At 50.4% G+C, this 137,674-nt stretch overlaps 6 protein-coding genes, 1 long non-coding RNA gene and 3 other non-coding genes across 17 annotated transcripts; 5 read left to right on the top strand and 5 right to left on the bottom strand.

Annotated features, from left to right (window-relative positions):
* Window positions 1-1,030: 1,030 nt before the first annotated feature.
* Window positions 1,031-10,171, top strand: S1pr2 (sphingosine-1-phosphate receptor 2). Of its 3 annotated transcripts, none has more exons than XM_005078566.4 (2): window positions 1,031-1,223; window positions 7,574-10,171. In XM_005078566.4, exon 2 carries the CDS (start codon window positions 7,597-7,599, stop codon window positions 8,653-8,655), a length of 1,059 nt encoding a protein of 352 aa, XP_005078623.1. In that variant the 5' UTR covers window positions 1,031-1,223; window positions 7,574-7,596; the 3' UTR covers window positions 8,656-10,171. The 3 variants fall into 3 exon arrangements, with proteins under 3 accessions (XP_005078623.1, XP_040586013.1, XP_040586012.1); XM_040730079.1 differs by lacking the exon at window positions 1,031-1,223 and adding an exon at window positions 1,604-1,706; XM_040730078.1 differs by lacking the exon at window positions 1,031-1,223 and adding an exon at window positions 1,696-1,795.
* Window positions 10,172-12,158: 1,987 nt separating this feature from the next.
* On the top strand, window positions 12,159-12,264 carry LOC121133586. Its single transcript, XR_005870469.1, has one exon. It is a non-coding gene; the product is annotated as a U6 spliceosomal RNA (small nuclear RNA).
* An 8,941-nt stretch (window positions 12,265-21,205) lies between these two features.
* Window positions 21,206-72,916, top strand: Dnmt1 (DNA methyltransferase 1). Of its 4 annotated transcripts, none has more exons than XM_040729752.1 (39): window positions 21,206-21,303; window positions 35,160-35,196; window positions 35,820-35,927; window positions 36,016-36,226; window positions 36,992-37,067; window positions 39,754-39,820; window positions 40,410-40,441; window positions 40,785-40,863; window positions 42,475-42,512; window positions 44,861-44,948; window positions 47,280-47,320; window positions 48,147-48,228; window positions 52,096-52,130; window positions 52,399-52,444; window positions 52,537-52,617; window positions 52,695-52,807; window positions 54,349-54,485; window positions 54,824-54,916; window positions 55,844-55,995; window positions 56,463-56,650; window positions 56,741-56,924; window positions 59,116-59,213; window positions 59,354-59,501; window positions 61,091-61,206; window positions 61,357-61,558; window positions 61,633-61,772; window positions 62,554-62,727; window positions 64,017-64,235; window positions 65,642-65,834; window positions 67,527-67,611; window positions 67,840-67,968; window positions 68,107-68,389; window positions 68,542-68,683; window positions 69,947-70,113; window positions 70,331-70,508; window positions 70,834-71,029; window positions 71,394-71,677; window positions 72,232-72,325; window positions 72,606-72,916. In XM_040729752.1, the coding sequence occupies exons 4-39, from the start codon at window positions 36,145-36,147 to the stop codon at window positions 72,641-72,643; spliced, it is 4,500 nt and encodes a 1,499-aa protein (XP_040585686.1). In that variant the 5' UTR covers window positions 21,206-21,303; window positions 35,160-35,196; window positions 35,820-35,927; window positions 36,016-36,144; the 3' UTR covers window positions 72,644-72,916. The 4 variants fall into 4 exon arrangements, with proteins under 4 accessions (XP_040585686.1, XP_040585687.1, XP_012974862.1 ...); XM_040729753.1 differs by lacking the exon at window positions 21,206-21,303 and adding an exon at window positions 21,344-21,435; XM_013119408.3 differs by lacking the exon at window positions 21,206-21,303 and adding an exon at window positions 24,812-24,952 and having other exon boundaries at window positions 54,349-54,467.
* A 6,330-nt stretch (window positions 72,917-79,246) lies between these two features.
* On the top strand, window positions 79,247-83,549 carry Eif3g (eukaryotic translation initiation factor 3 subunit G). The gene is made up of 11 exons (XM_005078567.4): window positions 79,247-79,362; window positions 79,478-79,524; window positions 79,652-79,735; window positions 79,839-79,927; window positions 80,054-80,113; window positions 81,692-81,796; window positions 81,964-82,153; window positions 82,717-82,824; window positions 82,934-83,070; window positions 83,165-83,271; window positions 83,458-83,549. Exons 1-11 carry the CDS (start codon window positions 79,343-79,345, stop codon window positions 83,471-83,473), a joined length of 963 nt encoding a protein of 320 aa, XP_005078624.1. The 5' UTR covers window positions 79,247-79,342; the 3' UTR covers window positions 83,474-83,549.
* Window positions 83,550-83,557: 8 nt separating this feature from the next.
* Window positions 83,558-89,303, bottom strand: LOC101835697 (suppressor of SWI4 1 homolog). Of its 2 annotated transcripts, XM_005078568.4 has the most exons (15): window positions 89,167-89,303; window positions 88,913-89,083; window positions 88,294-88,395; window positions 88,058-88,108; window positions 87,795-87,965; window positions 87,086-87,162; window positions 86,796-86,903; window positions 86,581-86,704; window positions 86,419-86,497; window positions 86,207-86,336; window positions 85,969-86,135; window positions 85,822-85,878; window positions 85,419-85,434; window positions 84,870-84,877; window positions 83,558-84,757 (listed from the first exon to the last, which is right to left on the bottom strand). In XM_005078568.4, the coding sequence occupies exons 1-15, from the start codon at window positions 89,182-89,184 to the stop codon at window positions 83,664-83,666; spliced, it is 2,373 nt and encodes a 790-aa protein (XP_005078625.2). In that variant the 5' UTR covers window positions 89,185-89,303; the 3' UTR covers window positions 83,558-83,663. The 2 variants fall into 2 exon arrangements, with proteins under 2 accessions (XP_005078625.2, XP_040585646.1); XM_040729712.1 differs by lacking the exons at window positions 84,870-84,877; window positions 85,822-85,878; window positions 85,969-86,135; ... (8 more) ...; window positions 88,913-89,083; window positions 89,167-89,303 and having other exon boundaries at window positions 85,306-85,680.
* LOC121133588 lies at window positions 86,972-87,053 on the bottom strand. Its single transcript, XR_005870471.1, has one exon. It is a non-coding gene; the product is annotated as a small nucleolar RNA U105B (small nucleolar RNA).
* Window positions 88,175-88,257, bottom strand: LOC121133587. The gene has a single exon (XR_005870470.1). It is a non-coding gene; the product is annotated as a small nucleolar RNA SNORD105 (small nucleolar RNA).
* Window positions 89,304-91,556: 2,253 nt separating the features above from the next.
* LOC121133414 lies at window positions 91,557-93,940 on the bottom strand. The gene is made up of 2 exons (XR_005870240.1): window positions 93,363-93,940; window positions 91,557-93,212 (listed from the first exon to the last, which is right to left on the bottom strand). It is a non-coding gene; the product is annotated as an uncharacterized LOC121133414 (long non-coding RNA).
* On the top strand, window positions 93,842-98,589 carry Angptl6 (angiopoietin like 6). Its single transcript, XM_005078596.4, has 5 exons — window positions 93,842-94,387; window positions 95,878-96,046; window positions 96,894-97,081; window positions 97,165-97,435; window positions 98,327-98,589. Exons 1-5 carry the CDS (start codon window positions 93,842-93,844, stop codon window positions 98,515-98,517), a joined length of 1,365 nt encoding a protein of 454 aa, XP_005078653.1. The 3' UTR covers window positions 98,518-98,589.
* Shfl (shiftless antiviral inhibitor of ribosomal frameshifting) lies at window positions 98,162-110,993 on the bottom strand. Of its 2 annotated transcripts, XM_040729713.1 has the most exons (10): window positions 110,989-110,993; window positions 103,231-103,235; window positions 103,055-103,091; window positions 102,549-102,672; window positions 102,353-102,402; window positions 100,905-100,943; window positions 100,626-100,775; window positions 99,417-99,520; window positions 99,146-99,300; window positions 98,162-98,848 (listed from the first exon to the last, which is right to left on the bottom strand). In XM_040729713.1, the coding sequence occupies exons 3-10, from the start codon at window positions 103,073-103,075 to the stop codon at window positions 98,628-98,630; spliced, it is 864 nt and encodes a 287-aa protein (XP_040585647.1). In that variant the 5' UTR covers window positions 103,076-103,091; window positions 103,231-103,235; window positions 110,989-110,993; the 3' UTR covers window positions 98,162-98,627. The 2 variants fall into 2 exon arrangements, with proteins under 2 accessions (XP_040585647.1, XP_005078626.1); XM_005078569.4 differs by lacking the exons at window positions 103,231-103,235; window positions 110,989-110,993 and having other exon boundaries at window positions 103,055-103,218.
* Between the last annotated feature and the right edge of the window lie 26,681 nt (window positions 110,994-137,674).

The following is a 137,674-nucleotide window of genomic DNA, read 5'->3' as shown; positions in this document are numbered from 1 at the left end:
TGTCCCATCATCTTGTTGTGGCAGGACCAAGGTCACTCTCCACCCCCACACCCCTGTGTCTTGGCTGAGCAAGGTGTCTTTCTATGTAGAATGGGCTCCATTAAGTCGGTTATCCTGTTATTGTTTTTAAAATGCATGTATTATTATTGTACATGCATCTATGTATAAATGCAGGTGCGGCAATGCCACGGTGTTGTGTGGAGGTCAGAGGTCAACCTTGTTTCCAGGGACTGAACTTAAGTCAGGCTTCCAGGCAAGCACTTTCCCCTGCTTAGTGAGCTACATAGCTGATCTGTTGTTACTCTTAATTTTGGAATTGTTTCGCTGAGTTGTTTGGAGGGAAGGAGACAACAGGATCATGTAGTCAAGACCGGCCTCAAGCTCCAGAACAAACCTGCTTCTACTTCCCAAGTGCTGGGATTAGAGGCCCGAGCCGCCATGCCCTGCATACGAAGGGCTGAGGATGGAACCCAGGCCTTTGTGCACGCTAGGCAAGCACTCCGGCCACCTGAATCCACATCCCAGCCCGTTGTTCTCCAGAAAGGGTCTCACTTGCCCAGCCTGTCCTGACGAGTCTGAACTTCCTGATCCTCCCAAATCCCAGGTCCCAGGTGCAGGAGCATGTGCCACCACACCCAGTTCTGTTTTGGGGGGGATGGGCGTGGCACAAAGTAGGAATTTGTTTCTTGAAGGAACACACAGTAGGTGCTTAACCCTGAATTGCCGAGTCCTCCCTAGTAGGTAAGCACGATTTCCTCCATTTCCAGGTCCCAGGCACGAGCCTGGAGCAAGGCCTTCAGTGTCTTCCGAAAGAACACAGTTGTTTCAGGTCTATGCCACCTGGGTTAAGAAAGGTGTGACGTCACGCGGCCGTGACATCACGATACGGTTCTCACGGGTGGGGGCTGGGAGGGGCAGGACGGGAGGGGGGGTGCGGACAAAGGGGCCCAGTGCTTCCCCAGCGCGCGCCCTGGCTGACTGGCGGACCACATCTGGAATTCATTGCAAGTCGCCGCCGGAAAGAGGAGGAGAGGAGGGCGGGGCGAGTAGGGAGTGGGGGCCGGAGGCGGCGGCTCTGCCCGCCTCCCTCTTGTCCTGGGTCCCCAACTCCGGGACGTAGACCGAGCCCAGCCAGCAGCCTCCAAACCTAGCCACTGCCTGTCCCGGGGCGCAGACGCAAAGGCCACTCGGGCCAGGCCAGGGACCCCAGCCGGCCTAGCCAGGTGAGCGCGCGGGGCCGAGGGGAGGTTCCGATCTGGGCGGGCCGCGGTCCACTGAGACCGCGGGGATCCGAGCTCCCAGCCCGGGGTCAGGCGCTCATACCGGCTTAGCATGCGCTACTCCAGGCTCTGCTGCACCGAGGGGACCGATCACCCTCCCCCGTGCACTCGTTCCTCCACTCCAGGCAGTTTCCCACCTACTCAGTGGCGCACCCCCAGACGGAGCTCCCCGCCTTCCTCGGGGCAGGAAGTTGGTGCTGAAGAGAAAGGCGGAATCCAAGCGCTTTGGTTTGGCTACTTTGCAAGACAGGAGGGGGTACTCAGGAAGCAGGGTTTGGGGCAGTGGGATTGTTGGGGAGAGGTACAGCATCCCTTCTTCTCTGTCTCCGGCTTGAGCTAGGACGAAAGGTGCTGCGTACGAGCGGCGGGCGCTCGGAGTTCATGGGCGGGGTCCCCAGGGAAGGCCATCGCCCCACCGCCTGTGAGGTTAGGTTTTTTCCTTTTTCTGCCTCAGTTTCCCTGAGTTGCCCCTCTCCTCCGGTGTTCCCTTCGGGAGCATTGCTTTGTTTCAGAAGGTAAGGAACAGTACTGCCTAGTCCAGACGCCTCCTTTTCCTCTCCTAGCCCAGGGACTGGGCATATAGGGGCGAAGGAAGGCACGCGTGGCGTGGAGTCCACATTGTCGCGGGCTACACAGCGTTGGGACCTCGCCCCCTTCTCTGGCACCGGTTGAGTCACCCGGGGATTTCCACCTCCCCTCCCCACCCCCGTCTCTATTCTTGTTAGATGCCCTAGGCGACACTCTTCTGAGCCCACGGTCCCTTGTGGCGGGACATGGGAGCATCATGGGGGATGCAGCTGCTGCAGCTTGGGTCTTCCCCTCGCCCCAGTGCCCGGGGAATCTAGGTGTGGGGGCCCTCCGATGGGATGCAGGGGTGTCGCCTTCGCTTGTTGCCTGGTTCGGGGAGGGGGGCATCCTGCGCGCGTGTCGGGGTCTCGGGAGAGAGATGGCGCCGCCCCAGCGCGGGAGAGTGTGGATACCGCGCATTCCTCGGCCTGATAAGGAGCCAGAGAGTGCTGCCTGGGCCGGGCGGGTCTTACCGTCGTCGCCATGGAGACGCGCCAGGCTTCGCCTAGTGGCTGAGTTGGCGTGCTGCTAGGGGTACTGAGATGTCCCCAAGCTCTTCCTGGGAGCCCTTAATTTAGGGCCCTTTCATTCATTCTTGTGTTTGCCTCCTTTGCATCAGGCGCAAGAGGCTGATCGTGAACTTGATAGCTGGCCTCATTGGGTACTGTGAAAAACAAGATAATTTCTGATGATAAAGCTAGATGCTCTTATAGAAAGGATTCGGGGATGGGCTGGACTGGGCACCATGCCCCATGCCTTTAATCCCAGCACTCTGGAGACTGAGGCAGGAGGATTCTTGTGAGTTCAAGGACAGCCTGATTTACATGGAGAGTTCCTGGTCAGTCTGGGATACACAGACCCTGTCTCAATAAAAGAGAAGGTAGTTCCTGAAGACCTAAAGAGTGACATTCAAACGAAATCCAGATAGAGTCTGCCAGAAAACATGTTTGTGTGTGGGTGGGGTGGGGTGGAGGAGTGTCTGTCGGATATAGGGTAGGCCCTGAGGTCGAGATTCAAATCGTCCTTGGGAGGCTAGTGAGGAGTTTCCATGGGAGCAGGAGTTATACCATTGGAACCCTACGGAGCCATAGAATGAAGATTAAGTTCTTAGTTCAGTCCGTTCTCCCCTGCAGGTGTGGTGGGCGGCGGCAGCATGGGAGGGGCTATAATCACCCAGCCACCAAAAGAGAGAAAAGGTGCTTGCTGGGTTGAGCCTGGCCAGCTGCTAGGGAGGGATGGTTGAGCTCTGGAACTGGGAGGGAGAGGAGCAGAGCCACTAAGCCACCAGGCCTTCCTGCAGCCTTCCTCTCTCCTAATCTTTAGCCAGGCAGTCACGTCCAGATGTCTGCCCTCCCTCTCCAAAGCCTCCCTCTTGTCTATCTTCCTTGCGTTCTGCATCCTGGGAACCCAGGGCTTCAAAAGGATGCTGTGTCCCTGCGTTACACAGAGCTCGCCTTCTTAATTTCATTTATTTATAGACAGAGTCGCACTGTGTAGTTCTGGCTGTCCTGAAACTCACTCTGTGAATCATGCTGGCCCCAAATTCACAGAGATCCTCCTGCCTCTTTCTCCCAAATCCTGCGATTAGAAGTGCACTGCTACAGTGGGCTTTTTAATATTTTACATCTTAAAGGTTACATTTATTTATTTTGTGGGTGTGTCTATTTGGGCATGTGTGCTTCATGGCGTGAGTGTAGAGGCCAGAAGCTTGGTGACACCTTCAAGCCTGGTGACAAATGCCAATGAGCCATCTCAGCATCTCCCAGCACACCCCTTTAATTTCTACTTAGTCAAGGTTTCCCTATGCTTTCCAAGCTAACTTTATACTCATTATGTAGCCCAGGCTGGTCTTGAACTCTCCGTCTTCCTTCCTCAGCTTCCTGTGTAGCTGGGATAATAGGTGTGAACCACCTGGTCAGGCTCATTTTCAGTTCAGAGTCAAGTGGCAACTTCCCCTGCCCCTGAGAAGCAGGCTGGACCACTGTAGTGAAGGGTGACAGGAGACCAGACTCGAGGTTTAGCTGGGTCTTGGCATCTGGACAAAAAGAGGAGGCCAGGCCAACTCCTATCCGCCTGGAGAGTGACTCTTCCTCCAAGGCACCAGCCCATGGGCCCGGCTTCCTCTTTCAGGGAGTCCTTAAACCGCTTAAACCCTTTGGTTAGGAAGGTTCAAAAGGGAAGAGGAGACTGGGGAGACAGCCTGGACCCTAGTTCCCCCTCCTTACTGGACTGTGTGTGTGTGTGTGTGTGTGTGTGTGTGTGTGTGTGCGCGCGCGCGCGTGCGTGTGTAGAGTCTTAGCCTCTGCACAGCTGTGAATATAGTACTCACTGTCTTCTGCCCCCGGGAAAGAAAGACTTTCTGGTCAGTCCCTGGGGTGCTCTGGTGGGCTGGTCACGTTTATTTCTGCAGGAAACGGCCATAATTCTTTCTCTTCCACACCGCCAGAGTGGTGAGGGGTGGTGGATATCCTTGGGAGTCTCAAAGGGGTGCTAAGGGACACACCCGGGGTTGTCATCTACTAGGCTTGCAGTTGGGGGGTTGGTTCTCAAATATGAACCCCAAGAGGAGCCCAGATGATCAGGGCAGAACGGCGTCTGAGGAAGGGTGACCCAACCGCACAGGGACAAGCACACAGCTCCTGAGGAGCAGAGTCCCAGCAGCTTTCAAAAGGGAACCTCTGTAAGAGTCTTCTCAGAGCGCCCCCAGCTGGACCAATCGGATGCCGAGGATGCACCGATTGAAAATGAGCCAATCAGGCTCCTGGCTGCTTCGGCCTGAAGACCTGGCTGTGTGGCCTGAGCCAAGCTGGCCTGGGACCCGCTGCAATGAGCTGAGGGCATTGGTGCACCCGGGGCTCTGTCCAGGCAGGGGAAACAAGGGGCCTCTGTGTGAGGATATGGGTGGGGCAGCTGTCCCCGAGGACACGTACAAGCTCTTCTCTGTTCCCAAAGTAGGACGGATGTCCCCTCGCCTAGGGGGTGGGGAGCAGCTGTGTCTGTAAACCCCCCTCAAAGGCCAGAGTGTCCCACCGAGGGGGTATCCGGCAAAGGAGATGGCTGGGCGACCCCGGGAGACCCCCATCGTTCTCAGTCCTCACTAGGAACCGGCTCTACCAGCCAGCTTCTGGAACCGTGCTCTGTCTGGGAAACACGTGGCCCTTGTCAGGCCTCTTTCCAAGCCCAGGCTTGGGAGAGTGCTTAGCATGTGGCCCCTCCCTGTAACCAAGGACGGGAGCATTCTCTGTACATTGCGCCAGCCCCTCCTAGATTCCCCTACCCTACTCTAGCTGGCCACGGTGTGCTCTCATGCTCTCTGCCCACACAGGCCCCCTCCCCTGCTCCTTCCCAGGCTCAGCTCAGTTTTCCTTGCAAAGGAGGGGTGGGTGACTCAGACTTTCATGGAAACAGATTTCTAACCCTCCTCCCAGCCCCTCTGCACAGACTGCTCCAGGGGGGGGGCCCTTCATGGCTCATGTGACTTCAGCAGCTGCCTCGCCGGGACCTCCGAGACCAGGTCACCGGTGACCGCCTCTTCTCTTCGTTCCCACCCCCAGACTTGCCCACACCGGATGTGACAAGGGCTCTGCCATGTTTGTTCCAGGGGCTTGACACATCTGGATTGCATCCGGCAGTGGAGGGGGTGCCAGCGCCCTGCGCACCTCCCGGGACCTAGTGTCCTTGTGAGATGGTGGGGATGGGAAGCGGCTGTTGGAGTGGGGTTTTTGTTTTGTTTTGTTTTATGGCTAAATCAGCATCCTTTTCCAGAATATTGAGTGGGTGGAGGTAGCCCCAAGGCTTGTGTGTGTTGGGGAAGGGGACACTGAAGACATTAGTTAATACTTGTTGGATATTTCCTATGCTCTCTGTATGTGCTATGCATGTAGGCACATGTGCATGTGTGTGCACACTGTGTGTCGGGGGCATAGGGCGAGTTCACCTCCTGCTCCTCAGATTACATCCCACCCTGCTTTGCTTTGTTTTTGAAACGGGGTTCTTAGTGGCCTGAAACTCTCCAGGTAGATCAGGCTGGGGCTGAGCCATCATCCCCCGTGACTTTTTTATGTGGGTGTTGGGCATTGAACTCAGGTCCTCACGCTTGCAAGGCAAGCGCTCTGCCTACTAAGCCATCTCTTCAGGCCCCGCACATATCTTTTCCTTTTTACTTTTTTCCCTTTGAGCTTCCAGGGGGATCCACCTTTTTACATATCCCCGAATGCTACTGGGTCTATTTAATGTGGGCGTCAAACTCAGGGCGTCATAACTCCAAGGCAAGCACTTCACCCGCCAAGCCGCCTCCCTAGCTCTGGGAAACTCTCCCCTCTCTTCTCCTTCCCTTTCCCCCCTTCTTGCCTTTTCTTTTTAAAGCTTATTATGTTTATTATTATGGGGGGCATAGTGTGTATGTGAGTGTGGGCACACCTTGCCACTGGCACCCAACGTGGAGGTCAGAGGTTAGCTTTTGGGACTCAGTCCTCTCCTACTGTGGCTTTGGGGAACCCAATCCAGGGTGTCAGGCTTGTTCAGCGAGTGCTTTCACCTGTTCACCCATCTCACATGACCCCTTTGTCTGCCCTTGCTCTTGCCTAGGCTGGTCGTGAACTCTTGAGCTCAAGCTGTCATCCCACCTTAGCCCCTGGGGTGCTGTGATTACAGGTGCATATCACCAACCAGGTTTCACACATCCTTGAAAAGGATTTTTCCATTCCTTATGAAGGGATCTTTTGGTACCCATTGTACAGATGGATATGTTGAGGCTAAGAGTCTGAGCCTACAGCAAGTCAGTCTGAAAGTCAGAGTTGGAGTGGGAACAGATAAAACTCTGTCTTGCCACCAAGGTCTATTTCCTTCAAGATAGTGCAGCTTGGGGAAGCCTGTACCTCAGGGCCGTCCTGGTGTCTCCCCAAGTCCTTATCTTTGGGTGTGCCCACGGCCTCAAGGCTTAGACCCAGCCTGGAACCAGGCAGTGGGTGGTAATGATCAGGGGTTAGTGCTGCGGGTAGTAAGAATCTCGCTTACCCAGGTCAGCAGGTGGCATGAAGGTGCCTGTGTGTAGCACAGAAGTGACAAGCTGCCCACGCTCTACCTTGGACTTGCTCCATGGAAGGCAGGTGTGCTGCTAGAAGTCCCGAAAATCTTACCTGTCCCTTTCTTTTCCCTCGAGATAGGGTCCTGTAATACCCGAAAATCTTACCTGTCCCTTTCTTTTCCCTTGAGATAGGGTCCTGTAATACAGCGCAGGCTGGCAATCCCCTGCCTTCTCTTCTCTCTCAAATTCATGGCCTCTATTTCTTTAATTCTCTCTCTCTCTCTCTCTCTCTCTCTCTCTCTCTCTCTCTCTCTATCTCTCTCTATATATATATCTCAATCCATATAATGTTATTTGTATGAATATGATTTCAGGTCATACATGGTGGCACATGCCTTTAATCCCAGCACTTGGGAGGCAGAGGCAGGAGAATCTCAAGTTGGAGGCTGACCTGGTCCAGGACAGCCAGGGTTACAGAGAGAAACCCTGTCATGAGAGAAAAAAATAGAAAGAAAGAAAAAAAAACCTGAACTAACGTCTCCAAGCATCCTGTCTGTCACATGGAGGGGGGCAGTAATGAATGCAGCTTCCCTGGGGTCGCTCTGAGGACTCAGCTAGACTCTGAACCTCTTTAGAACAAGCTCACTGTAGAGCTCCTGCAAAAGCCACGGGTCTAATCTGTTGTCCATTTCCTCTGCAGTTCTCATCCCCCATGGCCCCACCATGGGTGGCTTATACTCAGAGTACCTCAATACTGGGAAGGTTCAAGAACACTACAATTACACCAAGGAGACGCTGGACATGCAGGAGACGCTTTCCCGCAAGGTGGCCTCGGCCTTCATCATCCTCCTATGCTGTGCCATCGTGGTGGAGAACCTCCTGGTGTTGATCGCCGTGGCAAGGAACAGCAAGTTCCACTCAGCGATGTACCTGTTCCTCGGGAACCTGGCGGCCTCCGACCTGCTGGCAGGTGTGGCCTTCGTGGCCAACACCTTGCTCTCAGGGCCAGTCACTCTGTCACTGACTCCTTTGCAGTGGTTCGCCCGAGAGGGTTCAGCCTTCATCACTCTCTCCGCCTCAGTCTTCAGCCTCCTGGCTATTGCCATCGAGAGACACGTAGCCATCGCCAAGGTCAAGCTTTACGGCAGTGACAAAAGCTGTCGAATGTTGATGCTCATTGGGGCCTCTTGGCTGATATCACTGGTTCTGGGTGGCTTGCCCATCCTGGGCTGGAATTGTCTGAACCGACTGGAGGCCTGCTCCACTGCCCTGCCTCTCTACGACAAGTACTATGTGCTCTGCGTGGTCACCATCTTTTCTGTCATCTTATTGGCTATCGTGGCATTGTACGTCCGAATCTACTTCGTAGTCCGTTCCAGCCATGCCGATATTGCTGGTCCTCAGACACTGGCCCTGCTCAAGACAGTCACCATCGTACTGGGCGTCTTCATCATTTGCTGGCTGCCAGCTTTCAGCATCCTTCTCTTAGACTCCGCCTGTCCCGTCCGGGCCTGTCCAGTCCTCTACAAAGCCCATTATTTTTTTGCCTTTGCCACTCTCAACTCACTGCTCAACCCTGTCATCTATACATGGTGTAGCCGGGACCTTCGGAGGGAGGTGCTGAGGCCCCTACAGTGTTGGCGGCAGGGAAAGAGAGTGACAGGCCGCAGAGGCGGGACCCCGGGGCACCAGCTCCTGCCCCTCCGCAGCTCCAGTTCCCTGGAGAGGGGCTTGCATATGCCTACGTCACCCACATTTCTGGAGGGCAACACAGTGGTCTGAAAGGGTGAACTGACAGATGACCAAGCCACAGAGAGAGCTCTGTGGGGAGAGACCGGGTGACCTCATGTGTCCCCCAGGGCCACAGGCCTAGTGGAACTGACCCCAGCTCGTAGGCCAGCTGGTCAATGGAGCCACTGACTGAACAGATTGCAGTACCATGGGGATCGTTAAGGGTTAGGGACACAGCAGGCTGGAGCTTAGGCCTAGAGCATTTGCCGCTTGGTACAAAGGGTGTCAGCATCCTGTCCTACCTACCAGCCACCTGGCTCCCTGCCTCCTCTTTTTAAGACAGGGCCTTTCTATGTTGCCCTGGCTGGTCTAGAACTTGCTATGCAGACCAGGCTGGCCATGAACTCACAGAGGTCGCCTGTCTCTGCCTTCTGAGTGCTGGGATTTTAAAGCTGTGTACCATCATACCCAGCTCCTGCCACCTTCCACAGACAACCTTAGGACACTTGTGGAAACCCTGTCCCCAGGGGACCCAAGGCTTCCTCCCTGTCAATCTGAGGCCTAAATCCACAGCTTCCCCAATTGCATCAACTCAGTTACTTCTTCCCTTTCCTTTCGTGTTCGGGCAAAGGAAACCACTGTGGTGCAGGGAGGAGGGGCCTGGAATCCTCTTCTCCATCCTCAGACCTCATTGGCTACTTGCTCTATTGGAGAGTGCAGAGGAATCAGCTGAGGGCTGGGGAAAGCCATTCAGGCCAGAAGCTAAGGAGGCTTTGGTCTTCTTCAGGAGAAAACTAGGGGAGACATTGGTCATTCCTGGAACTCGCATCCCTGAATCCAGCCTCCCTCCCCACACACTAGTCCCACCTTCCCACCTTCATCCTACCCCAGGTACCAGGCCCTCTAAGGCAGGACAGCCTTGAACTCAATGTGGCCACTTGTAAATTGTCTTTGTTGTTTTTAAAATTGTGACAGGGTCTTATGTAGCCCAGCCTGACCTCCAACTCACTATGTAGCCAAGGCTGGCTTTGGACTTCTGATTCTCCTGCCTCTACTTCCTGAGTGCTGGTATCACAGGGCTGTACCACAAACACCTGTCCTGCGTGTTATCATGAATAACATAGTTAACAGAGATGAGAGGTGGCCAAGGACATTCCTGGATACTCATATGTAACCTTCCCTTGAAGGACATTGCTAAATCCTGTGGGGAAATAGAAAGTTCAATGCGGTACAAACTGTGTTTATGTGTGTCTGTGTGCCAGTGAGTGGGGTCTGTGACATATCCCAGCGTGGGTGCTGTCTGACCTCTTGTGCTCACATCCCTGTTGAAATTGCCAAAGAGATATATAGGGGTGGGGGAGGGGTCTGGCCATGCACAGGCCCCTTGGGAACTGCTGGTTCATCTCTTCCACACAGAAACCTCTGCCTCAGATTTGTGAAAGAAAAGGTGGAGGAAGGGGAAATTTGGGATGCAAGGAGCCATTTGGGAGTGTATCTCCTCTATATAGCTTCCCAGATATCCTTGTGCTGGAGACCCAGATCTGGGCTAATAAACAGTTCAATTTCTCTTGCTTCTGGTGGTTATTAGGGGTGTGTGTGTGTGTGTGTGTTGGAATTATAGACAGCCATTTCTTCCTATTACTGTCCTTGGCGTGAAACAGATGGAGTAAGGGAAGTTATCAACTGCCAAGACACCTCTGCCTTCTCCATTTCTTTATTCCATGCTCCCATCCCCAGCCCTTAGCTGTGCCTGAGCTGGAATTGCTGAGCTGGAATTGCACTCAATGACTTCTGGGAACACAGGAGCCAGCCTTGACCTTTTCCCTGGGGCCATTGGGAGGCTGTTTTGCTCCTCACAGTGACTCATTAGGCCCAGGGCCTCCGAGTTCTCCTTCAGAGGTATACCTTAGCAGGTGAGATAGGGCTGCTCTTCAGCCCAAGTCTGTGAATAATCTGGGGAACTGGAAAGGTGGTTTCAGAGGGATAGACAAGCCTAGCTACTCCTTCCCAAAGTCCTCCTCCTTTCAAGACTGGGATAGACAAGCCTAGCTTCTCCTTCCCAAAGTCCTCCTCCTTTCAAGACTGGGTTTCTCTGTTTTCTCTGTGTAACAACTCCGGCTGTCCTCTGGAACTCACTCTGTAGACCAGGCTGGCCTCTAACTCACAGAGATCCGCCTGCCTCTGCCTCCCGCGTGCTGGGATTAAAGGCGTGCGCCACCAACGCCCGGCTGATTTTTAAAAATTTTAAAGTGTGTGTGTGTGTGTGTGTGTGTGTGTGTGTGTGTGTGTGTGTGTGTGTGTGTGAAGGTTATGGGTATTTGCATGTGCATATGGTGTCTGAGCAGGCCAGGGAAATTGGATTCTCTAGTGCTAGAATTGCAGGCAGTTGTAATCAGCCTGTTGTGGGTGCTGGGAAGGGAACATAGGTCTTCTGGAAGAGCAGTAAGTGCTCTTAGCCTTGGAACCATCTCTCCAGCCCCTTTTCATTCCTTCTTCCTCCTGTGCTACTGGGGATATCAAGACTGTTGACCAAGCAGTCTACTAGTGTGAAGTGATTTTATATATATATATATTTTTTTTTTGAGACAGTGTCCTATGTAGATTAGGCTGGTCTCAAATTCACTGTGTAATAGCTGAGGATGACCTTGAAATTGTGATCCTCTTGCCTCCACCCCCCAAGCTGGAGTTACTCCACAAACTGGGTTTATGCTCTACTAGGGATGAAACCCAGGGCTCCCTGCATGCTGGGCATTGCTCTGTCTGCTGAGCCCCACCCCAGCCTCAATGTCTAGTTCTCTGTGTTTTTCTTCAGTTTCCCTAAATGGGCTCAAGGAATGATCTTTCTTCCACTGCCAGAGGCTAGGGTCTCAAGAGCCTGATCTGGGGCTGAGGTGACAGTGACTGACATTCCTGAGTTTGCATCTCTAGGACCCACGAGGTAGTAAGAGCCAGGTGGGCTTGGAAGCTGCCTGGAATCTGCACTGGGGAGTAGAGGCAGACAGTTTTGGAAGTGGGGTGGAGGACCAAGCTAGCTAATCCAGACCAGCCTGGCTGGCGAGCTCTGGGTTGTGATAGAGACCTTGCTTAAGTAAATTAAGAGGAGACAGATGGAGAAAAGACACCTGAAGTCAACCTCTGGCCTCTACACACATACCTGCACCTGTGAACTCAGGCATACGCATACACACACACACATAGAAGTGGGGGGGGATCTGAGTTAGATGTGGCCATTCCCAGCTATAATCCTTGCACTGGGGAGATGAAGGTTCCTGGAGAATTGGAGTTTTGAGTCCATCCCAGACTACATACTGAGTTCTAGGCTAGCCTGAATTACATACCAAGATCCTGTTTAAAACGTGTGTGTGTCGCCGGGCGGTGGTGGCGCACGCCTTTAATCCCAGCACTCGGGAGGCAGAGGCAGGTGGATCTCTGTGAGTTCGAGGCTGGGCTGGACCGACAGCCTCCAAAACAATACAGAGAAACCCTGTCTCGTAAAAACCAAAAAAACAAAAACAAAAACAAAAAAACGTGTGTGTGTGTGTGTGTGTGTGTGTGTCCATCCACTCCGGCAGTACATATACTAAAATTGGAGCAATATGGAGATTAGCATGGCTCCTGCTTGAGAATGACAAGAAAAGTCATAAAGTTTTCTGTTTTCAAAATAGTTTAAGGAAGAAACAAAGACAAAGGGGGACTGATGAGGTTGCTCTGTAGGTAAAGACCCTTGCCAAGCCTGACTCCCTGTGTTTACTCCCTGGGACCCCAAGGTGGAAGGCAAGAACCAACTCCTGCCAATTGTACTCTTACTGCACATGAGCACTGCAGCTAGGGCATGCGCACTCAGAGAGGCTCTCTAGCCTGGCCTTCAACGCCACTCCAGTCCCAGACAGGGCTTAAGTTACCCAATAGTGGTCATCTCTAAATTGTCCGGAGAGGGGAAATTCCAGTGGGGTGCAGGCCTGTGGCCTCTGTACTCTTGCAGATTTGTCTAGCCTTCTGACATTGCAACAGACAATTGCCAAAGTTCATGAACTAGAACCAGGTCAATGAGTTAGAAAAAAATGTCAAAAAGGCACACCTTAATCCTAGTACTCAAGAGGCAGAGGCAGGTGGATCTCGGATCTCTAAGAATTTGAGGCAAGCATGGTCTACAGAGTGAGTTCCAGGACAACTAGGACTACTCAGAGAAACCCTGTCTTGAAAAACCAAACAAAGCCAGGCATTGGTGGTGCACTCCTTTAATCCCAGTACTTGGGAGGCAGAGGCAGTCGGATCTCTGTGAGTTCGAGGCCAGCCTGGTCTACAGAGCTAGTTCCAGGACAGCTTCCAAAGCAATACAGAGAAACCCTGTCTCAAAAAACCAAAAAAAAAAAAAAAAAAAAAAAAAAAAAAAGAAAGAAAGAAAGAAAAGAAAGAAAAGAAAAAAACAAAAAGAAAAAAATGATGCAAGTTTCTGATTTTGAAAATGTTTTTAAAATGTGTGTGTGTGTGTGTGCGTGTTCGAATGAGCATGTGAATGCAGGTGCCTAGGGGGCCAGAGATATCCATCAGACCTTGTGGGAGCTGAGGTTACAGATGGTGGTGTGGGGCCTAATGTGGATGCTGGGAAGTGAACACATGTCCTCTGCAAGAGCAGCAGGTGCTCTGCTTAACAACTGAGCCGTCTCTCTGGGCCCGTTTCTAATTTTGTGTTAGTTTACATTCATAGCCATCTTGAGACGCATGCAGACTGTAGGTTGCACACGCCTGTCCTCTCTCTCCTTCCACTGGCTACCTTTGTGTGCTGGGTGGGCCTCCAGCTTCCAGCTAGAATCTTCATCAAGGATCTTTCTATCTAGTGCTTGGAATCAAGTCCAGGGCTTTGCCCACAGTACATTCACACACAGTGAGTTTAACATACTGAGCTGAAATTTCTCCCCGAATACCCACATGTGCTCTCCATTTAGGTCTTGGTCAAATGCCGCCGCCTCAGAGAGGCCTCCCCTGAACACACCTGCTTCCCTTTGGAACCCTTCTCTGCTTCTCACCAGTCTGTCCCATTAGAAAAAGAGCAGCTGGGGCTGGGGCGGTGGCTCGGCAAAGGCTTGTTATTCAAGCTGCAGGACCTGAGTCTGGATCCCCAGCTGATGTCATTGTCTCAGACGGGGCTCAGTTTGTAGAGTGCTGCCTTGGCACATCTAGTCCTGCTCTCCATCCCCAGAACTGCGTAGACAGGCCATGGTGACCCACACCTGAGTCTCAGAACTCAGGCAGTAGCAGCAAGAAGATGAGATGGTTAAAGTCAGCCTCAGCTACTTAGTGAGCTCAAGGCTAGCCTGAGCTACAAAAGAACCTGTCTTGGGGCTGGAGAGATGGCTCAGAGACTAAGAGTACTGGCTGCTCTTCCAAAGGTCTTGAGTTCAATTCCCAGCAAACACATGGTGGCTCACAACTATCTATGATGAGATCTGGTGCCCTCTCCTGGCCTGGAGGCATACATGCAGGTAGAACACTGTATACATAATAAATAAGTAAATCTTTTAAAAAAATGTCTACCACAAAACAAAGGTAGATTTTTTGTTGTTGTTTGTTTTCAAGACAGGGTTTCTCTGTGTAATAGCCCTAGCTGGAACTCATTTTGTAGACCAGGCTGGCCTCAAACCCACAGAAATCCACCTGCTCCTGCCTTCAGAATGCTGGGATTAAAGGCATGCACAACCATGCACAGCTCACAAATTCAGATTCTTAAACTCTTGAAGGAAGAATTTCAGATCTAGAAGGTCTGAGCTGACCCAGGAACATGTTTTCATCAAACATTTCAAACAATTTTAAAAGGCAGCGGGAGGGATGGTTCAGTGATTAAGAGCATTGAATGCTCTCCCAGATGACCTGAAGTCTGATTACCAACACCCACATGACGGCTCACAACTGTCAGTTACTCGAGTCCCAGGGAATCTGAAACCCTCTTCTAACCACCAAGGGTACCAGTCTCTCATGTGGTGCACAGACATTCATGCAGACAGAACATGCGTACACATAAAAACAAATACATAAACCCACTGGTGGTGGCACATGCCTCCAATCACAGCCCTCAGGGGGCAGGGGCAGGCAGATCTCTGTGAGTTCAAGGCCAGCCTGGTCTACAGAGCGAGTTCCAGAACAACACAGAGAAACCCTGCCTAGTACAGAAATAAAAAGCAGCTGGAGAGATGGCTCAGTGGTTAAGGACACTAGTCAGTTTCCTAGAGGCCCTGAGTTCAATTCCCAGCTACCACACAGTGGCTCACAACCATCTAGAATGACATCTGGTGCCCTCTTCTGGCCTGCAGATATACATGTAAGCAAAACACTGTATATAGTAAATAAATCTTTAAGAAAGAAATTAAATAAATGAATAAATAAGAATGCACAGTCATACATTTTTTTTTCTAAGACAGGGTAGTCCTGGCTGTCCTGGAACTCACTCTGTAGACCAGGATGGCCTCAAACTCAAGAAATCCTGCCTGCCTCTGCCTCCCAAGTGCTGGGATTAAAGGTGTGCGCCACCAACGCCCAGCCAAGTCATTCATTTTTAAAATTAAAAATCCATGGTCTATAAAAGTGTCTTTAACCATAATAACCACTCCTGCCGTTGGTCTTAGGCTTGGCTCCAGCTCCATGACAGAGATCTCACCAAGCACACACAAGGACCCAGGATTCCTCACTAGCACCGGGTGTCAGGTTACGGGGAGGGCTCCAGAGGAGCTAGTTTTGGTTCCTAGTACAAACAATCATTTGTAACTCCAGTTCCAGGGACTCTGGCAACTTCTGACTTCCGCAAGCGCCAGGCATGCTGGAGATACTTGCGCTGGCACAGCACTCAGACGCATAGAATAATAAACACAAGCATTCTTTCGTCCTGGGCAGCGAGGGTCAAGGATGCTTCAAGTGTGGTTAGCACAAAGCAGACTGAACTTTAAATTGTAATTAACTAGTCAACTTTTAAAATTTCTTTTTTGAGACAATTATTCTGTAGCCCAGGCTAGCCCAGAACTCATTATGTGGCCCAGACTTGTCTCAAACTCCCAGACATCCTCCTGTATCAGCTTCCCAAGAATTGAAATTACAGGTGATACATCAACCAGTGTGTGTGTGTGGTGCTGACAATTGCACAGTGTGTGTGTGTGTGTGTGTGTGTGTGTGTGTGTGTGTGTGTGAATGTATGTGTGTGGTGCTGAAAATTGCATTTAGGGGCTCACACATGCTAGGCATGTTAGGCAAGTGCTCTACTGAGCTATTCTCCCAGCCTCCTGTTAATTTTAACTAGCACATGTGGGCATTTGTATCAGGTTTTTTTGTTGTCTTAAAATTTTCACTTATCAGCTAGCTGGTGGTGGCGCACGCCTTTGATCCCAGCACTTGGGAGGCAGAGGCTGGCGGATCTCTGTGAGTTCAAGGCCAGCGTGGTCTACAAAGCTATACGGAGAGACCCTGTCTTGAAGAACCAAAGCATTTTTTCACTTATTTATTTACATAAGTGAACGGGTACACATGCCTGCCACAGTGGTCTGGGTGGAGGTTGAGGGAAAGCTTGTCAAGAGTTAGTAGCGAGGGACTTCGCCCATTGAGCCATGTGGCTGGTGCAATGTCAGGTTTCTAAGAGGGAAGTCAGGGCTTTGAGCCTGCAGCCTTTGCCCATGACCGATACACACTCTTCTGCTTTGGGCTGCTGGATCAAGTTTCTTTCGGCACTGTGTTATCATAGCGACAGGAATCTACCATGCTTATTGTTATGATTATGACAGGATAAGTTTTAAATTTTGCTTCATGACTCAGAGGTTAGTTCTTTTTCTCGGTGGTGTACCTAAATTAGACACAGTTGTAATTGATAATTACTGATACAAATCCTATTGAATTCAATTGACAGGAAAAGTGAGTTTCCTCACATTTAAAAGAGATTCAAAGTACTAGCAATTTTATCATCTATTCATCCATCTACCCACTCATCCACCCATCCATCGTCCCACCCATCCATCTATCCACCCATCCATCTATCCACCCATCTTGTCTATTCAATGTAAACACTCCCATGACTTTCCTAGGATTAAGGCACTCTTCTATAAAACCCCAATAGCTCTAAAAAGCAGCAATCTGCAGACCGCTTCAGATTTCACCAATGACCTTTCTACTGATCAGGTTAACCCTGTGTGCAGTGTCTGTCAGTGGGAAGCATCACTTTGCTCTTGTCTTCCACAGCCTCGACACATTGGAAACAGGGGTCTGTTAGATCCTAGATGTTTCCCATGCTCAGGAGGCACCCGCTGAGCCCCATCGCTGGTCTTATTCACTGTTATCCTTTGCAGTCCCAGAACCAGAAAAGCCAATTTCCTCTGATCACTCAGCTGAGTCAGTGTCTGTCTGTCTGTCTGTCTGTCTGTCTGTCTTCTCCCCATTGGGGCTGCTATTTCCTGGCTCATAATTGTGAAGGTTCTGTGGTGAGACCTCCTCAGGGTGCAACTTCCTGTATGACTCAGCCCACTCTCACCTTTCCTCATCAGCTCTTGCTTAGGCCTATTCTCACTCATTATTTAGGAGCAAACAGGAGCAGTAAAATCATGTGTTTTTCAAAACTTTGCTTTATATCTCTGAAAGATAACCAACACAGGGAGAAAAAAATAAAGCTTACCCACAATACCAGCATCATGTTTATCAAGAGTATCACAATTGGCCAGTCATGGTGGCACACACCTTTAATCCCTGCAGAGGCAGGCAGATCTCTGAGTCTGAGGCCAGCCTGGTTTATAGAGGAGTTCCAGGACAGTCAAGACTACACAAGGAATCCTGTCTCGAACTGTCCCCAACCCAAAACAAAACAAAAAACAACAAAAACTCCCCAAAAAGAAGAAAGGAAAAGAGTGTAAGAATTGAAGCAAGGCTGGGCGTTGGTGGCGCACGCCTTTAATCCCAGCACTCGGGAGGCAGAGGCAGGTGGATCTCTGTGAGTTCGAGGCCAGCCTGGTCTACAAAGTGAGTTCCAGGACAGCCTCCAAAGCTACAGAGAAACCCTGTCTCGAAAAACCAAAAAAAAAAAAAAAAAAAAGAATTGAAGCCAGATGAGTCACCTGGTGAGGGCACTTGCCACTGAGGTTGATGACCAAAGTTCCATCTTCAGAACCCGCAAGCTAGGAGAACTGCTCTATTGGGTTATCCTCTGGTCTCCATGCCCCCACACAATAATTAAAATAGTGCTTGTTTGTTCTATGAAACAGGGTTTCTCTGTGTAGCCCCTGGCTCTCCTAAAGCTCGCTATGTAAGTCAGGCTGACCTCAAACAGAGATCCACCTGGGATTAAAGTGCTGGGATTAAAGACGTGCTCTACCACTTAGGTCCTAAATTAAATGTTTGTTTGTTTAAAGCACGAGAGTTAAAAGTCCCCCATGTGGACTTCTTGGGAAGGAGGGCCCATCAGGAGTGGGAAGGACTAGAAAGTCACAGGTGAAAAAGACCAAATAACACTTATGCATGTAGGGAATTTCCAAAGAATAATAAATCGAAGAAAAAAACCCCCAAAAAGTTTAAGTTGCTCTCATGTGTCTCAGTTTCTCTCCTTCCCTCCCACATTCTTTCCCCGTCTCTTTCTTGAGATGCAGGGTCTCTCAGTAAGTAGCCTAGGCTTTGCTGGGCCATAGCAGTGCAAGTCTTTAATTCCAGCACTTTAGAGGCAGGAAACAGACAGAACTCTGTGAGTTCCAGGCCAGCCCGGTCTACAAACTAAGTTCCAGGCCAGCCAGGGCTACACAGAGAAACCCTGTCTAACAAACCCCAAAACAAAACAAAGTAGCCCAGGCTAGCCTTGAACTACTGGTCCTCCTGCTTCAGCCTCCCAACCATTGAGACTGTAACTTGAGCCACTACATCTAGCTTCCACTTTTCTTCTTTAGATCTTACTCTAAAAAAAAATCAGAATCCAAACAAGGTTTTCACAAGGCATTTAATCAAGGACTCTGTTTAACCTGTAGATCTTGGGACCTCCAACCCCCCCCTCGTAATTTGTGTGTGTTTTTAGTTTTATGTGCTTGGGTGTGTTGCATACATGAATAGCTGCACCATGTGCCTAGTGTCTCCGTGGAGGCCAGAAGTAGGCCTGGAACGTGCGTTGCACATGGTTGTGGGCTGCTGTGTGGGTGCTCTGAAGGGCTGTTAACACTCCTAACCCTCAGCCGTCTCTCCAGCCCTGTAATTAGTCTGTGGAGTGACTGGGTGAATTTGAGACTTTGCCATGGATCCTGTCCTGCTGGCATCTCATGCCATTTAACTTCCCCTTCAGCACTCCACGCAGGGTTAGGATCAACTATAGTATTTTAGGCTTCAGCTTATCATAGATGGTTCTGGAAACATTTTTAAAAGCCATTGATGTCTGTCTGTCTTCCTCTTGATAAATAAGTTTCAGAAACCTCTTTGTCAATTTTCAATTTTTTTTTTTCTGAGACAGGGTTTCTCTGTGGCTTTGGAGGCTGTCCTGCAACTTGCTCTGCAGACCAGGCTGGCCTCAAACTCGCAGAGATCTGCCTGTTTCTGCCTCCCAATTGCTGGGATTAAAGGTGTGTGCCACCACCTGGCCATCAATTTTTTCAAATTTTGTGTACATGTGTGCGCGCACACACCTGTGTGTGCGTGTGCATGTGTGTGTGGGGGGGTCCGAAGACAACTTGTGGGAATGTTTTCTCCCTAGACCTTGTGGGTTCCAAGATCTGAACTCAGGTCCTCAGGCTTGGTGGCAAGTATCTTTACCACTGAGCCACCTTCCTAGCCCCCTGTATCAATTTTTCAGTTGAATCTTCTTTCCCCTTGATTGATTATCTATAATGTGCATTTCCTGGACTCATCATGTGATTAACAACTCGGTCAGTTCCCACTTGATCACAAAACTCCCAAAAGTTAGCTCCAAAGCTACTCAGAGATAACTTGTCTCCAAAAACAACAACAAAAACAAAAAACAAAAAATAAACAACTTCCCAAAATTTAGATCCCTAACACTTACCATTCCCCCTCCCTCAAAGTTTTTTTGTTTTGTTTTGAAACAGAGTTTCTCTGTGTAGCTCTGGCTGTCTTGGAACTCACTCTGTAGACCAGGCTGGCCTCAAACTCAGAGATTCACCTGCCTCTGCCTCCTGAGCCACCACCTCCCAGATCCCTCAAAGTCTTTTTTTAAACACTTGACTCACTTTATTCCTCAAAGTCTTATTAGGGATTATTTTCCCCTGCCAAAATCAGGAAATGGAAGAGCTAGAGAGCTTCTCAGTGGCTGAGATATCCCCCAGAGCTCTGGGGTGCAATGCCCTGCTCCCACATGGCGGCTCACAACTGGCTGGAAGTCCAGCTCCAGCAGATGCCACGCCCTTTTCTAGCCCACTGGGCAGCAGGCATGAGTGTGTTACATGGACACATGTGCAGGCAAAGCACTCAAACACATAAAGTAAAAATAAATAGAAAATCAGGAAATAAAAGAAAATGGAGCTGGGTGTGGTGGCCACACTCTGTAATCCCAGTTCTTGGTAGGCAGAGGCAGGAGGATCAGGGGCTCAGCTGGTAGAGAGTTTACCGGGGATGTACAAGGCTCTGGGTGCGGTTCTGAGCAGGCCAGGTAGCTCCTCAGGTAAAGTAGCCACCAAGGAAGACAACCTAAATTAGATGCCCAGAACCCACGTGGTGGAAGGAGAGAACCAGCTCTCAAAAGTTGTTGTCTGGCTTTCAGGAAGCTGGTCTCATGGGATTCATTTCTAATAGCCTTTTGTGGTGTAAGATTGCCTACAGCCCTTCACAACCCAAGTATGTTTCAGGCCGGCCACCTGACAGCGCACAGCTGTTTTCCTTTTTTTTTTTTTTTTTTTTTTTTTTGGTTTTTCGAGACAGGGTTTCTCTGTGGCTTTGGAGGCTGTCCTGGAACTAGCTCTTGTAGACCAGGCTGGCCTCGAACTCACAGAGATCCGCCTGCCTCTGCCTCCCGAGTGCTGGGATTAAAGGCGTGCGCCACCAACGCCCGGCTGTTTTCCTTTTTTTTAAAGACAGTTTTGCTACGTTGGCCTTGAACCCATAATCCTCTTGCCTCAGCCTGCTAAGTGCTCAGAGGACAGGCATGAGCTGTCACACTTAGCTTAGTTTGCTGTGTTCCCTGTTCCCCTTGCGCCACCCCCGCCTCATACCCTGCAGCCAAGGGTTTCATGTAGCCCAGGCTGACCTCAAGTTTACTATGTAACTGTGAATGCCTTCCAGTTCTTTGCCTGGCTCTGCCTCCTCAGGGTTGGGATGACGCATGTCCCTAAGCAGTGCTGAGGGTAGAACACATGGCCTTGGGGACGCCAGGCAAGTCCTCCTTCAAAGGAGCTACATCCTCATCCCCCCAGTTCTATCTCTATCTGCTCTGATGATTTAGGGTTCCCAGTAAAGGTTGGGACTGTAGAGAAAAATAGTGAAGGAAACCTCTAGAAACATCCCCAATACCCTGATTGGAGAGTATCGTCTCTTCTGTGTCATACAGGTGCTTTTAATGACTTGTGATGACTTCCTCTGGAGCATCTGCTGGGGTTGTTGAGGGTCATTTGGGGAAGGACCCAGCAGGTGGAAGCCCTCTAGTTTGTTGGCCAGGGTGGAGCTGGCCCTTATATCTATCCACCCAGCAGGCCTCTCACTCTAGACTCGCACTTTTCGGCTCAGAACCAGAGCTTCCTCGTCTTCCGTAAGGTGGGCCGCTCTCTGAGCACTCATGGCTGCCGTTCCCTAGGGTTGTAGGTGGAAAAGGGGCATGGCTCTGGGTTCAAGTGATGTGAGAGAACGACCCTGTGTAAGCAGGAAGGAAGGTCACACTTAAAGCGGGTGAGGAAATCCTGGAGGTCAGGTTTGGGGGGCTTACGGAAACGCAGTTTTGGGGTGTACGTGTGCCCTAGCTTCTTCCTTGTGCACCGTAAATTGTAACTGTCTTTTGTTTTGTTTTGTTTTTTGTTTTTCGAGACAAGGTTTCTCTGTGGCTTTGGAGGCTGTCCTGGAACTCGCTCTGTAGACCAGGCTGGCCTCGAACTCAGAGATCCGCCTGCCTCTGCCTCCCGAGTGCTGGGATTAAAGGTGTGCGCCACCAACGCCCGGCTAGTTGTAACTGTCTTTTCTCTGACTTCTGCTGTCAGGTTTGCCTATGTGCTGGGTAAGCACTGTCCCAGAGCCATGTCCCCATTACACGTCCTGATTGAAGCTGTAGCCTACTCCTTCAGGGCGATTGTCAAACTGCTATCCATGGGTCAAATCCACTCTGTAGCCTCTAACCCAGGCTGGCCTTGAACTCCCAACTTACTCAAAATAATTTTGTCTATAGGGTTTCTCTGTACTTCTGTCTGTCCTTGAACTCAGATCTGACTGCCTCTGCCTCCCAAATATTGAAATTAAAGGCGTGCCCTGTTGCCTGGTTAGTTAAGAATTTCAATTCCTGATTCTCCTGTTTCCCCACATGGCCTTCAGTGTCTAGATTGGGAACTTGGTGCCACCACACATGGTTTATGTGGGGCTGAGATGGAACCTGGGGTTTCCTGCATGCTAGTAAGTGCTCCATTTACTGAGCCCCATCCCCAGCCTTTAGTTTATTTTCATAGCGACCATAAACTGAACTATGAGCGGCTATTCCATTTTTCACATTGTGGAAAACAACCATTGTCTCACAGTCGTTTATGACTCCTGGGAACAGCACGAAAGGCAGGTTTGGGCGCTTACGAAGCTCTTTATTGGTGCATAGCTCTCTCTGGTAGGGGCTCGGTGTCTTCACAGGCAGACTGGGCATTTGTAACATCACCTGTGGGGCCCACACACTGTAAATTACTTGCAGCTTCATTCCTTTGCAAGAAACTTCGTGGGGTTGGGGCTATAGCTCAGTGGGTAGGACGCTTGCCTGGCATGGACGAAGTTTGGGGTCTCTCCCCAGAACTGTGTCAACCAGGCATGGTGGTGCATGTCTATCGTGGAAGCTGAGGGGAGGAGGAGCAGGAGGGAGGAGCAGGAGTTTGAGATTATCCTTGGATGTATAGCATCTTACATGACCAGTTCCAGGTTGTCCTTTGCTGAAGGAACCACCTGTCACCACCCGGAGATGGCACATTCCATTTCATGAAGTAATTGGCTTGGGTTTGGGACTGTTGTAAGGAAACTGCTTTGAACATTTTTGCATGTATCATCCAGTTACTACACAAGTGCTCAAGGTGTGTAATTGCTGGGCCCTAGGGTTGGAATACACTGAATAGGAGATGTTGAAACCAACTTCCAAAGTGGCTCTTTAAAAATTTCACTTAAAAAATAGATCATACTTTTTTTTGTCGGTATATGCATGTGTGTGGGTAAATACATGTCATGGTGTGTGTGTAGGTCAGAGGACACTTGGCAGAAGGGATTCCTTCTGCCTTTTGGGTCCCAGGGATTGAACTCGGGTCTTTGGGCTTGGCGGCAAGCACCGTTACCTGCTGAACTGTTTTGCTGGCCCTCACTTTTAATTGTATGTGTGTGCTGTGTGCAGTGTCACACACCTGTGGAAGCCAGAGGAAACTTCCAGCAGTTGATTCTGTTTCCACCTGCACTTGGGTTCTAGAGCTCAAATGCAGGTTGCTGGGCTTCTGTGGCAAGGCTCTGGCTCACGGAGGCAGCTCACCAGCCCAGCTGTACTGGTTCCAGACTTCTTGCAGGGCCAGGGAAGTGTTCTGATGTTAACACTGAAATTTTCTTTTTTTTAAAAATGTGGCTCACACGAGTGTGTGTGTGTGTGTGTGTGTGTGTGAGAGAGAGAGAGAGAGAGAGAGAGAGAGAGAGAGAGAGGTCTTTTATGTTTCTGTGACTAATGAGGAGTTTGGGCACTTGAAGCAGACAAATTCCTTTTATCACCATTGTGGGTGAAGCATCTCTTCAGCCCTTTCTATCCTCAAAGGCCCATCATTGAGTTTGGAGTTCTGCCTATAGGCTATAGCTAGCTTTTATCAGGCTTGTGGGCTGCTGTGGAGGCTGAGAGGGTCACCAGGAGCTATGGGAAGTCATTCAGGTGTAGTGAGGAGGGCCAGGTGTTCTGATACATATAGTTTTTCACAGCTTCCTCCCTGGGCCTGAAGCTAGGGCAGCATCAGCTGGAGGCCAGGAGCCTAGGGATGGGGAGGGCACCTGGAGGGCCAGTTTGCCAGCTGACTCAAGGCCTATTTGATACAAAACTGGCAGGGGCTGGAGCCCAGTACTTGTGATGCCAGAGTTCTGGGCTTGCTCAAGAAGCTCTCAAGGAGGAGGTGGCTCTGCCCAGCATACTCTAGGAACTTGGCTATCTCTAGATTTCTGGCTTGGGCAAGTTATTCAAGTCTGGAGAGGGTGTGTGAGTAGTTTTACATATTTAAAACCACTTTCCTTTTAATAGCTCTGTCCTGTGACTCAGTATGTAGACCAGAAGGTCAATAGAAGAGACTATCATTTCTGTGTTCTGTTAATTATTATTCACTGAAGCTTATGGACATGGTTACTGGCCTCTATTATGCTACATCCTTGGTATATTGGCTTAAAAGTGTGTGAGCTGGCAGTGATAGTACACTCCCTTGATCCCAGCGCTCAGGAGGCAGAGGCCGGCACATGAGTTCGAGGTCAGCCTGGTCTACCGAGTGAGTGCAAGGACAGGCTCCAAAGCTATACAGAGAAACCTTGTCTCGAAAAACAAAACACCAAAACCTCCTGTGGACTACATCTTCGAGGAGGTGCTTTCAGTCCTGGTTGGCTGATGAGAACACAGGATGAGTCCAGATGGTGTACTCAAGGTCACTTAGAGGACAAAGGGCGAGGACTGGACTAGATGTCAGGCCTTTTAAGAGCTCATAGGTTTTTTTTTCCTTTTTCAAGTTTTTTTAAATATTGTGTGTGCGCCCACGAGCATGAGTGCAGTGCCCACAGCAGCCAGGAAAGGGCGTAGGATCTCTTAGAAGTGGAGTTACACGGGCTTTAAGAGATGGGATGTGGGACCTGGCAACCCACCCAGGGTCCTCTCCCGCTCTCAAGAGCCAAGCCACCCCCTCTGCGAGGAAAGCAGAGGTGAGGGCGCCAGTCCCGGAGTGCGGACTAGCCCACTGCAGCTGGGAGGTGTGCGGCGCGCTCTTGCGCATGCGTGCTCGCTTCGGCACGGCACGGTCCCCCCCACTCCCTCACCCTGTGGTACACGCTGCTTCCGCTTGCGCCGCCCCCTTCCAGTTGGTTTCCGCGCGCGCGAAAAAGCCAGAGTCTCGTTCAGAGCTGCCCTGTCGGCTGCAAGCTGCGGGATGCCAGCACGAACAGCCCCGGCCCGAGTGCCTGCGCTCGCCTCCCCGGCAGGCTCGCTGCCCGACCATGTCCGCAGGCGGTAGGTGCCGTGCAGGGGGAGAGTGGGGGCCGAGACCGATGCCGAGGCGTTCGTGCAGGCATCTCTTCTCGGGGCGGCCCTGCGGCCGCCGCTGACAGCCGGGGCGCGCATGCGCAGGGCAAGTGCTTGGCGCGGGCCGTGCTTCCGGTCGCGCGTCCCCCCCCCCAGGCTGTTGGCGCCAAAATGGGTGGGGGCCGGTTTGCTGGCGAGTCCACTGAGTGGGAGCTTGAGGGAGGAAGGCGAGAGTATCACCTAGCCTCCTGAGACAGAACGTCATTGGAGGCATCTCCAGGGTTCCTCCTGTCTGGCCAGCCAGGCTCCTGGGTATGCAGCAAATGCACCCCTCACCACCGCGGCCTGCGGACACGCCTCGGCCCCCACCCAGCTCCGGCCTTCACTTCCGGCGCCCTGTAGGTCTCTCCGTGCCCACCCCAGGGTGGTTCCGCAGGGTTCTCCCGGAGGCCCGGGTGCAGGAGGGCTTCCTCCGCCTCCTTCCCTCCCTGCTAGCTGTCAGGTTCTAGGAGCTTCTTTTTTCGCCGTGCTGCGCAGCGCCCCCGGGCAGCTTGCAGCCCACGTGGGTTTTTGTTTTGTTTTTATCCTAAAGTAAAGGAGCTCCTGCGATCCTGGAGAGGGATGGTGCAGAATGGGCCCTCGCTTTTGCAGCGGCTTAAGCCAGGTCCTAAGATCCAGAGCAATCGAGGAAACATTTGACCCTGTCCAGAGTGTATCATGGGGAGGGAAAGATGGATGGTAATGAGCTGTCTCGGCCCCAGCCCGGTGACGGCAACCCCTGTGGACCAACTCCTTTTATGCTGGCACCACCGAGGAAGCCTTTATATAGTCCAGTGTGCATATTCTGAAGAGTGAGGGATAGCAGGTAACCCATCCCCATTTCAGTCTATGTGAATCCCTCACCTCCTGCGACCAAGGAAGCTCTTCTAGGGTCCAATGTGTGTCACTGGCAGTGAGGGACCCTGGGTGATGGTCCCTCGGCTACTCCGTGGGTACCTCTGTGAAGGGATTGGAGGGAACGCTGGATCCCGCTTCCTGTTCCGGAAGACCTCCCCAGTCAATCAGTTTGTTCAGAAAGCTTGTCCCGTGTGGTGGTGTGCATTAGTTATAGATGCCCTGACCAGCTCAGGGCATATTCCAGCGCGGTCTGGGAATCTGTCCTTGCTATTCCCATGGGTGTGTGTACTGCGGTGATGCCAGACTGATTCCCATCTGAGATTTGGAGGGTGCGGTGGGGGGAGGAAAGAGTGTGACTGAAGTCCCTTTTGCACCCCACCCCCTTGCTCCCAGGATTGGACGTGAAACGTTGTGCACGCAGGTTTTCTGCTTCTGAGCTCCACCTCCATCCCTCTTGCGCTCTTTGGTGATGGTGACAGGATTCTCGGTGTTTTCCAGGCTGGCTTGGAGCTCTCCATCTTCCTGCCTGTGTCTCAGTGCTATGATTGCTGGCATGTGCCACCATGAAGGTTTAGGTTTTGAATGACTGTTTCTGACTATAAACATAAAAATTGGCAGCTTTTGTGATACCTCTCAACAGATTTTTTTTAAACAATTTAACCTTTCTACCAAAAATACATATGTCTAAAGCACTTGGTTCTTTAGACAGTGAGATGATCTACCTCACTGTCTTTCCTGTCCTTTTGTTTATTTGTTCACTTGTTTTTGTTTTTCCAGAAAGGGATTCCTTTAGTCCAGGTAGGCTAGCCTTAGCCTGGTTGTATAGCCCAGGCTAGTCTTGATCTTCTTGTATCTACTTCCCAGGTGCTGGGATTACAGGACTGTGACACCCTACCTGGCTTAACTTTTCTTGATTTAGGAAAATTTAGTAACAATATAATCTACAATATGAAGAGGTACCTACATCTGGTAGGATAGTTGGTAGCTGAATTATGCATTGTAGTAGCTTCTTGTATATGTTGCTATTTATTTAAATGGCAGTTTAACTTCACATAGTTTGCCAGACGTATAAAACGTTGTGTTTTTTTTTTTTTTTTTGGTTTTTCAAAACAGGGTTTCTCTGTATTGTTTTGGAGGCTGTCCTGGAACTCACTCTGTAGACCAGGCTGGCCTCGAACTCACAGATCCGCCTGCCTCTGCCTCCCAAGTGCTGGGATTAAAGGCGTGCGCCACCAACGCCCGGCTTTGGATTCTATCTTAACTTTGCTTTTAGTGTGTGAGTAGTACATGCTGCAGTTTGGATGTGGGGGTCAGAGGGTACTCTGCCAGAGCTGGTCTTCTGTCTGGGTTCTGGGTACCCAGAACACAGGTCATCAGGCTTGGTAGCACCCCCTTACCTGATGAAATATCCTGCCAGCCCCAGACCGTTTTCTTGGAAATATACTAAACCCCACATCTTTTTTCCCCATCAAAACCCACATGGAGCTTACTGGGGAGGGGGAGCAAGAGGGTAGGAGTTGGTGTTGGCCCACCAGGAGTGGAAATGAAAAGGGTTAGCCCCACATCTTTGAAAGTCGTGTTTTGTCAGGTGTGGTGGCACATGGCCTATATCCTAAGCCCTTGGAAGGCATAAGCAGGTGGTTCACAAGTTAAGAATTCAACCAAAAGCCCTGTTTTTAAAAATTCATGCCTTTCAGGATGAGGTATTTCTTTTCCAGAACGAGGTGGCGTCTTTTTCCATTCCTGAGACCTCCTTGTTTTGGTTTTCTAATTTCTTTTGTGAAATTTCTTGAAGCAGAGTCTGGTTCAGCTGGCCCTGGACTCAAATGATTCCTGTGCCTCCTGAGCACTGTGTTGACATGCATGCGCTATGTGGCCTGTCTTTTGTTTTTTTGAACCTAGGTATGAATGGTGGTTGATGTCCACGTACCACAGTATTCTGGTGCGCATAAGGACACTTTTACTTAAGCATGTGCATGTGTACTGTACGTGAGTATGAGTGTAAGTGTGGCAGTTAGACTTATTTATACTGTGTCGTCTACCTTTTACATATGGATTTGGGATCAAACTGAGCTCATCAGGCCTGTGTGATAAGTGCCTCTACACACCGATCCATCTTACCAAGTCAGTCTTATTTGCTATGCCTGTGTGCACATGCTTACCACATTGCACATGTGGACACCTTTCCTGTTTTTGGGGGTCCTGGAGTTGACAGTCTATAGTACACTAAGTAAAAGATGTAGAGATATATTGGGGTTCAAGCTTCAAACTGATCAGAAAAGCAAAGCAGCCTGCCACTAGCCCTTAACTCTACCTCAGCCCAGACCAAAGGAGCGATCCTCAGACTTCTCCCGACTTCACTGCTCCTCACATTCACTCAGACTGCTGTGCTCTCCTCAATGTGGCAAGAGAATAATCCTCAGACTGAATGTCTCTACCTTTTACAACTCTCAAATCCTGGGATTAAAGGTATAGGCTCTGATTCACTCTCCAGTAGCCCAGGGTGGTCTTGGACTCAAGAGATCTGTCTACCTCTTAATCCTGAATCCTGGGATTAAAGGTGTATATCGTCACTGCCTGATCCATGTGGCTTGAGGCAGGGTTTGCTTTCTGAATCTTCAGGCAAGCTTTAATAAATCATAAATAATATACCACCGCATATGTCAGGGTGGCAACAAAAGAAATCAGACGAGTAAGCAACTCAGGGCCATCTCATCTGACCTTTAAAAGTTTGGGTGGTTGAGCTGGAGAGATGGCTCAGAGGTTAAGAGCACTTGGCTGCTCTTCTAGAGGTCCTGAGTTCAATTCCCAGCAACCACATGGTGGCTCACAACCATCTGTAAAGAGATCTGGTGCCCTTTTCTGGCCTGCAGACATACATGTAGGCAGAACATTGTATACATAATAAAAAAAAGTTTGGTTTTGTCTTTTGTTTTGAGACAGGGATCTCGCTATGTAGCCTTGGCTAGCCTGAAACTCCTTGTAGACCAAGCTATTCTCAAACTCGTACCCACCTGTCCTTTTCTTCCAAATACTGGAATTAAAGGCATGTGAAATCATGCCTACATTGTTATACTTGAACATTTTAGAATTTTTCTTGCCTTCTACTTTATGCTGAGTGTCTTTGTGCATGCGCTTGTGTGCATGTGTGTAGACGTGTAGGTGTTTTGCCTAAGGGTGTATCTGTGTGCCATGTGTACCTGGTGCCCAAGGAAGCCAGAAGAGGGCAGTGAATCCCTGGGACTGATTTTGCTTTCTACCTTCTTTTGAGACGAGGTTTCACTATGTAACCCTGGCTATTCTGTAAACTAGGTCTACCTGGAACTCTGTGGACCCCTCCTACCTGTGTCTGAGCATGAGACTAATAACCTTTTCTTTGAGACTGGTTGCTCATGACCTTGGAATTCACGGATTGAGCCAGTCTGGCTGACCAGCAAGCTCAGAGGTCCTTTTTCCCTCCATGTTTGTCACTGTTGGGTGTTGGGATCCAAACTTGGGTTTTTGTGCTTGCATGCAATCACTTTAGTAACCATCCCCCAGTTCTTACTGAGTCTTTCAGACAGTTGGGTAGCCTAGGCTAGCCCCGATAGCCCCGTGTAGATCCTGATGACCTGGATCTCTGGTCCTTCTGCCTCCACTTCAGGTGCTGGTATCCATGCATGCAGGGTCATGTGCTGCTGGCGACGGGGACCAGAGCCTCAAGTGCTAGGCAAGCGCTCTGCTCACTCTTTCCTCCTCCTCTGCGTTAAGTCACTCCTTAAAGACAGTACAGCCTGGCTTCACTCGTAGGAAGTGTGGCGTTCCCCTGTGACTTAAATCTTATTTTTGCTGTGCTAAAGTTGAATCCAAGCTTGTGTGTCTGTCAGTGCTGTGCTGGAGGGGGCATATCTCACCCCGGGTCTCAAACACTGTCACCGGGTTGCCAGGTGTTAAGTCCTGGTGCTGTCCCTTACAGCTGTGTGGTTGTCATCTTAATCTTAGTGCCCTGACTTGTCCACCTTTTTACAAGATGTATTATGTATACGGTGTTCTGTCGGCATGTGTGCCTGCAGGCCCGAAGAGAGCATCAGATCTCATTACAGATGGTTGTGAGCCACCGTGTGTTTGCTGGGAATTGAATTCAGGACTTCTGGAAAACCAACTAGTGTTCATAATCACTGAGCCATCTCTCCAGCGTCATGTTCCCCCCCCCTTTTTTTTTTTTTTGAGACAGGGTTTCTCTGTAGCTTTGGAGACTGTCCTGGAACTTGTTCTGTAGATCAGGCTGGTATCAAATTCACTGATCTGCCTGCCTCTGTCTCCCAAGTGCTGGGATTAAAGGGGTGTGCCACTACTGCCTGGCTCTATGTCCATTTTTTAAAGACTCATTTGCGTAAATGAATGTGTCATGTGCACGTAGGTGCCCATAGAGACCCTTCTGTTTTGAAACTGGGTCTTACAATCTTTGAATTCTTTGTCCTGCCTCAGCCTTCTGAGTGCTGTTGGGATTCCTGGCATGAGCCGTCAGAACTGGTTTAGTTTTAGATCTTTTTTTCTCCGGTGTTGAGGTGACCTTCTATTTTCTTCTTGTATCTCCTTTCAGTGCTGGCTGTGGATTTGTGCTAAGCATGTGCTGTACCTCTGAGCTTCGCCCTGAACTACAGACTGTCCATCTCTCGTGTGGTTCTGGAGGGCAGAAATGAGGGAAGAATGGGGTAGAAACCCAGATGTCCCTGGCTGGGGTCCTTTCTGGAAGCATAGGCAAGAATGTGCCCTCTCTGGGGAATTGGCAGTTTAGTTTATTGCTGTTGCAAGTGTGGGTTATTTTCTTGTGTTTGTAATTTTCTTCTTTGATTTAAGACAGGGTCTCATATACCTCAGACTGGTCTTGGATTTAGTGTTCCTACTCCAATCTTGTGGTTACTGTGACAGGTTGTGACACCTGGCTAGCTCTCTTTATTGTGCCTATGTTTATGTATGATTGCAGGAGCACTCATCAGCGTGTGTATAGACCTCCAAGGACTACTAGTTCTTATGTGTTTTTAAGTTGACATTCCAATAGTGAGTGTGGGGGCTGCTGTGCTGCCTTGGTGTGTCTGTGAAAGGCTGAATGCTGTTTCTTCTTCTATATGGGTTCTAGGGATCAAACCCCTGTAACGACTGAGCCTTCTCACTGGCTGTGTTTTTTAGTACATTTATCTGTGTGTGGGTGTGTAGGTGTGTAGGCCAGAGGTCAGTTTTGCTTGTCTTCCAAAATTGTCTCCACCTTATTTGAGACCCCTCTCACTGAGCTAGAGCTCACTTGTCTGGCTAGATTGGTGGCCATTAAACCTAGCATTGTTTCTCCTCAGTGTTTTACATAGGTCCTAGAACTCTAATTTGGATCCTTGCTAAGTCATCTCCCTAGCCCTCTCCAGACTTGAGATGTTCCTGCCTCCGCCTTGTGAGTGTTGGAGATACAGGTGTGCACCCCTGTGTCTGCCTAGGTCTGTTTTGTCAGCCTCTGAAAGGGTCCCATCACCTGACTCCTGTCCCCTCTTCCCTACCCCCACTCCAGCCAGCCTCTTGAGCCTTGTCCTTGTCACTGACCTTTTCTTCACGCTTTAATGCTTTTTGCAATGCAGCCACAAAGCTCTGCTGAGGGGGTTGAGATTAGACTAGGCCCATGCTGATTGTCCCTGGTGGTTTTCCCCTCTTTCCAACCAAAGCGCTAGAATCTGGGTCACATTTACAGTCGCTGTTGCCACAGAGTCGTAGGTCCTGGGGTCAGGGCAGCAGCCTGTTGTGAGACGGACATCACATCAGATTGCCTCACCCCATCTTCAGCACATTTCAAGGCCCTGGCTTTCATCCCCAGCAGCAGGCAGAAAAGGCGGGTTTCTAGAACCTTGGGCTTGCCTTGCAGTCCCTATTTTGCTGCCAAATTATCTCAGACCAGCATTTCTGGTTTAGGATGTTGAAATAATATAACCTTTGCAATTTCCTATCTGGTTGTTTCTGTCAGACTAAAGTTGTGGTTCCAATATTATGGTTCTCTCTCCATGGTTTCTTGAATGGTCTTTTGACCTTGGAATAAGGTCAGTGCTTCTGAGCGGTCCTTGACTCCCCTGGACTTTTTTCAGCACTGTTAATGGCTATTCTTGGGTGTGTCCTGAAGCAGCTTCCCCTCTGGTGGATCTCCTTGTGCTGTTGGGCTTGTCTTACCAGGGAAGAGCTAGGGGTTTTTGGTTTTTTGTTTCAGAGTTTCCTTGCATAGCCCTGGCTGTCCTAGAACTCAATCTGTAAACCAAGCTGGCCTGGAACTCAGGTCTCTGCCTCTGTCTCCTGAGTGCTGGATTTAAAGGTGTGTGCCACCACTGCCTGGCTACATTAGGTTTATTGTGTGTGTGGCATGCGTGTGGAGGTCAGGACAACTTCAAGAGCTGGTTCTTTCCACTTGGAGAAGTTGAACTTTAGTCAGGAAGTATCTTACCTGCTCAATCGTCCCACTGGGGTCCTACATTCTGTTTGAGACAGAATGGAGCCATAAAATCCAGGTTGGCCTGGAACTTGCCATCCTCCTGCCTCTAGCTCTTAAGTATTGGGATTGCAGTTCAGTGCCACTGTACCTGGCTGTGTCTACCTACTTTTTCAAAGGTTTATGTATATTTTAACCTTCCTAGGTGGCTAAGTTGGGAATGAATCATGGCCTGTCAAGTCAACATGGGGTTAAGGATGTTCTCCACTTGGATTTTCTCATTCCTTTTTCTTTCTTTTTTTGCGACACACTGCTTCTCGTAGCACTTGATCGTAGAACTTGATTGTCCTCTGCTAGGAATCCAGGCCTAAGTCTTACCAGGTAGAACCCCAGGGTTCTGGGGACTGTTAGTTGGTCACAGTAGTTGTGTCCTGTCCCATTTTAAGGGAGAGTAACTGGGTTTAGGAGTGGCTCAGTGGTAGACCTCTTGCCCAACACTTGAGGTCTTGGTTCCTTCCCAGCATCTGGTGGGGCACAAAAGGGACAGTCATGTGGACTGCGGTAGCAGCTGTGTTTATGCCTCTGGCTACAGATGTCCACTGTGCAGCCGCCTTTCTTTGAGTCTTGCCTTTGGCCAAGTTACTGTAGAGTGGGATGACTTTTGCTTGTGAGAGGCTCTAAGCTCCTAGAGGGTTTTTTCCTTTTGGGTGCTGGGGTAAAACTTGGGGCTTGGTGTATGTTAGGCAGCACTCTGTCACATTCCAACCTGAGCTTCTGGAAAAACAGCCATTCCAGAGGCGCTTTATTTTTAGTCTCATGGAACCTAGGCTGGCCTTGAACTCCTCAACTTCCACTAACTCTTAAGTGCTGGGCTCACAGATATGCACCACCACACCCAGGCTACTGGGTGCTGGGATGGAACCCAAAATGTATATACCAGGCAAGCATTCTCAAGGCGCTAGCTCTCCAGAGTGAGTCCCTGCTACAGTGTAGTTAACCATAAGTACATTGCAGGGTGTGGAGCAGTATCAAGTGAAAGCCCCTTTGCTGATACTAGTCCACTTAGCCAGCTTCTGGCTTGCAACAAGGTAGGCACCCGTGTGTGGGAGTGGTACTAGGGGGAGGAGGCGGGATCTGCCAGTACCTGGAGTAACCACAGTGCCCCTGGTCAGTAGCCGCTGGGAAGATTGAATCTGCCCTCTAGCTACTGAAAACTGAGCACCCAGACTTCAAGGCTGCTGGAATGGGGCAGAGTCGGCACAGACCTGACTTCTGTTCATGGTGTTAAACCTATTCACCCTCCACTGTCCCCTAGCTCCATCATAGGCTGCCATACCGCTTCTTCGTGGCTTTTCCTTCCTCTAGTCCCTCCCGACCAGAGAGGTAAAGTAATCAATCAGTAATCTGACCACAATTTTCTCAGACAAATCCAAGAGAATTCTGTACTTTCAAACTTAGGTATATATTCTGGAGGTTGAGCTCTCTGAGATTCTGGCCTGCTTTGTTGTCCCTCCCCGGTAGTGCTAGGGATGGAATCCAAGGCCTTGACATGCCAGGCAGGACTCTACTCCTGAGCCGCATTCTCAGCTCACCAGCTGGCTTCTCAGATTTCATCTCTAGCGCCTCTATGTGGGCATGCCTGATGCCCCAGACACATTGTTTTCCCCACTTAACTAGTTCTACAGTGGAAGGCTGCCACCGCATACGTGGCCTTTAGGATCCATCAATTGGCTGGTCCCTACAATGTAGCCATGACTCATGCTGATATCATTCATGCTGTGGCAGGCCTTTTAGGAGCTGACCCAGTTGGGAAAAAACAGTTGTAGGTCATCCCGATTATTGAAGGACCCTGACTGATCTGTTCCCCACTTCCTTTCTTGTACTTTCTTCCTCTGCTCTAAGACAGGGTCTCCTGTAGTTCAAACTAGCCTCAAACTCACAATGTACAAGCAAGGATGACTTTGAATTCTTGATCCTCCTTGTCCCTTCATACTGAGTGCTGGAATTACAGGTGTGTACCACCATACAGTTTGGAATGGAACCTAGTGGCTCATGTATTCTAGGCAACCACTTTACTGACTGAGTCACCTCTCCAGCCCTGTTTTGAGGTAGGGTCTCACTATGTGGCCGAGACTGGCTGGCTTTTTACTCATTGTTTTCCTACCCCAGCCACCAGAGTGTGGTGCTGAGTATGAGCAGTTGTCTGATAGCTCCTGTCCTTCACCCTTCCAGGAGACTAGTGTACTTGTTGTTCAGACTCCTAAGGACATGCTAGAAACTGGGGCATGGTGGGACATACTTTTAATCTCAGTACTCAGGAGGTGGAGGCAGGAGGATCAGGGTTCAAGGGCTTTCTCAGCCACCCAGCTATAGGAGACCCTATTTCTAGAAAAGAGACAAGGAGAAAGTTGATGTTAGACACTGAGGCCAGGAGCCAGAAGAGGGTACTGTTTTCCCCAACACTAAAATAGAATGCTTATTCCTTCTTATTTGGGGGGGCGTGGATCTTTCTCTATTGCCCTGGCTGTCCTAAAACTCATTCTATAGACTTACTGGCCTTGAACTCAAAGATCACCTGCCTCTGTCCCCTGAGTGCTGGGATTGAAAGCATACACTACTACTGTGTCCGGCTTTTATATTTTTCAGGATACAGTTCTCACTATGTTGTCCAAGTTGGCTACAAATTTATGGGCTTGAGTTCTCCTCCTACCTTAGCCTTTTGAGTGGCTATATCACAGGCACTTAACACCCCCCATGCTAGGACTCCAAGGTTTTCTGTTTTGTTTTGTTTCAGATTGTGGCATTGGTTCTCAGAGGTGAATGAAGTTCTTATTTTATTTTTGTATCATTTCCTTTACCCAGGCTCAAAGACTTGGAAAGAGATGGCTTAACAGAAAAGGTAACTGCTCTTCCTCCAAATACTCGCTTGTGTTTGTACTGTGCCCGTGCATGTGTTCACATATACATGGGTGCCTATGTGCAGTCAGGTGCGTGCGTGTAGTGGCCAGAGGCTGGTGTCAAATGTTTGTCTTCACTGTCCCCTTAACTATGGTGGAGACTCGATGAGTCTGGACCTCATGGGTTCAGCCAGTCTTAGTCAAGCTTGGCCTAGGGATCCCCTTTCTGTCTACTGAGTGCTGGGTTCTGCCAAGCTTTTTTATGCCAGTACTGGGGATCTGAACTCTGGTCTTTGTGCTTGCATGGCAAGTACTTTAATGGCAAAGCTATCTCTCCAGCCTCCTAGTTCTTTTCTGAGGCAGGGTTTTGATTCATAGCTTGGGCTGACCTTAAACTTAGATAGTTCATATGGGCTTCATTAAATTGAAAACCCTCCTTGTCTAAGCTTCCTGAGTGTTGAGGTCTCAGGCATCCTACACTATGCCTAGCTTGTATTTAGATTTTTGCAGAGCCAGGGCTGCCTACCTCCCAGCCACTGGGGCAATCAGGTGGCTTAGTGTTTGTATTAGTTTGTCAATTGCTCTCTTGGGAGTCTGGGGGTTCCTCAGTTGTGTCCTTCCACAGGAGTGTGTGAAAGAGAAATTGAACCTGTTGCATGAATTCCTGCAAACAGAAATAAAGAGCCAGTTATGTGACTTGGAAACCAAATTACATAAAGAGGAATTGTCTGAGGTAAGTCTGTTTCCCAGTTCTTAGAGAAGCAGAGGCTCTTATTTGTCTTTGTGATGTCTTTCTACTAAATTATCCTTCCCTGTTATAGGAGGGCTACCTGGCTAAAGTGAAATCCCTTTTAAATAAAGATTTGTCCTTGGAGAACGGAAGTCTCTCTCACACTCGGAAGGCCAACGATTATCCAGCCAACGGGAGCCGTCCAGGCCGGAGAGCAGGAATGGCAGACTCAAAACAACCCTCCAAACTCAGACCCAAAAGTCGGGCACCCAGGAGAAGCAAGTCGGACAGTGAGACCAACTGTAAGGACACATGGCATAGTGGTTTACAGTTTGCTTGTTTTGGGTTTTCTGGCTGTTTTGAGATAGTGCCTGTGTGTATAATGTAGGCTAGCCTTACACTCTGTCCTGCTTCAGCCTTCTGAGTGCTACTTAGCCTATCTCCCTTGACTTGTTTACCTCCTCCTGGAGGTTGTGTGGTTCCCATGAAGAGACAGCTCATTTTGAACCTATGAGCATGCACCACATAAACTCCAGTTGTTTCTGGTGCTCAGTAGGCGGCCTAAGACCCTGTGAACACTTAAGTACATGCTGACATTCAGCTGCACCCTTATTCTCTGGTTAGCTTCTTAACCTTTCTTTCCTTGTCTGTCCCCTGCTTGTCTCTGCGTCGTTTGCAGTACCAGGGATGGAACCCAAGACCTGCAGTGTGCTAGGGAAGGGCACATCTGCCAAACCCCAGCTGTTTTCTCTTCTGGGTTGGTGGTGGGTAGTAGAGTTGGAGCCTAGAACCATGTGCGTGCTATATAGTGCTTTGCCGTGGAGCTGCACTGAGTCTCTAGTTGATTTTCTGTGCTCTTGGACCTAGTTTAGCCTCTCTTAGGTGGTCTGGTCCCTATAATGGCCGCTTTAATGGGCGGGCTGTCTGTTGACATGTGGGAGCCGGTATGCAGTTTAGTCTAGATTGAAAGCCTAGAAGTGTGTATTCTTGCAGTACCTGGCCATCTGCAGCCATTTGTTCTCACTGAAAAGTGTCATGTCCTTTTTTCTGTTTTTGTTTATAAACAGCCGAAGCTTCATCTAGCTCCATGGCTTTGAGGAGAACCACCAGGCAGACCACCATCACATCGCACTTCATAAAGGGGTCAGTATGTGATGAAGGGGATGTTGGCCATTTCTTGGGATCTGGTAATTCTGGAAAAACATGAATGGAATCAGAGTAAACTTCCTGGCTTTCAGAGTTCATAAATTTCATTTTTAATTTTTTAATTTTATTTTTTTGGTTTTTACGAGACAGGGTTTCTCTGTATTGTTTCGGAGGCTATCGGTCCAGCCTGGCCTCGAACTCACAGAGATCCGCCTGCCTCTGCCTCCCGAGTGCTGGGATTAAAGGCGTGCGCCACCACCGCCCGGCAAGTTTCATTATTTTTTGCCTTTATTTTAGCACTGAGGATAGAATCCAGGGTCTGGTTCATGTTAGGAACTCTACCACTGAGCCATGCCCCTGCCCCTCAGGGATTTCAGGCAGAGGATTTTCCACTGAGCTGCAGCCCTACATAGATGCTCATTTTGCAGGTTTTGTTCACTAGACATTGTTCTCTTCACTTTCTGAGAAAGCTTAAAGCATACACAAAGCTATAACATATATTACAAGAACCCTAATACTCAGAGCCAGAGAGATGGTTCAGCAGATAAGCCCACTGGCTGTTCTTGTAGAGGAACCAGATTCAAGTCCCTCAACCCATCTGTAACTTCAGTCCTGGTAATGATGCCCTCTTCCAGCCTTCCTTGGGTACTCCATGCATGCAGTGCACAGACATACATGCAGACAACACATCCATGTACATAAACCAAGAACAAAAAATTGTCATACTCCACCCAGTAATAGAAAAATAAAGAATATTGTTTCTATGTCTTCTACGAACTTGTTTTTGGTTCTTTATTTTTCCGAGTACTGGAACCTTATTCAAAGTCATATCAGCCAACTTCATATGGACATATTTATGTAGACATATTTGTGTTTTGTGTTTTTTAAGATTTAATTTTCATGTATGAGTGTTTTGCCTGCATGTGTCTATACAATACATTGTGTACAGTACCTGTGGAAGTCAGAGTGTTGGATGCCCTGAAACTGGAGTTACTAATGGTTGTGAGCCGTGGGTGCTGAGCCTTGAACCCAGGACCTCTACCAAGAGGAGCAGTGCTCTTAAGCACTGAGCTGTCTCTCCCCAGCCTCACACATATACTCATGTACATTCATAGTATGTGTGTTATGTGTATGCATTTCTGCAATGTGACTGCACACTTGGATTGGGAAGCTGCTCTTGACTTTTTGAGATAATATCCTTCACTGGTCATGAAGCTCACAGACTTGGCTAGACTATCTGACCAGCCAGGTCCAGAATCTGCCCGTCTCTGCCTTCTCAATGCTAAGATTACAGGTGCTGGCATTCCTGGCTTTTAAGATGAATGTTAGAGATCTGAAGACAGGTTCTTGTGCTTGAAGAGCAAGCAAGTACTTTGCCTACTAGGTCATCCCACTGTCGCCAGTTATTTTTGATTTTTTTCAAGAGTTTTTCTGTGTGGCTTTGTAGACCAGGCTGGCCTTGAACTCAGATATCCACCTGGCCTCTGCCTCCCAAGTGCCGGAATTAAAGACAAGTGCCACCACCACCCCGCTGTCTCCAGTTCTATAATATAAAATTTTAGTGTGTATGAATGTCTTGTTTGCATGTATGTTTATGCACTGTGTGTCTGGTACCTGCAGAAGCCAGAAGAGGATAGGACATCAGATCCCTGAGTTACAGATGGTTGTGAATTCCATGGAAGTGCTGGGAACTAAAACCAGGTCTTCTGGGAAAGCAGCTCTTCAGCTTTGTACTTTCTGAGGCTGACTCAAAGGACAGAGTCATCTTTGTCAAAAACCTGTTGTGCCTCTTTGTAAAGTGAGAAGTCAACTGGGCGTGGTGGCACATGCCCTTGAATTCTAGCGCTCGGGAGAGGCAGAGATAGGCGGGTCTGAGTTCAAGGCCAGCCTGGTCTACAGAGCTAGTTCCAGGAAAGCTAGGGCTATTAAAGAGAAACCCTGTCTTGAAAAACCAACATCCCCCCTAAAGAAGCCGTTGCTTGTCTAGACCCATTACTCTGAAGCTTGCAAAGTGGTAAGCAACCTAATATTTGAGAGAAACATTGTGTGCTAGAGAGATTGTTCAGTGGTTAGGAGTATCCAGTGTTCTTGAAGACTTAAGCTCAACGTAGGCCTTGGCTGGCCAGTTGGGCAATCACATGGCAGAAATGCATACACATAACATACACTATGAATGTGTATAAATATGTGTGGGGCAGGAGAGATGGCTTAGCACTGCTCCTCTTGGCAGAGGTCCTGGGTTCAGGGCTCAGGGCCCACGGCTCACAACCATTAGTAACTCCAGTTCCAGGGGATCCAACAGCCTCTTCATGACCTCTACAGGTACTGTGCAATGTGGTTCATAGACACAAATGCAGGCAAAGCACTCATACACATGAAATTGAATCTAAGTTTTAAAAACAAGTATATGGATGTTGAGCACTAGTATTCACAACTGCCTGTAACTCCAGCTCCAGGTACCCAGTACTCTCCTAGCTTCCAAGAGCACACGCACACATAATTTAAAATCAAGTAACTATTTAAAAAAGCTTTCAGTCCTGGAAAGATGGACCCTTCCTAGGAGGGAAAATAACCTGTGCTTTCAAGGTTCTTCTGTGAAAGAAGGGGAGATATTAAAGGCCACTGGGTGGCTCTGTGTGTGTCTGTGTCTCAGAGCTAACAATCTCTTCCTCACTTGTGACAGTAACAAACGGAAAACCGAGGGAGAATCTGAAAAGACAATCCCAGATGAGTCTGCAGAGAGAGACCAGGTGGGTCAGTCATCTTGACTCTTGTAGACCAGGCTGGTCTTGAACTCAGATCTGCCTGCCTCTGCCTCCCGAGTGCTGGGATTAAAGGTGTGTGCCACCAACGCCAGGCTACTGGTTGGGATTTTTATGTGTATATTTGTAGTTTTTGTGTATGGGTTATATGCATATGCATATAGTGCCCAGTCTGAGGTGCCAGATCCCTGGAGCTAGCTACTGGGAGTGGTGAACCGCTGACATGTGTCCTGGGAACTGAATTCTAGTCTTCTGAAGAACAAAATGCACTCTTGGAGACTGAGCCATCTCTTCATGCACCTTGCTTGCTTTTGAGACAGGATGTCGATGTGTAATCCAGGCTGGCCTTGAACTTCTGGTTCTTCCTGCCTTGATTGCCTGAGTGCTGGGTTGCAGGTGTGGGCTAGCATACCTGGCTTTTACCCACCCTCTTTAACTTGTGTATGGGGGGTGATCTGCCTTTTTTTGAGTTGATTACTGAACCCAGGGCCTTGCACTCTGCCACTGAGATAATGCCCAACCCTGATCTGCCTTTCAAACCAACATTGTCTTATTCTCTATTCCTCCCTCTGCCCAGGATAAGAAACGCAGAGTTACAGGCACAGAGCGGTAAGGGTCCTATTATCTCCTCTTTGATTTGTCTCAATTATAGAAATTACTTTCTGAAAACTGTAGTAAGTTTCCCTGGCAACTATAAACCTGTTAAGGACACTAAATTTGGGAGCAAGTATTCATCTTTCAATTTATGTAGAATTCTCCCTCATCACAGAATGAGTTGAGGTCTTCTGGGTTGAAAGGAGGCCTCAATATTCGATGTGAGAGAACACTTGACTGTCACGATCCTGGGGTTGGTGGCTCATGCTCTTAGTGTAGGAAGCTGGGCTCATGAAGATGCTTCTGGGGACTGAGCTGCTTGGGTCCTGCCTATGCAGTATTCTCCTTTGCTTGACAGTGGTACTGGAATTTCTACAGCGGAGCTGGAAAGAGTAACACCGGGAACTCCGTTGAGTCAGGAAGAGCAAGGTGGACAGGTAAAGCTCCTTTACCTTCTTGAGTGTGTCTCCAGTTCTCAATGTGTGGGAGGTAGGGAGAGCAGAGCAGTCTGAGTCACAGCTGACTTAGGTCTCCTTTTTGAGAATAGGAAGTGCTGGAGGTTCCGTAGCACATCCAGATAATAAACTGCCTTCCTGGGCTGGGTCCTAGCTCAGTGGCAGAGTTGGTGTAGCATGCTTGAGGCTCTGGGTTCCATCCTCAGTCTCCTAAGCAAAAAGAACCTAACGTTACCCCGTGGCTGAGAATGTGATCGTTTCTTTCCATCAGGCCAGCGTTATGAGAAAATAACAGTGAAGGTTCTGAGCTATGCAGATTTTGTTTAGCAGTAAGACATGGATAAGGTTTTTATACATATACATATGCATATATATATATACATATACATGTGCGTGCCTGGGGATAATGCCTACCATGCATGTAGCCTTGGGTTTCATATCCAGGAACAACAGAAAACTATCAGGCATGCTTATACTCCCAGTATTTGGGAAGTGGAGGTCATCCTTTGCTACAGGACAAGTTCAAGGCCAGCCTGGGCTACATGAGATTATATCAAAAAAGCAAAAACAAAGCCAAAAAGTTTGTTTTTACACTTATTGTGTCTGTGGGTCCACATATGTAGATGTAAAAAAAACTTTTAGGGGTTCTTTCATTGTGTGGGGCCTAGATATCAAACTCTGATCACCAGGCTAGACAGCTAATGCTTTGATTCCTGAGCCATCTTACTGGCCCTCAGTTTGTCTTTCTTGTATTCAGGGAACTCCAACTCAGATCATCAGGCCTGTGTGGCAGGCCTTTTAGTTACTGAGATTTCCTTAGCCCTTTAAAAATATTTACATAATGTGAGTGCGCATGCGCCGCAATACCTCCCCAGCCCAGGGTTTGCTTTAATTTTTCTTTATCTCTTCCCAGGGTTTGTCTCATAAGAATGTCTTTGATGCCAGGTAGTGGTAACACCTGCCTTTAATCTCAGCACTCAGAAGGCAGACGCAAGCAGATCTCAAGTTTGAGGACAGCCAAGGAAGGCTACATAGAGAAACCCTGTCTCGGAAAAACCAAAGTCTTTGCTGTCTGACTCCACCAAAAGAAAAGGCAGCAGTTTTCTTATGTAATTTACTTTGGTTTGTGTAGCCTTGGCTACGTGGAACTAGCTCTGTAGACCAGGCTGGCCTCGAACTCACAGAGATCCGCCTGCCTCTGCCTCCCGAGTGCTGGGATTAAAGGCGTGCGCCACCACCGCCCGGCTAATAAAGATATTTTAATGTGGGCTTATGTGAGGGTTGAGAGAAACAACTAAGCAGCCTGGATGTGGCTCCTCAGTCAGAGTAAGACAAGTTCAAGTGTAGGTCTGGACTCCAGGGAGAGCCACCCAAAACAGTGGTCTTGGTAAGTGTTCACCTTACCAACTTCACTAACTAGAATCTAGTAGGATTATTGCAGATCTGTTAATTTCAAAGCAGGAATTCAAGACAAATCAAATGATTTTTTTCTTGGTGGTGGTGCCAGTGACTCACTGTATGTATATATCTGGCTGACAGGAACTCAATGTGTAGACTAGACTGGCTTTTTTATTAACTCTTTTATTCTTTTAGGAACATGACAGGAGACTTCGACGTCAAACCAGAGAGCTGTAAGTGTGCAGCTGGTGTGCCTTTGTACCCTGTAATGGTGCTCAGTTGTAGTACCACAGTGTGAATGAGGGGCTGGTACTGAGCATTGTTGTGTTTTGCAGTCTGTGGGAAGTTCTGAAGAAAGCCAGAACAAAGCAGGCTGGAGAGATGACTCTGCTAGTAAGAACACTAGCTACTTTTCCAAAGGAACCTGGGTTCTGTTCCCGATAACAGCATGGAAGCTAGCAACTGTCTTTAACTCCAGATCCCAGGGCAATCAGACACCCTCTTCTCACCTGATGCATGCTGACGAGACACTTGTATGCATAAAATATTATTAAAAGCTGAAAAACAGACCAAGGCCTACTGAGACAGCTCACCAAGTGCTTGTTGCACAAGTTTGACAACTTGTTCAGTCTGTGCAACCCACCCGATGGAGACTCACTCCTGAAAGTGTCTCCTGACTTCCATATGTCTACACTCACATTTTACAGAAAGTCAAACACAGCTGGGGCATGGTGGAGACATCTGTAATCTCCTCTTGGGAGGCTGGAGGCTAAGGCAGGAGGGTTACCATGAATTAGAGGCCAGCCTGAGATAGAGTGAGACACTGTCTAAAAAATGGGAGCATTGTGGCGCATACCTTTTTATCCTAGCTCTCAGGAGAGACAGAGGTGGATCTCTTTAAGTTCCAGGCCAGCCATGAGTATATAGACACCTTGCCTCAACAAAGTCAGACTACCCCATCGAAGACTGACATCATAGTTACCTTCTCCTGACTTGGGCCATGCCTCAGTGGCCACACTCCCTTTTAGTAGTGTGGCTGAGTGAGTGGTTATATAAGTTAGCTTGTACTTAGAGTGGTTGACTGATAATCCCAAAGCTCAGCAGCTTAAAGCGAGGCATTTGTTGAGCTCACCAGAGGCCTGCTAGCCAGCAGCTGATCCTGGCAGAGACAGTGGACTGAGTTAATTGTCCCATGATTTACTCCACCTTAACACATTCTTGTGGCAGTAGAAAGGTACAAGCAAGTAATGCTGGTCTTTTAATTGTGGTTTTGTTTGTATGTTTTTGTTAAAGACTTATGTATACAATGTTCAGCCAGCATGTTTGCCTGCAGACCAGAAGAGGGCACCAGATCTCATTATAGTTGGTTGTGAGCACCATGTGGTTGCTTGTAACTGAACTCAGTACATCCGGAACAGCATCCAGTGCTCTTAACTGCTGAGCCATCTCACCAGCCCCTTGTTTGTATGTTTTTAATGGATAGGATCTCCTAGGTATCCCAAGTTGGCCCCAGACTTGACTCACCTGCCTCAGTATCTGGAATGTAGAGATTGTAGCTGTCCCACATCCAAATAGAGATAATGGTTTTTTTTTTTTGACATATATCTTGCATGTGGGCAAGTGTGTATAGATGGCTTTGGTCGCCAGAGGCTGGCATAAAAAATGTCTTCCTGTTGCACCTGTTCGTTCAGACAGGAGCTCTCAACTGAATACAAGGTCACTGGTAGGACTGGTCTTGTAAGCCAGCCCTTTAAACACTGGGACCACAAGTGGATTGCCATGCCCAGTCTACACAGCCAGCGTTTATGTAGTGTGCTGGGCAATCTGGACTCTAGTCTTCATCTGAGCTGTTTTTCCAGCCTCAGAGATAGGCTTTGCTTTTTTTTTTTTTTTAAAGCTTTGGTTAATGCCCACTTGACTGATGCAAATATTGGAGTCCCAGGTCCAGAGGACAGTCAAGTATCTGCCCCAAGGGCAGGGCTGCTCTGTGAGGCCAGCCGTTGTGCTTGCTGATACTGGCCACACTCTGCTGCCTGCCTCGTCTCAGCTGTTCACAGGGCAGGTGAAGAGGGTTCTTCCAGGCCCCAGTTGCCAGTGGAGGCCTGCTGGTGGTTTTTGTCTTATCCTAGCGTCTCTGATCATTCACTTGAAGGACTGGGGGTGTGTGGCTCACAGGTCCAGGTGCTTATGCATGTGCACACAAGTATATTTGAGAGTACTCGTGCTACAGGCTGCCTGCAGAGGTAACAGGACTGCTCTCAGGTTCAGTTCACAACCTCCCATAGTGGATTGTGGGGAACAAAACCAAATCTTTATGTTTATATGACAAGTCCTTTATCTCTCAAGCCATCTGGTGAGTCCCAATTGAGTATTGTCATCAGTCCATGATGCACTGGGTTTGAGTCCCAGTTCTGCAAAAATACTTAATGTCATAAAGTATCAACGGGTGGCAGATAGGAAAGGTGGCCTATTCTAGAACTCAGGGAGGAGGTCATTTAAGCCCTTTGACTGCTTGGATGGTGCCCAGAGGCCTTGGTCACTAGTGTTCATGTGAGTGTGTTTGTTTGTTTTTATGTGGCAGAACATTGAGGCAGAGATCAAGAGAGGAGCCAGACAGAGAAGCAAGACCAGGAACTCACAAGGAAATGGACGATGGCGAAGAAGAAAAGGCAAAGTCCTTGTCTGTCTTAAGTGGGCTTTGTCTGCACTACTATTGGGTCGGCAGGGTTCTAGGGGCAAAATCCTATCCCAGTTGTTACTTGGGCAGATTTGCCTGATCTTCCTTGGGTGTTGGTGTCACTGCATGTCTGATCCTGTTTGCCTGAACCAAGGTGCAGGTGAAATCTGCTTTTTTGGAGATCCGGTCCACTTAGAGTTGAAGCTTTGATTTGTTAATCCAGCAAGCCTGCTCCCTTAAGCCCTAAATTCAAATTTTTAAAAATTTATTCTATCCTATTTGTTTACTTTGTTTTTTGTTTTTTGTTTTTTGTTTTGGTTTTTCGAGACAGGGTTTCTCTGTGGCTTTTGGAGGCTGTCCTGGAACTCGCTCTGTAGACCAGGCTGGCCTCGAACTCACAGAGATCCGCCTACCTTTGCCTCCCGAGTGCTGGGATTAAAGGCGTGCGCCACCAACGCCCGGCCTGTTTACTTTGGTTTTTATGAGACAGGGTTTCTCTGTGTAGCTTTGGAGGCTGTCCTGGAACTCATTCTGTAGACCAGGCTAGCCTGGAATTCAGAGTTCCACCTGCCTCTTCCTCCCAAGTACTGGGATCAAAGGTGTGCACCACCACCATCTGGCCTATGTTCAATTTTTGACTCTCCCTCTTTTTCCCCCTCTACTTGATCAACTGAGCACCCCCACAACCTAAAACAAGTCTGGCAAAATGTTACGCACCAGTAAGGTACAGACAGGAGCAGGAATTTCATCTCCTTAAGCTAAAGGTGAAGGATTGAGGTCAGCCTAGGCTTTTGGAGACCATCTCAAAACAACCAAAATCTCCCTTTGAAGCTAAAGCATACAGTTGGAAGGTGGTTCAAGGATTCTCTCACAAAGTAAAACATGCTGAGGTTGTTGTATAAACAGCCAGTGTTTGCCTGGGTCCTCATGGTCTCCATAAGTCCCTCTGGTGCATGTGTGTTGCCTAATACTCTGAATGCTGTTTACTGTTTCAGTATTGTTGAGGGAACAGGGCAAGGACGGTCTGTGTGGTCTGAGGCCTGTTTTTCTTAGCCTCTTGGACCTGTGATTGAATCTCAGGGAGATGGAAGACTGATTGCTTGGGTGCCAAGGCCTTCTGATAGGGTGCAGTGCTCAGTCTTTGGAGTCCTGCTTCATGGAGCTCTAGAGCAGTAGGTGAGGTCACACACTTAGGAAATGCCTAGGAAATGTCCATCTGGTTTCCTCCCTATTGAGATTCAGAGTGGAGGCAGAGCCAGCGAGTGTTGTCATTGGTGGCCTGCTGAGGGGCAACAGGTGAATCTGTCACCCCAGCATGTAGTGGTGTTTCCATGCCTCACTGTCAGTGCTTGCCCCAAGTCAGGAGCTTTTGTTTGTTCTCCACTTTTCTGTATGTGTGGGTGCATGTACACATCAAGAGGACAGCTTGTAGGAATTGTTTTTTGTCTACCATGTGGAACCCTGAGATAGTCAGGCTTATTTGCAAGTGCTGAGTCATCTTGTTGGCTGAGCTGTTTATTTGGGATGAGTTCACACTATGGGACCAGGATGGCCTCAAGCTTGTGTGTCCCTGGCCCAGAGTGCCTCACAGCCGCCTTGTGGTGGAGGTGCATAGACCACTCATTCCAGATGGGCTTATCAGTGAGGTATACTCACATGCTCAAACTGCTAGGTTATCTGTGTATAGGAATGAGCTTTCTCTTTTGCTTTTTCTATTTTAAACAGTCTCACCTTGAATTCCTGGTTCTCCTGTCCCACACTGTAGCCCCCAGTGCTGGGATCACAGGTCTGTGCCACCACACCCAGTTCATACTGAGCTGAGGGTGGAACCCAGGACATTGTGCATGCTTGACAGGAACTTGACCCACTGAGTCCCAGCCCCTGTTATTTGAGACGGGGTCTCACTATGTAGTCCTGGCTGGCCTAGAACTCACTGTGTTGACCTGATTGGCTTCAAATTTAGGGATCTATTGTTTCTGCTTCCCAAATGATGGGATTAAAGGTGGATCTCCCCACACACTCAGCTGTGGGTTTTTTGTTTCATTTTATGGCAAGGTCCATGTCGACTTGGACATAAAGGAAGCCTCTTGCTTTTCCTCCTAGTGTTAGGTTAGAAAGTTCTTCAGATTAGCAAGTTTTTTGGTTCTGCTGACTTGTGGGATTGGTGAAATGGGGATTTATAGTCTTAGCCTCTGGTCCCAGGAGAGTGTCTCCTGGTGTTCAGAACCAAGATGCTGACCCTGCATACTTCTGCTTGCAGTCAGCCTGCTTAGCTTCTGGAAGTAATGCTGTTTTTCCTCCTTTTCTCCATTTCTGCTGTCAGGATAAAAGAAGGTCCAGGCCCAGAAGTCAACCCAGAGATCTGTAAGTGTCAAAAGTGCTTGTGTCTTGCTGTCTTAACTCCTAAAGGCTCTTCTAGGAGACTTATGGAGCAGACAGGAGAATAAGACAGACTTGGGGAGCCAGGCTACACCTGCTCAGCTCCCTCACCTAGCTCATGAACCTGTGCAAGTCCCCTGGGCCATCTGCAGTCTTCATGACTGTTCAGTTGGGAGTTGGGAATGTTCAACCATGTCTCTTGAAGCCCATGCTGAACTTGAGTTCCTGATCCTCTGCCTCCTCCACCTTCCCTGGGCTGAGATTACAGGTGTAGACCACCATGCTTGGACTCAGTTACTGAGCCATTTCTCCAGCCTCTTGCTTTTTGTTTGTTTCAGTACTGAGAATCTAATACTACCAAACTCTTTACCACTGAGCTATGTCCCTGTATGGGATTTTTGAGGAAGGGTCTCACTAGGCTAGCCTAGTAGTACTCATGATCCTGCCTTAGCCTTCTAAGTACTAGGATTACAAGTATGAGTTACCGTACATGGCAGTGTTTTTATGTGTCTGTGTATAGTCAAGAGGTTGACACACTGAAGCTCACTGATGGTAGTTATACTAGCTGACCAGTGAACCCCAGTTATCCTGTCTCCACCTCTCCAGCACTGAGATTTTGGGCCTGTGCCTGCTGTGCCAACTTCACATGGATGCTGGGGGTTAAACTTGGGTCCTTAGACTTGTAAGGTGCCTTGAGTCCTGAGCTATCTCAACTGCCAGTGTTTCTCTCTTTGAGAGAGCGGTGTTTATCTGTTTTCAGAATGGGTATGCTGGAGTTGTTGTTTTCCAAGCTAATGTTTCTTGTTCACAGAGCCACCAAACGGAGACCCAAGGAAGCAGAATTGGAGCAAATGACTACAGAGTCTGCTGAGGACGGATCTGAAGAGGAAAGGGTAAGGGGAACATTGGCTCTTCTGTTCCTTAACTTAAAGAAGAAAAAGCTGGGTGGTGATGGTGGTGGTGGTGCACACCTTTAATCCCAGTGCAGAGGTACGTGGATCTGAGTCCAAGACCAGTCTTGACTCAGCAGAACTGTTAGAAAGTCTGTCTTAAACAAATTACTGTACACGTGTGTGTGTTTGTCTGCGTTGTGCCTGTACCATGTTCATGCAGTGCTCACAGAAGCCAGAAGAAGGGTCATTTCACCTGGAACTAGCTACGGGTCCTAGGAAGAGCAGCGAGTATTAACAATGGAGGCATCTTTTCAGCCTCACTTTCTTTTGTTTGTGTCAGGATCTGCCTATGTAGCCCAGGCTGACTTCAAACTCCAGAAGTCATGCATACCATGGCACATACACACCCACACATAATCTACATACACACAAGATAGATGTAACTTTAAATACCTAAGAGGGAAGGACTTGTGTGAATAAAGCACTAGCACATGTCTAGTCTGAGGATCTTGGTCTCCCAGGGTTTGTTTTTGTATTGAGACAAGGTCTCATAAACATAACCTGCACCCCAAGTGTTGGACACAGGCGTGTGCCATGCCAATCTGCTTCCTGTCTGCTGTTTTTTTTTCCCTAAAGGTTTATGTATACAGTATTCTTCTGGCCTGCAGGGACACATGCAGGGGGCACCAGATCTCATTACAGATGCTTGTGAGCCGCCATGCGGTTGCTGGGAATTGAACTCAGGACGCCTGGAAGAGCAGGCAGTGCTCTTAACCTCTGAGCCATCTAGCACTTGTCTGCTGTTTTTTACAGCATGAACCGTGACCTACATTAAGGTCTACACTGTTAAACCAAAATGACAAAAGCTGGGTAGTGGTGGCACCTGCCTTTGATCTCAGTCAGGCCTTGAAGACAGGAGGCAGATGGATCTCTTGAGTTTGAGGCCAGCCTGATCTATAATTAAGTTCTGGGACAGCCAAGGCTATACCAGGAGAGCTTGTCTTGGGGGGGGGGGGGGGGGGAATTGCATGCTACCTAATGACTTAAATATGTTGCAGGAAATTGGTCATTAGGTAATTTTGTCCCTAACAAGTAAGAAATGGCATGCAGTTAACAAAAACAAATTCTTATCACTGTCATCTATATGGTCCATAGCTGATCCAAGCATCATCATTTTGTGGCTCAGTTTTGTTACAAATGCTCAGGCTTAGGGCTGTGAACTTCATCTGTCCAGTATACTGTCTTTTTCCGCCTCTCATCTGTCTTTAAGTGTGGGCATCGGAGCCAAGTCTTTGTGTTTGCTAGAGGCACATTGTCAGTTCAACCAGTGGTTTTGGTTTTTTTTTTTTTTTTTTTTTTTTACGAGACTGGAGGCTGTCAGTCCAGCCTGGCCTCGAACTCACAGAGATCCACCTGCCTCTGCCTTCCGAGTGCTGGGATTAAAGGCATGCGCCACCACCGCCCGGCATGTTTTTTGTTTTTTTAACAAGGTCTTATTCTGTAGTCCGGGTTCACCGCAATTCCCTGTGTCAGTCTACTGAGTGCTAGAGTATAGACATGAGTCACCATACCTGCTTTCCCTAGTGTCTTAGTGTTGCCTAAAACTGAGTAGGAGTTGCTGATTGCAAGAAGCTGATTCTCCTCTTTGCTTATTATGGAAATTCTTCTGAAACCACTGCTTCTGTGCATAGTCTGTCTTGGCAGCTTGATTCCTGTTTATTTTCTTAGTGCTCGAGATAGTGGATGTCTGGGGTCAAGCCTCCATGGATAGTTGGTAGTGAGGCCACTCTGACCATCTAGCCTGTGCAAGGCTCTGGATTCCAGGCTCTGGATTCCAGAACCACCTCTGCAAAGGGAAAAAAGTGAAGCTGAGAAGGGAGCCCAAGGTATAGTGCAGGTATGTCTGCTTTCAAAGCACCCGGGGCAAAGGCAGGCTTGCTTTACATTTGAGATCATAGTGAGTTCCAGGTCAGCCAGTGGGACATACCCATGACTCCAGTCACTGTGTTTCCAGATGATGCCACAAAAAGCACAGTGCTACCTCCCAAATTCCTAAAAACAACCAACAGCCTGGCATCTGCAGGAGAAGGGGCTGACCTGATCCTGAACCTGGGAAACCCAGACTACCTTCCACAAGTTAGGACTACATATTTGCAGCACATAGGCTACATAATGCTTGAAAAACAGTGGGTTACTTATGGGTCAGCTCCTGTGGTTGTCACCTAGTGCTGTCATAGCCTTCTGTAAGTTGACACTGACAGTACATTGTCTCTTGTATGGATACTAACTTGAACTGTGAAAATGACAGGAAGCAGGGCATGGTGGCTCATAGCCATAATCCCAGCATCAAGAAGCTGAGAAAGAATCTAGAATTCAATGTTACATAGCCAGAGAAAGTTATTGAATTGAAGACTTGACAGTATCATGAGAGGTCAGTTTGGAGTACACACATCAACCTACCGCCTTTCCTAAACAAGGGACCCATTTATGTGTCAGAATAGTGCTGCTTCTAAGTGCTTCTGTGACAAGCATAACCCAGAGTGTCAGTGCCTCTGGAGCTCGTGTGCTTAGGGATGGGAGGGAAGGGTGAGACCTTGGATCCAACAAGCTTGACTTGGTATGGGGAGAGGGGGCGCCAGAGTTTATTCCAGCTCCTTTACTTACTGCTTAGTTGCCGCTCTAAATCTATGGCTCGTTAGGATCTGCAGAGGAGCCACAACCCCATACTCAAGAGGCCAGAGGCAGACAGATACGTTAAGTTTGAGAACAGCCTGGTCTATATAGGTACTTATTTCCAGGGAGGCTAGGGCTACATAGTGAGACCCTGACTTTTTTTCGTTTTATTTTTTTCAAGACTGTGTTTCTCTGTAATTTTGGCTGTCCTGAAACTCACCTTATAGATTAAGCTGGCCTAAACTTAGAGATCCACCTGCCTCTGCCTCCAGAGTGCTGGGATTAAAGGCATGTGCCATTACCACCTGACTAACCTGACTTCCCTTTTTGAGGTAACTAAAAGTCATAAGTTGAAGTGATTCTATATTGTAGCTTGCTCAGGCTGCCTGCTAGAGGCATCTTTAGTAATGCATGTATCTTTTGAAGCTTGTGACTTCAAGAAATCCATATTTAGGAGGACCTCACCGTTAGCTGTTAGGCTGCTCTGACTCCAGACCCCTGTGATGCTCCTGTGTCCTCACATGGCTTTTGTAGTACGTGGAGAGACTGGCGTACCTTTTAGATCAATGCCTTACTGTTAGGGCCTTGTTAAACCTCACCTTTCTAAGGGACCTGGCTCCTAATGCATTCATGCTAGGGGTGGGCTTATTTACTCTTGTATTTTTATTTTCTTTCTTTTTGGTTTTGAGACAGGGTTTCTCCATATAGCCCTGGCTGTCCTAGAACTTGCTCTGTAGACCGGTGGGCTTTGAACTTAAGAGATCCGCCTGCCTCTGACTCCCAAGTTCTGGGATTAAAGGGTCTTGCCAAATATCCCAGATTGACCTCCAATTCATGATCCTCCTGCCTTAGGCTAATACTGAGGTTAGGGCAGACTTTTCATGGGATTTGGATGTTGGTGTGATTTGGTCCTCATTACCTGAGCCTTAACCAGCTTTTTTTCCCCTGAGTTTTGTGACAATCACATATCGAAGGGTCTTTTTTTGGTGGGGGGTCTCTCTGTGTAGCCCTGGCTGTCCTGGAAGTCACTCTATAAACAGGTTGGCCTCAAACTCATTCACCTGCCTCTGCCTGCTGGGTGCTGACATTAAAAGTGTGTTCCCACCACTGCCTGGCAGTATAGGAAGTTCTGAATCTAAAGTGCCATCCGAGCCTCAGATGTCCTGACTTTCTGTTCCTCTTGATCCTGTTTAGGAGGAGAAGAAACGAAAAGTGACACCCAAAGAACCGTAAGCACTTGCCTTTTCCCTACAGAGCAGGTGGTGCTGTTAGACAGTTCTAGACAGGGGTGGGAGGTGGCCGTTAATGAGCTGCCACACCAGCCTTAGCTTTCTGTGGGATTGGAGTGCAGGCCAGGTACTCTGCTTCTGCCCGGCAACCCCTCAGCACTGTGACGGTCTCTGGATGCTGGCGTCAGCATGCGTGGAGTTTAGGAAGAGTTAGTGTGGGTCTGATTGCAGTTTGATGAAACGCCAACAAGCTTGTGCTTCCTTCCAGAACGGTGAAAAGGGTGACTCAAACCAGGCCAACCGTGATCCCAAAGGTAAGGGCACATCCAGGAACTTGGCCAGCAGCAGCACAGCAGCTCCCAGATGTTGGAGACCTGCCCTGAGGCCATATCTGTTCTTCCCACAGACGGCCTCACCACGCTGCCCCCAGTGCGGCCAGTTCCTAGATGACCCTGATCTGAAGTACCAGCAACACCCTCCAGATGCTGTGAGTCCTGCTCTCTGCCTTCGCCTTTCGGTCCCTGCCTCCCGGTGTGCCCATGTGTCACTGTCCCTACCCTTCAGGTGGATGAACTCCAGATGCTGGTCAGTGAGAAACTGTCCATCTATGATGAGTCCAGCTCGACTGTATTTGAAAGCTACGAGTCCTCTCCCCAGCACAAGGTGACCTGCTTCAGGTAACCACCATGCCCTGTGTTTGTGACCTGCTGGTGGGCACCCATATTCAAGGCATCCAAGTATAGTCATTGGTCCTAACCACAGGACTTCTCAAACTGCTCTTTGACAATAGCCAGAAGCTGGTTAAGGTTGGGTAGACTTCAGCTACAAGCATAAATTTTGCTATTGCTGTCTGGTTTTCCTGGGTGGTGAATTTTAGCTTTGGCCAGCCTCCAACTTGATAGGTAGTCATGGATGACCTTGAACTCCTGGCCTTGTACTAACACTCCCAGATTGTGTAGCGCTCTGGGGAGTCAGTTCAGAGCTTCATTTACATTCAGGCAGGCACTTCATAGCTGAGCCATATTTCCAGCCCTGGTTTTGGTTTTTGAAATAGGGTCTTTATGTCACCACTAAGGGGGGAATCTAGAAATCACTGTAGCCCTTGCTAGAACTTCATAAATTGATCAGGCTTGACTCACACTCAAATCCAAGCCTGACTTTGTTGCTGTTATAACATTTTTCACTGTGCTGGGGATAGCACATAGGGCCTTCTGCTCTCTAGGCAAGAGATCTAACCCTGGGCCACACCCCCAGATTGGTTTGCTGCTTTGAATATTAAATCTTGGTTTAGTTCATGCCATTCTGGAGCTTCTACAATGACCAGGTCTGTTCAGGGTGCCAGGTCCACAGGCATTGCACCTCAGACCCTTGCTCTTCTGGTCACAGAAAACCAGTGATCTCTGAGGTTTCCAGTCCTGCACTGGCTGTGGGCAGAGTTGACTGGAGAAGCAGGGCCAGATGTGATGATGTGGCTGGGACACATAAGTCCTTCTGGGCTTGTATGTGGTGGGAAAGTCCCCTCAGAGCACCCATTGGCATCCCAGTAGACATCATTGAGTGTTCTTAGCTGTTGAACCACCATGCTCTAGAGTTTCTGGGATCATTGGGTCAAGACCCCTGGGTGTGACAGTACTCCCTGCAAGTTGATTGGTGGCTCTATCGCTCTCCCTACTCCTGGGACTTTGGTTCCCCTACGGATGTCTGCTAGCTATCAACTAGGCCCTAATAGACAGTTGACCTTTGACCTCTGAGGGGCCAGTTGAATCGTGCTTGTAGAGAGTAGTCAGCTGTGAATCCCACGGTGGTATCCTTGGGAGAGCTGAGGCCAAACTTCCTTCTTCACTCAATTACAAGCCGCCTTAACTGGTGGGGGAAGATGGCTGAGAGCATGCAGCCCTTGACTGAGCGTGGCTGGTGAAACAGGCCCTATGCAGGTTGAGGTCTGGTTTCTGGTTCTTTTTAGTCAGGAGAGATGACTCAGTCAACTCCAGTTCCTGATAACCTCTGTAGGCAGCTCACAGCCTACTGGCTGTGACTCCAGGGTCAGGGGCATCCTCTGACCTCCTGGTGTGTGTACTTGTCATGAGAGGGGTGTGAGGCGCACTGTTGGGTGATACAGTCTAGAACCTTCACTTAGTCTGTGTACCTTGAGTTTGACAGTGACTTATGGCCCTCTGTGCTGAGTTGGGTGGTAAAGTGATGTTTGTTGTCTGTGTAGTGTATATTGCAATCGAGGTCACCTGTGTCCTGTTGACACTGGTCTAATTGAGAAGAACATTGAGCTCTACTTTTCTGGTTGTGCCAAAGCAATTTATGATGAAAATCCATCTGTGGAAGGTATGTGCCATGGTAAAGGTACGTGCAATGTTCAAGGGTTGCTTAAGTAAAAACCGGGCGGTGACGGTGCATGCCTTTAATCCCAGCACTCGGGAGGCAGAGGCAGGCGGATCTCTGTGAGTTCAAGGCCAGCCTGGTCTGCAAGAGCTAGTTTCAGGACAGCCTCCAAAGCCACAGAGAAACCCTGTCTCGAAAAACAAAAGTAAAATTGGAAGCAAGATGTCCCGTGGGAGGTTTTGTCACCAACTGAACAAAGTGACCCTAAAGAGAGGCTGCATGTTGGCTGGGTTTTCTAGCTGGGGTGAGAGGTGAGTCATCATGTTTAGTCTGTTTCTTATCAAGACACTTTTCCACAGGTGGTGTTAATGCCAAAAACCTTGGGCCAATCAACGAGTGGTGGATCACTGGCTTTGATGGTGGTGAAAAGGCGCTCATTGGCTTTAGCACCCGTAAGTTTCTGCCAAGTCTCAGTTGTTCTGGAGCCTCTACCTGTCTGGGCTTGGTCAGCCTTGGAGGGAGGGCTCATCAGGCATGGGGAGGACCTGGTGACCTGTGGTCATCATGACTGGCCTGGAAACTGATCCTCTGGTTGTATGACAGTCAGGTGTTTACAATTCAGATGAGTCCAAATCTCAGCTGACCCATTTCTGGCTCCAGCAAGCCCAGCTGGAACTAGCTAATGGAGAAATTGAACTCTTGTGGGTTAGGTGTGGGCTTTAAATTTTAGATTGTTCTGGAAGCTTGGAAGACGACTACTTGCCTGTGTTCAGCCTGGAGGCCATCAGATTGAGATGGCCTTAATTTTTCCTTCTATTTATTGTGTGGGTGAGTGTGTGCACCATAGCATGCACGTGGGGTCAGAACATCTTTTTTTTAAAGATTTATTTATTACTAACACAACACCCTGCCTCCATGTACATCTACACACCAGAAGAGGGCACCAGATATCATTACAGATGGTTATGAGCCACCATGTGGTTGCTGGGACTTGAACTCATGACCTCTGGAAGAGCAGCCAGTGCTCTTAACCTCTGAGATATCTCTCCAGCCCGGGGTCAGAACATCTTGTAGGAGTTAATTCCTTTTACCATCTGAGTCCCTGGATCAAGCTCAGGTTGTCAAGCTTATAGGAAAGTGCCCTTATCTGCTGAGCCATTTCATTGACCCTGAAACAGCCTTTTCAAATGTGTTAACCTGCTGGATATAGCAGATAACTTGTCTTAACTACTCAGACTGAGGAGTTTGGGCTAGCCTAAGCAACATGACAGACCTCCATTAAACAAACCAAACAGCTGTCTGCATGAATGGCAGGTGCTGGAGGAGGCAGAACCCTAGCTGAACAGATCTTTAAAAACCAAGTCGTGTGTTCTTCCCAGCATTTGCAGAGTACATTCTGATGGAACCCAGCCCAGACTATGCACCAATATTTGGGCTGATGCAGGAGAAAATTTACATCAGTAAGATTGTGGTTGAGTTCCTGAAAGACAATCCTCACGCCGTCTATGAAGACCTAATAAATAAGATCGAGGTGAGAACTTTGCCTTTGCTAAAAGGGGTTTGTATCCACACACATAGCATGGATGATGCAAGAGAAAACTGCATTCAGAATCAGAACCTGCAGGGCAGTGGTGGCACATGCCTTTAATCCCAGCACTCGGGAGGCAGAGGCAGGTGGATCTCTGAGTTCGAGGCCAGGCTGGACCGACAGCCTCCAAAACAATACAAAGAAACCCTGTCTCATAAAAAAAACAACAACAACAAAAAAAATCAGAACCTTCCACTACTAGAAGAGTTTTAGTAGATTAGTGAAACAGGCCTGGGGGTATAGCTCAGTTGTGGAGTTCCTGCCTAGAACCCCCACAGGGGTCTAGGGGTGCAGCTTCTGGTACATTGCTTGCCTAGCATACTTGAAATACTAGGGTCCACCTTCCCCAGTATTACAAGGAGGCAAAATATTAGAAACATCTGTTTTTTTCCTCTCCCCCCCCCCCGAAGACCACTGTCCCTCCTTCTGCCATTAACCTGAACCGGTTCACAGAGGACTCCCTCCTACGCCATGCCCAGTTTGTGGTGAATCAGGTAGAGAGCTACGATGATGCCAAGGACAATGATGAGATGCCCATCTTCTTGTCTCCCTGCATGAGAGCCCTGATCGGGTTGGCTGGGGTCACCCTGGGACAGAGGTAAGGATGTAGCAAAAATTAGATGGGAGACTTAAGACCAGAGAAGGCAATCTGTATCTGGTTCCCTAAAATGGCGGCCATCTCTCTCAGGCGAGCAGAGAGACGCCGTAAGATTGATGTTTCTGCTAAGGAGAAGGACAAGGGGCCCACAAAAGCCACTACCACCAAGTTGGTCTACCAGATATTTGACACTTTCTTCTCAGAGCAGATTGAGAAGGATGACATGGAAGACAAGGAGAATGCCTTTAAGCGCCGCCGGTGTGGCGTCTGTGAGGTGAGTAGACCTAGCCACTCCGAGCCATCCTTGGCTCTTCCTTAGATGTATGTAGGAGTCGGTTCTCTGGACAGATGGGCTGAAGTAAGCAAGTGTGTCCAGGGCCTTTGCTGTGGGTGATACCATTGGCTATATAGTTTGGTTTCCTAACACATGTTAGCTCTGTCTCCATGTTCTGTGGGTGCTGAGAGATGCTGGCCCCAGAGCCACTTCCAGGTCACATTACTCTGATATTCTGCTAGAACTTCTCAGCTTAGATTTATGGCTGCAAAAGGTCTCTTGATGTGAGTTGGGTCTTATCTAGCTCAGGGTGGCCTGGAAGTCTCTATCATACCTCACTCTTCCAAGAGCTGGGTTTAGAGACCTGTGCCACCATGCCTGACTCTTGTATATACTTTTCATATAGATGGCCTTGGAATCAACCTAAAACAAAACGCAAATGTGTTTAAGCTGGAGGCACAAGCCTGTGATGCGGGCACTTGAGAAGTGGAGGCAAGAGGATCAGGGTTTCAAGGTCCTTCAGTTACATAGTGAATTTGAGGTCACCCTGGTCTACAGGAAACCATGCTTGAAAACTTAGGTGAATTTATACTGAGCCATGGCCTGCATGTGCACGGGTGTGTGCTTTCCAGACAGGGTTTCTCTGTATTGTTTTGGAGCCTGTCCTGGCCCTTGCTCTGTAGACCAGGCTGGCCTTGAACTCAGATCCGCCTGCCTCTACCTCCTGAGTGCTGGGACTAAAGGTATGTGGCACCTCTGCCCAGTGTGTGCACGTGTATTCTGAGGCAGCTTTGTAGACAAGACTATTCTGAAACTGCTGGTGCTCTTCCTTCCTCTGCCTGCTGAGACTGGGCATCCAGGTATTGTACCACCATGCCTAACCCAGTGATGTCAGAGTGTCTTTTTTTGTTTGTTTGTTTGTTTGTTTGTTTTTTTTTTTGTTTTTCAAGACAGGGTTTCTCTGTGGCTTTGGAGGCTGTCTGGAACTAGTTCTTATAGACCAGGCTGGCCTCGAACTCACAAAGATCTGCCTGCCTCTGCCTCCCGAGTGCTGGGATTAAAGGCGTGCGCCACCAACGCCCGGCTCTCAGAGTGTCTTGACACCAGCTTTTGGGGCTTACCTTGTCTCAGGCTGTAAAAGGGACTTGGCCATGCTGAGAGCTCTTGAGAAAGGAGACTCTTACATGTTAGTACCCAAGGAACAGCTGGGGTTTTCTTTAAAGGAAGTCACCCTAACCCTGTAACAGCTCAGGTATATTTTGCAGTTTACTTTGACTGTTTTGACATTACCTGGGTGCAGTAGAGCCTGGCTGGTCCCCATGCCTACAGTAGTCTGTCCATCCTTTCTCATGGCCACCCTCCTCAGGATGCCCTGTCCTCCTCATTCTTGGACTGTCTCCTCAGGGTCATGAATCTAATGTGAATCCCTTTAAAGGGAGCAGGGAGCTGGGTGCTTGGTAGCCCTTGGGTTACCTTGTTCTCATGTTCTGTTATATTTTGTTAGTGGCGGTCCCCACTGACTCCTCAGTGACAGTTGGGGACCCTTGTAGATCTGTAGCAACACCTCAACAGAACTATTTGCGAGTTTCTAGGATACTCAGCACCCTGTGTACCTTCAAATACTCAGATGCAGAGGGCCTTTCTAAGGGTACAATGTTGCTGTGGCACCTAGGTATATCTGTCTCAGGACCTGAGTCATAGCTGGATGACTGACAGGTTAAATCTGTGCGGTTGCCATGCTGTATTGCTTAGGGAATGGGTGGGAAACGTCTGAAGTGCTCAGCGTAGACGCAGTATGTCTTACTGGTATGCACAGGCTGCTATGTACATGTGGAGGTGAGAAGTAACTGTGAAGTTGGTTTTCTATCTTACTGTGGGTGTTGGACATTGAACTTGGCTTGGGAGGCTTGGCAACAAACTCCTTTACCTGAGATCTCACTGGCCCTGAGCATGCATGGTTTTGAAAGTTTCTGGGCTAGGTGTGGTGGTGACACACACCTTTAATTCCCAGCATTCGTCTGTAGAGACAGGAGGATCGGAGTTTGAGGCTAGCCTGGTCTACATAGTGAATTCTAGGTCAGCCAGAACTATGTAAAGAGACCTTGTCTCAGAAAAAGCAAAAACCAACAACAAAAACCCAAAGTTCCTAGTTATGAATGGCTGGTCGATCAACCCTTTTAATACTTTCCAGGTCTGTCAGCAGCCGGAGTGTGGGAAGTGCAAGGCCTGCAAGGATATGGTTAAGTTTGGTGGCACTGGACGGAGTAAACAGGCTTGCCTCAAGAGGAGGTAGGCTATGCTCTGCTCTATTCTTCTGATAAGAGAAGCCAGGGTAGCTGAGGCAAGTATACTGTGCAGTGTCCTGAGGCGACACGGTGCGGAGATGACTGGATGCTTCTCTGGGGTTGACTGCAGTGTATGCTCTGCAGGTGTCCCAATTTGGCTGTGAAGGAGGCAGATGATGACGAGGAAGTTGATGATGACATCCCAGAGGTGCCATCGCCCAAAAAGATGCATCAAGGGAAGAAAAAGAAACAGAACAAGGATCGAATTTCCTGGCTGGGACAGCCCTTGAAGGTGAGGCCTCTTCCTCTTGCATGCTGCTGCGCCTCTGAGCCCAGCCCTGCAGCTAGGTGTGAGGAGAGCTTGCCCAGCTGCTGTCTGCTTTCGTCCCTTCCCCCACACTCGGGCATAGAATGCAAGGCCTCCGGCTGGAGCTCCACTTCCCGAGTGCTCAGATTACGGACATGTTGCCACCAAATCGGGTTTGGGGTCTTTTGTTGTTTTTTTTTTTTGTTTTTAGCTTTTTTAAATAGGGTTTCTCTGTAAGCTCTGCCTGGAACTCCTAATGTAGGCCAGGCTGGCCTCAAACGCAGAGATCCGCCTTCCAAGTGCTGGCAGAGCCAGGTGGATCTCGGAGTTTACAGCAACCCTAGCCTACAAAGCAAGTTTCAGGACAGCCAGGCTACATAGAGACTCTGTCTCAACAAACAAATTAAAAATAATTTAGGGGCTGGAGAGATGGCTCAGAGGTTAAGAGCCCTGACTACTCTTCCAGGGGTCCTGAGTTCAATTTCCAGGAACCACATGGTGGCTCACAACCATCTGTAATGAGATCTGGTGCCCTCTTGTGTGCAGACAGGCATGGAGACAGGATGTTGTATTCATAATAAATCTAAAAAAATTAAGCTGGGTGGTGGTGGTACATTCCTTTAGTTCCAGCAGTTGGGAGGCAGAAGCGGGTAGATCTGAGTTCAAGGCCAACCTGGTTTTATAGACCAAGTTTTAGGACAGCCAGGGCTAAACAGAGAAAGTCATTCATTCGGAAGCCTTGTTCTTTGGTTTTGGAGATGGGCTCTCACTGTATCGCCCAGGTTGGGTTAGAACTTAATTTTTAGAAATTTTTCTAGATTTATCACATGTAGATTGGCTACACGTATGTACCTTCACCATGTGCATGCCTGGTGCCCAGAGAGGTCAGAAGGAAGTGTATAGAATTCCCTGGAACTGGAGTTATGAATGGTTGTGAGCCACTGTGGATGCTAGGAACTGAACCCAGGTTCTCTAAGAGCAAAAGGTACTTTTCACTGCTGAGCCATCTGTAGTTACTAGCCTGGAAATCTTGATTTTTCTCTTTAGCCTTTCCCGGGTTAGGATTGCAGGCATGTTTTTAACCATTTCCCAGTAGCTCATGCCTTTTTTTTCTTTGAGTCAGGGTTTTACTGTGTAGCTCTGGCTGGCCTGGGCCTAATGTAGGCTAGGTAGGCCTGGCTCTACCTCCAGAGTGCTGGGACTAAAGGTGTCATTACACCTGGCTTTCTTAATTTTATTACATTACATGTGAATGCGTACACACGCCACAGCACGAGTGAATGTCGGACAACCCGCAGGAGTCATTTCCCCGTCCTCCATGTTATAATAGGTGTCAGATACCAAACTCGGGTCAAACTTAGTGGCAAAGCTCCTTTCCCCACTGAGCCATCTTGTTAGCCCTTGTGACTTATAAAATAAGTTGTGTTTTCACTTTTGGGGGTTGCTGGGGTGGAGCCCAGAGCCTGGCATCTGTTCAGTGCTCTCTGCACTGCTGACCCACACTTAGCTCCAGGTAAATGTCAGAGTTAGGGAGGTGGACATGAGTGTCGCCTGAGCTCTAGCGTCTGTTTCAGATCGAAGAGAAGAGAACTTACTATCAGAAGGTGTGCATCGACCAAGAGACCCTGGAGGTGGGGGACTGCGTCTCTGTCATTCCAGACGATTCCTCCAAGCCACTATATCTAGCCAGGTGCGTGTGTCCTCCTGCCAGTTGAGTGCCTGCTTTTTCGGTTGAACACCTGAAGTCCGTTGTGTCAGAATGAAGCCAAAGGTTTTATGTGGTCAAGTTCTGCTGGCTACATATGTGATATCTATGCCCTGTCCCGTCCTGTGGCTGCAGGGTCACGGCACTGTGGGAAGACAAGAATGGGCAGATGTTCCATGCACACTGGTTCTGTGCTGGGACAGACACAGTCCTTGGAGCCACATCTGACCCCCTGGAGCTGTTCCTGGTGGGTGAGTGTGAAGACATGCAGCTTTCCTACATCCACAGCAAGGTCAAGGTTGTCTACAGAGCGCCCTCCGAAAACTGGGCCATGGAGGTGAGTGCCTCCTCTCCTCCCCGTGAACCATCCGGCTGTTAAGAGCCAAGACTGACCGTGACTTTTTCCCACAGGGAGGCATGGATCCAGAGACCATGTTGCCCGGGGCTGAGGATGATGGAAAGACCTATTTTTACCAGCTCTGGTACAACCAGGACTATGCGAGGTTTGAATCCCCTCCCAAGACGCAGCCAACAGAGGACAACAAGCACAAGTGAGTGTGAGCTGCTGCAGGTCCCTGCATCCCTGCCCTGCTCTGCGAGTCCTCCTTCTCTCAGGAGGAAGTGTTTACACTGTGTGGACCTGACTGGGGGGGGGGGTGGCACGAGTGCCTCTAGTCCTAGCACTCGGGAGGCAGAGGCAGGCAGCTCTGAGTTCGAGGCCAGCCTGGTCTACAGAGTGAGTTCCAGATCTGTAACACAGAAACCCTGTCTTTGTTTTGTAAAATATGTGCACTGCTGGACGGTGGTGGCGCACGCCTTTAATCCCAGCACTTGAGAAGCAGAGACAGGCGGATCTCTGTGAGTTCGAGACCAGCCTGGTCTACAAAGTGAGTTCCAGGACAGCCTCCAAAGCCACAGAGAAATCCTGTCTCGAAAAACCAAAACAACAAAGTGTGCATCACCTGGGATTTGCCTTAAGCAAACGTGGCCATCTGTTTAAAAATATTTCTGCTGGGCGTTTGGTGGCGCATGCTTTTAATCCCAGCACTTGGGAGACAGGCGGATCTTTTTGAATTCGAAGCCAGCATGGTCTACAGATTGAGTTCCAGGACAGCCTCCAAAGCTGCAGGAAACCTTATTTTTTGGGCGGGGGGACGGACACCAAACAAGCACACAAAGTTAGCTAGCATTAATTTTTGTCTTTGAGCTGTGTTCGCAAGAATTGTCTTCACAGTGTAGACATACAAAGGGACACTTCCTCTAGACACCTGCAGATCCATTCTCAGTGGCTGCCACCTCGGAACCTTGAGTCTCTGCCCTTGGCTTCTACAGGTTCTGCCTGTCCTGTGTCCGGCTGGGTGAGCTGAGGCATAAAGAAATGCCCAAGGTCCTGGAGCAACTTGATGAGGCAGATGGCCGAATCTACTGCAGCTCTATCACCAAGAACGGTGTTGTCTACCGACTGGGCGACAGTGTGTACCTGCCTCCTGAGGCCTTTACCTTCAAGTGAGTGCCCCCATGGCCCATACCAGTCAGTCGACTCGGATCTTTCCAGCTGTTCCCCTAAAGCCAGTGTGTAGACGTCACCTTTTAAAGGCTCTGTCACTCGCTGGTGCTGCCGGGCTGGGGCCTAGCACACAGCACACTGCCTTGTGTGCCTTTCAGCATTCTGAGCTATGTGTGTGAGGTTGGCTGAGACCTGCACCTGAGCAGCTGTGAGGCCTTAGGCTTCTTCGAGTCTCTTTCTCCTTGAAGCTGATGGGGTTTGCCTGCCAGAACTCTCCAGTGCTCTACCCAAGGCCTGTCAAGATGAGATTTGTGAATAGACCTACCTCTGACTCCATGTCAGAAGTGAGGACATTACCTCCGCTCTCCATCCACCGTGTATGCTAAGCACTAGAACAAGTTGGAATTGCAGTTTGTGCTTTCTGAACATAGTTCAGTATCTATACTTGAGGGTTCATTTTCCTAGTGTCAAGTTTAGCGTAGTTGCTGTGACCCATGGAACTAATGAATAAGTGGGTTCTTCTGCTTGGTGGTGGTGGGTGTTTTACCTAATCTCGAAGTGCTCATCTTTTGGTGTCCTCTGTAGGTTGTTGTCTACCACATAGAAGCATACCAGTTAAGCCACTCAGGCACTTAGGGAGCTACCTTTGGAAGATCATCGCCTGTGTCCTTGTTCTGTGCTTGTGGGTAGAATAGCAAGAGTGAGCAACCAGCTTTGCCATGAGTTGGACCAAATTTAGACTTTCTCATCAGACTCTATCCTTCATCAGTTACATCAGTGCTCCATAGCAGGGAAGTGTCTGTGCCACAGTGAGCCTTTGAGGCTCAGGGCTTCTTAGGACATAGTGGTTGCTTTCTTGGCTGACACCTGGGGAGAATGGTACCTGTGCCCTCCCTGAAGCTGCTGGTTCACCTAGTGAGGTCACTCCTCCTGTGACATTTCAACTTGCGCTTGCTGATAGGACCTTGTCGCATACCAGTCAATAAGTAAACGTTGCCACATGGCTGGGAGGCAGGTCTGTGTTGTCCTAAAGCTCAGTAAGTAGCCCAAGCTTACCTGGAACCTCTGGCCCTCCTGCATCAGTTTTTCTCAAATTCTGGGATGACAAGCGTGTGTGGCCACAACCACCTGAGCTCTGGGAGTTGGGTTTTGAGCTGTGAGATTTCATTTATCTTGCCTTAATGGTATTTGGCTATACCAGCTCGTGATGAGGAATCGGCTGGCTCTAGTCTGCATCTGGACTCTAAGGCCTGGAGCTCAGTTGTGTCCTTCACCATTCTCTCTGCAGCATCAAGCTGGCTAGCCCCTTGAAGCGCACAAAGAAGGAGCCTGTAGATGAGAACCTGTACCCTGAGCACTACCGCAAGTACTCCGACTACATCAAAGGAAGCAACCTGGATGCTCCTGAGCCCTATCGCATCGGTCGGATAAAAGCGATTCACTGTGGCAAGAAGAGTGGCAAGGCCAACGAAGCCGACATCAAGATCCGGATCAACAAGTTCTACAGGTTGGTGTGGGTCTGCCTGCAGGAGGCCCTTCCAAAGGTGCTGGTGGAGATGCACGGCTGCTTCTAGTTACCCGAGGGCACGGGTGTATTTCAGAGTCGGGGAGCCTGTGTCTGGAATGTGGGGTACTATGGGCTCTAACTCAAACTGCAAGGAGCAAAAGCTGCAGCGTGGCAGAGAGCAGTCCTGCTTGTCTGGGTGCTCTGCACCTTCTTGCTGGTTCTGGGGTTTGTTTTCCAGCCCTTGGCTTAACTAAACGCCCCACCACCCCCCACCCCGCTCTCTGCGTCTGTGTGTCTGTAGTGTGTGCACTTGTGTATGTGTGCCCTTTGTGGACGGGTTTCGGACAGCTGGAAAGAGGCTTTGAAGGAAAACTGGCCCAGGTGACCAGTGTGTCGCTTGCTTCACCACACCAGGAACTTGAGATCCCCGTAATCGGCATCCCAAGTACTAGGATGACAGGCACCCTCACTATGCCTGATTTCCTGGAGTCTTTGTAATGTTCATGTGGTTGCAGAAGAATGAGCACCCGGCACTGATGGGCAGGGCGACGGCAGAGAAGCAGAGCATCCCTGATCTGGTTCCCAGGAACCCATCCCTGCTGTGGTGTTGGGTCCAAGTAAGGGTGGCAGTCACCACACTGATGGAACTGGGACGTGTGGTCCCTTCCGTTGTGCTGTTTGTAGGTTAGACATCCCCAATACATTACACGGCTGACCTCATCTTACAGGCTGCCTCAGTGTACTTAATGCCATGGAAGGGCTGCAGAGATGGCTCAGTGCCGAAGATTTGATAAGTTTAATTCCCAGCACCGACATCATCTCTAACTGCAGTCCCCCGGGATCTGATGCCCCTTCTGGCCTCTGGCCTCCACAAGCACTGTGCTTACCTGTTGCATAGACACATACCCGTACACATCGAGTAGAAATTTATAAATCTCTTTAAATGCTGCCTTAAATGTCCTGTGGCGATTGGATTGGTAGTTGCCTGTCATCCCAGCACTTGAGGTGTTGTGGCAGGAGGATCACTGAGTTGGGAGGTCAGCCTAGGAAGCAGAGCAAGACACTGTCTCAAAATAAAGGCCTTAGCCAGGAAATGGTGGTGCACGCCTTTAATCCCAGTACTTGGGAGGCAGAGGCAGGCGGATCTCTGAGTTTGAGACCAGCCTGGTCTACAGAGTGAGTTCCAGGACAGCCTCCAAAGCCACAGAGAAACCCTGTCTCGAAAAACAGAATAAATAAAAATGAAGGCCTAAACAAAAAGTAAAGGCTTTGAGGTGTACAAGACTGACAAGATCCCTATTCTCGCACTCAACACCCAACTCCAGGGATTTCAGATGAGGGTGCTGTGAGCTGTGAGTGACTGTAAACTTGTAGTAAAGTAAATCTACCTGGTGTCTGCTTTACAGGCCCGAGAACACCCACAAATCCACCTCGGCCACCTACCATTCAGACATCAACCTGCTGTACTGGAGTGACGAGGAGGCTGTGGTGGACTTCGGTGATGTGCAAGGCCGCTGTACCGTGGAGTACGGGGAAGACCTGCCTGAGAGCATCCAGGATTACTCACAGGGCGGGCCTGACCGCTTCTACTTCCTTGAGGTGTGGAGCCCAGGCTTCAGGGGCAAATGTGGGAGAGCAGGGTGCCCACGAAAGCAGCTCAGGCTGGGGGACAGAGCTCGGTGGTAGGGCCTGTGTTCAAGTGCTGTGCTGTCCTGGATTTGTCCTAGGGTGGGAGACAAGTTAGACCAAGGAAGCAGCTGATGTGCATGTGTTGAGTGGGTTTGGTTTTGTGTTGAGATGGGGTCTCAGATTGCCCTGGAGCTCGATCTGTAGATCAGGCTGGCATGCCTTTGCCTTCCAAGTGTAAAGGATTTGTGGTTCCTGCACCATCCAGCCTATATAGTCTTTTTTGGTTTTCAAAACAGGATTTCTTTGTGTAGCCCTATAGTAGTCCAGGCTGTCGAGTCGGGTTTGGGTTTTTAAAGAAAACAAGGCTGGGGGCTGGAGACATGGCTCAGAGGTTAAGAGCTGAGTTCAATTCCCAGCAACCACATGGTGGCTCACAACCATCTGTAATAAGATCTGGTGCCCATTTCTGGCCTGCAGGCATACATGCAGACAGAACACTGTATACATAATAAATAAAAAAATAAATCTTAAAAAAACAAGGCAGCTGGAGAGATGGCTTCATCCAGTAGAACTCTTGCCTAGCATTCGTGAAGCCCTGGGTTAGGGGCCCCTGCACTTGAGCCACAGAGGCAAGATTGCACATTCAGGAGACAGGCCTGCCTCTGCCTCCTGAGTGCTGGGATTAAAGGCATGCACCACAACTGTCAGGCATTGTTTGTTTTTTTGAGATAGGGTTTCTGTGTAGCCCTGACTGGCCTAGAATTTACCCTGTAGACTGGGCTGACTTTGAACTCGGATCCACCTGCCTCTGCCTCCTGAGTACTGGGATTAAACATATATGCCACCATAGCCCAACATGCTCAGCTGTGTGTGTGTGTGTGTGTGTGTGTGTGTGTGTGTGTGTGTGTGTGTGTACAGCCTTCTGCCTGCACACCAGCAGAGGGCACCAGATCTCACTCAAGGTGGTTGTGAGCCACCATGTGGTTGCTGGGAATTGAACTCAGGACCTCTGGAAGAACAGTCAGTGCTCTTAACCTCTGAGCCATCTCTCCAGCCCCCATGCTCGGCTTTTTAAAAGTAAAAATTGAGAGTGCAACATTTTACTGCACCATTAAAATTTATCTGCGGGACTCTTTTGAAGGGCATCTACCAGCCTTACCTAGGGTATTAATGTGATGAGAAGGTCCCCCCCTTTGGGAGGAGTACACTTTGGCTCCATCTTGTGACCAGGTAGTGGCCCTGGTTTGGAGAAAGGATCCAAGAGCCTCTTGTGGTAGACCTATTTGAATACCTGGAGCTTTGCTCTTCGTTTTTTGTTAGGCACCCAGATTCTGTGTGTGCGTGTTTTTGTGACATTAGACAGCAGGCTCCCGTAATGCCTTCCCTTTCCTTAGAATGTACACTCTGGCTGCTTACAGCAGCAGGTGTTGGTGCAGACCACAGGAGGGTTTTAGATAGCCTCTCTGTAGCGTGAACTGGCCTCAAGCTCATGCTGGTGCCTCCGCCTCAGCACCATGACCAGCTGGCTGCAGTCTTGTCTGTTTCCAATAAGATCAAATTCTGCTGGTGACTGATTGGCTGTGGTTCTCAGGAGATAAGACTCAGACCAGCTGTGAGGGTCCATGCATTTCTTCTGGACTAACATGGCTCCTCTCTCTTCAGGCCTACAATGCAAAGAGCAAAAGCTTTGAAGACCCTCCAAACCATGCCCGTAACCCCCTGAACAAAGGGAAAGGGAAGGGGAAAGGTGAGCCCTGTCACTCTCCTGTGTGCATGGTCTTCATGAGACAGCGTGGAACCCTGAAATTTCCTGCCTCCACCTCCCAAACGTTGGGTGCTTGCTTGGGAGGCTGAATCGGGAAGGTCTCCGAGAGACTGCTCTAGGTCACATAACAAGACAGCCTTCTGAATAAAGCCTCTGAGGAGAGCAGCCTGGTGGGCCTTTCTCACAGCCGGTGGCCTGTTCCTCCTCCAGGGAAAGGGAAGGCAAAGTGTCAGGTGTCGGAGCCCCGAGAGCCTGAGACAGCCATCAAATTGCCCAAGCTGCGGACCCTGGACGTGTTCTCTGGCTGTGGAGGGTTGTCAGAAGGATTCCATCAAGCAGGTAGGCTCCCGTTGGTGCTGGCTCTGGAGAAGCTTCAGAGCATGACCCTGGCTGAGCAAAGTGACCATGGCATGTCTGAGCAAGTGAAGTGAAAACCGCAGCTCCAGAAAAGCAAACCTCTGCCCTTCTGTCCTCCAGGCATCTCAGAGACACTGTGGGCCATTGAGATGTGGGACCCGGCGGCCCAGGCATTCCGGCTGAACAACCCTAGCTCCACGGTGTTCACAGAGGACTGCAATGTGCTGCTTAAGCTGGTCATGGCTGGCAAGGTGACCAACTCCCTGGGCCAGAGACTGCCACAGAAGGGTGACGTGGAGATGCTGTGTGGTGGACCACCCTGTCAGGGTTTCAGTGGCATGAACCGTTTCAACTCCCGTACTTACTCCAAGTTCAAAAACTCCCTGGTGGTCTCCTTCCTCAGGTAAGCATGGACAGCCTTCTATCACTTGTCTGGAGTAGATGTAACTTTGTGGGAGCCCTTCCTTGGTGGGAGAGGTGGGAGATGCCTACACGCCCTGGTGCGGGTTCCCTGGTGCCTGTGAGGCTCTGACCGGTGTTCCTCCTGCCCCACAGCTACTGCGACTACTACCGGCCGCGTTTCTTCCTGTTGGAGAACGTCAGGAACTTCGTGTCCTTCAAGCGCTCCATGGTGCTGAAGCTCACACTGCGCTGTCTGGTCCGCATGGGCTACCAGTGCACCTTTGGTGTGCTGCAGGTGGGCACCGCACAGCGGGCCGGGATAGAATCCCCCCCCCTCTTGCAGAGCAGTCACCCACACCGCTGCCCTCCACCATTAACCAGGAGAGTGTTCAGACCTGCCGTGGGCAGCAGAGGGTCTGTGTGATCACCAACCAGTGTGATGAGGGCAGGTGGCTCATAGCTCAGACAGAAAGGGCATAGGGTTAGCCTTGTGTGGTGGTGCCTACCTTTAATCCCACCACTAGAGATCTGTTTGAGGCCAGCCTGATCTACAGAGCAAGTTCTAGCACTGCCAGAGCTACAAAGAGACCCTGTCTTGGGAGGGGGCGGACAGAAAGCACGAGGTGACTAGATATGGTGGCAGCACAGGCTGCCATTTCAGTCTTGAAAGGCTAAAGTAGAAGATCATGGGCTCAGGGCCAGTGCTCAGGATTAAGAGCTGGGCTGTAGTGCATTCACACACTTGGTGACTACATTTGCCAAGAGTAAGCAGGCTTGGATGGAGCCCAGTTGGTAGAGTGCTTACTAACCTTCAGGAAGCCTGGGTTCCATCCCATCACTGCTAGCCCAAATATGGTTTCATGCACCTGTCACCCCAACAGTAGGCAGTGGGTGGAGGTAGAGTCAGTCTTCAAGACGTCATCTTTGTCTGCATAGCAGTTTGTGGTAGCCTGAGCACGCGCGGCCTTGATTCCAAAGTCAAACAACAAAGCAGCTGTCCAGATGGATACTGAAGTAGCTAGAGGTCATGACAGCCCACACGGGCATTTCCACCCTTCCTGCAGCCGAGCCTGGTCACCAGCCCTTCTCCCTGTCCCCGTTGCGCTTATAATTTCTGCAGTGTTCCCTAAGAGGACTGGGACAGCAGCCACATAGCTGTAAAGCCAGTGAAAAAGACCCCACAGCAGAACAGGTTTAATTCAGAGGAAACCTGAGATTGGGACTTTCCAGTTGGTCACCCAGAGGTCTTGCCATCCCCTTCAAACCCATGAATTACTGTGAGGAGGGGGAGGCACAAACAGGTGAGGTGGCAGGGAAGCCTACAAAGACAAGTAACTGGTTCTGCAAGTTCAAATTAGTGTAGTCTTGAGGGTCGTCGCCATTTAACCAAAATGGGAGTTTTGCAAGTGGTGTGGCCCTGTCTGACAGGCAGGCCACTCTTGTCAGCTGCAGTGTCACCCTGATGAGTTGCAGCTGTTACCTGCTTCCCAGCTCTGCTTCTCTGCAGAGGCCAGCTAGGCAGACACTGATGCCACCTGTCTCCATTCCCGTGTTACAGGCTGGACAGTATGGTGTGGCCCAGACACGGAGGCGAGCCATCATCTTGGCTGCAGCCCCAGGAGAGAAGCTGCCTCTGTTTCCTGAGCCTCTGCATGTGTTTGCACCTCGTGCTTGCCAGCTGAGTGTTGTGGTGGACGACAAGAAGTTTGTTAGCAACATCACCAGGTAGGAGTGGATTCGGCACCCGTGTGCAGTAGGTGACAATGCCGTGGTCACTGAGTTTTGTGCCCGACCCTGTTTACAAACTCAGGACTGCCTCAGATTTCTGCGTTGTGTGCAGACCGCTGGCTTGAGTAGAACACACACTTATAGCTGCCCTGCACATCCTAAAACTCAGCAGAGACTGCCCGCATAACATCTAAGAGGGCATCCTCTGCTGCAGGCTAACCTCGGGCCCCTTCCGAACCATCACGGTGCGGGATACCATGTCTGACCTCCCTGAGATCCAGAATGGAGCCTCGGCACCTGAGATCTCCTACAATGGAGAGCCACAGTCTTGGTTCCAGAGGCAGCTGCGGGGCTCACACTACCAGCCCATCCTCAGGGACCACATCTGCAAGGTAGCTGCCCTGGGTCTGGTGCTCCCTGGGGTCTTGCCTTGCCCAGCTCCTCTGGGCTTACCGCACCTCCACGGGCTTGCAAGCTCAGCAGCTCTGGGCTCCCACCCCTGTGCCAGTAGCATCATCAGACGGCATCCAAGCACCTCCCCCGGTAGCCCTCTCCTGACAGCCTTTCTGTGTGGGCTTGTCGTCCCTAGACCTTGCCTTTTGTGTGCTTCCCTGACTCCCCCGACCCTGTGCATTGTCTCCTCTTGATATAGGATCTGAGCCTCTGCTTCCCTTTTGTGCTTCCTGGCCTGAGTTTCAGCTGATATCTATGTTCTAGGACATGAGCCCGTTGGTGGCTGCCCGAATGCGGAACATTCCGCTGTTCCCAGGATCAGATTGGCGAGACCTGCCCAATATAGAAGTGCTGCTGGCAGACGGCGTGACAACCAAGAAGCTTCGCTACAACTTCCATGACAAGAAGAATGGCCGCAGCAGCACTGGTGCCATGCGTGGGGTCTGCTCCTGTGTGGAAGGTGTGACCCCAGGCTTGGTCTCCCCCTCACTCGGTGTTCCCCACAAACGTGACTCCAGCCCTGTGTGTGGCCTGCCACTTAGCAGGTGGCTTCTTGGGGTTCCCACAGTCCCGCTTGGCATATCTCCTTGCTAACCCAGAGGCTCTGTCCATCCCTGGGTGCTGCTAATTAAATGGCAGCCCGAGTGTGGAGGTAAACAGTTGTGCCTGTGACACAGGGGTACCAGATGCTGTGTCTGGATTAGGCAGTCATCAGAGCCCCCCTCTGGATGCCCCTTTGCAGAGACGAAGTGTCCCAAAGGGTCTGAGCCCCCACCCCCATAGCCTGACACCAACCCTGGCTATAGCACAGTGTTCTGTTGCAGCTGGCAAGGCCTGCGACCCCACGGCCAGGCAGTTCAACACCCTCATCCCCTGGTGCCTGCCGCACACTGGGAACCGGCACAACCACTGGGCCGGCCTCTATGGGCGCCTGGAGTGGGATGGCTTCTTCAGCACCACTGTCACCAACCCTGAGCCCATGGGCAAGCAGGGCCGTGTGCTTCACCCAGAGCAGCACCGGGTGGTGAGCGTGCGCGAGTGTGCCCGCTCCCAGGGCTTTCGGGACACCTACCGGTTCTTCGGCAGCATCCTGGACAGACACCGGCAGGTTAGCCCAGCATCAACCAAGCGGCCTCTGCTCTCATGTAGGGAGTAGAGCCCGGGGTTTGTGAGTTGGGCCATGTCACTGAGTGTGGGTTATCAGAAGTAACACAGTAGCACAAATGCCTTTCCTAGGCTGGCTGTCCCTAGTCAGGAACTATTGGAAGGAAGAGGCTCATGCCGGAAGCGCTGGCCTGGCCTGGGCTCCATGCTGTCTTGTTTGGCTCATAGTGGGAATCTAAGTGGGCTTGGGTATGTCTGTTTACTTCCAGATTTTCCTAAAGCCTTTTAAAAGCTCTCTGTTGGCCAGGTATGGTGACTCACACCTTTAATGCCAACACTAGAGGGGCAGAGGTAGGTTGATCTCTGGTTCTAGGCCAGCATGGTCTTGAAACAAAGACAAAACTGTTAGTGACCTGTGGGTCTGAGGACATCACAGTAGAAAGCATGTGCCATTTGAGAAGACTGTCCCCAATGCCCAGGTCAGAGTCCTGCCTTGGTCAGAGCTGAGGTAGGCCACTGAGCCTGGTGTCAATCTCGTGTTGCCTCTTCTTCCCACAGGTGGGTAACGCTGTGCCGCCTCCACTGGCCAGAGCCATTGGCCTTGAGATAAAGCTCTGTATGCTGGCCAGAGCTCAGGAGATGGCTTCAGCAGGTACGTGCAACTTCCCTTGTGGGCAGCTCTAGGTCCTAGGACTGGGGTGCACCACAAACTCGGACAGTAGTGGAGGCCAGGGCTGACTGCACAGTGGTTTTGGAGGTGGTGTGAGCAGGCACTGGCCTCAAGTAGCACTGACCCAGACACCAGGGTGCAGAGACTTCGGGAAGATGGCTCAGCCCTGAATGTTCCCAGCTGCCGCCGGTTCTCCAGGCCAGCCATGAGCTTCCATGCTGTGTGTGTGCTCAGGATGACTTCTCCTTTCCTTTCTCCTCAGCTGCAGTTAAAGTTCAGGAAACTGACATGACGGACTAGCTCTGCTCTACCCAGACCCCACATGCACTGGTGTTGTGTTTAACCTGTCCAACCCCACCATTGAAATGTTGTGCAGTGTCTTTGGCCGTGACTGACACTAAGCTGTTTGTGTGAGGTTTGCTCTGTGACCAAGCCGTGCAGTGTATTCTGGATTTGAAAGTCTTTTGGTTTTTAATTCCGTATTCTGTCAGCTCTGCCACTGTGAGTGGCAAGCAAGACTTGATGTAGTTTTTATATGTTGCATATTTCTTCAATAAAGTGCTCTGTAAAGCATCCCAGAAGTGTCGGTTTATCTGCTGCTTCCCCCAACAGAGGAGGGGGCGGGGTCCCCAGCCGCCTCTGCCTCACCAGACACACTTCTGTGATTTAGTTCTGGCCAGTGAGAGGCAAATGAACTTGGTAGTAAGGCTTTCCAGAAAGCCTCTTAGAAAATGGTCTTAGTTATCTCCATGGCTACTCTGCCCTTCCTGTTTTGGAGTTGACTTACTGTGGTGTCTGCTAATGCGGCGGCATCCTGTGACCATGAGGAAGACCTGGATGGTGGTGCGAGGAGGGGCTGCCCTCCAAACCCCGGTCTGTCTGCTCTCAAGCAGGACCCCCGTTGGCTTAAAACCCGCCTGTGCTGACTGCATCTGAATTCTACATGAGCAAAGCTTCCGTTTGTCCTCAGGAAATGCCACCTAGAAGATGCAAACATACTGCTCCTCACTCCATGAGGTAAAAGCCCTTGGGAGCAAAAAGGTGTGATCTGAACTGTGCTGAGCACATCCTGTAGCCCTTCTCTTCTGGCTCAGAAATGTCTTGAGGAAGACCCCTGGTCATTGGGTGTGGCTTGGTATATACACATACCTTTTTTTAAAGATTTATTTATTTAAGCCGGGCGTTGGTGGCGCACGCCTTTAATCCCAGCACTCGGGAGGCAGAGGCAGGCGGATCTGAGTTCGAGACCAGCCTGGTATACAAAGTGAGTTCCAGGACAGCCTCCAAAGCTACAGAGAAACCCTGTCTCGAAAAACCAAAAAAAAAAATTATTTATTTATGAATACAACATCCTGCCTCCATGTCTGTCTGCAGGCCAGAAGAGGACACCAGATTTCATTATAGATGGCTGTGAGCCACCATGTGGTTGCTGGGAATTGAACTCAGGATCTCTCCAGCCTCTACACATACCTTTTTTTTTTATGCACTTTGTAACTGTGTCAGACCTGTTTGCCTTATAGCTCTGCCTGGCTTAGCAATTGTGGCATTCCTCCTGCCTCTGCCTTCCAAGTGCTGGTGTACTCTACTAGACCTAGCAGTAACTGTCTGCAGGCCTAAGCTGCCTAGGCTAGCTTGGCACTCAGTCCTCCTGCCTCACCCTCCCCAAACCCCATGTTGAACTGCCACCACACCCAGCTACAATTGGGGCTGGGGGGATGTATTTATGTGTAAATGGAAACTTGTGCCTTTGGGCCTATATGGACCGTGGGCTATTGTCTCCTGAGTGAAATTGTGAGGGTGGCCTCCATGTTGTCTTGTAGTGGACATGTGCCAAACTGTCACGCCCACACATGCTGGCCCATGTGGGCTGCATGACAACCACTGCATGCTCTTCCTTCAGAGCTCAAGTCCAGGTTTTATTTTTGGGAACAGAAACCGGAAGGTAAGGATCCCTGACCAGAACAGGCCTGAGTTTTTTCTGAGACTGTGTCATGTGCTCGGGCTCTGCCTGCCCTAACACATCTAACTTACGGGAGAGAACCCATGCTAGGCAAGCACACTCCCAACTGATCCAATTCCCCAGCTCAAGTTTTTCTAAACTGGGTGCTGGCGCACACCTCTAATCCCAGCACTCGGGAGGCAGAGGCAGGCAGATCTGAGTTCAAGGCCAGCCTGGTCTACAGAGAAACGCTCACGGGAAGTGGTGGAAACTGGGGAGTGCACTCTCCCACCTGTGTGGGTTCTGAGGACTTGGTCGCCAGGGTTGCATATCCAGCACTCACCAAGTCACTTGCTGCCCCAGAGTAGGGGTTTTGTATTGAGTCAGATTCTTACTAGGCAGCCCTGTGTCTGTCCTTCCTATTACTGTGGAGACACCGTGACCAAGGCAGCTTACAGAACTGAATTGGGTGCTTGTTTAGTTTCAGTCTGATCAAGGGAGGGCAGCAGACAGGCATGGTGCTGGAGTGGTAGCTGAAAACTCGCATCTGATCCACAAGCAGGGGCCAGAGACACGGCCTGGAGTGAAATCTTGAAACAAAGTCCACCCTCACTGACACACCAATAAGGTTACACCTCCTAGTCCTTTCCAAATAGTTCCACCAGCTAGGGACAATCATTCAAATATATGAGCCTAGTGTGGTTCGAATCACCACACCCTGGTTGGCCACAAAACATCTGCCTGCCCCTGCATCACCAGCACAGCATTATGGGTGTGCTGTCACTCCTGACGGGTTTTAATTGCATGTTTTGGGGATAGGGGTTGAAACAGGCTATGTAGTCCTGGCTGACCTGGAAACTCACTATGTAGACCAGACTGGTCTCAAATGTAGTGCCATCTTGCCTTGCCAGTGAGCTCGTGATAGTGGCCACATCCTTTGTGCGTGGTTTCAAGTGCAGATGTGACCCATTATAAGGAGGGGCTGGCTCTCCATCTTGGGTTGTAGAGCGTCGGAAGGGCAGAGACTGACTGCATCTGTCTGTGTGCCTCCCCGTCCTCTCCCAGCGAGCCAGCCCCTCCTCTACCTTATGATGGGTACAAAATCTGAAAACATGCCCAAAAGGTGTGGCCACCACAAGTTCACTGGCAAGATAAGATGTCACTACACTCAAACTCAGATGGCTGGGCGGTGGTGGCACTTGCCTTTAATCCCAGCACTCGGGAGGCAGAAGCAGGCGGATCTCTGGGAGTTCGAGACCAGCCTGGTCTACAAGATCGAGTTCCAAGACAGACTCCAAAGCCACAGAGAAACCCTGTCTCAAAAACCAAAAAAAAAAAAAAAAAAAAAAAAAACCTCACAGACATATGCCTGCCTCTGCCTCCCGAGTGCTGGGATTAAAGGTGTGCACCACCATGCCCAGCTGTTGCGTTGTATTTAGTGTGCCAACATGTGGCCCTCGGGTCCCCTGGTGCACATGTGCTCAGAGGAAAACTTTTGGAATTTCCTTCCACCGAATGCTCTTACTGGCTAAGTCACCTACGCTTGAGAATGTTTTTTGTGAACCAGTACTCTTGTTTTCACCATTGGAGAAGTGCCTTAGTTACTTTGGAGTTCTTAAAGAGGAACAACAAGCCCTTCATTGACCCCTTCCTGCCAGTTGTACCTAAGTGTAAACTGTTTATTGTTACAGAAACCTGTTTCCACTAACCAAACCAACTGAGCATAGAGGTGGAGGCTAGAGAGACAACTCAAGAGTTAAGACCTGGGTTTGCCGGCCAGCACCCACCTAATGGATTACAACTACCTGTAACTCTAGTAATCCCAGGAGTCTGGCACCCTCTTCTGGCCTCTCTGGGTACTGTACTTATGCATATACACAATGAGGGAAAACACTCATATACATCAAAACAAAACTGAGATAGGGTCTCATGCAGCCCAGACTGGCCCTGAACTTCTATCCCTCCTGCCCAAACCTCCTGGGTGCTAACGTGACAAGCAGCATGCGCTGCTACTGTGCCCTGAGCTTGCTGCTGATCCACACGGCTCCATGGTGGGGTGGGGTGGGAATGGTGACAGTCACTTGTAAGGGGTCAGGACACTCGGTCAGTCTCTCCAGTGCAGCTTTGAAAGGCCTGCTGTTTCCATTTCCTTTTGATTTGTGCATGTATGTGCCTATGAGTGCATGTGTGCAGGCCAGAGGAGGCCAACAGATGTTCTCTGGCGCTGGGCGGCGCACACCTTTAATCACAGCACTCAGGAGACAGATCAGGAACTGCTCGCTGGAGCCTGGTGGGCTCACCCTTGGGCACACAACTCAAGTTGATGACTGTCCCTTTCTAGAATCCACATCTGCCAGTAGTTTAGCAGGCAGGGTGTGGACCCGTGAGGTCCTGCTCATCCACACCTGACTGTTGACAGACCAATGCCATGCAGCTTCGCTGCAGAAGCTGCTGAGACATGTCTGCAACGTGTCCTGTCCGCAGGGCAGGCTTACACTTTCCTGCCCTCGTTTCAGTGGCGTACATGCTCACACTCAAGCATCACTTGTTCTAAGTATCCTGAGCAGCCCTGGGGCTGCAGCACCTCCCTCCACTGTCCAGGCCGCAGGCGTGTTTTTTTGAGACAGCATCTCACTTTGTAGCAAGTTCGATGTGGCCTTGACCTTGGAGTTGCTTGCTTCCTTGGCCTTCTGAGTGCTGGGATTATTGGAGTGAGCAATGGTGGTTGTTTTGAGACAGGCTTTGCTCTGTAGCTCAGGCTAACCTAGGGCTCCATTTGTGTAGGCCCAGGCCAGTCTCAAACCAGCAGTAATCCTACCCCAGACTCTTCCAGTGCTGAGGTTGTAGGTGTGAGTCAACATGTGTTTCTGTCCACTTCAAAGGATTTATCTAGTGTATGGTAGAGGGCTGATGTTTCTTAAGGTAAACACCTAGAAGCAGGTAGAAAACTACAAGATTTGAGAGATCCATTAAATCCCCTGTAGATGCTGCAGAATTATATTCTGTTTCTGAATTAGAGGCTCCTGAAGCCCAGGCTGTTCTCAGACTCCTTGTGTAGCTGAGACTGGCCTTGAACCCTTGATCTTCCTGCCTTCATTTCTGGAGTGCCCATAGATCAAGTGTGCTTCTCCCCTCCCCACCCCCCAAAGAGAGTGGCTTGAAAGGCAGCCCGGCATGGCGGCAAAAACTCAAGCCTTAAATCTGCCTCCTCAAAGATAAAGCACAGTGCCAAGGTGAAGGTGAGTTTAAAGCCAAGGCTTTCCACGGTGATAGAAAAGTGTGCGGGGCCTGAAGACAGCTCAGCGGGCAAACCCTTGCAGCCAAGCCTCATGGCCTGAGTTAGAGCTCTGGCTCCCAGAAGGTGAGAAGCAACTCCTCAAAGTTTTCTCTGATCACACAAGTGCACACAAGATAAAAACAAAACAGATGCTTAAAATAAACTTTTTTTTTGGTTTTTTGAGACAGGGTTTCTCTGTGGCTTTGGAGGCTGTTCTAGAACTAGCTCTTGTAGACAAGGCTGGTCTAGAACTCACAGAGATCCATCTGCCTCTGCCTCCCCGGTGCTGGGATTAGAGGCTTGCGTCACCACTGCCTGGTTTAAAAGAAACTTTTAAGAGTAGATTGTGGAAGATGTCTTTAATCCTGCGCTCGGTAGGCAGAGGAATGTGAATCTCTATGAGTTTGAGGCCAGCCTGGTCTACACAGTGATACTCTGTTTTGTTTTTGTTTTTAAAGGCTGATCCTGGTGGTGCACACCTTTAACCCCAACACTAGGGAGACAGAGGCAGGAGGATCTCTGTAAGCTCTTTGAGGCCAGCCTGGTCTACAGATAGGCTTCAAAGCTACACAGAGAAACCCTGTCTCAAAAAACAACAACAACAACAACAAAAAACAACAAAGAAAGAAAGGAAAGAAAAGAAAAAAGCAAAAATAAAAACAGCCAGGTGGTGGTGGTGCACGCCTTTAATCCCAGCACTAGGTTGGTAGAGGCAGGCAGATCTTTGTGAGTTCGAGACCAGGACAGCCTCCTATGCCACAGAGAAACCCTGTCTTGAAAAACAAACAAACAAACAAAACAAAAACAAAAACCATTTTTTGTGTTGTCTGGATTTTGCATTTCAGTAGTCAATTTTTTGTTTTGTTTTTGTTTGGTTGGTTTCTTTTTCTTTTTTTTTTTTTAAACAGGGTTTCCCTGTAGCCCAGGCTGTCCTGCACTTACTTTGTAGACCTCAAACTCAGAAACCTACCTGGCCCTGCCTCCACAAGTGCTGGGATTAAAGGTGTGCATTGCTGCACACACACCCACACACACAGCTCCGTGATACAAATTCTGAGTGCTGGGAATATAGGTCATCACAAGTGCGCCTACATGGCTGCTTTCCATCCGCACTCGCGTCCCACACTAAGAAAGAGCTTCTTGGAATGCGTGTTCCCAGAGGCTCAAGTAAGGAAGATTATATCAGAGCTCTAGGGGTGTAGCTCTGAGGAAGGACAAAAGCTTAGTATGGGAAACAGTTTAAGATGATATTGGTAGAGCTTGCAAGATGTCTTTGCAGCTAAGAAGACTTGCTGCAAAGCCTAAAGACCTGTGTTCAATCCCCAGGAGGATAAATTGGAGAGATTGCTGAGTTCAAACCCAGCCTTCAGTACATCAAGCCTTTCAGGCAAGCATCCAGTTCAAGGCCAATTCAATGCCTGTAATTCAATGGTGCTCATGCCTGTAATTTCAGCCCTTCGGAAGTTGAGGCAGGAGGATTGTCCAGAATTGCTGGCTATCCTAGCTACAGAGTGATACTGACTTATAATCCCATCACCCAAAAAAGATGGGGCGGGGGCGGACGGAGAGTTTAGGAGCGAGCGTTTAGCATGGTCTCTCCTGGACCTCTTTCCCCTTGGGTCCCAGTACTTTGCGGCACCCGAGACGCGCGTGCCCACTTTTGTCCACACGGAGGCGCTGTGCTCGCCGCGGTCTGGCTGCTCTAGGCGGCACCGGAAGCCTCGTTCTTCCCGCGCTTCCGCTCTCTACCCGGGCTGGGAGCTGCGTGGAGCTAGACTTCGCGATGCCGACCGGCGACTTTGAGTGAGGACGGGGCGGTGGCGGGTTCTCCGGAGGGGCGGTGGGGGGCAGCCCTGGTGTGCGGTGGTCCGGGCGGCGCGGGGGTCGGGACCCGCTCACCCGTCTCGTGTCCCCGCAGCTCGAAGCCCAGCTGGGCCGACCAGGTGGAAGAGGAGGGCGAGGACGGTGAGTGTCGGGAGCGGCCCCTCCCGCCCTGCCCCGGCGGGAACTGAGTCCCCAGAGTTCCCCCACCGTGGTTGACAGCCCCAGCCCCGTGGCCCACTTTTCCTCCTCCCCGCATTCCCTCTGACAGACAAGTGTGTCACCAGCGAGCTCCTGAAAGGAATCCCTCTGCCCACCGGTGACACCAGTCCAGAGCCTGAGTTACTGCCCGGAGGTGAGCCACACCCAGCCCCGCCATCTCCCTCCTGCCCACCCTCAAGCCTATTGTCCAGCCAGACCCCGCTCTGCGGGACTCAGCTTCTGTCCCCTTCCTACAGACCCACTGCCGCCTCCCAAGGAAGTGATCAACGGGAACATAAAGACGGTGACGGAGTACAAGGTGGACGACGATGGCAAGAAGTTCAAGGTGAGCAGAGGGCCGCGTGCCCGGTGCTCAGGGCGCTGGGTGGCTGATGTCGGTGGGGGTGTGGGTTTGCATTGGTGAGGAAGGCCTCGGGATTCTGGAAGGACTCCTCTCTCTTTCCGTCTTCAGATTGTCAGAACCTTCAGGATTGAGACCCGGAAGGCATCAAAGGCTGTGGCGAGAAGGAAGGTGAGACCCTCCTGTCTCATTTTGGTGTGTCTGGAGGGGTCCCCAGGATTGACCCGGAGGAGTTGGGAAGCCCTTTCCTGTGGATGTAGAATTGGAAATTTAGGGTCCAGGAGTAGGTGAGGGTGTTTTTTGTTTTGTTTTCCCCCTTTTGTGTGCTCCTGCGTATAGTGTCAACTCCTCCAGCACGTTCCTCTTGGATTGAGATTTCGTCATCAGGAATTAGATTTGGCCACCTATCCCCGGTGAGCCTGCTGTCTCTGCCTTCTGAGATAATAGTTGCACGCATCTGTGCCCAGCCTGTCATTGTGGGTGCTTGGGATTTAACTCTCATGGGTACTTTTGTGACAAATAATTTGCTAACTGAGACATAATCCAGCCCTTGGGTTTTTGGTTTTTTGTGTTGTTATTTTTGAGAGGCTCTTGTTGTGTAGTCTTCAAATTCTAAATCTTTCTGCCTAGCCTCCTGGGTCCTGACTTAGATTCTTACTCCTTTGTTCTGTCTACCTGAAGAAACAAGCAGCCTCTGCTGGGCAAGGGGCAGGGGCTTCTGGAGAAGGACAGCAGTGCCCTGAGAGCAAGGCTCGGTGCCAGGCACTCGGGCTGGGGAGGCTCCCGTTTTACAGGAGGGAGGTCTGGCTTAACTAGCTTAAGGTTCCTGTGATCTGAGTGACTCTTGGACATGCTCCAGCTTCCTTCCTGGTGGGAGCTGACCCTGCACTTGCCTGGAACCTGCAGAGGCGGCACAGTTGTGTGTGTCTCCTTGTGGTGTGTGTCGAGGGTCGTGAATGCCTGTACATTCACACACAGGCCAGAGGAGGGTGTGGGTGACTACTGTATCATGTCACTCTGCAACTTACTCTCTTTAGATCAGGGCCCCTGCTTAACTCTTTTGTTTGTTTCTTTTTTGTTATTCAAGACAGGGTTTCTCTGTGTAGCTTTGGAGCCTTTCTTGGACACTCAGACTAGGCTGGCCTCGAACCCACACAGATCTGCCTGCCTCTGCCTCTCAAGTACTTGCATTAAAAACATGTACCACCACCACCTGGCTCATACTTAACTTTTTTTTTTTCTCGAGACAGGGTTTCTCTGTATTGTTTTGGAGGCTGTTCTAGAACTCGCTCTGTAGACCAGGCTGGCCTCGAACTCACAGAGATCCACCTGCCTCTGGGATTAAAGGCGTGCGCCACCAACACCTGGCTCATACTTAACTTTTTATATGAGAGTTTGGGAATGGAACTCGGGTTCATGCATGTACAACTGGTTTTACAACTGAACCTCTTTACCAGTACCCGCCCTCCACCTCCCTCCCCTCTGTCTCAGCCTTACACAGCATAGCTCAGGCTGGTTTTGAACTTGTATGTCTCAGGATGACCTTGAGCTTGGAATCTTCCGTTTCCACTTCCAGGTGTTGGGGTGACAGTTGGGTACCGCCTCACCTAGCTTAGGAAATGAGGGTTGTCCCCATCATCACATGGAGGCCTCTGGGGGTTTAAGGCCCTGACATGGCTGTCTGGGATAGGCCACTCTGGCATCTTACCTGCCCTTGTCCTCGTTTTCCCTGCCCTTCTGCGAGCCCAGAACTGGAAGAAGTTTGGCAACTCGGAGTTTGACCCACCGGGACCCAATGTGGCCACCACCACAGTCAGCGATGACGTCTCCATGACCTTCATCACCAGCAAAGAGGTGAGCAGGGTGACGCTGGGACCCAGCAGTGCAGGGACACGGTCACACACAGACACACAGACAGACAGACAGACAGACAGACAGACAGACAGACAGACACACACACACACACACACACACACACACACACACGCCCCTCTGAGCCACCCCTCCTTGTTCCCCACCAGGACCTAAACTGCCAGGAGGAGGAAGACCCAATGAACAAGCTCAAGGGCCAGAAGATTGTGTCCTGCCGCATTTGCAAGGGCGACCATTGGACCACCCGCTGCCCGTACAAGGACACACTGGGGCCCATGCAGAAGGAGCTGGCCGAGCAGCTGGGCCTGTCTACTGGGGAAAAGGAGAAGCTCCCCGGAGGTGGGCCTGGGGCATGGGAGGGGCCTCAACTCTTCCTTTTGAAGTGAGCTCTTTTCTTTCTCTGGCCAGGTTTGAGTAGCCTCTGCCAGGGCACCCTCAGATACCTCATTTGCTTGGGGCATGGTCGTTCCTGTGTACACGTGGCTGGTGACTTATTCTAACGTGTGTGTGTGTGTGTGTGTGTGTGTGTGTGTGTGTGTGTGTGTGTGTGTGTGTGTGTGTTTGTCCCATGTGTTGGACTCAGTGTGACTCCGTAGGTCAAAATCTAATGTGCCTTGTAGGTGGCTGCCTCTTGGTGAGCCCAGGGACACCCTCCCTGGGTCATGAGCCTGCAGTCTGGGTGCTGAGAGACTGTGTTCTCTAGCTCGTGGGGCTCTGTGGTGCTGGGCTGTGGTGCCAGGCCCACATCTGTCCTGTGGCTTGTTCACTGTACCCATATTGTTGTCAGTAGAGACTTTGAAGGGTAGTAGCTTCTGGATGTGACCTTTGGGGTCACCAAAGGATGACTGAATGCCTGTAGCTCAGGGCTGGGGCTGAATGTGACTTTGTCCACTGCTTTCCAGAGCTGGAGCCTGTGCAGGCCGCCCAGAACAAGACAGGGAAGTATGTGCCCCCGAGTCTCCGGGATGGGGCCAGTCGCCGTGGGGAGTCCATGCAGCCGAACCGCAGAGGTGAGGGGCGAGGAATAGCCTGGGTTCAAGTAGATAAAACTAGACCTGCAATTATCCAGTATTGTGGGCGTGGGGTCTAACTTGGGTGTGCTTCTCACTGTCTACACAGCCGACGACAATGCCACCATCCGCGTTACTAACCTGTCTGAGGACACGCGTGAGACTGACCTCCAGGAGCTCTTCCGGCCTTTTGGCTCCATTTCCCGCATATACTTGGCCAAGGACAAGACCACTGGCCAGTCCAAGGTGAGTGGGCTGGTCTGGGAATGGGTGACTGGATAGTACCAGTCCTAGGACCCACTTCTTACCCCACTCCTGACTATCTGCCCCTGGCCCCCAGGGTTTTGCTTTTATTAGCTTCCACCGCCGGGAAGATGCTGCACGAGCCATTGCAGGGGTTTCTGGCTTTGGCTACGACCACCTCATCCTCAATGTGGAATGGGCCAAGTAAGATGTCCTTCCCACCCTTCCCACATCCTCTGTAGCCCACTATGGCCTGCACCAGCTGTGTGGTACCAGGCCTGTCTGAAGGAAGGTCCTTTATTGTGCTCTGGGAAAAACTTGGCCACTGTGCTTAAGCAGGCAAGGCCTGGGCTTCCCTGGTGTGTCCTTACCTCCTCCCTCTCTTTCCAGGCCATCAACAAACTAATAAGACACTTGCTGCCTGCTGCTGTCACCCAGACCCTCAGGAACAGAAGGCTTCCATTAAATAGACTCCAAACACACTTGTGTCTTGCTTGTTCTCATGGGTCTCTGTTCTTGGGAGGTGGGGGTAAGGGGTGCTGGTCCCTGGTGAGGGGAGGGGTAGCTGGGGGACTTTGAGCACTTCAGGGCTGTGGTCACAACCCAGCCTTTGAGGAGGAGGCTTCAGGGCTCAGCTGGCTTAGGGATGTGGCTGCGCTGGCTAAAGGCAGGTCTTGGCAAGGGCTCTGCTCCTCAGGGTTCCCGTGGCATGGGTGGCAGTTCAGGCTGGGTGCCACAGCCATGTAGAGCAGGGGGTGTATGCATGTGGCCAGGGGCACAAGGATGCGTGTTGTCTGGTACACAAAGAAGGCCCTGGGGCTTAGCGCTGCCACAGCCTCTGACTCACTGCTGAAGCTGGGGCAGCGCTCCATCCAGCGCAGCATGGCGTTCACGTGCAGCACTTGGGTGATGTGGTAGGGAGCGTAGGAGCAGGCGTAGAGAACCACACCGCTCGTGACCAGCACTACCACACGCAGTTTCTGGGCTGCAGTCATGCTTGGGCTGCGCAGCACCACCAACCCTAGGGCACTGTAAGCCATCAGGGTGAGCAGCAGCGGCAGGACGCCACCCAGACACGCCAGCACCAGGCTGTAGGTTCTGAAGGTTTCTAGCTGGCTGTCCTCCATCATCCCCAGGCACTTGATACAGGCCTCATGGTTAAATGCACTGCATGGTCCAAGTCCTTCACGGAGCCGATTCTGATGGGAGAAGCCGAGCATGGGGGCAGCCAGCAGGATGGCCATGGCCCAGCTGGCCGCACTGGCAGCCCAGGCGTGCTTGGGCCGCAGGTGTCTCCGCGTAAAGAAAGGATGCACAACCACCATATACCGGCTGAGGCTGATGCAGGTGATGAAGATGATGCCGCCCAGCAGGTTGCAGGTAAAGACAAAGCGCTCCAGGCGGCAGGCCACCTCCCCAAAGCTCCAGTTTTTGGGTGGGTAGAAGTAGGCAGCCAGAGGAGGTAGTGTGAGTGCATAGCATAGGTTGCTGACCGCCAGCTGTACAGAGAAGACCACAGCCGGATGCCAGGGTCTCTGCTCTTGGGTGATAAGGCGGTACAGGGCCAGGCCATTGCCCAGCACTGCCACCAGGAACTCTGCCATCAGGATGGCCCAGAGGTAGTCCTCCTGAAAGCTCCTGTACATCTTGTCAGCAGCTTCCACAAACTTTGCCTGGCAGGACTTGTTACCTGTGGGCACAGCAAATGAGCCTCAGCCCAGCTCCTGCATTGCATGCATACCAGCTCCTGCAAGCCAGTGGTGAGCAAGTGGAGGCCTGCATGTAAATACAGCCTGGCAGGCCCCTATCGCTACCTGGAAAGGGACCAGCCTACCTTCAGGTGGAAGGGGCCAGGGTCACATTCAGTCTGGTTTTGAACCAAGACCCTGAGTCTGTGTGTGCAGTCACCATGCAGGGCGGTTCCCACCACACTTGCCCTCTGCTAGATTCAAGCAGAGGTGCCCACAGGTATCAGCCAGGGTTGCTACTCAGCACCCTTATTTCCCAGCAACTCCACCCCAATTCACTGAGCCTTGCTTTGTTCCTACACAGCCATTCTTACTGACCAGGTAGCCTCTTCAAAGTATCAGACTGCTTCTGACAGGCTACCCCACTCCCTCAGCAGTCCGTACACCCACCCGATCCTTAGATATGCTCCTCCACGCTGGTATCTAGTGGGATCTGGTCAGCCCCATAGGGCACACGTCCCGTGTCTTAACTGACCGAGTGTTAATTTACCTGAGAGGGCAGCCATGGTCCTCACAGCAGCTCTAGGTTACAGAAGGTCCCTCCTGGGTTCCCAGCAGTGTGGCCACTGGCCCATCTCAACTTGCATAGCCAGTCAGGGTGACACCTCCCACTTTCTCCCTGCACCATCTGGGCTGGGCCTGTCTGAATCTTGGCCTGTCACAACTAAGTACTGTTAGCCCCAGCCCCACCCCAACCAGTGAGACCGACTCAAAAAAAAAAAAAAAACGCCATGTTCAGGTTTATTGGAGGTAAGAACTGGGTAGTTCCTTTATGAAAGGAAACCAGGCTGCACTGGAGCCCAAGGTAGCTCCCAAGCCCCAATGTGGGGCATCCATGGTCCACCCACTGCCAAGCAGGCTCAGGCTCTTCTTGAAGGCTGGCCCAGGTTGTGGCGTGTGGCTCTGGGTCCCAGCTTGGTCTTCACTCCTTGGGATCTACCCTTTGGTTTTGGAGGCCGCCAGTTGCGGCCTTGGCCTGAGACAGGCCTCTGTTTCTTCCCTTGATGCTTCTTGCCTGGAGGGCCTCCCTGCCGTCTCCGCTTGGCCACTCTAGGGAACATATCTGTAGGGAGAGAATGGTCAAAGGCCTCACGAATGAAGGAATGAAGGAACTCCTCCGGTGTCAGCACCACAGACAGACCCTGCCACACACCTTCATCAGGCTCCTCGCCCACGGCCTGGCGAAAGTATTCGGCGTCATCCTCCTCCTCCTCAAGCGGCCCGGCCCCCACTGCCTCTGGAGGTGCCCCAGGGTCCTCAGCGTCACTGTCACCATCGACCCCCGTACGGGCTCGCTTCATGCCTGCCAAGCTCTTCTTCCTGGAGAACAGTGTCACAGGTTGGCTTGCTCAGGTTCCCGCCCACCTCTCCGCCCACTTGCCTTTGCATACTTGTGGGCTTCTCGAAGTTCCCGCTTGCGTTGTAAGTTCTCAGTCTGCTGGTTCTGACGCTGGGCCTTGAGCCGCAGTTTCTCCTCCTTTGCTGCCAAGATGGCCTGCAGTTCCTCCTCAGTCTTGTGCACTGTGAGCGAAGACCAGACACACCCGTCAAGATCACAGCGGGACCCAGAACTGTCCTAACAGGCTGTGCCCGGTCCTCTTACCAAAACTGTGGAAGAGCACATTGCCATTCCCAACACCTTCCTGGATCTTAATGAGCTGCAGGGTCATCCGGGGCCCAATCTGGAGATACATGGAGGAGAGGGTCAGGCTGGCCTCAGGACTGAAGGCCATGAAGGCCATGGAGCCCCTAGAGCCCTCCTCACCTCAGTAAGTCTGATGGCACTCTGCTGGGCCTGCATGTTGCCTCGGCCAGCCACAGCCTGGGGCAGCTCTGTGATGTTGTGCTCGCCATCTGGCTCCGCCTCGCTCTCTGACAGCCCCGCACCCCTGAGGGGGATAGCAGGTTACCTTCAGTGCTCCACAGGGCAGCTCTGGGACTCCCGAGCTGCAACTGCCACCCACCCAAAACCTTTCTCACGTGGCCAGCAGCTCGCTGATGTCCTGCAGGCGGCTCATGTTGGGAAACTTCTCCTGCAGGAGCTTCTTCATGCCGCGGCTGGCACCCACGGGCACCACTTTGATGCTGCTGCAGTGGGAGGAGCAGAGGGGGTCTGAAGAGTCCCAGGGTCCCAGGTCAGCTCCCGCCCTCCCTCCTGTGCGTGCATCAGGGCGTTTACTTTGAGTCTTTGAGCAATCACACGGTCTCAGCAGCAGAGTTCTCATCAGGTGCACGTGGAAGCCCACCCTGATCCTCCCACCAACACTCACTAGTGCCGGAAGTCCAGCTCCTGGGAGTCCGGGTTGTAGTTAATGAGGAGGCAGCGCTTAATGGTGTTCAGGTTCACCTGGGGGGCCAGAGAGAGGTTCCAACCAGGCATGAGCAATGACTCCCTCCAGCAGCCTGCATCTGTGGCAGGCACTAGGGATGCTCCATAGGGATGCAACCAGTGTCTACAGACTGTATGGAGCACTGGCTCAGCTGCAGGACTTTCTAAGTGGCACCTTGTAATGAGCCTAATCTGAGACCCACCGGGGCCGGGGTTAGCAGCTGAAACTGTAGTTCTGCTGGCCTTGGTGGCTGAGGCAGGAAGATTACAAGTCTAAGCTCAGCCTGGGCTAACACAAGGCCTTGTGTCGAGAAACAAGAAATGTAGCTCAGTCGGCAGAGTGCTTGCCTAGCACGCCTACCATACAAAGTCCAAGTCTGATTGCCAACGCCTGAAACCAAGTGTACACCACACAAGGTGTACTAAGCAAGGGAGAGATGGAGAGCCACAAGTTCAAGTCCAGCCTCAGCCACAGAGCAAGCTGGAAGCCAGCCTGAAACACAGGAGATCCTGTCTCAGTAATAACTGCACCAACCCCAGCCCCGCCCGAATTTAAGATCATGCCATAGTCTCTCCACACAATGAGGACGTGACATGGGGCCCAGCGTGCCTGCCCCTACCCAACGGCAGCTGCCAGAGATCGGGCCTACCGTGTGCACGTTGATGGACGGGAACAGGTTCTGGAACATGGTGGCCATGAGCTTGACGTGCATGCCCTGGGGGTTGAAGCTGTTGAGCACCAGGAGGGGCGGATGGTTAAACTGCTGCTCATGCATCCGGTGTCGGCGCAGGGAAGAGACCACATCCTTGACCAGTGTGTACTGGAGGGGAGGGTGGAGAGGGGCTGAGGACGTCTGTGTGACCAGGGCCCTCCCCAGGCAAGCTAGGCTTCCACATCACCTAACCCCCTCACCTTGTTGACCTGGAAGGTCAAAGTGGGGCCTCCCGGGAGGCGCATCAGCTTCTGCCAGAGAGAGGACGGGTGAGGGTGGAGGGGTGTGGCTGGGAGGGAGGGCGAGGGAGGGGGAGAGCTGCTCCATCGCTTCAGAGCGTTTACTTTGAAGCCGGCATCACAGCAGCTCAGGGCGGTGGGCTCATCACCAGACGGGAGCAGCGGGAGAGGGAGGGAAAGTCAGGGTTCCCACTCACCAAATAGACGCTGCTGTCCGTTTTGCTCAAGATAAGGAAGTGTGTGACACCGAGGGGGCCGGCCACTGCCACACAGTCCTTCAGTGAGTTCTTCTTCCGAACCTGGTAATTAGAAAGAGGAATGGATACAGATAGGTCCTTATTGAGCTAAGAAACGCAAACCGAGGCTTCTGAGATGTTATTTCTGACCCCCCCCAACTTTCTGGGGGCACCAGGGACTTAACTACTCCTGAGTCACAGCCCCAGCACGCACAAATACTTTTTGAAATTATTCTGTGTGCAATCGTGTAGGGGCGCACAGGCGGAGGTCAGAGGACAACCTTCAGGAGCGGGTTCGGGCGGATTGGACTCAGGCAAGCCCCCTCGGCTGCGGAGTCGTCTCTAGACTGCCCCCACGCCTGGGGCTTTACTTCTTTACACGAGCCCGCACTCCGTCCCACGGCTGGCCTCCAGCACAGGGCGCCCTGCCCTTCTCGGGCCTGGTTCCAGCGGAGCTGGGGATGCGGCGGGGGCTCCCGCCACAGGGGAGGCCGGCGCTGCTCCGCACCGGACTGAACCATCAACCTCTGGCCCCGAGCCGTCGCCGGGGCCTGGGGCTTGGAGGGCTGGGGATGCAGACCTGCAGGCGGGTGGCGGTGAGCGGCTCCATGACGCGCCGCACATCCAGGCTGAGTTGCTGGACGCTGCGACCCGCCCGGCCTCGCGTGAACACGAACGAGTGCGGCTGCGCGGCGTAGGCCTCGAGGTTGCGGAGCTGGGCCTGGGCGCGAGCGCGCTTCTGGTGCCGGGACTGCGGGGGCGACAGGCGGCCGGTGAGCGCCCCGGCTGCGACCCCCCCTGGGCCCCATGCCCGCCCGGGCCGCCGAGCCTCACCCGCCCCGACTGCCCCATGCTGCCTGCTCCTCCACGAGGTCGCCTCCGCTGCTTCCGGCGCGCACCGCTCACTTCCGACGCAGGGGGCTCAACGCGGACTTCGTGCTCTGTGGTCCACTTCCGGCGCCTCGTGGCTCGTGTGCGTCTTCCCACTTCCGGCGCTCCCGCCAGTGACGTCACTCGGCTACGTGGTTGAAGGACCAAGACGGAAGTAGACTTACTATGCGGGTTCCTGCGGAAACAGGGAGGGCCGCACAGTCACTCGAGGGTTCGGATCCCGATCCTGCATGTTTCTGCGAAAGACTCCCTCTTCTTACCTTCTCCTTCTAGGCTGGCTTGCAACAAACAGAGAACCGCTTGCCTATGCTGAGCTGTGCCCCTACGCCTGACTAGACAGGCTCACTCATTTACACGAGTGTATATATTAAATTTATATACATCTTTATGACAGGGTCTCACAGTGTAGCCCTGACTGGTCGGCTCACACAGGTCCGCGGGCCTGTCTTCCAAACACTGGGATGAATGGCATGTACCTCCATGTTTGCTCCCTTCCCAAATGCATCTATTTATCTGTGGTGGTGCAAACGCTAAGGCACCCACAGGGAGGTCAGAGGGTACCTGGTAAGAGTCGGTGTTCTCATTCCACAGTGTGAAGCCTGGAGATGGAATTCAGGTACTCAGTGGCCTCTACTCACTGAGCCATCTTGCCAGATCTCTACAAGTGTTTTATTTGTTATTTCCTGTGTGTGGGTATTTTGCCAGCTTGGATGTTTGTGTACCATTTCCATGCTTGGTGTCTGAGGAGGCCAGAAGAAGGCATCCTGAAGAGGGAACCAGAGTTACAGACGGTTGTGGGTTCTGGGGATCGAACCTGGGCTCTTGAAAGAAGCAGCCAGAGCGCTGGGTGGCTGCACGCCTTTATCCCCTATGGCTTTTCTTACATCCGTCCCTCCCTCACCCCTTCCCTCCTGCCTTTCCCCTCCCATTCTTTCCCTGTGCAGCCCACGCTGGCCTTGGAGTCAGCCTCCTCCTGCCAAGGAGGGCATCTTGCTGGCATCTGTCTCCCCATCTCTTGTATTTCCTCTTCTCTGAGGCTCCTAGCAGACCTATAACTAAGTGTCCTGTCTCCCTGCCCTCAATATAGAAAGATACCATCCCAGCACTCGGGAGGCAGAGGCAGGCGGATCTCTGTGAGTTCGAGGCCAGCCTGGTCTACAAAGTGAGTTCCAGTACAGCCTCCAAAGCTACAGAGAAACCCTGTCTCGAAAAACCAAAAAAAAAAAAAAAGATACCATGCTGATCCTGGCCACACTGGTCCCTGTCATATGGGGTTCAGTCAGGCAATGGATTGAACCCTGAGTGACCCCTCATCATTGTCTTTCAGATCTTGAGGGCTACTTCCACTCCCCAGCCCAGGGTCTCTTTCTGCAGGTGGGTGGGAGCTTCCTCTGAAAGCCAAGCGACCATCCCCTTTCCCATTTGTACTCCCCACATCATCTTGACCTCAGGCTCCCCCCCAAAAAAAGAAAACTTTCAGTGAGGAGAGGGACACTCACCCCAAGGTTTAGTATCTTTTTTAAAGATTTATTTATTATGTACACAGTGTTCTGCCTACACATATGCCAGCTTGTTTATTTATTTAACACTTATTTATTTATTTATTGGTTTTTTTGAGGCAGGGTTTCTCTGTGTTGTTTTGGAGGCTGTCCTGGAACTCGCTCTGTAGACCAGGCTGGCCTCGCAAAGATCCGCCTGCCTCTGCCTCCGGAGTGCTGGGATTAAAGGTGTGTGCCACCAACTCCAGCAAGGGTTTATTATGTCAACAGTGCCTGGATGTCTGCACACCAGAAGAGGGCATCAGATCTCATTAGAGATGGTTGTGAGCCACCATGTGGTTGCTGGGAATTGAACTCAGGACCTCTGGAAGAGCAGTTGGTGCTCTTAACCTCTGAGCCATCTCTCCAGCCCCCCTTCTTTATTTATTTATTTATTTTTTGGTTTTTCGAGACAGGGTTTCTCTGTGGCTTTGGAGGCTGTCCTGGAACTAGCTCTTGTATACCAGGCTGGCCTCGAACTCACAGACCTTCTTTATTTTTTTAAGACAGGGCCTCGCGAGCCGGGCGTTGGTGGCACACGCCTTTAATCCCAGCACTCAGGAGGCAGAAGCAGGCGGATCTCTGTGAGTTTGAGGCCAGCCTGGTCTACAGAGTGAGTTCCAGGACAGGCTCCAAAACAATACAGAGAAACCCTGTCTCGAAAAAAAAAAAAAAGACAGGGCCTTGCTCAACTATGTAGACCAGACTAGCCTGGAACACAAAGATCACCTGACTCAGACTCCTGAGTGCTGTGATAAAAGGCTTGTGCCACGACACCCAGTGAATAGTTAATGGTTTGAACAAGGCTCATTTATTTGGATGCTTGGTACCCAGTTGATGGAACATTTTGGGAAGGAATAGGAGGTGTGGTCTTGTTGGAGGGAGTGTGTCACTGGGGCTGGGCTTCAAGGTTTCAAAAGGCCCAGTGTCTTTCTCTCTGCCTCCTGCTTGTGAATCAGATGCAATGATTATGTCTCTCTGCTGCCATGCTCCCTGCTGTGATGGTCATGGACTCACCCTCTGAAACTGTAAGCAAGCCCCCATTAAATGCTTCTTTATGTAAGTTGCCTTGGTCACGATGTCTCCTCATAGACATAGAACAGTAACTAAGACAGTGATCTAAAACAGCCTCAGACATCTTCGAAACTCCTGCACATACCGATAAGAGCACCGGGAACTCCCTGCACATACCGGTAAGAGCACCAGGAACTCCCTGCACATACCGGTAAGAGCACCTTGCCTGACAGGAAAGCCTACATAGTAATGAGAACATCTGCAGTCCGGAGCTAGGAGAAACCTGACCAGGTCAGCATATTATAAAAACATCTCAGCCCTGAGACTACAAACATACAGATAAAACTCCATCTCTTCTCCGCCCCCTGCACCTTGGCACACAGTCTCCACTTCTGCAGTAAAGGGCAGTGTCGGTCTCCTTTATTTCACACTGCCTCCATCAATCCTGAACTAACACCCACCAACCCCACTCCCTTCTTAGGGGCTCACTGGCTGGCTTGGAAGTCACAGAGATCCAACTGCCTCTATCTCCCAGGTAAACTGTGATTAGGCATGCGCCACCACATGTTGAGGTTTTGTTTTCTTCTTGCAGTACTGGGTACCAACCCAGGACCTTACAAGTGCTCTACTACTGAGGCAATCCCAGTCCCTCACTGGGGGATTCTAGGCAGCGGTTCTACAGTTGAGTCACACCCCTAGCCTGGCTGCTAGGGTTAAATGAGGAACAAGCTTTACTCTTTAAGGGTGTCCCCAACACCAAGCAGGTTAGGTTGCTCACTGATACCCGTCATTGTCATCTTAGTTATGTCATAGTTGTCTGAGTCTGGATCCCACATGCTCTGTGAGCTTCTGAGAAAAAGGAAGACACTCATGGAGGGCAGTGGCCTCTGTTATCACACTCTGGAGGCCTCGGCAAGGGATCTGGTTTTTCTGCCTGGATTCTCACACGAGAAATACTAAATATTTACACTTGCTCTGCTCCCAGCCTGGGGGGATGGGTGGTTCTGTCCCTTCTCTATCCAGTCAGCTCAGAGACCCTCCCAATCCTTCAGGTCTCCCTCAGATTTTGTGGGCTTGCTGCAAACCTCACTGGAGTCATCATCTGGGTCGTGAGAGGTGAGAGTGGGTACAGGTGGTGGTAGCTGTTTGTCTAGAGACTCCTCCTTTTGATTCGGATGGGGGGGTACCAAGGCCTCTTGTTTAACTCCAGGCTTGCCTGAGAAGGCAGCCACATGGGCCGAAGAGAAAACGCTGCTCGGGGCTTGGTGCTCCTGCGTGATGAGGGGTTGCTGCAGCTAACACCCCCCGTCTCTGGCTCAGAGCGCTCCATGGTTGCCTGCTTCAGAGCAGAGTCCTTTGACTGCATGCCTCCTGCTCACTCTTCCTCCCGTCTATGCCACCCTTGAGGCCTCCGTGCTGTTTGTCTTTTCGGTACATCTGAAATGAGATCCAACCCCAAGACCTTTGCACTGATGCTTCCTTCTGAGCAGGTGCAAGTGTGTGAGGCAGTGTTGGGGAGTGGTGACTTGGGGACCTGGGTGTGGGTGGGCTCTGCAGGGCCGGAATGGGGAATCCATGAATATTAACCTGGCAGAAGACTGTGAGCACGGCACGGTGGCACACACCGGCCATCTGGCGGTGGAGAGGCCCAGGTAGTAGGATGCCAAGTTCTGAACCAGTCTTGAGATACATCGTGATACCTGTCTCAAATTAGAAATGAGTGTCTCAGCATGAGCAAGACCTAGGGTTTCATTCCCAGCATCCGCCCCCCCAACACACACAACAGAGGTTGTCTCCTGAGGTGGGAGACAGAGGGTTCTGAGGGGAGAGAGAGGTGTTCAGGCCCAGGTTTCCAGGCGGCAAGGGACTCTGGGTGTACACAGATGCTGCTTGCTGGATCAGCCATGATAAAAGGAGAATCTGCGCTGTAAGCCGCAGAGCACTGCCGTACGAGGTGAGGCTCTGGCCGGGATCAAGACTTCATAACCCTCCCTGGTACCCGGGAGCTTTGGGACCAGTCTGAGCTAAAACAGACAGTAGCCTCCTCCCTCTCCACTGCAGGTGCCATGGGCGCTGTCGGGTTGCGCACGCTGCAGCTGCTGCTCCTGCTGGGCGCTTGGCGGGCACGTGGAGGTGCCGCGCGATGCCGCGTCACGCTGGTACTGTCCCCGCAGAAGGCGACGGGCGCGGTCTGCGGGACCTCGGACGCCTTCCACGACGGCGAGCTGGCCGCGCTGCGCTTGCGCGTAGGCCGCCACGAGGAGCTGCTGCGCGGGCTACAAAGGCGCGCGGCCGAGGGGGGCGCGCTCGAGAGCGAGGTGCGCGCGCTGCGAGAGCACAGCCGCGGCCTGAGCAAGCGCCTGGGTCAGCTGCGCACGCAACTGCAGCCGGAGCCGGGGGCGGAGCCTGACCCGGGGGCGGAGCCTGCTGCAGCGCTCAGTCTGCTCGCGGAGCGCGCGCTCTACGCCGAGGCAGAGGCGCGCCGGACGGCGGCGCGCCTGCAGCAGCTGGACGCACAGCTCCGCGAGCATGCGCAGCTTCTGAGCCAGCATACCCACCTCCTGGGTCGCCTGCAGCGCGCGTGCGCGAGCCCGGACCCGGTCCCGCAGCAGGTACCTACGCTCGGCAATCACAGATCCCAAATCTGAAACGGTGCCTGCGGCGCCACCCACTTGCTCATCCCGGTGTACCGCTGGGGAGAGCTCACTCGCTGCATAGAAGAATATTCACAGGCGCCGAGGCTCACGCTCACTATCACCACACCTGTCTGTCCTGGAACTCGCTTTGTAGGTCAGGCTGGCCTGGAACTCACAGATCCATCTGCTTCTGCCTCCTGAGTGCTGGGATTAAGGCGTGCGCCACCATTGCCAGACTATCTATCTGTCTATCTATCTATCTGTCTATCTATCTATCATCTAACATCTGTCTATGTTCTTCTCATTCTAATGTGTGTTTTGCCTGCACGTGTGTCTGCTTACCATATGTGTGTGCAGTGTCCAGATAGGCCAGAAGCCATCTGGAACTGGAGTTACCAACAGCTGTGAGCCATGTTGGTGCTGGGTCCTCTGGAAGATCAGCCAGTGCTTTTTTTTTTTTTTTGGTTTTTCAAGACCGGTTTCTCTGTATTGTCTTGGAGGCTATCCTGGAACTAGCTCTGTAGACCAGGCTTGTCTCAAACTCACAAAGATCCGCCTGCCTCTGCCTCCTGAGTGCTGGGATTAAAGGCGTGCGCCACCAACGCCTGGCTACAGCCAGTGCTCTTAACTGCTGAGCCGTCTCTCCAGCCCCTAAGACAATATATTCTTGCAGCTACACCAGGCTTCTGAACTTTGGGCTATTCCTCTCAGTAGAGACGACAGCTCTACTGATGAGCTCTACCCCGGTGTTAGCCCTGAATTCTGGATTGGTGGTGGTTCTGCAGATTTTCCTACATCATCCAAGGTCCATGTGCCCCACTCAGCAGATAGGCGCAATGAAGCTGTGATCCACAGCAGAGGGGACTCGGCCCAGCTTTCCCCGATGCACGGAGGAAGGCAGGCGTGGGACACCAGGCCTGCAATCCCCGGGACAGGAGGTGGAGGCTGCAGGGCTGTTGCAATCTCCAGGCCAGTTGGAGAGAGACTCCTCTGAAACAAACAAAAAGCAAGACACAAACAGATAAAGCAGGATTGGGAAGCACTTGGGAGGGGTGCTTGCTGTGTGGGCATGGACACTTGAGCTCCGGGCCCAGCACCACAGGAAACCTGGGGCAGCTTGCATGGACTCCAGTGAGTGGGCAGACGGAGGTTTACCGGGCCTTGCTAGCTGCCAGGCCAACTCAAGCGCAGTGAGAGACCATGTCTGAAATGACCAGAGAGAGCGACAGCGGGAGACCCAGTGCCCTCCTCTGCCCTGCATGCTTGAGTGTGTACCCCACCAGCAAGAAGCCCAGAGCTAGACTTTTGGTAGGGTGGGTGGTAAATGAGGCATTGCCCTGCCTGCTTTCTGTTTATCTGGTGGGAGCTTTGATCTACTGACCCTGCCTGCCCCTCCTCCCCCATGCCAGGGGCTGCCTGGCCTCAGCTGGGGGGTTAATGTCATTATTCTGACTGTATGGCCCCAGGTCCTGCCACTGCCTCTGGTTCCTCTAAGTCTAGTGGGCAGTGCCGGCAACACCAGCAGGAGTCCGGACCAAACTCCAGAGCACCAGAGAGACCAGAGCTTGAGGCAGCAGGAGCCCCCATCTCCTCCCCTGCCTACTGGGCACCTTGCTGTTCCCACCAGACCAGTGGGTAAGTCAAGACAGGCATGCCGGAGTCTGTGTGTGTGAGATGAAGACCCAGGACTCCAGTGTGGTGTGGGCAGATGGAAATATTACAGTTAGGATTTGGTTTATGGTGTGGGGAGTAGAGGAAATGATGCTCGTATTTTGGTGAGGGGACAAGAAAGGACTATTAGTCTGTGAAAAGAACAGCCTGGAGATGTGGTTCATTGGTAGAACACTAAGGTCTTCAGTTGCCTTCCAACAGTACAGAAGCAAAACAAATCCTCCTCTTCCTTTTTTGGGGGGGAGGGAGAGTGGTTTTCAAGACAGGGTTTCTCTGTGGCTTTGGAGGCTGTCCTGGAACTCGCTCTTGTAGACCAGGCTGGTCTTGAACTCACAGAGATCCGCCTGCCTCTGCCTCCGGAGTGCTGGGATTAAAGGTGTGCGCCACCAACTCCTGTCTCCCAATCCTTTTTTTAAAAAAAAATTTATTTTCTGTGCATTGGTGTTTGCCTGCATGTATGTCTGTGTGAGGGGTCAGATCTTGGAGTTGGTAGCTGCTGTGTGGGTGCTGGAAACTGAACCCAGGTCCTCTGGAAGGGCAGTCAGTGCTGTTAACCACCGAGTGTGAAAGCAGGAAGAAGAGAAATAGGCATGGGCATTATGTTGATGAGGGCATGGACGATTAGACTGCTCTCTGGTGAGAAACTGACTCATAGGACCGTGTTTATTGAGAGAACAGGAACCGGTAAGAAAACGGTTCTTCCTCAGATGGGGACGAAGATGGCTTTTATTGGGGTAAGGGGACTGGTGAGAATCAGGACTCTGATCCAGTAAGGGCCTGCCTGGTTGGCTCACGCTGCCCCTCACCACAGGCCCGTGGAGGGACTGTGCAGAGGCTCACGGGGCAGGCCACAGGCAGAGTGGAGTGTATGAGCTGCGGCTGGGCCGGCGCGTGGTACCCGTGTGGTGTGAACAGCAGCAGGAGGGGGGCGGCTGGACCGTCATCCAGAGGCGGCAAGATGGTTCCGTCAATTTCTTCACTAACTGGCAGCACTACAAGGTGGGTGCTTGAGGCAGGGGTGTGGAGACTGGCTGGGCAGGGAGGACACCTGCCCTGACCTCCTGCCCCTCCTGCCCCTCCAGGCAGGCTTCGGGCGGCCCGACGGGGAATACTGGCTTGGCCTGGAACCGGTGCATCAGGTGACCAGCCGTGGGGACCACGAGCTGCTCATACTTCTAGAGGACTGGGGAGGTCGTGGGGCACGAGCACACTATGACAGCTTCTCCTTGGAGCCCGAGAGCGACCACTACCGCCTGCGACTGGGCCAGTACCACGGTGATGCTGGAGACTCCCTCTCCTGGCACAGCGACAAACCGTTCAGCACTGTGGACAGGGACCGAGACTCCTATTCTGGTAGGGAGAGCTTTCATTCTGGTGGGAGGGCGGGAAGGTGGGACAGCTAATCGGGTTAGAGTGAAAAGGTAAAGGGAAGTTTTTCCCTATGGGAGGAGGACTTCGCGCAGTAGCCAAGAGCACAGACTCGGCCTCCTGGGTTTGATTCTCAGCACCCACAAGGAAGCTCTAGCCCCAGGGGAGTCAGTCCTAGCCTCCGTGGGCACCTACACTAAAACTAAATGTAAAGTTTCCTGCTGGTGAGCTGGTGCAGGCCCAGCTCTGCGATGGAGGCCAGGGGGCAGGAATTCCAGGTCAGCCTGGGCTACAGGACGCCCTATCCCAGAAAGAAGCCCTCTCAGTAAGTGCTTCCGTGTAAGATGGCCATTAGGCTGAGGTAAAGGGGCGCAGGAGCCCCGATTCTCCTCTGGTGAGGAGACCTGTGAGAAGGCTGAGCTTTTGTTGGGGGACAGAGCTGGGCCCCTACAATCTAAGCTATATCCTAGCCCAGGTTTATCGTCGGGATAGGATCTCACTATGGAGCCCAGGGTGGTCCGAGACTCCAGACCCTCTTCCTTCTGCCTCCCACAGACTGTGCCAGTCCACCTCGAATAAACCACCTAGAAAGGAATAAGCCCCCCAAAGGAATGGATGGCAGAGTACTACTTTGCAAAAAATATGAGAAACGTATGCCTCTTATTTTGGTAAAGAGATAGAGAATTAAGGCCACTACTCTGAAGAGGAAAGTGAGAAGCCAGAGTCTTTTATTTTGGTGAGGAGATGGAGGATTAGGGCTTCTATTCAATAAGACAGGGAAGGAAGGTTGAGGGATGCTTGCAAAAGCTTTGCACAAAGAAATGCTGATAGAGACTTTTATTTTGGTGGGAACACAAATTCTGTCTGTGCCCTCAGGTAACTGTGCCCTGTACCATCGTGGGGGCTGGTGGTACCATGCCTGCGCCCACTCCAACCTCAATGGTGTGTGGTATCATGGAGGTCACTACCGGAGCCGCTACCAGGACGGGGTCTACTGGGCCGAGTTCCGCGGCGGGGCATACTCTCTCAAGAAGGCTGTGATGCTAACCCGGCTTGTGCGGTGGTGACTGTCCCACGAGCACTCCCAAGGGTATTTCTGTCTCCTTGAGCTGGCATCTTATAGAGCAACGCAAAGTGTCCACACTGCGTCTGTCGTTCTGTGCCTGTCTGGCCAGGGTCACTCTCGGGACCTGCCATCCCCCTCGTCCTCCTCCTCCTCCTCCTTTAGGTCTTCCAGGATGAGATGGTCCAGGTCGTCCAGGAGGCCGCCTTGGCTCAGGCACGTGGCCACCGTGGAGCCGCTGCTGATGTGGGGGTTGCTGGGGTGCAGCACTCTGGGGAGGTGGTTCTGCTTACGGCTCTTGGGGTGGGCACAGGAAGTCCCAGGCACATGGGGCTCTAGGGGAAGGAGAGTTGCTGGGGTGTGAGGTTCTCGAGATAAGAGGGTCTGCGGCTCTGCAGGAACCCACTGGAGCCAAATGACAAAGAAGTCAGAGGTGTTGAAACTCTTTAGCAAGATGGGAACTTGTCTACAAAAACAGACTCACAGGTCGTGGGACCAGGGGCCTAACAGGCTGGAGCTGCTGGGACAATCCATGGGAGGAGTTGGGGGAGCAGTCAGCTCTGGGGAGCCATGCAGGAAGCAGCGTGAATACACAGGAGACGCAGAATGTCGGGCACACCCCAGGGCCTCACCTCTGCGATTGTAGCAATCCGCAGCTGAGCAGGAGTGGGTGTGCGTGCTGCGTCGATCCAGGTCGCGGTCCCAGCGTGGGGGCAGGATCCGAGTGGGGTACACGGGGAAGCCGCACCCGTAGCAGGGCGACGGGGACCCCATCTGTGCCCAGCCCCTGGGGGCCAGCAGGGCTGTGAGGGGCCGAGGGGGCAGCTGGGCCCCAGGGGACAGGAGGAGGGGACTAGGCAGGGGCTGGGCAGAGGGTGGGCTGGGGTGGGACAGGGCCCTCACCGGAAATTGTGACGACACTTTGGGCAGTGGAACTCGGCCAGGCCCCACATCTTGTCACCCGGCACTGGTTCGTAACGCTTCCGACACTTGCGACACCTTGACACCTGAGAGCAGGGTCAAGAGCTGTCAGGGCCAGTGTGTAGGACTGCGACAGGTCTCACATGGCCAGGCTAGCTGCAATGGCAGGCCTGCACCGGTACCTAGTGTGTGGTGCTGGGACGGAACCCAGGCCTTCATGAATGCTGTGCTATCGCCCTGCTAATGGCACCACAGCCCCATAATTAGTATTATCAGAAGCATACTAGTTATCGAGAGATTAGGAAGCCAAGCTGGGTGTGGTGGCGCACACCTTGAGCCTAGCATTTGGGCACAGGCAGGTGGATTCTGAATTCCAGGTCAGCCAGGACTACATGGAGAGACCCTGTCTAAAGAAAAAAAGAAAAGAGGTTAGGAAACCAGATTTGGGTTTGATTTCTGCCCCAGCTGTCAGAGTCAAGGGTTTGACTTCTCAAGTTCAAGGATGAATGGCTCCAGATGGATACTGAAGTTGCGCTTGCCTAGCATGCATGAAGCCCCTGGTTATGACCCGAACCAGGCCACATGAACCAGGTGTGGAGGCAGGAGGATCAGGAGTTCAGGGTCATCCTCAGCTATATACTGAGTCCAGCCTGGGCTACACGAGATCCTCTCAAAAACCAGAAGGGGCTGGGGAGATGGTTCAGTGGTTAAGGGCATTTGTTATTCCTGCGAGGACCCAGGCTCAGTTCTCAGCGCCCATGCGTCACTATGTTGTAGACATACACATGAGCAAAATACTAGTGTGCATAAAATAAATAACCCCCAAACTAAAAAACAAACACAAAAGGGTGGACAGACGGCTCAGTGGGAAAAGTGCCTGCTGTGCCCATGGGGCTGAGTTCAAATCCACAGCACCCATCTAAGAGACAGGCATGGCTAAATGCACCCAAACCCTAGTGCTGGGCAGTTGGGACAGGAGGCTTCCTGGGCACACTAGCCAACCCCTTAACTGAACTGGTGAGCCTCGGTGCAGTGAGAGACCCTGTCTCAAAAAAAACAAAAGAAACATACACACACACTCAGCTCAAGCGAATGCACACACACAATCAGCTGATGACCAGTCAGAAACATAATTTCTGGACACAGAGATCAGGAGTGGAACATAGGAATCAAGTAGGTCTGGGGAACCACCTCCTTCCTCTGGGGCACGCGGCGCCACCACACGTGGTCACAGGAGGAGCAGGCAAACTGTCGGTCCACGGCAGGGATGAGGTCGTCTTGGGCTCTTTGGAACATTCGAAGGTTGGCTTCTGTCAGGGGCAACAGAGAGGTGGCCACTGCCTGCAACATGGATGAATGGGGACAGAACAGGGTCAGCTGTGCCTGCGGAGTCCACAGTGACCATCCTCGTTGCTGTGCCTCTGATAGTTAGTTAGTTATCCACCCTGCCCGTCCCAGCCACCAACGCACCTGGATATCCCGGTCTTGCTTCATGTCCTCGGGGGGGTCCTGAAGGGAGACACGGAAAGGGAGTGCAGAAGCTGGAAAGGCTCTAGGGGTGCTGTACCCATGTTTAGTTGGGGAGAAGCCCCTGCCCGGGACTCCTGGACTGCAGACAGCAGAGATGGAACATTACTGCCTGTGTTGACAGCTTTCCAGCTCGCCACCAGGTGCAATGCACGAAGTCCCAAAGATCCTTAAGAAGTGAATGCTTGGCTATTCTCATTTCCCAGAATTGGAACCCACTCAATAATCATGGCCCATGGAACCCAGAGCCCTGGATGGCCTTTCAATCTGCAGAGGTCTCTGAAGCCACATAGCTTTAAAGATTTAAAAGTTTTAAAACGTGTACGTATGTGTCTCCCTGTGTACACACACATGTGCAGTGCCCACGGAGGCCAGAAGAGGGTGTCAGATACCCCCGGGACTGGAGTGGTTGTGAACTGTCCCATGTGGGTGCTGGGAATGGAATTAGGGTCCCCTGTGGGAGTAGCAAGTGCCCTTACCAGCTGAGCTATCTCTCAGCTCCTTGACTACATGGCTTTAAAAGGCTGCAGTTTGGGGCCTGAAACCAGCTGGCTGCTCTCCGCTCCCAAATGGGGATGACGGGCAAGTGCCTCTCTTTGTGGGTCCTCACAGAGCCCAAGCTTCATTACAAGTGGCTAGAATTTGAATCCCTGAAGCCAAATGCTGGTCCCCAGAACCTGGTGAAATGTCATGACCCTGAGCTTTCTTGTATAATAGGATTGCCTCCTGGGAGCAGGAGAAAGGGATATGAAATGAGCCCAGGCCTGGAGGTCTGCCCCTCACGTCCTCTCCATGACGACGACTTCCTTCTATTATTATTCACTTGCCATTTTGCTTATAGGCCTAAACCTAAAGACTATGCTTTGTCGGAATCTTTTAGGTGCCCAGCACGGTGGCGCACGCCTTTGATTCCCAGGGCTTAAGAGGCAGAAGGATCTCTGTGAGTTCAAGGTCAGCTTGGCCTGTAAAGTGAGTTTCAGGACAGTCCAGGGCTACATAGTGAGACCCTATCTCAAACAAAACAAAACAAAACGTTGGCATGCCTTTCAAGCAAATTCAACACACAGGGTACAGCCACAGAAGTGTTTCTATGACTTGAGCTGGTCTTTCATCCCTTCTCCTCCATCTTTCCTCCCCAGGCAGCCCGGCCTTTCTTCTAGTGCAAGGCAGAGTTCCCTTGAGCCGTCCTCGACAGCCAGGACCTCCTTATTGGACTGTCCTGTCTCCTCCATTTGAGGTAATCAGCTAATGAGCGCCTGTTTGCAGGCTGCTTGGCACAAGGAAGGAACCTGGATACCAAGGTGGGCTCTCACAGCAATGGTCTGTTCCTTCTGCCCGGGTTAAAAGGGATTCTTTTCCCTTTCTTTGAGGAGAGAGGGAGTTCAGGTTACCTGAGCGTCCAAATCGTTGCTCAGCTCCTGTCCATCTTTCTGCTTGACACCTAGTGGGGAAATATGGAAAGGGCTCTTGAAGGGTGTGTAGGAGGAGTTCCCGGTGGTGGAGAGCCTCCTGTCAAGGGAAGCCAGGGTGGCTAGAGCGACACGATTCTTAAACCACACCCACCCAGTACCCCCTGGGCTGACTCACCGTACACGATCGAGCGCCCTACTCCGGTGTGGTCGCTGCCAAACTTCCTCATAAGAGCCCCTGCCTTCTTGGGGGACACTTTTCCATGAAACTTCTCCCGGAGGCGCCTGACGCTCTTCTCCAACTGGGATGGAGGGGAGGTGAGCTCGGGTGTGGGGGGCCACGGGGGAGCAGCGCCGGCCCCTTCATTCTCCTGAACTTGACCCTGGCTTCTGGCCTCCGCGTCCCCATCCCCCCTCCCTTTGGGCCATTTCCTGGAAAAATCCAAAGTTCTCCAGGCACTGGGGGATGGTGGGGACTGCGGCGCGTCCCAGCCAGCGGGGAGCGAATTTGAGGTCTGGCGTGCGTCGTGTGAGCCGGGATGCAGGCCAGGTTACCCCTTTCCTTCTAACCTTTGACCCTGCAGCCCCGCCGTGGCCGGGATGGAGGAGGGAAGCGGCCCGGGGGTCGGGGTGTCCCCGGAGCCCTCCCCGCGCGGCCTGCCTCGGGCGGCGCGCCCGTCCTACCTCCACGCCGTCCTGAGCCATGGTGGCCGGTGCACACCTGGCCGCGCCCGGGTCCGGGTCCCGCAGGGCTGGGTGGCGCCGGCGCGGCTCCGCCTCCCTCGGGCCCCTCTTTCGGTTTCGTTTCTGCGGGAAGCTGGGGACCCTGCGGGGACCCCGCCCCGGCCGGGCGGCTGCGCGTCTGCTCGCGCGCCCCGCGGTGCTCCCGGGGCGGTGCTCCCGACCTCGGCGCGCGCCTCCCCGCGTCCTGCGCAGCAGCGCGGCCGGGCCGGGGATGCAGCGCGCGGCCTCTGCAGTCGGTCACATGTCCCCACGCTGCGCGGGGTCCGCGTCTTCACGTCCCCCGTGGGGGCGGGGCCGCACCGCGCGGACGCGGGTCTCGGTGCTCCCACGCTGCTCCTCCTACGCGGAACCCGAAGCTTTTTAGGACCCCGGGGGAGCTTTGCTCTACTCAGAGGCTCCCACCCCTGCAGGATCTCTTTCCCTAGCTCCCTCCAGTCTCAGTTTCCTCCTCTGTAAAATGGGCATGTAAACCAGGTATGGTGACACACCTGTCACCCGAGCATTTGGGAGGTGGGGGCAGGAGGAGCAAGAGTTCAAGGCTGTCCTGGGCTACACGGATCCTGTTTCAAAAAGAAAGAAAGAAAGAAAAACAAAAACAAAAAAAAAGAGGAAAATATCCCAGGACAAAACGAAAGAACCTTTTTGGGGGCAATTTTTTTTTTTTTTTGTTTTTTTGAGACAGGGTTTCTCTGTGGCTTTGGAGGCTGTCCTGGAACTCACTTTGTAGACCAGGCTGGTCTCGAACTCACAGAGATCCACCTGCCTCTGCCTCCCAAGTGCTGGGATTAAAGGCGTGCGCCACCAACGCCCGGCTGGGAGCAACTTTTATGGACTTATTGAGCGGTGAATGGGCCCCAGATTTTAGAGGCCTGCGTGGGTTTTCCCCGAGTTCAAATACTTTCCTTGCTGCGACCCTCTTTCTTGCCCCTTTCGGTATAGGTGTTGGGTGTCTCACTTTGATCCAGGAGCATTCAAATCTTGGTTTCCTTCATTAATCAGGGGGTGCCACAAGTGCAGATAATGGTGGCTAATGGTGAACCGGAAACCAAGACCAGAGGGAAATGGAAACTATCTCCCCACCCCTCCTCCCCCCTCCCAGGGCCCTGCGGTTACGGTGGCAGCCTCCTTAATCCAGGTTCCCCTGGACTTTGTCACTGCATCCTCCTGCCTCTGCATTCTGAATTCTGGGGTCACAGTTTAGCCTGGCGTGGTCTGGTGATCCTTCAGCCTCGGTCTCCCCAAGTACTGAGATTACAGTTGTGAGCCTCCGTGTCGGGTCTTCCAGGGAACTTAATGGCACTTAGCACAATGTGGGACATGGATGTTGCAGCAATCATTGTTGCCCTTTGGAGTTTCACGCAGGTTGGAGGCGTGTAAGGATGGGAAGGAAACAGACTCTTGGTTCCTAACACCCCTGTAGACTAATAATCACGTGGACAGCGTGTGTGAGACCCTGGCTTCCACCCAGGCCTGAAAGAACACCTCCACATGGACAGGCATCAATAAATTATATTGAAATATTACAGCTATTGTGGGAAAATGGGATAGACTTTCCTCAGAAAACAGAATGAACGTAAGATCTGTCAATCGACTATTGGGAATATTCCTGTTGGAAAGGAAACCAACACATTAATGAATGCCTGATGAAATCGGCGGTGGTGGCACACGCCTTTAATCCCAGCACTCGGGAGGCAGAGGCAGGCGGATCTCTGTGAGTTCAAGGTTAGCCTGGTCTACACAGAGAGAGTTCTAGCACAGCCAGGGCCACACAGAGAAACCCTGTCTTTTTTTTTTTTTTTTTTTTTTTTGGTTTTTCGAGACAGGGTTTCTCTGTAGCTTTGGAGGCTGTCCTGGAACTCACTCTGTAGACCAGGCTGACCTCGAACTCACAGAGATCCGCCTGCCTCTGCCTCCCGAGTGCTGGGATTAAAGGCGTGCGCCACCAACGCCCGGCTGAGAAACCCTGTCTTAAAAAAAAAAGAAAAAAAAAAAGCAAGTATGACATTCTGACTATGAGGGTTCTGAGGTGAGGAGAAACTAAGTATGGATCTCTGAGTATTTGGGGCTAGCCTAAGACCAGCCTGGTCTACAGAGCGAGTTCCAGGACAGCCGAGACTACACAAAGAAACCCTGTCTTGAAAAACAAACAAGAAAAAGAAGAAGAAAAGAAAAAAAGAAAAAACTGTCTGATGCTTGCTTCTGTGTGGAATCCACCTACATGTCCATTAATAGGTGAATGGATAAAGAAAATGTAGTTTGTACACACCATGAAATATTACTTACCCATCAAAAAGAAGCTTACTATTCCCTGTAATAGGGATAAGGCTGGTGGACATTATGTTAAGGTACATAAACCATTTTTCCTCAGTCAGTGGACACTAAAGAAATTGATCTAGAAGCAGTAGCAAGTGGGAAGGTGGGAGGAGTCCTGGTCAAGGGTTACAGTGTACCGTTAGAATGCTAGAATAAATCCATTGTGCTGACTACTGTTTCAAAATAGAAGATGCCTACAGAGGAAAAACATCTGTTTGTTTTGAAGGTTACACTAATGCTCCATATCTACCATTATTCCATGGTCACAGGTGGTAAAGCGTTACAATGTAGCCGCCCCCCAATGTGCAGTCCTGTGTCAATCAGAAATAAAAATTAGAGCCCTGCACTGGTGGCACACACCTTTGATCCCAGCACTTGGGAGGTAGAGGCAGGCAGATCTCCATGAGTTTGAGGTCAGCCTGGTACACAGAGATAGTTTCAGTACAGCCAGTGCTACACAGAGAAACCCTGTCCTGAAAACAAAAACAAAACAACAATAACAAAAAAAAAGATAGAAAAAGAAAATAGCAAGTATGACAAGTCTGAGGTGAGGAGTAACCAAGGAGGGATCTAATTTGTGTTCTTCTGAGAGAGATTTGGGAACTAGACACTCGCCAGATGCCTTTGGTAGCACACATATTTGTGGTTTGGCTTTTGTCAACCCTGCTCCATCAAACTTTTCTCAGAAGGCATCTCCAGGCAGAGATGGAGGGGCTTGTTCAGGGCTGTGCTCAGGTGAGTATGGTGAACATGGAAACTGCAGGCTGGAACTGGGCTCAGTGGGGACTTGTGTAGCATGGAGCCCTGGGTCGCATCCCAGCAGTGAACTGGCTTTGGTGGTGGGAAGAGCATTTAAAACTAACCTGCTAGCCGGGCGGTGGTGGCGCACGCCTTTAATCCCAGCACTCGGGAGGCAGAGGCAGGCGGATCTCTGTGAGTTCAAGGCCAGGCTGGACCAACAGCCTCCAAAACAATACAGAGAAACCCTGTCTGGTAAAACCAAAAAAACAAAAAAACAAAAACAAAAACAAACAAACAAACAAAAAAAAAACACTAACCTGCTCAGTAAGAATCTTTTATCTTCAGGGAAGATGGGAGGAAGATGGAGTGATTAGGACCCCGTGGACAATCCTTTTATGCTTTTCTTGGATTAGTGTAAGAATTAATGGGTCATTTTATAGCAGGTAGGATATGTGAACCAATCGGTCTCCCCGCCTTTTTTTTTTTTTTTTTGAGACAGAGCTTCTCTGTGTAGTGTAGCCCTGTAGACCAGGCTGGCCTCAAACTCATAGAGATCTATTTGTCTCTGCCTCCTGACTGCTGGGATTAAATACACACTGCCCAGCTTTTTTTTTTTTTTAAACAAAACATTGAATGACCGTGTTGTGAGTGTGCCACGGCAGGAGATATGGGAGTCAGGAAAACTTGGGGGAGTCAGTGTTCTCCTACCACGTGGGGTTCAGGGACTGAATGTTGGTGTTCAGGCTTGTCAGCAGAGAAGTGTACCTGCTAAGCCCTCATGCTCTTATCTCTCGCCATGTGATGCCCTGGCTGCCAGGGAATGCAGCCAGCACCAGATGGGCACCTGCTCTTTGACCGTGGATCAGAACCTCTGTGCCAAAATAATCTGTGATCTTTTTAGCTTAGTCAGTCTCTGCCAGTGAGTGTTCGACAGTGGAAGCACACAGGATTCCCAGTGTCAGGGAGTAAGAAAATCATGTATGTGTGGCCTACCCTTCCCCCCCCCCCCAAGGGCTGGGAATAAACCCAGGACCTCACACAGTCTACACAAGGTATTTTTTTAAACATTTATTTATTTATTACGTATACAGCATATGTCTGTATGCCCACAGGCCAGAAGAGGGCACCAGATCTCATTACAGATGGTTGAGAGCACCATGTGGTTGCTGGGAATTGAACTCAGGACCTCTGGAAGAGCAGGCAGTGCTCTTATCCTCTGAACCATCTCTCCAGCCCCTACACAAGGTATTTTAGTTGAGCCACACCCCAGCCCCTCACTGGGGAATTCTAGGCAGGGGCTCTACCGCTGAGTCATGACCCTGTTCAAGATTTTAAAGGGAGAGTTCTTTGAAGTGGTGATCTTCAAGGAGAGCCCCACTGATGGAATGGTTCAAGCTCTACAATGGACTAAGGAGTGTAGCCAGCAGAGGGACCATGAGCGAGCGCATGGAGGACAGTGAGGAGTGCAGAGAGGACAGTGCTGGAGAGATTAGCACTTTAATGAGATACTGGACTTTTTCTTCCCAGCATCCCCTCCCCCAGTGCAGAAGCTCATGGACAGCAACCACGTAGGATCCTAAGTCTGTCTGCTTGTGGTGGTTTGAATGAGGTTGCCCCCATAGGTTCATGTATTTGCATGTTTGGTTCCAGATGGGCTGTGGGAAAGATTAGGAGGTGTGGCCTTGTTGGAGGAGGTGTGTCATTTTGAGGTTTCAAAAGCCCATGCCAGGCTGTGTTGATTTCTCTGTCTTCTGCCTGAGGTTAAGGATGTAGCTCTCAACTACTTCTCCAGCAGCAAACCTACCTGCATACCACATTCTTCCCACCATAATAATGGAGGAAACCTCTGAAACTGTAAGCTAGTCCCATTAGATGATTTCTTCTTCCTTCCTTCCTTTCTTTCCTTTGGTTTTTCGAGGTCGAGTTTCTCTGTGTAGCTTTGAGCCTGTTCTGGAACTTGCTCCGTAGACCAGGCTGGCCTTGAACTACCAGAAATCCACCTCTGCCTCCCGAGTTTTGGAACTAAAGGTGTGCACACCCTCTCCCCCCCCCCATATGTTTTCCCTTATAAGACTTGCCATGGTAATGGTGTCTCTTTGCAGCAAGAGAACAGGGACCATGACACCATTTTTCTAAATTCCAAAAAGTGTAACTTTTCTTCTGTGTCTTTTCTAAACATGCTTTCCTGAGGCTTGGGGTTTCCACTCAACATTTTCAGTTTCCCTACTTACTCTGAAGCTCATCACGCCCCCCCCCCCATGTGTCTGACTTTCAGTGGCATGTCATTTCTGTCTCCTCCAGCCTGCTCCTCTGGTCACAGCTGACACTGACATCTAACACTCACTGGGTTCTTTTTCTCCTGACAAACTGTCCTTGGGCTCCTGTCGCACCTGCTGTGCGGCCTGCATCCGAGAATGTAGCGAGGTGGTTGGGATAGATGACACAGAGACCGGTCGGTTGCTTTAAGAAAACTTTATCTTCCCAAGTCAGCTTAGGAGAGAGCTCTCAGAAGAAATCTCAGGAGAAGTCTCTGGCGAAAAAGGGCTTCCCTTTTTTAAGGACTTTTGCCATCCATTTACATACCATTCTTTCCACTTCTCACCCTCCTGGCTGGTGGTTTAATCTCCGGCCCCAGAATCGGGGAGACACCACAGGGGGCAGGAAGAGGCATCTAGCCATAGGAGGTGTGGAAGGCATGGTATTTCAGTGAGCCAGCCCTTATCTGAGCCCTATCAAGCTTTAAAGCACTGAATTGTTTTCAGTAAACATTACATAGATGCCTGCTCCCAGGCCGAAGGGGAAGTGGGTTTCTGCTCAAGGTCTGGTGTCCCCACAATTCACCCCTTTTTATTTTTAAATGAGGCACTCCTGTCTTAGGTCAAGTAGGGTCACCCTCCCTGGCCCGTCTTTGGGGGACCTTGAACCCCTGTTAGGTGGGAGGGGTCTTCCCCACAAGTTGCCCGTCTTTGAAGTAGCCCCACCCTTAAAATCATCTGTAATAAGGCTTTATGGCTATCGGGATTGCCATGGGCTAAGGCACTTTGAACTCAGCATGAAGCCAGAGCGCCTACTGTCACTGTTACCATTCCTAGGACCCCCACTGACATAGCGCCTCTCTGTCACCTGCCCATCCCCCGATCTGGGCCTTAGCATTCTACCACCAGCCTTTCTTTGCTACAAGGGTGATTTATAGTTACAATTTGAAGGTCAAAACAGTGATAAAGTTTACAATCATTTTAAGATCTACTTAGGAAAGCATTAGAGAGTGCACTTGCACAGATACATTAGGTACAATCATTGATGTAGCATTATAAAAAATATGAACAAGAGGCTTGTTGCACTATTTACAGAGTACCAATTTGTTCCTGTGGTGATGTAGTCTGTCGATTTAATGTCAGTAGTATCAGCCGAACATGCAACCCGAGTCAAAGTCTTTTTGTCGCACCAGGACAAACCATATTTCTCCAGAAAAACACATTGTGATTCCAAAAACAGGAACTACCGAGTCTGATATTTCAAGTGACCATGTCCTGTTCAAATACTGAAAAAAGGCTTTTGCCATTCATCACAGTCCATACCAATGTCTAAATGTTAAATGGGTCCTTTTTCCCCCAAAGGGAAAAGCTGGCAAAATGAATTCTGTTGTTTTAAGGTGTATCAAAGGCTAGCTGCTAATCTTCTAGTTTTGTTGGCTTTGGGATGAAAACTCACGGGTCCAGGAGGTTGATGTAGCAAGCCTGATGAGAAACTGGAAATCTCGAACTGACTGTTTTATTTCTTTCTCGGGCTGTAGATTTGATGACATCAAGGGTCAGGAACACTGATTTAGGAGATCTCGAACTGGCTTGAGCAGGCTCCCACGGTCTCAGGTCCAGTTTTTCTGCTCCATGCATCTCACCAGATGTTGTGACCGCTACTGAAGCTTTATTCTTTTCCTGTAAGAAAACACAAACATGCCCTCGACCCCAAATTAGGGTCTTCTCTACTGTCTAGTGTATGGATGTTTCCATTTGGCCTGAGTAATAGTTATTTAACTTTCATTATGTCAGAATCTGTCTGAAGCAGATTCCTCACTGGCATTTATATTTTATAAATATTTAAATGAGGAGTGGATTATTTAATGAATCATGTGGAGACTGGGGACATTACTCCCTTTTATTTTTAAATTTTGTTTGAACTGTTGAAGTTGGACCATAACAGTAGAAGGATTTGTCTACCCTCCTTAGTCAACTATCTAGGTGAATTGGGATCACTATTTAAAGTATTAGTAGATGTCCTTTAAAAGGGACATAACCATTAAGTACCTTTGAGAATCATTTAAGGATTGTAAACTATACTATGTCCCAAATAGTCCTTTTTTTTTTTTTTCTAACCTGTAGCTCTCACTAGCTGACAAGGCCTCATTTGCATCTGAGCTGACAAGGCCTAATTTGCATCTACACAGACACCTTTGGGGGTGGGGGCCTGCCAAAGCGGCAGGACAGTTCCCTGAAAAAACCTCTCTTTCTCTCTCTCTCTCTGACTGGCTCTGAGGGCTTAACTTGAATTTTTTTGTTAAAATATTAACCGACTGACTGGATGTTTCTTTTGGCTATATCTAAATCGATTTAGGTAGTTTTTAACTGTTTGAAGGGATTTAAGTATCCCTTTAATCATATCCAAGGCAATTAGAACAGTTGCTTTTGTCAACATTCACGCATTTACATTTTACACTTCATACATACTGACGTGGCCATGTCCATACACACAGACCATGTATACATATCTCTCCTTGCCTAGGTTATGATTAGTTTGTTGAACTGAAACTTCTTTAACAGAACAACTCCAGTCAATCTTTTAATTAAAACTAAAGGTTGAAAAAGTCCTGTATGTCCCTCGTCATTTCTTCATTAGAGAAGTTTTGAGCTACACTCAGGGGCTACAGCCATACCCACTCCTTGTAATTCTGTAGATGCAAAGTGGAAAGGCCAGGCTTTTGCCAAAAGTTTTTAGAGATGACTCACAAAATTTAATAACCTACCCTATATAAATGTAACCAAACATTTTTATTTTATATACCTTTGTCTTTTTCTTTACTGAATACTAATACCTCATTTATTAACTTTACCATTTTTTTTAACCCATCTTTAATCTATCTTTCCATTGAGGATGATCCTCCAATCTACCCTCCAACTGAGGGCAACTTCTTATCTTAGGTTCCCCTTTCTTTTTTGACCTTTGTTAGGTGAGGGCCTAGACATTTAATCCAATCCACCCTTCAACTGAGGGTTTAATCATGGAGATATCAAATATTTTTAATAAAGCAGAGATTCCCCTTTTAGGAGGGGGAAACTCAGACTCTCGTGTTGGCAGCAGCCACTCCCAATGTATTTATTAGTGCTATAAAGGCGATGAATGGGGAGCTGCAGTGACTAACTGCCATCAAAACGGTGGGAGGGGTTTTCCTCACCAGTGTCCATACTTCCCTTACCTGAGTTTGGCAATGTTTGGATCATTTTTATCATGGCGAGCATTCCTCTAAGAAAAAGGAGCTTCCCTTTTTAAGGACTTTTGCCATCCATTTACATACCATTCTTTCCACTTCTCACCCTCCTGGCTGGTGGTTTAATCTCCGGCCCCAGAATCGGGGAGACACCACAGGGGGCAGGAAGAGGCATCTAGCCATAGGAGGTGTGGAAGGCATGGCATTTCAGTGAGCCAGCCCTTATCTGAGCCCTATCAAGCTTTAAAGCACTGAATTGTTTTCAGTAAACATTACATAGATGCCTGCTCCCAGGCCGAAGGGGAAGTGGGTTTCTGCTCAAGGTCTGGTGTCCCCACAGGCTCCCATCTGAGCCCATTCTTTTTAAAAACATTACTTGACTATTCTTATGTGCATTGGTGTAAAGGTGTCAAATCCCCTGGAACTGGAGTTACAGACGGCTGTGAGCTCCCATGTGGGTGCTGGGAATTGAACTCAGGTATCCTGGAAAAGCAGCTAGTACTCTGAAACGTCTCTCCAGCCCTTGAGTCCATTCTTAATTTTTTTTGGAGACAAGGTTTCTCTGTGTAACATCCCTGGCTGTCCTGGGACTCTCTCCGTAGACCAGGCTGGCCTTGAAGTCACAGAGAGCCACCTGCCTCTGCCTCCCTAGTGCTAGGATTAAAGGTGTGCACCACCACTGTCCAGCTCTTAAATTCTTTTTTTAAAAAATATTTTATTTATTTATTTATTGTGTATACAGTCTTCTGCCTGCATGCCAGCAGAGGGCACCAGATCTCATTCAAGGTGGTTGTGAGCCACCATGTGGTTGCTGGGAATTGAACTCAGAACCTTAGGAAGAGCAGTCAGTGCTCTTAATCTCTGAGCCATCTCTCCAGCCCTTAAATTCTTTTATAAATGCGACTAACGAGCCGGGCGTTGGTGGGCCTTTAATCCCAGCACTCGGGAGGCAGAGGCAGGCAGATCTCTGTAAGTTCGAGACCAGCCTGGACTACCAAGCGAGTTCTAGGACAGCCTCCAAAGCCACAGAGAAACCCTGTCTCGAAAAACCAAAAAAAAAAAAAAAAAAAAATGCGACTAACACCCTCAAAGGGGGTTTCCAGTCTCCTCTGCCTTTGCAGCCATGGTAGTTACATATTCTGAACCCAGTGCCTACTGTCCCATAACCTCTTTGTTTACCAATGCATGGGGAATATCTTCTTGCCCAAGAAGTAAATGTCCCTGTGGGTGGGAGGTGTTAAGGGAAGCTTTTTCCTTGCTAGCCGCTTTGGTTATCCCCCGCCAGTCGCCTGGGCTCTGCCGCGCCAGCCTGGTTCTAGATCCGCATGAGTCCCAAATAAACACACAGGAGGCTATATTAATTATGAAGCTGTTGGCCTTGCTTGTCTCTTACTGGCTAGCTCTGCTTTAAGTAATTACCCCATAATTGTTAATCTAAGTATGTCTCTTACCGGAGAATAGTTCCGGGCTTCCTACCCCATGCGGTTACATGTTGAACTCTCTTGTGTTTCTCCTACCCAGAGTTCTCCTGGACTCCTAGTCCCTCCCATCTTGGTTCCCTATAGGCTCAACAGTACTTTATTGACATAAGACTTCCCCAACATCTCCTCTTTTCTGTTTAAACAAAAAGAAAGGTCTTAACTTTAACATAGTCAAATTGTATATGACAGAACAGTTATCAAGTAAGAACACAGTTACAACATTTTGTCTATTAACATTTAGCAAGATCTAAAGAAAATATCATCCATCCCATCCTTGTGAGTCTAAAGTTCTATATGTAGCTTATCTCTTATCATAACTAAGGAAAACTATAATTATAACTATCTGTCTTCAACTCCATCAAAGACCACAGAAGGGTGATATATAAACACTAGGATTGACAGAGACATCTTACTGCCTGGACAGTCACCCGAATTTCCTCTGTAACGTTGGGGCATCCATCTTCAGCCCATAGGCCACAATGTGTCTGGAACACTTCTCAGCAAAGCAGGAAATTTCAAACTGTCCATCTGCGTTGGCAGTCTGTCAGTCATTTTTCTTTGTCCTGCAGCAAGTCTCGTAGACTCTTCATCAAGCAGGAACCCTGTAAGACTGAGTTCAGTAGTCACTTTCCTGTGGGTCCTGCATGTCCAGATGATACAACAACAGTCAAACAATCTAGGCAAGAGCAGTTTCTTGCCCAAATGGCTAATCTTGCCATGTTGAAAGCAAACTTTATAACGAGTTTCTTCGATGCCCATCTTCCTCTCAGACGTAATTGGTGCTGCCAGGAGCAGACATTTCTCATTGTCAAGAAAAACCCTAAACCATTTTAAATGCCATGTTCTGAAGGTCTTTGAGAGGTTTGAAGACTGTTTATGTCAAATATATTTCTGTATATCTAGAAAACCTAACTTACCTAACTATAAATTCTATTATAAGTACCTATCTATAGTCTGTATTCACTTATGCATTACATTTTAAAAGATCAGTATAAGCACAATACTTAATCAAGAGGAGAAATATAAGCATCACAAAATTGACCTTGAATTTGTATCAATAAATTAAAAACAATACCCATACCATAATTCCCCTTTTTACCATTAAAAGGAGATTGGCTGTGATCATTAGCCAATTATAAACAATCCCATTTAAATGAAAGCAAAGATTTATAAACAAGATGGGAATTGGGACGTTGCTCATTCCAAACTGCTTCCTGCTGGAAGGGGGCGCTGTTTATACCATGGGGATCATGACAAAACTCAGAAACCTGTATAAGTCCTTATTTTCGGGGTCTGTAAGACTGCATCATCTTTGCTGTTTCAATTGTTGGAACACCTGGTCCACTGCTTCCGGGGGTCTTGGTTCGTCAAACCACAGAAGTCTGGAAGAAATCCTCAGCTTTTTATGTTCTGTGGAAACATAAATTAAAACTCCTTTTCCAAGTAACATATCCTTATACTTAAATTTTGAAGTCAAGGCATTTTCAAAAGATATAAGTTGAATTAATTCAGCAGCATTTATAATCAAGTGTACTTTAGCAGCAGTTCCTTCCTGAGCAAGCAAAAAACTGAAAAACACAATAGCGTACAGTATCCAGACTCTCTGTGTATTTTCCATCTTTACGTGGCTTATTTATTTACCTATTATTACTTTATTTCTTTCACTTTTATTTATTTTTCTCTGAGACAGGGTTTCTCTTTGGAAATCAGCCTGCCTCTGCCTCTGGAGCAATCCTACCGGCTTGCACCACCACTACGCCGGCTTTTGTATTTATTTACCACTTTGTCATTTCATTTTCTCTCTCAATCTCACGTATATTTTTAAACACACTGTAAACCTTTAGAGGTTTTTCTTTATCCAAGTCTGACTTTACTGTAAATCTTTATGTTTTTCTGGCCACGTGTCTTATCTGTAAAACCGTGGCTGTTTTAAACTGCCGGTTTTTTTTTTTCAAGATGGCGGGCGTAAGCATGACTCCAGCTTACCGCCTCAGTCCATGCTGACATCCAGCAAAAGCTGCCACTTCCAGCTGTACATACACCCCTTTCAATCGGTAGCAGAGTCTCTTAAAACAACCTTGCTGTTTTGTTATTTTTTTTTTTATGCTGAGTCAGGAAGACTCCGGTAAACGAGCCACGTGAATCTCGGCTTGTCGATAGCAAAACAGAGCACACCTGAGAAAAATGCTGCTACCAATAATCTGTGCTTCTCTCCGTTCTTCTGTTTCTAAAATTCCTTTAAAGCTTTTGATGTTTTGCGTGGAAATTCAATCCCGCTTCTGACAACCATTCTGTTAAGGGAAGCTTTTTCCTTGCTAGCCGCTTTGGTTATCCCCCGCCAGTCGCCTGGGCTCTGCCGCGCCAGCCTGGTTCTAGATCCGCATGAGTCCCAAATAAACACACAGGAGGCTATATTAATTATGAAGCTGTTGGCCTTGCTTGTCTCTTACTGGCTAGCTCTGCTTTAAGTAATTACCCCATAATTGTTAATCTAAGTATGTCTCTTACCGGAGAATAGTCCCGGGCTTCCTACCCCATGCGGCTACATGTCGACTCTCTTGTGTTTCTCCTACCCAGAGTTCTCCTGGACTCCTAGTCCCTCCCATCTTGGTTCCCTATAGGCTCAACAGTACTTTATTGACATAAGACTTCCCCAACAGGGAGGCAGGGAGATGTGAGAATAGGCAAAGAGAGACTGCTGTCCCTCCCCACCTGGACCATCTGTCCTGCTGCTCCGATTGTGAGAATCTCAGCTTGGGGGCTGGGCTGGTCACTCCCTCAGGAAAGAGCTTGTCAAGCAGTTGTGGAGACTGCAGGGCCGGATCTCACAACCCACATGAAAGCCAGGTAGACATGGCAGCTGCCTTGAATCTCAGCACTCAGGAGGCAGAGGTGGGACCCTGATTATAACCTACACACACACACACACACACACACACACACACACACACACACACACACACACGCACACACACGCGCGCTCACACACACACTCACGCGCACACACACACGCACACACACACGCACGCACGCACGCACACACACACACAGGCTGCGCAGTGGGAGCAGCAAAGGACAGTGGCTAGCAGATCTCGGTCTGATCTGGTCTCTAGAGGTGGGAGGTCTCTGCAAGAGAAGAAAGCAGTTGGGTGGGCTCTCAGCCATGTTTTATGGCAGAGCCCTTGTTAATTTAAACAGGATCTCTTGCTATACAGCTCAGACTGGCCCTGAACTCTCAGTGGTCCTCCTGCCTCAACCTCCCAGTGCTGAGATTGCAGATATTTGCCCCGTGCTGTTGCAGAGTAGTGTCCTCTGACTTGAAGTAGTCCCTTCAGGTGAGGCAGGAGCTGGTAAACAAATCACATATCTAGGAAAAATTAAACGTACATGGTTTACCAGGGTCCTTCCCAAAGTCATGGAAGACGTGCACACATGATGATTTTTCAGGCCTGTGCAGCTGCTGGCTCATTGTGTAGAGTTCTGCAAATGTCGCGTCCGTGAGTCATCGCCTGTGTTGGGTTGGGCTTCTCAGTGATGTAGTTACTTTGAGTCATCCCTGCTCCACCTGAGTAACCTCTCACCCAAACTCCCGTTAGTAACCCCGGTGAATTGTTACTTTGGTCTGCATTGGTTCCCTTTCCAGAGTGAGGTGTGTGTGTCCCAGGAAAAGACTCTCAAACAACATGACCAACTAGGAGGGGTATTTATCTGGCTCATAGAAATGCTCCTATGACCAGGAAGTGACCCAACATGTAACTGATGCTCATAAATGTGGGTTGAATGGTTGTGGTCACTCCTAGTGGGAAGCAGTTAAGTAACCCAGTAAAGCAGCAGCTGGAGGCTGGCAGGCTCAGCTCACCGTCAGGGGCCTGCTGCAGAGTTACGTTTACCTAGAACAGGTTGCAGACCTCCTGCCAGGCCCGGAGATGCAAGTCCATGGTCAGGAGCCACCAGGCAGAAAGGGGGTCTTTCCTCCCTGGCTGCCATGTTTGTAACCACATATGAATCCAAAGTCTGTTCTTCTCAGGCCCCAGCTTACAGGACTCTTGAATATCCAGAAGACCCATAAAGGGCTGGTGAGAGGGCTCAGTGGATAATGGTGTTGCCACCACGCCTCATAAACCTGCTTGATCTTTGGAACTCACATGGTGGAAGGAGAGAACCAACTCCTTGAAGTTGTCCTCTGACCTCTACACATGTAAGATGTTAAAAAGTAAAGAAAAATGAACCAAAAAAAAAAAGCTGGGTGTGGTGGTACATACCTTTTTTTTTTGCACCTCTTCTTTCTTTCTTTCTTTCTTTCTTTCTTTCTTTCTTTCTTTCTTTCTTTCTTTTTTAAAGATTTATTTATTACATATACAGTATTCTGCCTACATGCCAGAAGAGGACACCAGATTGAATTGTAGATGGTTGTGAGCCACCATGTGGTTGCTGGGAATTAACTCAGGACCCCTGGAAGAGCAGTCAGTGCTCCTAACTTCTGAGCCACCTCTCCAGCCCCGGTGGTGCACACCTTTAATCCCAGCACTTGGGAAGCAGAGGCAGGCAGAACTTGTGAGTTCAAGGCCAGCCTGGTGTACATAGTGAGTTCCAGTCAAATCTACATAATGAAACCCTGTCTGGAAAAAAAAACAAAACAAAAAGGACAGGAAAGGAATCGTCTGTGAACCGAGGAGCAAGGCCTCACAGGCGCTGACAGTCGGTGCCCGCAGCTTGGGCTTCCTGCTACAGAAGAGTGAGGAATAGTCGTTGCTGTTAACGACTCTCCTAAGTTCGTGGCAGTTTTTGCTTTGTTGCAACACAGGTTCTTGAGTGTCAGGCCAGTCCTGCAAGGCTCACTAGGGGTTCAGGGCAGGTGTGTGCTGCTGAGCCCATGGAGGGGTGGAGGTGGTGGTGTCTGCCCCTGCCACCTCTTCGTGGAGCACCTGTTCATTCTTCAGAACACTATCGTTGCTAACCACTGCTGGTAGACATTGTTGTGATCAATGGTCCATGGAACATTCAAGGTTCTGTTGGGGATATTGATTTTGACATGGGCATTGGTTTTGGCACTCTCGAAGGGGACAGCTTGTCTGAAGTGGATTCAAGGCTTCAAGGGCCACCACGGTGGTTTTGTGTTGGAACACAGGCAGCAGTTCAGGACCACAGTGACCCACCATACCAAGGCTCTGTCCAGCACCCCAAAGGGCTCTGTATGGAATGGGTCTGGTGCATGGGCACTATTGGTGCTCCCCAATTCAGCCCCATGGAGAGACACTCTTGCATTGGAATGGGAACCCCAGCAATTTGGTGACTCCAGCTCTGCTTCCCACAACCCCATTCAGCACTACAGACAGCTGTGTGGGTCTCGAGATACACCAGCACCTCAGTTACCACACCCTGGCCCTGTCCCCAAGGTCCTCAGCATCATGGATCCCCGCCGGGTTGTCAGGATGTCCACAGCCGGGCTCTTCTAGGCCTCCACTCAGCACTCTGTACAGAATTGTGGTAGCTCCCTCCAGACAGGGCTGGACCGGCTAGCACCTGTGCTGGTCCCTCCTTCCCAAAATCGATGTCAGCACTGCGGACAGCTCCCACGGGGCACCTCGCCTTAACACCCACTCCCTGGCAGTCTCAGGACCACGGACAGCTCCTGCGCCTTGTCGTGGGTCTAGGTGAGGTCTCGGTGAGTCAACACCTTGGTTATTCCCAGTCCCTGGCTTCCCCAGTTTGTGTCACCTGGGTGGACCCAAAGCTACCTCTCAGCTCCTACTTGTCAACCAACCACTCTACAATAGCGTCTGTCTCACTGTGCAGATCCAGCTGCAGCTTCTGCATCAGTGGGTAGGCTGTCAAAAGGAGATGGGGTTTGGTCTCGCTTGTCCACTGGTCAACAGCTTTTGTCTGCAAGAGGTGCATCCATTTATGCAGAGTGGACTGCACAGCTTTACCTACTCTGAGCCACCTAGCCTCATTTCTGTCCCGCGCTACCGTCTCGCCAGCAAGAACGACGCAGGACACTCGGATCCTTCTGCAGTAAAGCTTTAATACATCTTGAGAGATAGATGATCAGCTTCTGAGAGGGAGACCCCAAGCTAAGAAACCCAGCCCCTTATATAAGCCTAGGAGCTCCGAGTGAGATGTGTAGAGCCGGGATTGGTGGTTTGCTCATCACCCCAGATGACGCCACGGGAGAGGCACAGCTTAAACGGTGAACTCCAACTGACAGCGGATGTCAGCGCCATCTTCTAATGGCGATAGCGATAGCGAGGGCGGCTCCTCACACATTTCTTTCTTTTTTTTTTTTTTTGTTTTTTGTTTTGTTTTTCGAGACAGGGTTTCTCTGTATTGTTTTGGAGGCTGTCCTGGAACTCGCTCTGTAGACCAGGCTGGCCTCGAACTCACAGAGATCCACCTGCCTCTGCCTCCTGAGTGCTGGGATTAAAGGCGTGTGCCACCAATGCCTGGCACCTCATTTCTTTTTACTGTCCTTTCATTATTTTTGGAGAAGGGTCTTATGTAGCCCAGGCTGGCTCCAAACTCACTATGTAGACATTGTGAACTCCTGTCCCATCTGGCTCTACCTCCTGAGTGCTGAGATTACATGTGTGCACCACTACACACAGTTTATAATGTTCTGGGAATAAAATGCATGTACTCCACCAACCTGTCCACATCTCCAGCCCTGTTCTGTTAAAATTAATTAATCCATTAAAAATGTTTTTGAGACAGTGTAGCCCTGACTGTCCCGGAACTCACAGAGATCTGCCTGTCTCTGCCTCCCGAGTGCTAGGATTAAAGGTGTGTGCCACTATCTCCTGGCTAAGAGTTTTTTGCTTGTTTGTTTCTATAATGTTTGTGAGACAGGGTCTCACGGTGTAGCACAGGCTGTCCCAGAAGTGATGTATAGCTCAGGCTGGCCTTGAATTCACAGTGCTTTTCCTGCCTCGGCCTCTTGAGTACCGGGATGATAGGCAAGGCCGACTCACCTGCAGTTTATGAAGAACCCTTCACTAAGTGTGGACCACACTAATCGTGCTGCGAGACAGGGCTCTGACTACTCAGATGTGGGCAACTGAGGTTCAGCGAAGATCCTTGAAGTCTCTTCAATTCCAGTGAAAGCACACTTCCCTAATTTCACACTGGACGTGAGGATAGAGAGGACAGGAGGTAGCTATTTGGGGGCCATGGGGGGCTGATCCTTCTGAATAAACCGTATTTCATGACTTTCGGCTCACCTTTGATGATACTATGTTTTTTTCTTCCCATATTTTTCTTTCCTTTTTGCTTCCCTCTCTCCCTCCCTCAGTCCCTGTCTCCCTCCCTTCCTTTCATCCTCCCTTCCTCTACTTCTCGTTCCCTTCCCCTGACAGGATATTGCTACACAGCCCAGTCTGGCTTCCAGCTCACGCTCTCCCTGCCTCAGCCTCCCATGTGCTGGAGGGCTGGTGTGTGTGACTGTGCCCAGCAGTGTCTGTGCATTTAGTAGCCACCCAGCCTCCAATGTCCCTCCCTGTCATCTCTCTCAGCCAGTGTCTGGTGTGTTTGCCAACTGCTTGCTTCCCCCTGGAGATAGCGGGACCTTGGAAGGCCAGTACCCTGTGTATCTTACTCATCTTTGTCTCCCAGAGTCTGAGCTCAAGAGTTGGCACACAGCAGTTTCTCAGTAAGCACTGGCAGCTCACATATGCTGTATTTGAGGTGGCGTTTGTGCCCATCCTGGGACTTTTAGTGTGGTCCGGCACCCACATGGCTGGTGAAGCTGTCTGAGTGGTAAGTTGGCTTGGGGAGCTGAAGAAGCACCAGTGTGTATGAGGCTGTAACTGCAGTAAAATCCTCTGAATGGTGGGGAACTGTCTCCAGGAAGCTACCCGCTCCTGGATGCTGCCAATCAAATTCTACAGAGCCAAAGAGAAGAGGTTAGAAGAGGCCCCTGAAGGGGAAAAGAAGCTCCCGAGGGGCTAGAGGCTGGGTATCCATACCGACGCCATCCTTGGGCCACACAAATCTTCCCCTTCATCCAGAGCAATCAGAATGAAGGCTGTGAGGGACATGTCTGCCTCTGAGCCCTGGTATCCATCCTGTGTGTGGAGATTCACACATGCGATCCCTGGAGGATTCCAGAGACACCTACCTGAATTTTGAAATGCTCTCAGGCATCCAGTGCGGCTGGGATGGCATAGCTGGAGACAAAATGGTGAGAGGGGAAGAGGAGGGAGAGAAGGGGGTGCTGCTCTGGATGTTCCTGGGTGGGGTCTGTCATTCTCAGTAAAGTGCTAATGGCTGGCCCAGCGTGTAGCTCAGTGGTGAGCACTTGACTAGTGTCTTAGTTAGGCTTTCTTTCTTTCTTCTTTCTTCTTTCTTCTTCTTCTTCTTCTTCTTCTTCTTCTTCTTCTTCTTCTTCTTCTTCTTCTTCTTCCTCCTCCTCCTCCTCCTCTTCCTCCTCCTCCTCTTCCTTCAATTTTTTTGAGACAGGGTTTCTCTGTATAGCTTTGTAGACCAGGCTGGCCTTGGACTCTCAGAGATTTACCTGCTTTTGCCTCCCGAATGCTGGGATTACAGGCGTGTGCCACCCTTTAACCCCATCTTAGTTAGGGTTTCTATTGCGGTGAAGAGACACCATGACCACAGCAACTTTTATTTATTTATTTATTTTTGGTTTTTAGGAGCCAGGGTTTCTCTGTATTGTTTTCGAGGCTGTCAGTCCAGCCCAGCCTCGAACTCACAGAGATCCGCCTGCCTCTGCCTCCCGAGTGCTGGGATTAAAGGCGTGTGCCACCACCGCCCGGCTACACAGCAACTTTTATAAAGGAGAACATTTAATTGGGACTTGCTTACAGTTCAGAGGTTTAGTCTGTTGTCCTCATGGTGGGACATGGTGGTGTGCGGACAGACACGGTGCTGGACAAAGAGCTGAGAGTTCTACATCTTGAACTGCAGGCAACAGGAAGGGAGCTGAGTCACAGGGCACAGCTTGAGCATAGACCTCAAAGCCTACTGTCACAGCGACACACTTCCTCCAACGAGGCCACACCTACTTCTAATAGTGCCACTCCCTTTTCTTTCAGACTGTCACACCTAGCATGTGCAAAGGTCCTGGGTTCCTTCCTAGCTCTCTATACAATCTCACAGCATCCTAAACACAACCACATCTGTTAAGGAAATGGAGGCCTAAAAAGCCAAAGCTTAATACAGTCTGTAAGTAGAGAATTCAGGCTTCAAACTCCTCTTTAGTTCCAGCTTTAGCCCTCACCCCGAACTGAATTCAGTAGTGCCCCAGTGAGTTCATAGTCACCCTGGAGGGCTTTATTTGGAAATAGGGTTTCTATAGGTAGACTTAGAAGTCACCCTGGGTTGTGTGGGCATCAAGGTCAATGCCTGACATCCTTGTAAGAAGAGTTGTAAGGAGCTGGGGTGAGGCACACAGGTAGAGCATGTGCCTACAGTCTACCAGAGAGGGCCTGTGGAGCATAACCTAATGGTAGAACCCTGCCCAGAAGCTCCCAGTGAAGTGATGGACCTTGGTTATTGTCGAGTACCCACCTACGACATAAAAGGCAGTCCCCAGGTCCATAAGATGTTGGCACACACTTGTCATCCAGGCACTAAGGAGAGAGGTTGACCTACTACCCTTGACAGTGAACCTCCACTCTCTGTGTCTCATCTGGTGTGGGCCCCCTTAAGATGCAGAGACCTAAAAGCTGAGTGGTGGTGGTGCACATCTTTAATCCCAGCATTCAGGAGGCAGAGGCAGGGGGATCTCTGTGAGTTTGAGGCCAGCCTGGTCTATAGAGTGAGCTCCAGGGCAATCAGGGCCATACAGTGAAACCCTGTCTCAAAAGCCAAGAAAAAATATTAGATGCAGACACCTAAGTGTAGTGTGAATGACCCAAGCCAAGAAATAGCAGACACCTGCATGGGCGCCACGGCCACAGGGTCTCTCTCCGTGAAGCCGCCGTCTTCTGCTTGCCTCTGGGTGATGATCCACGGCCCAGAGTGATGTCAGGTCAAGCACCTGTTGCTGTTACTGTGGGACAGGCCGTGCTGACGACTGGGAACATGTAAATGTCGACTATGAGGAGCAGGGGAGAGTGACAGTGGGCATGGCCAATAGCAGTTCAGGTTCACACATTTGGACAGTTGGTCATCAGCTGGTGGCAGGGTTTCAGAAAGTTGTGGAACCTTTAGGAGGTGGATCCTTGCTGGAGGAAGCAGGTAACTGGTGGGTAGGTTTGAGGATTTACAGTATGGTCCCATGTCATGCTCACTCTCTGCTTCCTGACTGTGACCAGTGCCCGTGCCTCCTGCCACCATGGGCTGGTCCCTTTGATTGCTTCTTGTTGGGGATTCTGTCACAGCAACCGAATAGCAACAGCCACAGGGGCCATCAGCCTCCATGGAAGGGGCTGCTCACCCAAGCCTCGGAGTCATGTAACCTCTCCAGGCATCGGAGACAGGTGTGGCAGGTCTGTCCTTACCACATGCTTCCCCGGGTGAAACAGCAGCCTCTATTTTTGCTATGATGGGCCAGCATCTGGGTGTGACCTGGAGGAAGAGGGTCCGTATGTGGGGAGACCTGGCAGCCAACCTCTGTTACCAAGGAGAGTCTGGAGCATGAGGACTGGTATGGCTTTGGTCCACACCGTGTTTAACCTGTAATTTATGTATGTGTTTGCTTATGTGAGTGTGACGTGTCACGTATGCATCACAGCACACATGCAGGGGTCAGAGGACGCTTTCAGGGGTTGGTTTTCACCTTCCACCATGTGGGTCCTGGGGACAGAACTCAGGTCATCGGGCTTGGTGACAAGTGCTTTTACCCACTGAACCATCTGCCATCATGACACAGTTGGTGACAGCTGGGGGAAGAGACACATCCAGGCACATGAGGAGGGGAGCTTTAGCCCTGAGGGTTTTGCTGAGGACTGAGGGCCCAGTTACACTTGTCTGGTCGTCCCCTTGGGGATGCTGGAGGAAGGTGTGCCTCAGAGCACTGCTCAGACAGACTGCAAACGGTCTGCTCAGGTGCAGCTCTGGAGGGGCGACATGGGACCCACAAGTGCCCTTGAGGTACTTCCTGAATGCAAACTCAGCCCTCACGTGTCTCTGCCAAGAGAAAGGGAATCCTGGGATGGGGTAGAATCTACCTCTTGGGTAGATTCAGATGTTTTGAATGCTGCTATTTTTTTTTTTAGTACTGGAAATCAAATTCAGAGCCTTGTGAATGCTAGGTAAGGACTTCAAACTGAGTCCTGTCCCAGCCCCTCACTGGGGGTTCTAGGCAGGGGCTCTACATTGAGCCATATCTCCAGCTCTCCCCCAACCCTCTCTCTCTGTCTGTCTCTGTGTCTCTGTCTCTCTCTCTGCCTCTCTCTGTCTCTGTCTCTGTCTCTCTGCCTGCCTCTCTCCCACCCCCATGGGCTCACCTGTGTACATGTGTTTGGAGGACAGAGAGGTCAACTGAAGGTGATGTTCTGTATCTCTCTTCCCCTAATCTTTTGATTGTTTGAGACAGGCTTCTCTGGGATCTGTTGTTTGAGACAGGCTTCTCTGGGATCTGCCTGTTTACGCCCAGTTCCTGAGTCAGGTGCTGAGGTTACTGGGACGGACTCTAAGTGGCTTTTTAATGTGGGTGCTCGGAATTTGAACTCAGATCCTCACACTCTGGAAGTAGCACTTTGCCCTCTAAGTCATCTCCCTGCCCATTTACTTTTTATTTTGAGACAGGAGCTTGCTATGTAGCCCAGGCTGGCCTTATCCTCTGCCTCTTGAGTATCCAGCAGGTGTGGTGTGGGCCATTGCACCCAACTGTGACTATTGCTATTTGGGTATTATCAAAGCTATCTGCAGATTTGGTATTTGGGTGACACTGGAGTGACAGTATCTGGGGATGACCTGGATGACTGGTGCCTGGGTGTGCCTCTGATGTCCCTATCTTGTTGGCAGCTGGGGGAGGTTTCAACATGCAAGTGTTCTGTGATGCCACCCCAGGCATTACTCTGTGGTTTGCTGTCTTGGCTCCAAGGTGGAATCCAGGGCATCTCCTGTCAGATTGCAAGCAGGTGGACTGAGTATTTTGGGATGAGCTGGGGTCACCTGGGGAACTGGGGTGCCATAGCTGCCTTCTGGAGAGTCCCATATCCCTTGTTAAGGCTCCTCAGGGGCTGCACATACAACTTACTACTGACAGTGGTCCTCTCTGACCTTTCCCCACTGGCCCGAGGCATCCAGGTAGCTCGTCAAGATAATCACAGAAGCTAGGCAGTGGCGGCTCACGCCTTTAGTCCTGGCCCTCTGGAGGTAGAGGTAGGTGGATCTCTGTGAGTTCGAGGCCAGCCTGGTCTACAGAATGAGTTCCAGGACAGCCAGGGCTACACAGAGAAACCCTGTAAAAACCAAAACCAGGCCGGGCGTTGGTGGCGCACTTCTTTAATCCCAGCACTTGGGAGGCAGAGGCAGGTGGATCTCTGTGAGTTCGAGGCCAGCCTGGTCTACAGAGCGAGTTCCAGGACAGCCTCCAAAGCCATAGAGAAACCCTGTCTCGAAAAACCAAAAAAAAAAAAAAAAAAAAAAAAACCAAACCAAACCAAATTAAAGAGACCTGCAGGCGCCTGCTTGCTGTCTGGGCGGCCACAGGGACCTGTAACACACCCTGCACTTCATGATTTCAGACTGCCATGGCCACAAGACTTACCTGCCCACTGCAGACGACTGCCCTGAGGCCAGCAATGGCAGAGAAGGCGCCTCCCCCCTCCTGACCACGATCCTACTGCACGCCTTGGACGCTGATGAACTCCTCTGTCTCAGTTCCTGTTAATTTTCCCAGAAACTTCCCTCCATCCCCACCTTTGGCTCTGTTTGACCTGAGCAGGTACAAGAAGAGTTTATGGGACCAGGGTATCAGGATGTGCTGAGTGTGGGAAGGGCTGGACACCCCCAATTCAGCCTCCTACCCTGCTGTCTTGGCTGTAGGACCCCGCATGGCTCCTGCCAGCCCAGCAAGCCTTGAAGGCTCAACAGGATGTTGTGGAAGATTCTTTTTCTCAGCCCCCTCCCCAGACTGGGAGGAGGATGCAAAGTTAAAATAGCCACCATGGCAGCAGGAACTACAATTCCAGTGAGAGCAAAAGCAAGTTCAGTCAAAACATGAGAGCAGAGGTTTGGGGTTCAAATCTCAGCTCTTCTGCTTAGAGCTGTGTGGCTTTAGGCAGATTAACTAACATCTCTGTGCTTCATTTTTTTTTACTATAATCAGCCTGGTGGTGGTAGCCAGGTGGCAGCTGGTGGTAGCATCAGCCTGTTCTACAGTGCCAGTTCCAGGACAGCCAAGGCTACACAAAGAAACCCCCCTGTCTTGAACAAGCAACAGTAACAACCCAGAAACCACCACAACAGAAAGAGAACAATCAGAATTCCTACCTCAGATGTTTACTTTTTACCTCAATGAGTTGATATTTTTCCCCCAAAGGGGAAAAAATAGACTTTATTTACAAGTAATAACATTTAGAGAAGATCCATCCCTGACGCTTCAAAACCGTCCAGTAGTTCCATATCCCATCCCAGTGCAAGTCTGGGGTAGGTGAAGTGTGAGCTGCCATTAAAGCTGCCCCTGTCCCACCCCTGACACACAGGGCCCATCTGTCCTGGAGACTTAGTTGATGTTCTTTTTTTTTGGACAGGGTTTCTCTGTGGCTTTGGAGGCTGTCCTGGAATTTGCTCTGTAGTCCAGGCTGGCCTCGAACTCACAGAGGTCCGCCTGCCTCTGCCTCCCGAGTGCTGGGATTAAAGGCGTGCGCCACCAACACCCAGCGATATTCTTTTTTAAAAGACTATTTATTTTATGTATGAGTGCTCTATCTGCATGTACCCCTCTGTGCCAGAAGAGGGCATCAGATCCTACTATAGATGGTTGTGAGCCACCATGTGGTTGCTGGGAATTGAACTCAGGACATCTGGAAGAACAGCCAGTGCTGAGTAGATATTCTTAAAGAATTTTTTGGCCTGGCAGTGGTGGCCATGTGTTTGGATGTGCAGGCCTAAGGAGGACAGAAGAGGGTGTCAGATACCCCCCCCCAGGGAGCTACACCATCTGCATCTGATGGGGCGCTGGGAACAGAACCCTGTTCCTATGCAGGAGTAGCCAGTCATCCAGCATCTTCCCAGCCCACAGCAGGTGTCTGTAAAGAAGGAAGGGCTTGTCTGAGGGATTCAGGGGTAGAGACTGAGGCCATGGTGTCTGCTGGGGACAGGGAGAGGGAGATGCTGGTGGCAGTGCTTGTATTTTACATGCTGTCTCAGTCAGGGTTTCCATTGCCACGATGAAACACCATGACCAAAAGGCAGAAGTCAGGGCAGGAAGCTGGAGGCTGGAGCTGATGCAGAGGCCATGGAGGGGTGCTGCTTACTGCCTTATTTCCCCTGGCTTGCTCAGCCTGCTCTCTTATAGAACCCAGGACCTCAGTTCAGGGATGGCCCCACCCAGCATGGGCTGGGCCCTCTCCCACTGATCACTAATTGAGAAAATGCCTTACAGCTGGATGTCATGCAGACATTTCCTCAGCCGAGGCTCCTTCCTCTAGTGATGCTATAGCTTGTGTCAAGTTGACACACAAAACCACCCAGTACACATGCACTTAGGTAGATGCATACATTTGGTAGGGTCTGTCACACAGGGCCTTTGGGCTGCAGACCTGCTGCTGAGCACCTCGTTCTAGCTGTGTGCCAGCAGGCTCGCACCTGTGACCCCAGCACTCAGGAGGCAGAGGTGAAGGCTCAGGAGTTGGAGGTCATCCTGGCTATAAAAATTCAAGGCCAGCCTAAAATACAAAACAAAACAGAAAACACACAATTGATTTTTTTTCAAATCCAGGGCTGGGATGTGTGTAGCTCAGTGGTAGAGTATTTTTACCTCACATGCAGAGGGCCCTCGGTTCAGTTCTCAACATCACCACTGCAGTAATAATAACGATAAATCTAAATTTCTAATTGCTAGAAATAATTTTTTCCGAGACAGGGTTTCTCTGTGTAGTGTTGGAGCCTGTCCTGGACCTCACTCTGTAAACCAGGCTGGCCTCAAATTCACAGAGATCTGCCAGGTTCTGCCTCTCGAGTGCTGGAATTGAAGGCGTGCAAAATCACTGCTCGGCTAATTGCTGAATCTTTTTTTAAACCTTGATTTGACACACATGTGGGTAATCTCCACAGCTCTCTGACTATTCTATGGGTGACATGATTGTCTGTTCTTATAAATGAGGAAATGGAGGCTCAGAGAAATACAATAAGTCACCCAATGTCATATAGCAAAGATAAGATTTGAAGTCACAGCTTCAAAATGAAGGCAGCCCACTGACAAGCTTCCCACTCACCCCATCTCACTCCCATTCTCAGGTTAGTCACAGGGACGGGGACCGTGGAAACCCTGCTTGTCTGTCCCTACTCCTGTAGCAGCATGACTCGACAATTACAGAACTACCGGAACCAAGCGCATCTTCTTCATGAGGTCCTGGTGACCCCCACATCCCAGTCCTAACAGGGAGAAGCAGGAAGGGCGCAGTCTTGAGTCTTGGCTGGTTGGGCCCCTGGCCTGGACACACGGTGACTCCTTATGGGGAATTCCACTTGGTCCTAGAGCAGGAGGGACCGAGCCTGTGCTCACAGTTATCACACACACACACACACACACACACACACACACACACACACACACACACACATCTCTCTCTCTCTCTCTCAACACAGTCACACACACACACTCTCTCACAACAGTCACACACTCACACACACAGTCACACACTCACACACACTTACACTCACACACACTCACAACACACAGACACACTCACACACAACACACCCACACACACTCTCACGCACACTCACACATGCACACACACAAACACACTCACACACTCTCACGCACACACACTCACTCACACACTCACACAATACTCTCACGCACACACTCATACACACTCACACGCACACGCACTCACACACTCTCACACGCACATACTAACACACACTCACATACACACTCACACACTCTCTCACCCACACACGCTCTCACACACTCACACACACTCACATACACACACACACACACACTGTAAGACCCCGAATTTATAGAAATAAAATATAAGCTTAAACAGGGAGGGCACCCCACTAGAGAACTTGGGAAGTGAACAAAGGACCCCATCCCAGGAACCGGCCATCCCAGGAACCGGCCATACCACGGAATGGAATGTATGGTTTAGAGACCTTAATTGCAGAAGGGCTGTAAATCCACAAAAAGCCAATTATGGGCTGCCGCCTGTGAAGAACTGACCAGGGCAAACAAGACTAGTGGGAAACAAGGAGATAACACTATTTACTTAGGGAGAGATAAATTAACTCATGCCAAGGTTTGATGTGAAGGACATCTACTTCCCCCGGACAGGAGTCACGTACCCCCTTCCCCCGTCACAAGATAGGGACCCCTCCCAAAGGCTTGTGGTTTTTGTCTTTAAAAGCTGATAGTAACTGAACCTCGGGGCCAATCGGTCTAAAAGCTGACCGAGAGGCCCATCTGCAGATGCCTAATTAAAGCCTCTTGCGTGTTGCATCAATTGGCGCGTGGACTCTTGATTCTTGGGGTGACGAATCCGGCTTGGGGACCCCTCCTCAATTCGGGGTACCCCAACAACACTCACATACACACTCATGCACACACACACAGTGCACAGATTGGTGCAGGCCTGCATCTGTTGTTTCCTGCTTTCTGCCTTCAGGTCCTCATCTCAAACCCAAATCATTGTACCTATTGGTTAATGTGACAATTAAATGAGATATTTAAATGTTGTTCTTTTGTTTAAGAACCTGCTAGATGGAACAGGAAATACGAGAGATACATTAACCACAGAGTTTATTAAAGTCGGGGAGGGGGAGAGAGGGGAGGGGCACGAAGAGGGTAAGAGAGAGAAGAGAGACGAGAGGGAAGGGAGAAGAGAGTGAGGGGCGACCGTGTGGAGGCGCTCGCTTAAAAGGGGAAGCCTGTACATGCGTACTGAGTCTTAACACAGCTCGGTAGCAAGTGACTCAACGTGGCCACCCCCCCCACTGTGTGTGCCCCGCCCTTCGTCAGGGGGCGGGGTCAGCATGGTGTTTAGTTCCAGCAATCTCACCTCTTATTATTATTAAAAGGGTGGGGAGTTGGGAGTGGCGAGTTAGGGAAAGAAAGTAAATCTTCACAAGAGTTTTGGGGAACTGCTTTAGTATCACCTGGAGGTTTCTGAGATGATGATGATGATGATGATGATTAGTTTTGTTTTTTGTTTTTCAAGACAGGGTTTCTCTGTAGCTTTGAAGCCTGTCCTGACACTCGCTCTGTAGACCAGGCTAGCCTTGAACTCACAGAGATCTATTTGCCTCTGCCTCCCGAGTGCTGGAATTAAAGGTGATGATGATGGTGATTATTATTATTATTATATTATTATTATAATTTTGGTATTTTGGGTTTCTTTGTGTAGCCCAGCTCCTGCTTTTTATGTAACTGCTGGGGATCAAACTTAGGACCTTGTGCTTGCATAGGGAGCACATCTCCCACAAAGCTGTATCCACAGCCCTTCCTCATTTTTGGGTGAGGAAACCCATGCAGACCTGAGATCACATGGCTGGAAGAAGCAGCATGGTGACTGCCAGGGAAGCCCTGGGAGCTGGTGTCATCCGAGGGAGGTGGGGGCCCTGATGAAGTTCTTTTTGAGACTGTAGTCTTCTACAGGGAGACCTGTGAGAACAGGGGAGGGGAGGGGCTAGGCTATGGAATTGAGATGTGGGCAGAGAGGCGGCAGCTGGGGAAGGTCAGGACTCAGTCACCTCCTCCCTCTGAACGAGCTCTGGATGGTAATAGGGATCCGTCTTGACCTGAAGATGGCCAACATGTGACTTGTTGAAGACATATCTGGAGAGTGGAGAGTCTCTTGATGGCTTGATCTCATGATTTCAGAGGGTGAAGCTTGGACCTCACTGCATCCAATACCTGGGACCAGGAGGATATGGCTCCATGGGTAGCGTGCGTGCTTAGCATGCTTAGCACGCTTGGAGTCTTGGGGTCCTTCACGAGCACAGGGTGGTAGGCGGAAGCCTGTGACTCCAGCACTCAAGGGGTGGAGGCAGGAGGCTGCCTGGCAGTAGTGCAGCTTCAGGAGAAGACAGGTTTTTCTCTGTCCCACCAGCCAGCTCCCAAATCACGACATGGAGACTTACTGTTAATTAGGAAAGTTCAGCCTATAGCTTAGGCTTGTTCCACTGGTGCTTATAACTCAAATTAACCTATTTCTTCTCATCTATGAAATCCCATGTGACTTGTGGCTTTTACCTCTCCTTCCGCGTCTGTTCTTTCTGCCGCCACTGGAGGGCGACTCCACCTTTCTTCTTTTTCCCAGCATCCTCAGTGCCTGGAAATCCTGTCTAGCTTTTGAGCGTTCAGCTTTTTTATTAAAACAATCATAGTGGCATCTTCACAGTGTATAAAAAGATTATTTCACACTTCCCCCTTTTGTCTAAATAAAAAGGAAAGATTTTAACTCTAATACAGTAAGATTATACACAATAAGATTATCAGGTAAGAATTACATTCACAATGTCCACTCTATTTGCATTTGGCAAATTTAGAGAAAACACTCCATTAGCTATTCTCTCTTGATGAGTCCAGAGTTTTGTACCTAACTTACTTTCTATCATGAAAAGTACAGAAAACTCTATCTAGTCTTCAACTACAACAAAGACCCCAGAAGGATATAATACCTGAGTAAGCAGGAAGTTCACAACAAGAAACTTCCAAAACTGCGAAACGACAGAGACAGCTGGCCTCCTGGACCCAAGGTTCCTCTCAATGTGGGCGTCCATCTTCAGCCTACAGGCCTAGGATATCTGTCAGACTTTTCTGTGAGGCCGACTTGGAAGCACTGACCTACCTTGTCCTGGCAAAGCTCCGCAGTTACCTGCTTTTGTGTCCTGCTCGTCCTGTTTGGACAGCATTCTGTCAGCAACTGAGGCAAAGGCGGTTTTCTCTGCCCAGGTGGCTGTCTTTGCCACACTGGAAGCAACTACGTATTGAGGTTCTTTGATGCCCATCATCCTCTTTTGAAGTAGATTGGTACTGCCAGGAGCAGGCATGTCGTACTGTCACGAAATGCCTTAGGTTATTAAACATCTTAAATGCCATTTTCTGTAGGTCTCTCAAGTGTTTGAAGACCATCTGTCTATCTAAAATGTATCTCTGTTTGACCTTGAAAACATACCTAACATGACTACACCAAGGTGACTTTTAAAAACTAATATGGGCCGGGCGTTGGTGGCGCATGCCTTTAATCCCAGCACTCGGGAGGCAGAGGCAGGTGGATTTCTGTGAGTTCGAGACCAGCCTGGATTACCAAGCGAGTTCCAGGACAGCCTCCAAAGCCACAGAGAAACCCTGTCTCGAAAACCAAAAAAACAGAAAAACAAAACAAAACAAAACAAAAAAAAAACCTAATATGGGTGTCATGGGTCTAGAGCGATGGCCCAGCAGGTAAGAACACTGTCTTCCTCCCTTCAGGGGTTCTGTTTTAGCCACAGAAACATCGTTGTGACAGAAGCAACTTAAGGAGGGATGGGTTGATTTGGCCCAGAGTTTTAGGGGTGTTTCAGTCTGTCATAGAAAGATGGTGGACTTCAATGCCCTGCAGCCTGGAACAGACTAGTGGCAGGCAGGAGACGGAGGCTTTAGCCTTCAGAGCCACTAGTCACTGCCCAATGCCCAGAGCCCTGCGGTCTGCGGCTCACTTCCTTCTGAGAGGCTCCACCTCTGAGAGGCCCTGCGACAGCTCAACAGTGCGGCAGCTCTGCACAGTCATACCGCAACCGGCCCTCTGTCTGTCCAGTTTCTTGGTGTCCCTGGACCTCTAGCAGGGTGGGGGTCAACAGGACTCACTGGGCTTGGATGCCAACATCCAGTGCCTCGTTGCCGAGGTGGAATGAAGTTGTGTCTGGCTTCAGCTGGACCTCAAAAGACGGAATGATGCGAATGATGCACCCTGAGCATGTCCCTTGTCCCTCACTGTCCGTCCTCTAAGGCCTCCCTCCATCTCCCTTCTGGCTTTCACATGTTCTGTCCGTGTCTGGCCACCGGACTCCTTCACAGCTAAGGTGCCCCGGAATGGCTGTCAGTCTGCACTTTGGTAATTGGCCTCCATGATGATCCAGGCCCCTAAATTGTGACAGGAAGTGGGGGATAGGACGACACTGACTTCCTATGCTGCCGTGTTTTGAGGGGTACAGCAGGCTTCTGGTTCCTTGGGTTCTCTTGGGGCCTCCCTCCCTAGAGGCAGAGCCTTAGGCCAGGTCTTGGGAAAAGAAGCGGTTGGTTGAAGGTCTCTATTGTTGGGAGCAGGGCGACCATGTGCAGCTGTGCAGGCTGCTCATCACGCACGGGAGAGGAATGTGGTACAGTTTGCACTCAGTTTCCTAAAATGCCAGTAGAGGGCGCTTCCTATTTGATCAGTTTCTTCAGTTGGAAACTGCTGGCTTTTGTTGGCCATGAGGCTCTGGCTGGTCACAGTGGCTCCCTCTGGGTTCCGCTGGTCCAAGGGCGGGCCTCGTAACTGTCCTCTGTTAGGGTCTCGATGGCTTGCGCCTCCAGCACACAACTCAATTCCAGCTCCTGAGTGCCTCCTCCCCTGCTCAACTGATGCCCAGTGTGAAACATCCGGGTAAACGGGATCCACCCTGTGGTTCACAGGAAGCACTAGCTACTGGACTAGGAGAGACCGCACGGCTCTGAGCATTGGACGGAGGCAGGAGGGAAAGAGGTCTCAGGGAGATGGGGCAGTTCCGTGGGCAGAAGGAGGAGAGCTTGGGAGCTGGTGAGGATTTTAGGGTATTTGTGATAAGAGCTTGTGGTAATTTTAATAAAATGGTCCCCATAGCCTCACAGGGGGTGCCATTATTTGTAAGGATTAGAACATCTGGCCTTGTTGAAGTAGGCGTGGCCTCATTGGGGTGGGCTCTGACACCATATGGCCTTGTTGAAGTAGGCGTGGCCTCGTTGGGGGTGGGCTCTGACAGGCCCAGTGCTCACTCTCTTCCTGCAGCCTGCGGATAGAGATGCAGCGCCCTCAGCTCCTCAGCAGCATGTCGGCCTGCACACCACCATGCATCCTGCCATGATGATAATGGACTAGACCTCTGAGATGCAAGCCAGCCTCAATTAAATGCTTTCCTTTGTAAGAGTTGTCATGGTCATCTTCTAAGTACTAGAGACCCAAACTAAGACAGAGCTTCTGCCCCCATGTGCCCAGGGGTACAGACGGTCTTGTCCGTCTGTCAGTGTTGCAAAACTCCAGCACCATCTTCTCTATGGACAAGGATTTGGAGCCAGGCATCGGGGGTGATGACATGTTGCTGTCTTTGTTTTGGGGGGTACACCAGGCTCTCAGGGAGCTGGAGAGAGATACTCACTTTCCTCAGGTTCTGTTGGGGTATTCTCCCACTCCAAGCTGGTGAAGATAATCACAGAGGCTGCCTGTGGTGGTGGTGCACACCTTTAATCCAAGCACTCAGTTTGAGACCAGCCTGGTCTACAGAGTGAGTTCCAGGAAATCTCCAAAACAATACAGAGAAACCCTGTCTCAAACAAAATAAGTGGGTCTTCCCACTTCAGTGTGACATGCACCTTTAATCCCAGCACTTGGGAGGTGGAGGCAGGTGAATCTCTGAGTTTGAGGCCAGTCTGGTTTACAAAGTGAGTTTCAGGACAGCCAGAGCTGTAACACAGAGAAAAAAAAAGAAAAATAAATAAAAAAAAAGAAAGAGAAAAAAATCCCTCTTAGGTGTGCACAGTAACCTGGGTGTTAGTTAATTCCAGATGTAGGCGAGTTAACAACCAAGAAGAGCCGTCAGAACAGGCATCTGCTCCTGGAAAACCCCGCACCATGATGGTCACCTCAGGAGGTGTCTCCTGGAGTCAGAGTGGGCATGAATACTGGGTTCTTCAAGACCTGGGGGCCACCAGGGGATAACCGCCTGTCAGAGAACAGAAGCAACATGAGAGGCACTCAGTGCTGAGAGACAAACCAGGGAGAGCCGCCTGGCACACAGTTCAGTGTGGCCCGAGAGGCTGCCCTTGAGGACCAGGGAGAATCCCAGGATCCAGGGATGGTCCACGGTGCACCCAGGACACAGCCCCAGACTGCCGGCATGGGCTCATCTTGGCAGAGTTAATTTCTAAACAACTCGGGAGGGGGATAACTATAAATCCAACAGAAGGGAGCTAGGGGATGCCCCTCAATCTTACCAGATCTTCCAGGAGTGCTAAGGACAGTAGCTTTGAGACAAGACCCAGTCTAAGGGGTCAGAGTGGCGTGAGGAGAACCATAGATGGTTTAATCTCCTCTGTTTGCAAGGAGCCATGTGGTGCCAGGGCGGTGACCTCAGGGTTATCTTGGGATTGTCTGCTAGTGACAAGTGGCACTTCCCCTCAACCCCAGACCCGGATGACTGTTATGTTTCCTCGATAGCTGCTCCCACAGGACAACAAGCATTTTATCCAGGTTCCTGGTTCCAGGCTTGAGAGATCTTTTGGCACTCAGCCTGCTGGGCCCAGGAACTCCAGACGTTGAACTTCCTTAGAAACACGGATCAAACCTTCCCACTGCTGGTGAGATGGCTCAGCAGTAGGTGTTCCTGTCACCAAGCCCGTGGCCCCCTGTTCCATCCCCAGGCTCCACATGATGGAAAGAGAGAAACGACTTCTGGGAGCTAATCTCCATGTGAGCACTCTGGTGCACACACAACAGATCTAATAAAGAATTAAAAAATATCATGGGTTGGAGATTCGGCTCAGTAGGTAGAGCGCTTGTTCATGCATACAGAGCCCTGGGTCCCAGCCTCAGCACCAGAAGCCAGAGGCAGGAGCATCTTCAGGAGCCAAGGGCATCCTAGTTACATAGGGAGACATTGTCTCAAAACAAAACAAAAAATGATAAAGGGTTCCAAATGATCCTCCACTAAATCTGGAGCTCCAGCACAGCCTGGGCTACATGAAACTACGCTCTTTAAAAACGGAATTGAATAGAAGAGGGAGGGCCTCAGTCTGAGGGGAGTGCAGAAGACTCCAGGTGGCAGGGGTCGATGACTGGACTGGACAGGACGATGAGAATTGCCCCTCAAAACAAAGGAAGGGGTGAGAAGATGGCTCAGTCACTACAGTGCTTGTTGCAATGATGTGAGGACCGGAGTTAGGTCCTACCACCCATGTAAAAGCCAGGCATGGAGGTGTGTGCCTGGAGTCCCGGTGTTGGGGACAGACAGTGGGGCAAGCCCCAGTTCAGTGAGAGACCTTGTCCCAAAGATTGAGGGGAGCCAGGTGTCAGTGCACACCTTTAATCCCAGCACTTGGGAGGCAGAGCAGGCGGATCTCTGAGTTCAAGCCCATCCTGGTTTAATGAGAGAGACCCTGTCTCAAAAACAGAAGAAAAGCAAACAATGTATTTAAAAAGCACATATTAACAGGAGCCTGGAAAGGGGGCTTCATGGGTAAGAGTGCTTGCTGTAAAAAAAAGAGGATTGGGGTTCAAATCCCCAGCATACATGTAAAATAGCTGGGCATAGCGCCAACAAGCTGGTTCATAGGTAATGCCACCTGTCAGCAGCATTGAAGAACTAAGCTTGTTCCCTGGGACCCACAGGTGAAACGAGAAAACCGACTCTTGAAAGTCCTCCTCTCATCTCCGTATGTCCGTGGGCCAGCAGATGGCTCATAGGGGCCCAGACTGACAGCCCTGGAACCTACAGGGTGGAAGGAGAGAACCAACTCCCAGAGACCGTCCTCTCACCTCCACCCAGGCAGGCGTGCTTAATAGATAAATGCATAAATGTAGTTTTAAAAGCAAAACAGTGCGATAGAGGGACTTCTGAGCTCTTCAAGTCTCCACAGATGTGCACACTTGCACACACACTTGTGTACACCTGTACACACCACAGAGACAACACAGATGAACTCACAAACTAGGGCTCAGTAGCTCTCTGCCAAATGCATCTTCACTGCAAGTTAGACCTTAAGATGGCAGGTGGACTCTAGCAGGCTGGCATTGAGCTCAGACTCCCACTCCAGGCTGCCAGGCGCTGGGATTACAGGTTCTCTCTCTCTCTCTCCTTCGTTATACATGTACAGGTCAGGAAACAACTTGTTGGAGCCCATTCTCTCCTTCCATGTGGATTTTGAGCATTGCTTTTTTGTAGCAGGTCAAACTAATCTGGTAGGTTCTAGAACATTGGTGTCCATGAACAGTCCTAGGTTCTCAAGGATTCACCCTCTGTGTCTTAGTTAGGGTTTCTATTGTGGTGATGAAATGCCATGACCAAAAAGCGAGTTGGGGAAGAAAGGGTTTATTTGGCGTACACTTCAGCATTGCTGTTCATCAGTGAGGAAGTCAGGACAGGAACTCAAGCAAGCCTGGAACCTGGGGGCGGGAGCTGATGCAGAGGCCACGGAAGGGTGCTGCTTACTGCCTTATTTCCCCTGGCTTGCTCAGCCTGCTCTCTTATGGA

Source organism: Mesocricetus auratus, unplaced genomic scaffold, assembly GCF_017639785.1.
Source record: "Mesocricetus auratus isolate SY011 unplaced genomic scaffold, BCM_Maur_2.0 Super-Scaffold_100022, whole genome shotgun sequence".
NCBI lineage: Eukaryota > Metazoa > Chordata > Mammalia > Rodentia > Cricetidae > Mesocricetus > Mesocricetus auratus.
This window is presented reverse-complemented; position numbering and strand designations above follow the sequence as displayed.

Excerpts from the sequence above, each read along its gene's own strand:
- S1pr2 (XM_005078566.4), top strand. The coding sequence starts at position 7,597 with ATGGGTGGCTTATACTCAGAGTACCTCAATACTGGGAAGGTTCAAGAA.
- Dnmt1 (XM_021232121.2), top strand. The coding sequence starts at position 24,873 with ATGCCAGCACGAACAGCCCCGGCCCGAGTGCCTGCGCTCGCCTCCCCG. Across the intron at positions 35,197-35,819 it reads GAGATGGCTTAACAGAAAAG|GAGTGTGTGAAAGAGAAATT; the intron begins GTAACTGCTCTT and ends GTCCTTCCACAG. Across the intron at positions 40,864-42,474 it reads AGGAAGAGCAAGGTGGACAG|GAACATGACAGGAGACTTCG; the intron begins GTAAAGCTCCTT and ends TTATTCTTTTAG.
- Eif3g (XM_005078567.4), top strand. The coding sequence starts at position 79,343 with ATGCCGACCGGCGACTTTGA. Across the intron at positions 79,525-79,651 it reads GGAAGAGGAGGGCGAGGACG|ACAAGTGTGTCACCAGCGAG; the intron begins GTGAGTGTCGGG and ends TCCCTCTGACAG. Across the intron at positions 79,928-80,053 it reads ACGATGGCAAGAAGTTCAAG|ATTGTCAGAACCTTCAGGAT; the intron begins GTGAGCAGAGGG and ends TTCCGTCTTCAG.
- LOC101835697 (XM_005078568.4), bottom strand. Across the intron at positions 87,163-87,794 it reads CGTCCATCAACGTGCACACG|GTGAACCTGAACACCATTAA; the intron begins GTAGGCCCGATC and ends CTGGCCCCCCAG. Across the intron at positions 85,879-85,968 it reads GGGCGAGGAGCCTGATGAAG|ATATGTTCCCTAGAGTGGCC; the intron begins GTGTGTGGCAGG and ends CTCTCCCTACAG.
- Angptl6 (XM_005078596.4), top strand. The coding sequence starts at position 93,842 with ATGGGCGCTGTCGGGTTGCGCACGCTGCAGCTGCTGCTCCTGCTGGGC. Across the intron at positions 96,047-96,893 it reads TGTTCCCACCAGACCAGTGG|GCCCGTGGAGGGACTGTGCA; the intron begins GTAAGTCAAGAC and ends CCCTCACCACAG. Across the intron at positions 97,082-97,164 it reads CTAACTGGCAGCACTACAAG|GCAGGCTTCGGGCGGCCCGA; the intron begins GTGGGTGCTTGA and ends CTGCCCCTCCAG.
- Shfl (XM_040729713.1), bottom strand. The coding sequence starts at position 103,075 with ATGGCTCAGGACGGCGTGGAG. Across the intron at positions 102,403-102,548 it reads AGGGCGCTCGATCGTGTACG|GTGTCAAGCAGAAAGATGGA; the intron begins GTGAGTCAGCCC and ends TTTCCCCACTAG. Across the intron at positions 99,301-99,416 it reads AAGTGTCGTCACAATTTCCG|GGGCTGGGCACAGATGGGGT; the intron begins GTGAGGGCCCTG and ends GCTGGCCCCCAG.